General features: G+C 37.8%; 1 protein-coding gene, 1 long non-coding RNA gene and 1 pseudogene across 5 annotated transcripts; 2 read left to right on the forward strand and 1 right to left on the reverse strand.

Moving 5' to 3' along the window:
- Window positions 1-24,261: 24,261 nt before the first annotated feature.
- On the reverse strand, window positions 24,262-48,423 carry YBX3 (Y-box binding protein 3). Of its 4 annotated transcripts, none has more exons than XM_063672420.1 (10): window positions 47,910-48,390; window positions 44,139-44,202; window positions 43,148-43,181; window positions 40,754-40,843; window positions 38,288-38,410; window positions 35,000-35,206; window positions 29,107-29,195; window positions 26,994-27,168; window positions 26,285-26,384; window positions 24,262-24,833 (listed from the first exon to the last, which is right to left on the reverse strand). In XM_063672420.1, the coding sequence occupies exons 1-9, from the start codon at window positions 48,166-48,168 to the stop codon at window positions 26,319-26,321; spliced, it is 1,107 nt and encodes a 368-aa protein (XP_063528490.1). In that variant the 5' UTR covers window positions 48,169-48,390; the 3' UTR covers window positions 24,262-24,833; window positions 26,285-26,318. The 4 variants fall into 4 exon arrangements, with proteins under 4 accessions (XP_063528490.1, XP_054298998.1, XP_054299000.1 ...); XM_054443023.2 differs by having other exon boundaries at window positions 29,098-29,195; window positions 47,910-48,388; XM_054443025.2 differs by lacking the exon at window positions 35,000-35,206 and having other exon boundaries at window positions 29,098-29,195; window positions 47,910-48,423.
- A 29,270-nt stretch (window positions 48,424-77,693) lies between these two features.
- LOC129010591 (uncharacterized) lies at window positions 77,694-106,614 on the forward strand. The gene is made up of 7 exons (XR_008493034.1): window positions 77,694-77,760; window positions 98,210-98,263; window positions 102,746-102,778; window positions 103,602-103,662; window positions 104,674-104,793; window positions 105,677-105,966; window positions 106,481-106,614. It is a non-coding gene; the product is annotated as an uncharacterized LOC129010591 (long non-coding RNA).
- LOC129010590 (10 kDa heat shock protein, mitochondrial-like) lies at window positions 99,130-99,432 on the forward strand (annotated as a pseudogene).
- Window positions 106,615-141,596: the final 34,982 nt, after the last annotated feature.

A 141,596-nucleotide genomic window follows, 5' to 3' on the forward strand; every position in this document is an offset into this window, starting at 1 on the left:
AGACTCCGTCTCAAAAAAAAAAAAAAAAGAAGTACTGACCACTGCGGAGATGTGGGGGAACCTATAAGGAATTAATGAGAATTAAAATCCCAAGATTACGTAATAGATCATTCATTTAGAGCGCGCGCGCGTACACACACACACACACACACACACACACACACACACACACACACACACATATATATCCCATTATGTCCTGGGTTCTCCTCTGGGGAAACAGTGAACAAGGTAGTTATGTTACCTGCCCACATGGAAACTAAAATAATAGAAAATACTTAAGACAATAGATAGCTGAAGGAATTCTGTTAGATATTAACACCTAATACAAATTCAATTAAAGAAATAAGAGTGATAGGTAACTTGAATATGTGACCAATTTATTCAGCATTGAACGCATACCAAACACAAACTGACAGTCATTAGAGCAAAAAGAACTTGGGTCAATGTAATGTGGCATATTTAGAGATTGAGGTATGTCAATTCTCCAGAGCTTTCTCTATTGGCATTTTCATTTCCTTCAGGGCTTTTTAAAAACAGGATGAATTGTACTTAATGCCACTGAACTGTTCATTTTTAAATGGCTAATGGTTGATTTTATGTTATGTGAATTTTACCTCAAAAGGAGAAAGGAAGACATCTCATCAGTTTGTTATTCTTTCCATCCTTTATGTCATAAGTGATACATCAAATCCAAATGAACTGATTGGAACTTCATATTATGTAATTTTCTACTCTACCTCCCCAAGCATGCTCCTCCATGACAGATAAAGTGGTTTACTCATTTTTAAAATTTCTGCAGTGTATTGCTAGATACTCATTCCGATGCACAGAATTTTGTCTAAAATCTAGTTACTATTATAGAAATAGAAGTTATAAACTCTAGAATTAAAAAAGAAACCAAAATACAATCCAGAAAGGGGAGGCAAAATTTTTCTCTCCATTTTTTTTGAGCAAATCACATACATTATACATTAAAAACATTTTGAGATAGAGAAAACACTGGAAATGATAATGCCCAAACACAGAAACAACTAAGTACCACATAGTCTGAGTTACACAGCAGACATACACCAGGAGGTATATATGTATAGCTAGTCCCACACATTAAACTCATTAATAAGATGGTTAGAATATCCATTATTTCTCTTTTCTCTTCAAGTTTTCATTCCCTTGTAATTTCAATTATTACCTCCATCTCAAATTTATAAGCCTCCAACTCATTGTCAACAATGCTTTGGCCCCAGTGTTTCTACCAGATCGTTATTCCTGCCTCATTATTAATTCCATAGGAATTTGTTGAATGCCCATTATCTCTCTGTCCAGATTAAGTACTGAACGGTAGTGGGAAGTCACACTGAAATATACACTGGCGGTCTCTTCCTTCTCCAGTTTAGCCTACATGAATCCTAACTGCCAGATCCTGCACTCCTCTAAACTATTAAAGCCATCCATCCATGTGTTACTTAGTATGTTCCCTCTTGTATGATTCTGCAGTTGTGAGGAAGGAATCTATTGGCTTAGTGGGGTGGGATGTATTTACGGAAGGCATGGAGGAATTCCTGGAAAGTCATTCATTATAAGAAAACATAAAATCAAAGCACAAAGGTATTTTCCACTAACAAGAATAGCTTGGGGGTCAGCATTGTGTCTGCATCTCAATGTCCTTTGGCCAAGCCCTTATGAAATAACAGAGTCCTAGTGAGAGGGGACTCTAAGTACAACTTGTAGAGTTATTTCACAGAAAAATACAACAGCAACAACAAAACTGTATGAGACCTTGTGTACACAAGGTAGCTTTGCTTTGGAACTGTTTTCAAGGGAATATAACACAAAAGCAGGGCAGGTGAATTCTTCCAACTTTATCTGGAAATGCAGTTCAACTTTCACAAAAGGACAAGCAGTGGCTACCAGTAGGAGGTAGCTCCACATGGGCCTGAGGCTTACCTGAAAGGCTTGCACTGGCACAGAGGATCAGAGTCACTTTGATGAAAGCTATAAACAAAGTCAGCAGTAGAGTCACTGCTGCAGCAATGCCTGGCATGTAAATGGAGTTCCCAGGCATTTAGAGAACAGTAGACATCACCAGAGGAAATCTAAGACAAGGAAAAGAGTGGATTCTATGTAGCAGCTAGGGTTTGGGATTGTGAAAATTTATGAGGTCCTCTACTATCTTGAGGATCTTCAGCAACAGTTGGGGAAAGGATCTTTTAAGAAAAAACAGAGGTTCTGCAACCAACTAAAGGTGGCGACAGAGTATGGGAAATAACTATTCATGTGACCTCATGTTTAACCCTGGTTGGTATACCCTAGAGAATATTGATCATTGGTAAGCTTCCATGTATATGTTGTTTATTTTTACCTTATATATTAGTTTTCCATTGCTAACATAACACATTGCCACACACTTAGTGGCCTAAACAATATAAATTTTTTATTTTACAGTTCTGTAAGTCAGAAGTCAACAAAATTCTATGTGGGTTAAAATCAAGGTATTAGCAGGCCTGTATTCTTTTCTAGAGGTTCCTGGGAAGAATTTGTTTCCTTGCCTTTCCCAGCTTATAAAAGTCTCCCATATTCTTTGGTTGATAGCCTTTTTGTTCCCCCCATCTTCAGAGCCAACAGTGGCTGGCTGAGTCCTCTCATATCAGGTGTGTGTTTCTGTGACCATTCTGTCATTGCTGTGTATCCTGCTCTCTTTCTGACCACAGATCAGAAAGTTTCTCCACCTTTAAGGACTCACATGATGAGTAGATTGGGCCCACAACATAATCTTCTTCTGTGAAGCTCCATAACCTCAGTCACATCTACAATGTCACTGTTGCCATTAAAGGTAGCATAATTGTTACCGGTGGAGGGTGTCCAGGTTCTTGGCGTTTTGAACAAAGAATTGGACAAAAGGCACAAACAAAGCAATGAAAGAAAATCACAGATTTATTAAAATAAAAGTACACTCCACAGACTGAGCAGGTTCGAGCAAGTGGCTCAGGAACCTTGTTACAGAATTTTCTGGGGTTCAAATACTCTCTAGAGGTTTCCTGTTGCTTACTTGGTTTAAACCCTATGTAAATGAAGTAGTGGCCAGCAACCAGTCTGACTGGTGGTGCAAAGTGACCAATCGGAGGCTGAAGTGAAGTTACAAATTTACACATGAAGACTTGGCATGCAACCAGTCTGATTGGTTGCAGGAGGAGACCAATTGGAGGTCCTTTCATTTTTCATCTGCAATGGCAGAAAAGGGTGGAGGGGGGAGTTGCAAAGGAAGTAGCCTCTGATCGTTTTGTTACTTGGGTGTGGAGAGGTGGGGTTTTCCTTTTGATTCAGTTCTAGGAAGTCAGAGCCAATCGGTCTTAGGTTCCCTGCCTTCAGACCCTATTCTCCTGCCTCATAATCACAGGTTCTGAGGATTAGGGTGTGGACATCTTTGGGGGCCATTATTCTGCCTACCATATATTGCTTGGAAGAGCTTGCAGTATAAGGTCCATGTCTTACACCTCTTTGTAGTCTCTGTTTCTTGTAAATACTAAAAGATCAATAAATAAGTAAAATAAAATAAAATAAAAAATAAATAAATTTTAAAAAATATTGTTGACCATAAAAAACGTATACCACTTGCCAACTACTTTTATTCTCCTCAAGAACATTCGTTCTCCCTATGGATTAAAAAAATGTGATAATTAAGGATATTATGTCAACCATTTGGGGCCACTCATTTTTTTCTTCTCGTTTTCCTTCTTTCCCCAGGATTCTCATAGACTCATTCAGTTTAGAATGACTGTTTAGCAATCACTGACCTACAGCTAGATTCCAGAGCTTGCATCAGCTTGAGCAAGTTGACCTTTCTGGGCCTCAGTTTTCTCACTTGTAAAATGAAAAAGTTAGACTACATTAGCCTCAGGTTCTTGTCAGGGTTCGTATTCTATGATCCTCTAATCATTGAATGCAAAATCTCATCTCCCCCTAACTCCCTCCTGCTAGAGCTATTGCACACTGTGGAACATCTCTAGCAGGTAGACATCCAGCTTTGTCTACAGTTCTTCAGTGCCGAGGACTGGCCAACAAGCAGCTTATTCCATTCATAACACCTGGTTATCAGAAAGTTTGTTCTCACACTTAACCTCTCTAACCCCCAATTTGTTTATGTGTAAAATGAAACGAAAAAGGCCTAACTCACAGAGTTGTTGAAAGTTCAAATAAAAAAAAAAAACTTGAAAAATACTTCTTGAAAATCAAAAGCAGTACGTAAGTGTTAATTGCCATATTATTATTACCTAATATTGCTAATAATAAATTAGGTTTCTACTAATCTATACTTATGCAACCTATGGTGGATTGTACATCTATCTTTTAAACACTTTATCTTGTTCATCTCAGTCCCCTTCAAGTAAAACATTAAAAATAATTCTGAATTAAAATTCTGACATTATCCCTTTCTAGCTATATTACTGAGATATTTTCAACTACATACTTGATTTTTTTAAAAAAGCACTCTTTTTATATTATTTCCACCTACTTCATTGATAAAGGTAAAAAGAACAGAGTTTTTATAATACCACTAAATAGTTATCTAAAGGTTGGTACCAATTATTCAATAAGCAGTCTTTAAATATGATTTTCCAAATAGCTACTGCCCTCCCTAATGGACTATAAGTTTCAAGTTAAGAATACTGTATCCACTGAGCTGCTCAAATCAGGAAGCTGGGAAATGCCACATAGATGCTGTTCAATCTTTTTGCCTCCATTTCACGTAATCAAATATCAATAACAGTCATACCTTCTAAATCTCTCTCTATCTTGTCTCTTTTCTCTCTTCTGATATCTGAATTCACCCCTCTTCTTTTCCTGCCTGAATTTCTGTAAGATTCTTCCAACGGGCCTTCACTCCTCAATATCACCTTCTAATTTTTCATTTTATTGCCAGCATATTCTTTCCAATGAGTATATCTTACCATGCAATACCTACCCCCATTTAAAATCTTTACAAAATAAAATTTCTTAATGATGATTTCTTACATCATTATAAAATAAAATTTCTTGATGGTGAATCTCCCTTAACCCTCACCTTATCTATACTTCCTAAAATATCCACAAATCATACTACATATTCATTTTTCCTACAAAAAACAAACAAGTACTAAACCCTCTCACCTGACAAGCATTTGCACACTCTGTTCCCTATGCGAAGTAAATGGTCCTTCAACTTTACTTTGAATCCTCTCCTATGCAGACTCTCCTTCTTTCTTCTCGGTACCAGAGTGTTTCTCATTTGTAGTTTCCTTGTCTGTTTCTTCTAATAGGCTATACTCTCCCTAAGGACAGAGACCCCAATTTGTCAATATTTATAGACCCTTGCAAAGTGCCAGGGAGTGTTTGTCAAACATGGGAAGATCAGAAAAAGTGATGGTCTTACATCGAAGTCTCAAAATACTTTCAGATTTATCATTTTGTTAGAGCGCTATAAAACCTTAGTAAGGCAGAAAGGACAGCTATTGTAAAAAAACATGTAATTTTTATTGAGATTCAGTGATTGTGTCTTGTCTGTAGTCACACAGAAAGTAAGCTGCAAAGTCAATATTTGCCAAATTAAATGCTTTATTAAATATGTATCTGTACCCAAATACATAAAAATTGCTAGTATAATCAACTTACAAAATATAACTATGTGCTAAAGCCTCTAAGAGGTAATTAAGAAATGCATTGAGATCAGGAAGCCCAAATCTCATCAAGGATTCATTTACATCATAATAATGCCGTGGTCTGAATACAGTCCAGAAAAAAAAAACCCCAGAGCGAAATTTGTTACATATTCAACATTACCAAGCGGAAATATGCTTGTATCACATGATGTGAACACTGTGTGTAGCATAAGGTTGCTATTACTACATAACGCAAGATCCCCAGTACTTCCTTCCCCAGGTATCCCCAAGGAGACTGTGTCTCCTTGGCTTCCCAATATCTCTCAAATACTCCAAACATATTTCCGGAGCAATGCACTTGTGATTTATTGTTCCTAGAACACTCTGGATTTCTCCTCAGCTACCCACCACCATCACTTCCTTCAGGTCTCTGATCAAATGTAATCTTATCAGTAAGGCCTTTCCTGACCACCCAACCCCACTCCATCTTGGCACATATAGTCATCCTTGCCATTATTTTCCCTTCAGAGCTTATCATCCCCAAACATACTATACAATTACTTCTTTATTTATCATCTTTCTTCCTTAACTTTGTAAAGACAGGGTCTTGTATGGACCACAGAAGTATCTCCAAAACCTAAAACAGTATCTGGTACATGATAGCCCCTTAATAAATATGAAATTGATGAGTGAATGAGTCAATGATCCATGGGATATATTTCTTTCTGGGTTAAGTAAGAGGTGTAGTTGCACGTTTTGGAAGCAAATTATTTGACTCTTTTTGTAGATGCATTTCACCTTATAGCTACTTGTATTTCTTAGAAGTAAATTTGTTACAAAATACCAGAACCAAATTTATGGCCCGCTCTATTATGTATAGGATTCATGGCTAACATATTGTGCTGTACCTCAGTTTTAACTTCAACCTATTTGCGCTTTACTTCATTATCTTATCAATTTACTTATTTTATCTTTTTGTGTCATATATATGTATATATATTTATACATAATAAAAACTTAAGATGCTTTACTATATGTAGTATATAGTAAATATAGTATATATTAAATATAAATACAGCATACTGTAAATATATAGTATATACTATATAGTATAGTAAATATAGTCTATAGTATATACTATGTATAGTATACCATATTATATATGCTATAGTAAATTTAATTATATATATTTACTATATATACTGTAATAAATTTCAGTATACTATGTATAAAGTATATATAGTATATCATATACGTATAGAGAGAGTAAAGCATCTTAAATTGTTCTAGAATAGGAAGGAGAAAAATTCAATAAACCCAAGAAGTTTTTTAAAGTTATTAAAATGTCATTTCTTATAAATGATTTTTGCAAACATAGTATTAAACAATCCTTGGGGAACTAAAAATTAGTAAAGTTTATGAATGGGCAAAGCTAAAGACAGATCTCATTTTCATCAAGCTGTGCCCCTACGAAGTGCAGCGTGAAGAGGCAGTTAGTCTTTTCATGGGTTCTTCCTTTTGCCTTGCACTGACAATGTAGCATGAAGAGAAAAGCATGGATATCGTAATCAGAAAGACCATGGTTGAAACCTAAATCCACCTCCAAACAGTTCATGCTTTGGAACTGTGGCAGAGATTCTGGTAGGTTCTGCCCACCTCACCTATTTCTTCCCTGTAGGTGAACTTTCCCAGCACCCTTTTTCCCAGCACCCTTTCATCTGGGTAGGACCATGTAACTATCACTTGTCCAGAGACCATAAACATTAGTGATGTGTCACTTTCAGCCTGAAGCCCAGGGGCTCCCTCATTTCCCTACCTGCTGGCTGGATGACCGCAAAACAGGCTGAAAACACATGTTAAAGGTGGTAGAGCCACAGTGTAAAGGAGACTTTATTCTTAAGTAGCTACTGGAAGGAGAAATGCCCAGAGAGAGCCACCAAACCAAACACACACGAAAAAAATATATTAAGCCCCTGGAATTGAAGATTGTTGATTATAGCAGCTAGCATTAATTATCTTGAGGAATGCAAACATAATAGGATGCAAGAGCCACTGTTTGCCACATCAGTAAAAAGGAAATACTATGTCTATCAGTAAAGGTAAAAGATAGTATATTTACAATGCTTGATATTGTGGTTACTTTGGTGGGTAATATGTAAACCAGGAGGAAAAAATAAATATTTGCTTGTATTTTTGTCTTGAAATATATGAAAATAAGCTTTTGCTAAAATTTACTAATATTTTATATCATGAAATGACAGTGGCACCCTCACTGGGTCTGTATGTCAGAGGGTTGTGTATCATGTATGGAAGATGAGATATTCATCTAGTATACTGGTGAGTAGGACAGCAATACATGGAATGAAGGGGTTGCTAATGTGCAAGATGCATTTGTTCATACCTGTTTAACATAATGCAGTCTATGATGATATCAGTGTGGTTTAGTTTATAAAATAAAAACCAATAAGTAGTATGATCTTAGTAATACCATAAAACGACAGGAGTAATAATTACGATCGCTTGTTTTTACTGCTATCATCTGTCAAAATACTCAAGAGTTGTCACATTCAAAATACTATTCATTTTTCCCTTTACACAAAGTGAAGTTTCCCACTTTGCTGTTTATTCTTTGATAAGTACTGGCAGGAGTATGTTACCTAGCAAACAATTTCCTAAAAATAAACACCTTCAAGGTAAACATGATGTTTTCCCAATGGGTAAAAAGAAACTTTTTTGGAAAGAACACCTGTTATGGGGTTTTAAGATGGGTTTTTGAAAATATTACTATTTATTTATTTATTTATTTATTTATTTATTTATGTATTTTGAGACGGAGTCTTGCTCTGTTGCCAGGCTGGAGTGCAGTGGTGCGAACTTGGCTCACTGCAACCTCTGCCTCCCGGGTTCAAGCGATTCTCCTGCCTCAGCCTCCTGGGTAGCTGGGACTACAGGTGCACGCCACCACACCCAGCTAATTTTGCTTTTGCTGAGGCGGATGGATCACGATGTCAGCCACTGCGCCCGGCCATTACCATCAATTTTAAATGTTTTGATTGCTGAAATAAATTAGTCATTTATGAATTCTCTCATATTTACATACTTATAAAATTTAAAAGAACTTTCTAACCTCTTTAAAGGTTATACTTAAAATGACTACTTCCATTTATTCTGAAAGCAATTTTTATGTAAAAATTTCTAGTTTACAGAAACTGTTTTATACCAGGGTAGATGGAAATGTTCTATGGACATTTTAACAAAAACATTTAAATAATTGGGCAATGGGATGTGCGTATGTGTGTATGTGTATGTATATATGTATATATATAATAATAAATGATTTTTGTATATGTGTATACAAAAAATAAGTGTATGTAAGTGTACATAATAGTATATATACACACATACACATATATACATACACATATATACACATATGTATGTATATATGGATATTACACACATATATGTAACTAGCTCTTACATATATGTGTATATATTACATGTGTGTATATACACACATATATACATGTAATATGTATATACACACATACATGTATATATGTATGTGTGTGTATCTGTGTGTGTATGTATATATTTTATATATGTATAAGTGCTTTTTTTTCTATTTGGACCAGAATTTTTTTTAAGCTATTACAGCCATTGAAATCAAATATCATATCAAACTGAGCAAAGAAACAGATTTTCAAAACACATATCACAAAGTATTAAGACAATGTCTTTTTATAAATAATGTAACATTTTAAATCACATTATTATTAAAATATCTGAGTATGAAGAAGTTTGTTACATTAACAAACATCTTCTGAAAATATTTGATCTTTATTTTTTGTGTGTTTTATAACATATGCTATGAGTGTAGTCATACATATATGGAAATTATATATTAAAATATCTATCAGGGGTGTGCATCCATTTTTAAATTTTTTAAAAATTGGAACAAATAATTAAAAGATCTATCTATTAATTGATCTATCTGTGGAGAGAGAAAGAGGTGGGGGTATTATGAGGAATTGGCTCATATGATTATGGAGGCTGACAAATCCCACAGTCTGTCATCTGTGAGATGGAGACCTGGGAAAGCCAGGGGTATAATTCAGTCCAAGTTCAGAGGTCTGAGAGTCAGAGAAGCCGATGCTATAAATTCCAGTCCCAGGCCAGAGAAGATGAGATGAGATGCTCCAGTTCAAACAGCGAGGCAGGGAAAATGGGGCAAATTCCTCCTTCCTCTGCCTTTTGCTCTATTCAGTACCTCAGTGAATTAGATGATGCCCACACACACTGGGGAGGGCAATCGACTTTACTGAGTTCACACGATCAAATGCTAACCTCTTCCAAAACACTCTCACAAACACATTCAGAAATAATGTTTAATCTGGGCGCCCTGTCGCCAGTCAAGCTGACATATAAAATTAACCATCTCAAGTCTACACCGTGCCAACTTGGCATCCATACGCATCTTCTAAACCGTACTTTAATCTCCAAATAAAGAAAACAACAATGTCATAATTCCACCTAACATGATACAATTACCCTGCATAAAACAAAAATTGGCAATTACCTTTTTCCCAAAAAAGGAGGTAAAGTCCTTGAGCGGTGTGTACTCTTCTCCTTGATATCCCTTGACTTAAATATTATGATATAAAATAAACATCAATCCTCTATATATGTGAGTTTCAAATCCACAGATTCAACCAATTGCAGATTGAAAGTATTCATTAAAAAATGGATGATTGCATCTTTACTGAACATGTACAGACTTTTTCCCTGTCATTACTCCCTAAACAATATGGGATACCAATTGTTTCTATAGCATTTACATAGTATTAGGTGTTATAAGTAACCTAGAGATGATTTAAAGTACATGGGATGATGTACATAGGTCATATGCAAATACTATACCACTTTATATAAGGGACTTGAGCATCTGTGAATTTTGGTATCAGCAGGAGGTCCTGGAAGCAATCCTCCATGGATACCAAGGAACAACTGTACTTAAACACTATGGCTATACAATGAATATATCTTGTGCTACGTGATAAGGGAATAAGAGAGGAAAGAAAACAAAGATGCACACAGACACAAATGTATTCATGGCAAAATAAGGAGGAAGTACTCATGAAAATTACAGTCCTTATTTCTGTAAGCAGTCACGTGGTTGTAGCTGGTATCTGTAATACCATCTTTCACTACCTATTCCGTGTTCCCTTTGCTTTTAGCAACACCTCAGCTGGTCATGATTGTTTATCAGGTGGTGTGGCCAAAACCTTCATTTCTGAAGGATCTGCTCCCTTAGTACTCCTCCCTAGACTGGGTTGTTATAGTTTCATTGACCTTAAACACAGAACATGTAATCTAAGAGATGCTCTAAAGGATCTCCTGTATTCCAGACATGTTTTCTTCCTTATTTCCATTGCAAAGCAGTTGTCCCATTTTGCCTTAGGAGTCAGGATTTTCCCCTGCTAAGGTCAGTATTCACATGGGACACAGGAGAAGTCTATACATATAGCTCTTCTGCAAATATTTTTTGCCACCAATTTTCCAATCATGTTCCTTCCAAATCCCTGAGCATCCAGTGAAACCATTGGCCACAGCCCATACATCAGTATACAACCACATGTTTAGCCATTTTCTGTTACAAGCAAAGTAAACAATCAGGTGCACTTCTCAAAGTTCAGCCCACTGTGGGGGTTCCCTTTATCACCATCCTTCAGGGATGTTCCATAGTGGGGTTTTAGGGCTGCAGCTGTCTAATTTCAGGTAGTGCCTGCATATAGTGCAGAACCATCTGTAAACCAGACCTAAGTCTTCTCTTCCTCTGACCATTGATTACAGGGAGCTCCCAGTGAGGCTGTAAGTGTAGACTGGGAGAGAGAAGGCAGTTTAGCTGGAGTGGGCATCTGGGCCACTTTTCATGTAAACTACCTGTGACTTTAGGCCTGCTCAGGCCTGATCATGTATATACCACTTCCATTTGATGATGGAGTATTGCTGGCATACCCAATATTATGGTTTGGGGAGCCAGAAAACACCCAGTTCGTGGTGGGCGGGCTCAGGTCCAGTTAACTTAGTGACCCGTAATTAAGTAGTCAGTCTCTAATAGGCCCAGGAGCACACCAAGAGTTGTTTATCATAAGAATAGTAGTTATTTGTGGATGATGGGGCAGGGCCTTACTCCAAAATCCTAAAGACTTGTCCTATGATTCACCTAAGGGAGTCTGCCAAAGGCTCCAAACAGCATCCTTATCTGCCACTGATATTTCACGCTCCATATGGCCCAAGTACCAGAGCAGCTTGCACAGCAGCCTGGACCTGTTGCAGAGCCTTGTCTTGTTCTGGGCCACACTCAAAACCAGCAACTTTTCAGTTCACTTGTAAATGGGCCAGAGTAATACACCCAAATAAGTAATATGGTCCTTCAAAATCCAAAGAGACCTACTAGGCATTGTGTCTCTTTCAGGTGCAAGATGCAACAACATATCCTTCACCTTAGAAGAGATATCTCAACATGAGCCACATCACTGCATCCTAGAAGTTTCACCAAGGGAGAAATCCCTGAATTTCCATCAGATTTATTTCCTACCCTCTGATGTACAAATTTCTTACCAATAAGTCTAGAATAGTTGCTACTTCATGCTCATGAAGTCCAATCATCATAAGTCATCAATGTAATGAGCCACTGTGATATCCTGAAGAAGAGAAAGTCAGTCAAGATCACTGAGAACTAAATTATAACATAAGTCTGGCAAGTTGACCCACTGATATGGTTTGGCTCTGTGTCCCCACCCAAATCTCATCTCAAATCGTAATCCTCACACATTAAGGGAGGGACCTGATGGGAGGTGATTGGATCATAGGGGCAGTTTCCCCCATGCTATTCTCATTATAGTAAGGTAGTTCTCACGAGATCTGATGGTTTAAAAATGGTGCACTTTTCCCTGCTCCCTACTGCCATGTAAGATGTGACTTGCTTCCCCTTTGCCTTCCACCATGATTCTAAGTTTCCTGAGGCCTCCCCAACCATGCAGAACTAATAAAATTTGGCTGTGTCTCCTCCCAAATCTCATCTTGAATTGTAGTTCCCATAATCCCCACATGTCATGGGAGGGACCCAGTGGGAGGTAATTGAATCATGGGGTTGGTTACCCCCATGTTACTGTTCTTGTGAGTTTTCATGAGATCTGATGGTTTTATAAGGGGCTTTTCCCCCTTTTGGTTGACACTTCTCTTTCCTGACACCATGTGAAGAAGGGCATGTTTGCTTCCCCTTCCTCCATGACTGTAAGTTTCCTGAGGCCTCCTCAGCTATGCCGAACTGTGAATCAATTAAACCTGTTTCCTTTATAAATTACTCAGTCTCAGGTATGTCTTTATTGGCAGCATGAGAAAAGACTAACACAGGAACTGAGTCAAGTAAACCTCTTTTCTTTGTAAATTACACACTCTCAGTAGTTCTTTATAGCAGTGTGAAAGTTGACTACTACAGAAGATTGATACTGGCAATTTGGGGCACTGCTATAAAGATACTTGAAAATGTGGAAGTGACTTTGGAACTCAGTAACAGGCAGAACTTGGAACAGTTAGGAGGGCTCAGAAGAAGATAGAAAGACAGGGGAAAGTTTAGAACTTCCTAGTAACTTGTTGAATGGCTTTGACCAAAATGCAGACCAAAAACCCCTTTCCTTTATAAGTTACCCAGCCTCAGGTAGCTCTTTATAGCAGTTGAAAATGGATTAATACACCTACCCTTTAGTTAGGACAGTGAAAGTGCATTAATGACATTGCCAGGTGAAAGCAAACTGCTTCTGGTGAATCTTATGAACAGGTATGGAGAAAAAGGGATTTAATAGATCAATAGATGTATACCAAGTACCAGAGAATGAGTTAATTTGCTTAAGCAATGAAACGATATCTGATACTGCAGCTGCAACTGTAAGTATCACCTGGTTAAGCTTGCGATAATCCTCCATCATTCTCCAAGATCTATCTGTCTTCTGGACAGGCCAAATACGAGAGTTGAATGGTGATGTGGGGGGAATCACTATCCCTGCATCCTTCAAGTTCTTGATGGTGGTGTGAATCTTGGCAATCCCTCAGGGAATGAAGTATTGTTTTTATTTACTATTTCCCTAGGTAGAGGCAGTTCTAATGGCTTCAACTTGGCCTTTCGCACCATAGCAACCCTCACTCCACAGGTCAGGGAACCAATGTGGGATTCTTTCAGCTACTAATGGCATATGCCTATTCCAGCTATGCAACTGGAACTGGGAAGACCACTGGATGGATCTGGGGACCCACTGGACCCACTGTGAGATGACCCTGATCTACAACTCCATTGATCACCTGATTTTCATAAGCCCCTACTCAGACTGGTAGGTCAAAGTGATATTTTGGGACTCCCAGAATCAGTGTAATTTCAAAACCAGTGTCCAGTAATCCCCCAAATATCTGATTATTTTCCCTGGTGATTTTTACCCCAGTAAAAGGCAGTAGGTTTCTTTGTGCAGGGCTTGGAGAAAGATTAATGGTATACATTTTTGATAGGGTACCAGTCTCCTCCCTCAAAAGGACCTGGACTCCCTTTCATTTAAGGGGCTCTGGGTCTGTAAATTGGCTCAAGTCTGGTAATCCATTGAGGAGCCATGACTCTGTTTTTATGATTCAGGTTAGACTTTTGTTCACTTGACCTAGAACTTTTCTGCTTAAACAGGTAAAAAATGTAGTAGACTTTCTATTTGTTTCCCTTCTAAGAGCACTATAAACAATTAGCTAATGCCACAGGTCTACACAAATCAGACTATTCTGATTACTGCTTAGACTCTGATGCCCTCTAATGTAACTACGCCCAACTTGCCTTGGCCTCTGCTACCCCAAGATCCAATTACTCCTCCTGCATTTAGGTTTCCCAATTCAGTGACTGCGGTTCCCAATATGAGGTCTGGCGTATGGAGAGTAGAGCAATCAGAGAACTCTTCAAAGATGCCAGAACTTACTTCACAAATTTATTTGTTCCAGTATTGCTGAAAGATATGTCTTCTGTACTTCTCAGTGTGAGAATGTCTTAAATGACTAATTCACTCTAACATTCTAATATCCCTATGCCTTTGGATCTCTTCCTCTACATTAAACCAAGGCATTTTTGGTATTTCCAATTCATTCACGGTGAACCACCTTTTGATTAATGTTTTAGCCAAACAATCAAATTAATTGTTAGAGCTCATTCTAACTCCTTGAGTTGAGCTGCAACATTAAATGCAGAAACTCTGCTTAGTGAGCCCATGTCAATAAATTCAGCTTGATCCAATTTTATGTTCCTTCCGTTATCACCCTACACTCTTATTATCCATTCCCATACATCTCTCCTGGATTTCTGTGTGTATGAATTAGAAAACTCAAGTAGCTCATTTGGAGTGTAGTGCACCTCCTCATGGGTCATACTTTCTACCTCACCCTTAGGGGCCTGCTGGGACTTGAGTCTAGTTGTAGGTCTAGAAGAAAATAAGGGTGTTGAGGGTGGGTCCCGAGAATCAGCATTGTTTCACTAGGCCACTGTCTCAGGGAAGGCAATTACTATTTTCTCAGGCAATTCAGGGTTAATACCACTGGGGGTGAGGGTGCCACTGTATTGAGCATGGGGAGGCTGCTGCTTCTGGAGTTGAGGGGACCACTTCTGTGGGGGCTAGGAAGACCTCTTCTACTTGTAAAGAATGCTGTAAGAATGAGGGACTCAATGTCCCCAGCTTCATCAGGGTCTTGCCACACAGCCACGTCCCAATGTATAGGATCCCATGCTTTTTCATTTAATGCCCTCACTTCAATACAACATACCATGCAAAGCTGGGAATTCAACTTGCAGTGTACTCGGCCAGTCACAGGATGAGGTTCTGCCTTTGATTTTCAGCAATTTCAGCCGTACAGCTACAGGAGGTAAGAGTCCCCTTCAGGTCAAACATAGAAGCTCTTGAGACAGTTATGTAGTGCCTAAGCTGAGATTTTGTATCCCTGAGCTCATCCTTTTCTTTCACTACTCTGTCTAGCAACATAGGAACAACCAACTAACATCATTATTTTCCTTAGTTTTCCAAAAATAATTGAAAGTATCATATACATAGTCAATTAGCTCCTTGCTTCCTTGTAAGTGATGGACTAGGAGTACCCAGTGGAGAAACTTTGCATATCTCCATAAACAGTTCATGCCATACACTATCAATGCTTTATTTATTACTGGAAGTAGTCATTAACATCTTTAAATCTAATCAGGTTAGAGAGTCAATTCTGGGAACTCCGGAAGCAATTCTGAAAACTCATCCTTAAAATTCTATTCCTCTAGAAGCACTCTCAATACCAAAATCTCTATTAGTCAGGTTTCTCCAGAGAATCAGAACCAGTAGCATATATATATATATGAGATATATATATATATAAATCTCATATATATGATGTATATACGATGTATATATATGTATATATATGATGTGTGTATATATGATGTATATATATGATGTATATAAAAGATTTATTATAAGGAATTGGCTCATTATAGAGGCTGAGAACTGCTTGCTGTCCGTAAGCTGGAGTTCCAGAGATGCCAGTGGTTTAATTCAGTCTGAGTCCAAAGGCCTGAGAGTCAGAGGACCCAGTGGTGTAAATACCAGTCTCAGGCAAGAGAAGATGAGATGACATGTTCCAGTTCAAGTGATGAGGCAGGGAAAAAGGGGCAAATTCCTCCTTCATCTGCCTTTTGCTCTATTCATGGCTTCAATGGATTAGGTGATGCCCACACACACTGTGAAGGACAATCACTTTACTGAATCCACAGGTTCAAATGCTAATCTCTTCTGGAAACACTCTCACAGGCACACCTCAAAATAATGTTTAATCTGGGTATCCTGTGGCCAGTCAAGTTGACACACAAAATTAACCATCAAAACCTTCCCAACTACAACGAACTTCATAAAGGAAGGTCTCAATACCTATCAAATGCTGCTTGTTGGGGATGATGGAAATGATTAACAATTGCACACGCCATCAGCAGTCATTTAACCTTAAAATTTAACCTTAAAAAGAAAAAGGAGAAGGACTAAGCAGAGAAAGTAGGAGGAAAGGGTCTGAAAGTTCTGAGTCTGTCAAGAAAATGACTTCAGGAATAATAATAATAAGGAAAGCCATTATCAGCATACTTTACTTTCACAACATCATCAGGGTTATCTCAAACTGTACTTGTCAAAAACGATATAATATCACAGTTTAAATACATTTTTCTAAATACAAACTAAATGACCAGAACGAGCAAGGTATTTGATCTTTGTTTAGCTTCTCTCTTACCTATTTTGGTTGGCTATACTTATGATACAATGTTATTGGCACACACTTGGATTACTCTACATTGGCTGAAACCTCCACTATCCTTTGCCCTGCAATTATGTAGAGGTATAGATTACATGTCTCAGGCAGTGAAACATAATCCCTAGACGAGACCAGGACAGAGCCATCCACAAAAAGACAATGGCATATTCTATTTGAGGGAGAGCTGGGATAATCTGAAATGTCTTCCACTTTACCTTTAGTTGAAAACTACATTTTTCCTTTCAAATATGTTGAAATCACGTTCTTGAGTGAGCAGCCTGAGGTTATAGATGATGAGGGCTTTAGACCTGAACCTAGATCTTGTAACTCCCGAGCTTGTTCTCCATCTAGCCTACTTTCTGTGAATTTCAGTCTTATAATACATTTGTGTAACCAGCATCCACAATGTTCTCATTTCCTAAATGGCAACAAAAGTGACTAGCAAGGATTATTGTGGAGGCCTAAAACAATGTCGAGAACATTGGTATTTAATGTGTTGTTCATTTATGCAAGATACTTTAAAGATAACTTCATACCATGCTTCTCAACATTTTTCACAAAATTTTTATAATCTTTCACTTTGCCCCACCCAATTTCTCTGACTTCTGGCGTAGTCAAGACAGGTTTTGGTTAGATCTACTTGAGTCCGCAAGGCAAGTTTCAAAATGGGGGAGGTGCTTTAATTGGCTGGTTCAAACCACGCCTTTTGGCAACCTCAGTCAGCATATGGCCCCAGGTTCCCTTGTCTCTCCCAAAACTCAGCAGTTATCATGTTCACAGAGCGGAAACTACATGATTAGATGGTCTTTCTATTGGTGCAAGGATAAAGAATAATATCACCAAAACCACTAAACAATAGCAGAATTATTTTTTAGAGCCCATGGAACATTCACTAAGACAGACCATATCCTGGACCATAAACCAAATAAAACTCAACAAATTAAAATAATCAAAATGATACTGTGTGTGTTCCCTGATTATGATGAAATAAAACTAGAAATTAATGCCAGAATAACAGAAAAACCAACAAGCATTGGAAATTAAACACCATACTTCTTAATGGGTCAATGAAGACGTTTCAAGATAAATTTTAAAATACATTAAACTGTAGGAAAATATGAATACAACATTTGAAATCTGTGGGCACAATGAATGCCGTGCTGAGAAGGAAATTTATAGCATAAGTGTTTATATTAGAATAGGAAAAAAGTAAAAAATAAATAATCTGAGCTCCAATCTTAAGAATCAGAAAAAGAACATAATAAACCTAAAGCAAGCAGGAAAACAGAAATAATAAAGAGCAGATGTCAATAAAGTGCAAAACAGAAAACCAGAGAAAAATCAATGAAACAAAAAGCTGGTTCTTCGAAAATTTTGATGAAATTGAAAACCTCTTGTGAGACTGACAAAGAAAAAAATGATGCAAATTACAAACATCAGTAGTGAAACAGAGATTTTACTACCATCCCCAAAGACATAAAAAGAAAATCTAAAAAATCATTATAACTCTTCATACACAAATGTGGTAATAATTTAGAGGCAATGAATTTCTTAAAAAGCATAAACTACCAAAACTCACCCAATATAAAATAGATAATTTGAATAGACCTATAATTGTTAAATTTGTAGTTTAAAAATTCTCAAAAAAATCATCTATGCTCAGATGCTACCAAACATTTAAAGAAAATTTAACATCAATTATACATAATCTCTTCCAAAAAATAGAAGAGGAAGGAACACTTTCCATCTCATTTTATAAGGCTAATGTTAACTGTGATACCAAAACCAGACAAAGACAGTACAGAAAAAAGAAAAACTACACACCAATATCCCTCATGCACAGAGGAGTACAAAACTTCAATAAAATATTAGCAAGTTAAATCCAATAATATATTTAACATTATACAACATGACCAAGTGCATTTATTCAGGGAATGCAAGGCTGGTTCAATATTTAAAAATCCGTATAACCCACCATATTAACAAGCTAAAAAGGAAAAATCATACGATCATATCAACTGAAGCAGGAAAAGCATTTGCCAAAATCCAATACTCATCCATGATAAAAACTCTCAGCAAACTAGAAAACAGACAGGATCTTCCTGAACCTGATAAAGAAGATCTACAAAAATATCTACAGCTAACGTGATACTTAATGGTGAAAGGCTGAATGCTTTCTCCCTAATGTTGGGAAAAAGGCAAGAATATCCACTCTACTATTCTCAGTTAATATAACACTGAATGTCCTCACCAGTCAGCACAGAAAGAACAGAAAATAGGCCAGGCGCAGTGGCTCATGCCTGTAATCCCAGCACTTTGGGAGGCTGAGGCAGGTGGATCACGAGGTCAGGAGATTGAGACCATCCTGGCTAACACGGTGAAACCCCGTCTCTACTAAAAATACAAAAAAATTAGCCGGGCGTGGTGGCGGGCGCCGGTAGTCCCAGCTATTCGGGAGGCTGAGGCAGGAGAATGGCGTGAACCCGGGAGGTGGAGCTTGCAGTGAGCCGAGATCGCGCCACTGCACCCCAGCCCGGGTGACAGAGCGAGACTCCATCTCAAAATAAATAAATAAATAAAAAATAAAAATAAAGAACAGAAAATAAATGAATAAATGGCATACAGATTAGAAAGGAAAAAATAAAACTGTACCCACTTGCAGATAACATAATCTACCAAAACATTTCCTAAAACTATAAGTTCAGTGAATTTGTAGCATAAAAGGTCAGCATATACAAATCCATTCTATTTCTATACACTAGTTATGAACAATGAAAGCTTATAGTACCACTTGCAATCACTAAAAATGAAATACTTGGGTATAAGTCTAATTAAATATGTACAGAACTTATATGCTGAAAAGCAAAATGCAGATGAAAGAAATCAAAGATTTGAATAAATAGAGAGATGTACGTGTTCATGGATTGGAAGACTCAACATCAATTCTCTCCAGACTAATCAAGGGCTTAACACATTCTGTATCAAAGTCCGAGCAAGGTTTTTTTTTTTAGAAACAGATTAGCTAATTCTAGAATGTACACAGGAAGGCAAAAGAACTAGAATAGCTAAAACAATTGTGAAAATGAATAAAGTGGGAAGAATCACTCTATCTGATATTAAGATTTATGTAATTATGGCAATGTGTTATTGGCAGAGAGATAACAAACAAGACCAGTGGAACAGAATAGAGACCCTAGAAAAACACCCACACAAGCAGAGCCAACTGGATTTTGGCAATGGTATAGAAAAGCTATTCAACGAAGAAAGTGTTTTCAACAAATGGTGCTGGGACAACTAGACAGACACAGGTGAAAACAACTTAAACTTCCTATCTTAGACACAAAGATGGAGAAAAACATGGAAGAATATGTTTAAGACCGAGGCTAAAGAGTTCTTAGATATAAATAACACCAAAAGCACAATCAATAAAGGAAAAAAAAAAAAAAACAATAAACTGGAGTTCACCAAAATTAAAAACTTTTGTTCTGCACAAGACACTGTTAAAAGGGTAAAGGCGACCGGGCATGGTTCTCACACCTGTAATCTCCAGCATTTTGGGAGGCCAAGGTGGGTGGATCACAAGTTCAAAAGAGAGAGACCACCCAGGCCAATATGGTGAAACCCAGTGTCTACTAAAAATACAAAAATTAGCCAGGCGTGGTGAAATGTGCCTGTAATCCCAGCTATGGGAGGCTGAGGCAGGAAATTGCTTGAACCTGGCAGGCGGAGGCCACAGTGAGCCGAGATTGAGCCACTGTACTCCAGCCTGGCGACAAAGCAAGACTCTGTCTCAAAAAAAAAAAAAAAAAAGTCAAGACAAGCTACAAACTGGGAGAAAAATGTTTACAAACCACATCCTTGACAAAGAACTCGTATCTAGATTACGTAAAGAACTCCCAAAATTCAAACAGTAATAAAAAAACCAAACAGCCCAATCAGAAAATTGATAAAAGACATGAAAAGACATTTCACCAAAGATGATATAGAGATGGTAAATAAGCACATGAAAATATATTCAACGTCATTAGCTATTAGGGAAATGCAAATTAAAGCCACAATAAGTATCACCTCACCTATGAAAGTTACATAACGGTAACAATACCAAATGCTGATAAAGATGTTAAGAAATCAGGTCTTATACGCTGCTGCCATGAACGTAAAGTGACATAGCCTCTGTAGTAGTTTGCTAGGGCTGCCATAACAAAATACCACAGATGAGTGGCTTACACAAAAGAATTTCCTTTTCTCAGATCTGGAGGTTGGAAGTCCAAGATCAAGATCAAGATGCTGGCAGGTTTGGTTCACTGAGGCCTCTCCGTGGCTCACAGATGGCCTTCCTCTTGCAGCTTCTTCACATGCTCACCCCCTGTGCACGCATGCTTCTGGCGTTGCTTCTCACAAGGACACCAGTCATATTGGATTAGACCTCACCCTAAAATGGACTTACTTTAAACTCATCTATTACCCCTTAAAACAACTTATCTCCCAATATGGTTACATTCTGAGGTACTGGAGGTTAGGACTTCAACATTTGAGTTTTAGGGGGACACAATTTGGCCCTTAACAGCCATTCTGGAAAACATCTTAGGAACTTTTTAAAATAACAACACACACACACACACACACACACACACACACACACAAATTCTTCCCACAATTTTTATTACTCGGGAAATTCTGTTCTCAACTGATAAGAGGGAGTTTTCACCAGTGGTGCCAAGTCCATGTGACACGCACAGGCGTTGCCTGGAACCTTATGTGCAAGCCTTCATGAATTTGACAATGAGATCAATACATAAAAGAACAATACTGTGGCAATAACAAAGTGGTGATTTCTAGTCTCTTTTATCAGATGCCTCTATTCTATACCCCTTTTACTAGAATACTGTCCAAACTAGAGGCATAGGGAGGGATCTGCAAACTAAGCTCCCTGTGTTATTTGACCAGTGTGTATCATTCATTAGAGCTTACCATCCCCATTCTGAAAGCCTGGGTGATTCTGGAGCTAGCTCATCAGTTAAAATGAAATGCTTTCACAAAGCATTTTGGGAAAATCACAAAGCTGATGAATTCTTATTTCTGCTACTGCACAAGATCACATTGCCAGAGATTTATATCAGCACCTGTATCCTTTCTAGACTTTTTCTTACTAAACAAAATGCTTATGCCATAATATACACAATCTATCTTGAGATTCTTTTCCATTTTTTAACTGAAACTAGCTTCAATCTAATTTAGCTCTAAAATCTTTAAAATCTCAAAACATTAGTCTTTATAAACACATTTATCCACTCCATGAAGAGCAAAAAGCTTTCAAAACTTGCATCTTTGCAATAAACACAAGAGCCCTTTTAACAGTTACAGCTGACTTACTTGTGATCTGAAAGCACCCATCACCCTTGACACATAGTTAAGAGGCAAATACTGATTTGCGTAGTGCTATCTTCTGATAGGTGCAGTGCCATCAAATATGAACAACCACAGAGTTAAGTTGTGATTGCCGTATGACAGATAGCCTTCTAGTTAATTTCTGGCTGTGGTCTCACCTGGTAGCCTGTGCTTCTTGATAAAGCAATCCAAGGTCCCTCACCAGGAAAATAACATACTTTTGACCCATCCTCACGTCATATCCAATTTGAGTTATTTCCGTACCTACAACCAGTGTTTTCCCCAACTCTGCATTCATCGTTCCATTTTTTTTTTTTTCCCAGAAATAGAATAGCTACCATCCTGAAACAGACAATAGTATTTAGAAGTAAGGATGTTGGGATTATATCAGGCAAAATGTTTGCAATGGCAATTAAGATACCCTCAATATCCCATCATAGAAGGCTAGTGCAATTATGGATAGCTATGTAATGGAATATTATATAGTCAGTACAAATGATGAGAGGACCCTACACATGTTGATAATGGGAAAAATATTACGTGAAAAAGAAAATCAGTGCCAAAAAGCATATGGTACATTTAAAAAAATTTTTTTAAAGTATGTTTGAAATATTCTATACTAGAATAGCTTTAAAGTGAGCAGGAACAGAGAAGGGGAAGTTAGGAAAAAGAAGACTGGCTAAATAGTATACTTGAACTATCCACAGAATTTTAAACATGGATATGTCGAATGATTGTTTTTAAGTTGTTAACATAAGCACAATTTAAGCTCATTTTCTCTTCTCAAATTTGCATTAGTCGGCCAATCACACACACACATACACACACACACACACACACACACACACACACAGACTCACACACATGAAATATGTGAAATGGATGTATTTTTAAGATATGCTAACTGGTTGCCTGGAGGAAACTGGAACCAAGATAGGAGCCTTTTTTAATAGAATAAAATAGTTGATTTTTTTTGCCTTGGCCTATTACCAATTTTTACCAACCCTTTTAACTTGCAAGATAATACAAGGTTCTTGAACAGTTCACATTCACCTGCTTGCCATTTATTAGGCCAAGAATGCTCCCTCCACCTACAGTGTTCTTCCCTTTAGATACTCAAATGTTTAATGATCCCTCACCTTAGGACTCCATTTAAATAGGAGACCCTCCCCACTATTTAAAATCAACATACCCCTATGATTATGCCAGTCCCTATCCTCCTACCATGTTTTATGTTTCTTAATAGCACTTACTGCCATCTAAATTAAATTCCATATTTGTTTATTTTCTGTATGTACCTGGTCATTGAAACAATGGTATTTTGTTGGTTTGTTCCATCCTAGCCACTAGAATAATGTTTAGCACAAACCTAGACTCAATATGTACTGCTGCAGCAGATCTGAAAAGTAACTATACGGCACTGACAGCTGCGATAGTTTTTCTCAACTTAGGGGCACCGTGGCTGGGAGGGGGGAGAAATGTAGTTGTAAAGAGCTCCCTTGTGTACCTACAACACAGCAGTGAGTGGTAAAAACCTCAGGTTGGAAGTTGAAGGATGTTAGAACTATTAACTCCTTCATTCATCTAAAGGTCATCACGTCACCTCACTGAATGAAGATTACTCAAAAAGAGACAGTACCAAATAATTCATGCCTACTACTGAACTCAGACATGAACTTGGCAATTTCCAGCTGTACATTTCAACAGGAATCCAATTGTTTATCATCTCAAGCTTATATCCCTAAATTTGTGAAATAGCATTAATTTAACTTTACATTTGGCTTTGAATTTACTATTAATCAAGTCAAGTAAATGAAGTGGTGGAGAAGACAAACACACGCTAAGGTCGGCAAAAATACACTCCCATTAAACATTCTGTCCTCTGAAGGGTAAAAATTTTATTTTTGAGGAATTTCTTGATGCACATTTTCAAAGGGAGTCACATAAGAAAGCAAAAATGTTATCCTCCCCTCATCCTAGAAATAAATAAGAAGGACATAAATTTTTTTTTTTTTTTCAAATCATGACACTTGGAGGTTTAGCACCAGCATCCAAAATGAACAAAAACGGAAAAAAAAGCATTTACTATATATTTCAGATTTCTTTGGTTGGGGTTCTCCCCATGTGGTATTAATATTTCTTGTTTCAATATATATATTACCAAAACAGTAAAAACCAGGAAAAAAAATATAAACCTAGCGGTTGCTGAAACTGGGGAGGCTGCTCTCTTGTCTTCTGTGCAGGAATTCCCAGGTTCTCAGCTTGCTGGAAAAATTTGTTGACATTTTCTTTTTGTAGTTGTTTCTTAAAGAATAACAGTAAACATTCCAATGTCCAAATCTTGGTTAGTCTTCCACTTTATTGCTTGGATGTTTCTTTGGTGTTGGTAAGGTTGTGGCCTGCTTTTTGCTTTATTTCTGAATGGTCACTAATTCTTTAGGTCACCTGGGAAAAATTAAAATCAAACTTATAAAGAGTGACAAAGTAACCATGAGTTAAAGAATAAAAAAGCAGAAATTATCTGCTTTTCATATAACTAGAAAAAGAGTACTTCAAATGCTCTAAATACAATCACATCTTGCATAGATCTCTAAGCTATATATTAATTAAATGGAAACTCTCACTTTTTAATAAAGTATTTTTATAAACCAGAAGTCAGTACATAAGAGTAAAAATTTTATAAAATTGTATAAAAGAAAATTACCATTACTAATGAAAAATACTCAAAATCATTTTAGTGGCTGCACCCTATCTTCTCATATGAATATACCACAATTAGCAATTTACCAAATGTCAGACAGATTGTAAATTGTAAAAATATTTTTTCCCAATATTTAAAATTATTTCCTTAGAAACAATACCTAGAAATAATGTTATGCCATAAAAGGGTATGGCCATTTTTATATGATTAATATGTTGCTCTGAATCAGTTAATTCCAAGTATGAATAGGGAACTTATTTCTGTGACAAACTGCCCATGCTACCCAAGATAAAACAGAATATTGTCCTCATAGCGAATGCTTACTTACCTAATTAATGGCTGATTAAAATCCCACATCACTGGATATAAAAGCAGATGGCCTTAAGACACAAGAACTTATAATAATCCCAAAACTTCATTTATGAAATTTTAACAATTTTTGAAAAATAGCATTGACACTGAGTTTACAACCTCTCTTAACTAAAAGCTAATGGAAAGGGTGATAACCAAGAAGAATAAGAACTAAAGTCTCAGTTAAAAGGGTTATAGGTTAAAAAAAAAAAAAACCCAGAATTTATAATTGAGTTGATCTTTCTAGCTATAATTCTACGTAAATAAAATGTCCAAGACCTTTAAAAGACAGAAAAAAGTAGAAAATGACAAGAAAATAAAAAGCTATCCTTTTATGAGAGGTTATTCTTTACCATACCCTATTGTAAACACTTCCTGTTATTTCACTTAATAATCCTTGCAACGACCCTAGTAAATATAAATAAAGTTGATTATCAAAGAAAAAGGGAAGGAAAAAAAATCCTTTAGTTTATTCTACTGTTTCTGATTACTAAACAGGTTCTGAAACTGTTTCTAATTACTAAAACCAGGCCTTTGTTAGGGACTTTTAGCATCAGTTTCCCTAAGTGGTACTAGTAGTTAAAAACCTGCCTGTCTAGAAAAAAGAAGTTGAGTATCATCAACTCTGTCTGAATGCTTATACCCTCACCAAAGCTTATCAAAATGAGGTCAATCCCAGAAATATTTAACCACCAAATCACTTTTTCCACAGAATCCCAATGGAGACAAGGGGTTGGCACAGATGAACTGCAGAACTAGTTTACACTAATTTGTACTCTTGTTGAGAAACCAGTGATACTAAAAAGAAAATACCAACTCAAGACTGGGCTGCCCCAGCTTTTACCTGCCGATGGTGAAGGTGCCTGGGGAGCCTGGTGTTACTCAGCACTGATCTGCTGGGTGGGTGGAGCAGGGTTCTCAGTTGGTGCTTCACCTGCCTTGGCCTAAAATGCAAAACAAAGCCATAAATCAGATAAAAGTCAGATGGCAGTGGAAAGTTCAAGACTGAAAGTTCTTAAAAGTTTGAATTTTCCTGTGAAGGAAAATTAGCATGCAAAAATTTAACTACTCTTATGTATGAGTCACAAATTAGTACCATATTCAGTCCCTGGCATCTCTACCAAAACAAAATGAAACCAAAACCCCACAAAAACAAAAAACAAAGCAAAACAAAATTAGTACCATAGAAGAACAGCTTACAAACGGCAACTAAATACCACTACTCTCCATAAAGTCTGTGATATACAACTGCTTTTAACTCATGCTTAGAGGCAGCTTCCTCTCAATAAATGCCACTCCTCTTTGAAGAACCCTAAATGTTTTAGCTCTGAATCCCCATTAGTATGGGTCATTCTTTCAGAGAATGTTAACTGGATTCGCATATGTGGTCTGTGTTATGTGCAAGGCATACCCTATATATACGGATTTTGAGCAAAATGTTTTTGTATTTGTTAAGTGTCAGGTTATCATGTGATAAAACCTCTTTTAGAATGCTAAAGTCTGACATGATTAAAGACAATCTGGCAACATCCGCCCTGATTGGTTGGATTTACCTCTTTGCCATCTTGTGAAGGAGCGTTAGGAGGACGCGGGCGACGCCGGTAATTGTAGGGACGCCGGTATCCACGGCGAACAGACTGCTGGTTTGGACCACTGGTGGCTTGCTGATTTTCTTTATCTTCAGCCTCTCCAACTGCTGGGGCAGGTCGTGGGCGAGGAGGTCCCCTGCTGTAGGGAACACAGAAGAAAATAGAACAAGTGCCAACGGGACAGGGCTTTTCCAGAAAATAAGGTTTTATTTATTTTTAAAAATTAAAAAGTCAAGTGATCAGGGCCAGGCATGATGGTTCACCCCTGTAATCCCAGCACTTCGGGAGGCTGAGGCAGGCGGATCACTTGAGGTCAGGAGTTCAAGACCAGCCTGGCCAACATGGTGAAACTCCATCTCTACTAAAAATACAAACATTAGCCAGGCGTGGTGGCACATGCCTGTAATCCCAGCTACTTGGGAGGCTGAGGCATAAGAATCGCTTGAATCCATGAGGCAGAGGTTGTAGCAACTCAAGATTGGCACTGCACTCCAGCCTGGGTGACAGAGGGAGACTCCATCTCAAAAAAAAAAAAAAAAAAACAAAAAATTCAAGTGATGAGTACTTATTGCTAGAATTATTCACAGGTCAATGCAACAAATGGAATACAGGTTTCATGAAAAAAAAAATCTTAATTTTCCATCATTTTCCCCTTTCATTTGAATACATATTTGTAAGGAACATACATATACCGAACACATACTCTGTTCCTATCAGGCCCTTTGATAAGCACTAAGAATAGGAAAATTAAAAAAGAAAAGAAGAGTAGTCTGGTATCTGCCTTCCATGAATAGAATTTAGCAGAGACTAAGGGAATTAAACATGAGAAGAAATATTATTATGTGCCAGAGCCTGTGCTAGTCGGTTTTAAAATTAAATATTTAATTTGAATGGTAATTCTGTGGATGAGATTTATAACAAGAAAACCAAAAGGTTTAGACGACAAAATATATGGCTGAGCTACATAAAAGTGCTGCTTTTATAGGTTAAAAAAGGTCAAATATGACTTCCCGAGATCACATAGCCAGGGACTGACAAAGCTGAGCCTCACGCAAGCTACTGAATCCTTTTTGTTCCAGTAAGACATTTCTATGCCATCTCTTTTATTTTGAAAGTCCTTAGTACTTAATCATTAGTGATTATGCCTAAAGCTGGAGGGAATCTTGTGAAGAAAAAGGATACAATCCTTTTACAATTATATTGGTAGAATCCTCTCCCAATATAATATACTTTTTATCCTTCAATAAAGCCATACTGACAAATTTCAAGGTAGCATAAACATCATTTAGGAAGGAAGTTGTAGTTTTTCCACTTACCACAAAGGGTAAGATAAAAGAATGGGCAGGCTTATATTATAAAAAGCTTCAAAGGGATCGTATGGAGGGAGTCTAGCCTAATTCAGTCTTCAAAAGGAATAAAGCACAAATACAATAACCCAGCATTCACGAATATTAACCTCAATGGTGGTAATAATATCTAATACATATCGAGGCCTTTACTTTATCAGGTACCACACTAATTATCTTAGCTGCATTAGTACCTTTAATCCCCAACTATAGAATATCTCTTTGTTTTCAGACAGGGTCTCACTCTGTTGCACAGGCTGGAATGCAGTCCAAGAACATACATCTAATGAGTTGCAGAGTAGGAAGATAAATTCAGGCGATTTGATCATACCCTGATATAACCCCTCTACTGGACTGCCTCAGTGATTAATACTCACTATCCCAAATACCCTCTGACACTCAATTCTTCCTCCATTTGCAGCATTACCATGGAATTGCCCACCAATAATTTATCTGATTTATTTTTATAAAAATTAAGTATTAATTTACATCTTATTATAATTCCAGAATACAAAATGATGCTTTGGTGCAGAGATAACTAAAAATTCTAGTATTAAGTAGGTGGGAAATGTCACACCAGCACCTGAAAACTCTGGCATGTAGTGAAAGCATTCACATCTTCTAGATATATAATAAATCCACAAAACAGAACCACACAGTCCTCATTCTACCACTGAGCACACAAGTCCTGTAACTGGCCATTAGTGGAAAATGCGACATACCTACGGTACCTTGGGCGGTAAGTTGGATTTCGATGAACCGGTCCCTGAAGTTGTGCTCCCTCCGGGACTCCATCCTTCATCTCTCCAATCTCACCAGCCTGGAGAGGGAATGAGAGCTGACAGTGAGTGTCACGGCACAGGGGATAAGATACAGTGCATACAGCTATGTTCAGAATTTTTTTTAGAAGTAAAAAACAAAATGCTTCATTACAAAACTAGGCACTCTCAGCTGTAACACAAACTATTTATGAGTAAATCTTCGTGAATGACTGAAAAGGAAGACAAACCTAGTCTGACTAGAACACTCATTTGCTTAGTCCCAGAGCACCTAACTTTATTTTCGCATATCAATTTAACATTTTGAAATCGGATACATTTCATTCATCTCTTTAAATAAAATACTCTTTTATTTTTCTTTACGACAAACTTACTTTAAGCCAGTGGAATAAAATTAACTTATTGTACAACTTCTAAGGGAAAGAAAGAACAACTGAAAAAAACCAAAAAAACCCACCAACAATGTCTGCAATTCTTTACCATACAGCCATATCTCAACTTTCTTTTCTTTTCTCAAAACATCCCTTCCTCCCCCTAAGAGCCAAATACTGTCCTTCATATTTCATCACGAAAAGAGAAACAGTCAGAAGACAATTTCCACATTCTCATTAGCAAATCTACCCAGCTCCCTGTATTTAAATTAGAATTTTCTTCTCTCCCATTACCCTGGATAAGTGGTCCAAGTTCATATCTGAAACCAACAGCCTTTCTATTCTCATCAACTAGACACAGCATATTAATGCTATCCCTTCACTATGTTTTCACCTTTTCTATCATTTCCATCTAAGCATATATACCCAGTGAAATAGCACCCATACTTTTCAATTTTTTAAAATTTTGAAATAAGCACAAAGTTACAGAGAAGTTACCTGTAATTCTCAGCTCTCATTCAAGTTTCACCATTTGTCCCAATGATGCCCTTTATAGCAAAAACACCATTTAGAATTATGCACTGAAGTAAGTTATATCTTTTTGTTTGCAGCAATTTTTTTTTATTTATTTATTTGAGATGGAGTCTCGCTCTGTCGCCAGGGTGGAGTGCCGTGGCACGATCTCAACTCACTGCAACCTCCGCCTCCCTGGTTCAAGCGATTCTCCTGCCTCAGCCTCCCAAGTAGCTGGGACTACAGGCATGTGCCACCATGCCCAGCTAATGTTTTGTATTTTTAGTAGAGACGGGGTTTCACCATGTTGGCCAGGATGGTCTCAATCTCTTGACCTCGTGACCTACCCGCCTCAGACTTCCAAAGTGCTGGGATAATAGGCGTGAGACACCACGTTGGTTTTCAGGACCTTGATGCTTCTTTAAAGATTACAAACCAGTTATTTTGTAAAATATCCCTCAACTTGGGTTATTGGTGTTCACTAATGATTAGATACTGTTTTTGCATCCCCAGGGGATGTCACAAAAGTGACACTGCATTCTCCTCACTGCATCCGGTCAGGTGGCATATAGTTTCAATGTGTGCCATTACTGATAATGTTCACTTTGATAAGTGGTTAAGGTGGTATCTGCCACCAGAGTCCCCCACTGTAAGTTGACTCTTTCCTTCTTTGTAATTAATGAGTACTTTGTGAGGAAGTACTTACAAAGTGCATAAATATACTATTCCTTATCAAATTTTTCAATATATTGGTTTATTTATTTATATTTGTATGGACTCATGGTTTTCTATTTTATTCAATGAGTTGTAATCTGTTACTATCATTACTGGCCAATGGGAACCCCTTCAAGCTGGCTCATATCCTTTTGATGTGTTTCCAACATTCTTTGAGTACTTCTTCGTTTTCTGGCACAACAAGATGTTCCAGGCTCATATTGTACTTTCTCTGTCCCAGCTCTGAAATCAGCCATTTCTGCAAAGGGAATTCTTTTTGTTTGAGAATGTTATTTAAAAACAAAAAATTGGGGGACAGGTATGCTCAATGCTGTTACTAAGGTATCACTGCTTTCAGGACCTTTCAGTAGACAGAACTATGGAACACACACACACACAATGTTACATATGTATGTGTGTATATATATATGTGGGTTTATGGCAAACACACATGCCTACCTTGACCTGGCCATTTAATGGCTTTAGAAGTTGTTGGTGAGATAAGGGATAAAGGAGAGACCAGGGGTAACTCTGCATTGTAAAAAGCAAAGCAAATCAAGCAAAAATCTTGCTCTGATCCCTTATCTTCTTCCAGCTACTACCCCATTTCTTTACAGACATACATACTAAAGAAAAACCAAACACCATGACCACTACTACAGAAACCTCAATGGGGAATATGTCTCCTCTTCCCGCCCTTTGCTGTTTCTTAAGTTCATTCTATTTAAACTTTTGTCTTCACCAAACCACTGACTTCCAAGTTACCAAATCTAATAATCAACTCTCAGCTTAATCTCTACTTATCAACAAGCATTTAACACATTTCTTTCTTGAAATACATTCTCCTTGCCTGCTCCTTCTCATTGTCCTTTGCTAGACAATCCTCATCTTCCTAATCTTTAATCGTTGGTGTGTCCCAGAACTTGATCCTAGGATCCTATTTCCACCTACACTCACTTTATAGTTAATATCATCCTGCCCCTATGGCTTTAAATATCCTGTTTTATAACTCCAAATCAGCCAGGCGCGGTGGCTCACGCCTGTAATCCCAGCACTTTGGGAGGCCAAGGCGGGTGGATCACGAGGTCAGGAGATTGCGACCATCCTGGCTAACACGGTGAAACCCCGTCTCTACTAAAAATACAAAAAAATTAGCCGGGCGTGGTGGCGGGCGCCGGTAGTCCCAGCTACTCGGGAGGCTGAGGCAGAAGAATGGCGTGAACCCAGGAGATGGAGCTTGCAGTGAGCCAAGATCGTGCCACTGCACTCCAGCCTGGGTGACAGAGTGAGACTCCGTCTCAAAAAAAAAAAAAAAAAAAGATAAAATAAAATAAATAAATAAATAAATAACTCCAAATAATTATTTACAGTTCCATTTCTCCCCTTCAGACTCCCATTCACGCTTTTCCTGGGACCTGATGGACTTGATCCCTTGCTCCATTTAGGTCTCTTCTCAAATACAACTTAATGAACTCCCAAAAATGTTGTCAACCACTGTATCTAAGACTACACCTTCCATCCTCCAGCCACTTTCTACCTCCTCCCTCTGCTTTATTTTTTCTGCCTACTTAACACCTCCACTTGTAGTTGAATTTAATATGAGAAAAAGACCTCCAAAGAATTTTCACCTTTCCCTCCAAACCCAATCTTTCTTCAGTATTCCCATATTTGTTTAAATCAAAACTGCAGAGGTATTATTTACTCCTCATACAATATACTGCCATTCCTCATACTCCTCACTCAATCCATCATGAAATGCCAACACCTCTATATGCTTAAAGCATTTTCCAAATCTAACCATTTAATCAGACCTTCCACTGCCAGCTTCTCTAATACAACTCATGTTCATCTCTCTACTGAAAAGATTATAGCAGCTGTTCTCCCTGCTTTTATACTCTTGCCTCCTGTGGTCCAGTCCCAACAAAACAGTCCAATAATCTCTTAAATGTTTCTTTTCTGTTGAGATCCCTTTACTGGCTTCTCATCACATTTACAGTAGGTCAAGGCTTTACAGTGGTCTACCAGCACGTCTGTCCTCTCCTGAGATCTCACCTCATACCCTCTCCCCCTTCACTCACATCATCCCCATCACAGGAGCCTCTCTTTAGTTTACTAAGTAAGCTCGGCCATTTCTTCCTCAGAAACTGTTGAGTCACAAAAAAAGGCTGAGAGAAACAGCAATTAACGTGTATAAAGGATGTATAATGTATAATGTATACATTAACGTGTATAATGGCAGAAGTCTTGTCTGCCAGCAAGACTGGATGACAAGAACAAAATGAATTAAAATTAAGTTCTACCACTTCTTGTCCACGTAAAATAAAAGTTGCTGATTTTTAAAAATAATCAAATTCCTTCATTTGTGACAACAACAAAAAATATGGAGACCACTACTTCCCTCAGGCTACAGAGACAACTAAAGTAAGAACCGATTCCAAATATCTGTCACCTGGTAGATGCCACAATGTTGCTCCCTTCCCTCCATCATGTAATTATTTTCTCAAAGACAATAAGTACATAGTAGCTCAGTGAACGATTCTACTTAATTTTCAAATCTATAGAACAATTTTCTTTAAAAATGGAAGTCATTCAGTCACTAATAAATCATGCTATATTATGTCCTTAGTGCATAAGGCAAATACCACTGGCCTATATATTCCTTTTTTTTATTCTATTATGCCCAATAAATTTCATAGCGTTCTAATAGTAGAAAATGTTGGCGAAGACTTTTCTATTTGATCTCAGTAATTTTTACTATCCTAGAGATCCATCTATATATTTTTAAGACAGCACACTGACAACCTTGAAGTAGCTTAGTTATATGGATGAGAGCTTTAGGAATTTTCTTTTGATGCTCTTGACTGGCTTAATCAGACTACTTAGTCAGAGAACTAGTAGATATTATAAAGATTATTAAGAAATATGGTTTAAAGGATCAAGACAACTTTTACTTCTGACATGGAACAGGTAGGAAAGTCAGCCATTCAGTCAACAACTAAATGCAGTTAAGTTACAGGAATAAGCATGCATGTTCAAAAGCAGCTTTCAATTAGCTTCTGCATATGATGTTTTACATGGCACTAAGGAATGACTTTGCTCTGAAACTTCAATTTCTAAGGTGAAATACATTTTATTTCAAAAGATATGAAAAAGAATCATCATGCTTTCAGCAAACGTGATATATGTTGTATAAGCCAAACACTAAGGAGGAGTATGTCAGGAAAGCACTATTAAGACACTAAAAATAAGTGCATATTACAATCTCACTGCCTTTTCCTGTCCTTGTTTCCTAGAAGCCCAGAGTGCTGCCCTAAAGCTACTATGTCTCATGTACCCAATCTCTCCATATATGTAAGTCTACTTGTTATTTTTAGCACATTTGTCAGGGGCAGCTGTTGAAGAGTAGAAGGAAAAAAACAAGAAAGAACACAGTCATGCATGATGGGACAGGAGAAGGGCAGCAAAGAACAGACTGAACATAATGTTCAGTCAAAACATCTAGTGGTGGGGGGAAAAAAAAGAAACCCCAAGGACACTGAGGAGAAAAAAGTTGTGGCTACTGATAACAAAAATGATGACCTATCCCTAGTTTTCCAAGTTCCCTAGGAACTGCAAAGTTGATGTAAGGTTTATTAAGCACAAAACAAACTCAAAACAGCTGTACTAATATTCTGCAGTAAAAAAGGAGAATCAACAATCAACAACCTCCATTCTGGTAGGTTGCCTTTAAAAATCAGCACTGTCTCACTTAAATCCAATACTTTATAAACGTTATTTATGCTGCAGGCATCTTTTGCTAAATCCTTTATATTTAATCATCACAACCCTATGGTGCAGGCATTTAATGCCCCCATTTAATGGATGAACTTAATCTAAAACTTGGTTTTCTCAAAACCTCACAAGTAAGTAGCAGAAACAGGATTCAAATCCAGCCTGACTTCAGAGTCCAAGCTCTTACACATTCCACCTGTCTTGTTACCTTAATTCTTTTGTTCTTCTATCAACTAGAAACTTTAGCCATGAGGGTTCCCTATTATAGGCATGGATCACGTGGTTTTGCTTTTAGACATGTTACCGCAATGACTGCTTTGAAAAAACAGACTGAAGGCCTTGCCTCAGCTTTTGTAGCATCAGGAAGCCATAAGCAAGGTTTCTGGCAGCTGGTGTTGGAGGAGGAGGAGGAAGAGGAGGCAGAGAAGGACGGAAGGGTGAGGATTGCTGAAGAGAAGTCTCAGTTGCAATTTTACCTGTATTCTGTTGGGATGGGGTAAGACCCGTGAGCGACGGTCAAAGGTCTGTCCCACGTGGTAAGGCGGGAACCGCCGCTGCCGGTACTGAGGGCGATACTGGGGGCGGCGCAGCTGATTCCGGGCCCCAGAGAACTGCCTATCAGTGGCAGGGGGGTCAAATCCTTCACTGCTGCCGCTCCCTTCCTCCTCCTCCTCCCCAGCGTACTAGCGAAGCAAAGAAACAGAGATTCAGAAGAAGTTTTAGCAAGGAAAGAACCAAAGAACACCATTTAGGATGAATATCACCAAAATAAAATCTCCCCAAAGCAATAAAATCCTTTCCATTATACAGACAAAATGCATTTAACCCAGATTATCATGTGATTGCCTGGGATAAACTACATTAAGATTAGAGTAGATCTGTGCAGATAAAATACCAAGAAGCAGAAAAGCAAGAGCAATCAATCTACAATCAATTTAATAGTCATCTAATTAGAACTGGTATCAGCTAACCAACCACCCGAAGAGTATCTGTAAGGTTTATAATTTTTGCTCCATCAAATGCGTGTCTCCCAGCATTTACCATCCACTGAGGCAATGTCAGGGAAAAGCCAAAAAAGAATACATTTTATGATGTTACCAACATATTTGACCCAAGTGGTATTCTTCCTACAACAGTCTGTAAAGTGTGGATGGGATCTCTGAAAACTTCCAGGGGGTCAGCGAGGTCAAACTATTGCCATAATATTACTAAGATGCTATTTGCCTTTCCCAGGCATTCTCTCAGAAGTATATGGTGGGGTCTCCCAAAGGCTACAATGACATGGGGTCTCTCAGCAGACTGAATGCAGAAACAGATGTGAGAATCCAGCTATCTTCTATTAAACCATACATCAGAGATCTGCAAAAGTATAAAGCAATACCACTCTTTTCAATTTAAATATTTTTTTCCATAAAAACTGTTATTTTCACGAACATATAGTTATTTTAAGTCAATTAACATTTTAAGTTTATTTTATTTTCTAATATAATATTAATATAAACAAACATTGACAAAAACTCTAGAATCCTCAATATCATGTAAGCATATAAACAGATCCCAAAATCAAGAAGTCTGAGAACCACTGACCTATGGCATGACTCCCTTTATATGTTTAGGAGTAAAGCTTTAATCATACTTTGATGGTAATAAGCCCTAATCCTGGAGGTTTCTAAATATAGACCTTATTAATATTAACAAAGGAAATTACTGATTATTTTATATTTTTCTTCTATTTAAATTATATCATATACTACCATTTTACATTTTAAAAAACCAAACATCCTACAAAGACTATGTGATTTCAAGTCTTACTTTAAAGAGGATCTGCAAATGCCTTTAATGGGAAGTAACTAGTTTTTAAAAATGAATAAATAAAAAAAGCAAAATAATGACACATTTTTTTTTTACAGGAGTGTATTTAAGCTTTGGACCGTTCCAGAACAAGTCCACATGTGCAACCAAACTCCCCCTCCAAAAAAGCCAAAAAAAAAAAATCAAGTCATTCTACTCTTCATAAAACCTCTAGCAAAGATGAGATTCACAATTATGTAAACGTTTATTTGCACAGAAAATGCTTACCAAAATATTAAGTGTGAGACAACATAAACTGTTTTTCTTCTTGGGCTTATCTTCCTCTTTCGCATTTCACACAATCAAATCTTTAAGAGTTTTACAAAGCATAATAATGGCACCAGCACTGCTGAATACGCTCTTTTGAGAGATACTGAACAAGTTGTTGGGACTTAGATATTACAACAAAAAAGCTCATTTATGTATACTTTAAGAGTGTTAACAATTTTGTTTCTTAAGCGTTTTAACAATTTTGTTTCTAAATATCTTTTATACGCATGACTTTAGAATTTTCAGGTTTTGGACGGGAAAAGCCCTTAAGAAAAATTTTTCACTGAATGTTTTTCTACCACTTTTACTTTTGAATTAACCTGGGAGTCAAAATAATCACACTTAGCACTCTGTGACTCTGATGAACTTGAAAGAGAATATGATGTAGGAAATGCTACAGCAGCTCATTCCTAGCTACCCCCTCATAGCTTATTAAAAATCAAATAAGATAAGCAAAAACAAAGAAACAAGTGGGAAGTCCTAGGGAATCTGATAGAATTAATTTGGGCAGGGTGTGATGATGGCAGAATAAAGAGGAAAAGCATTTAGGTAAACAGAAAGATATACATCCATCAAAACATAAAGATAGGTAATTCTCAATCTGCAGATATTTAATTCTGATGAGTTTTTCTTTGGATGAGATAGGTAGTCACAATCCTGTGCTGACAAACATTCGAAGTTTTCTTCAATGTGCCAATACCTGGTTCTAATTCTAGAAACACCAAGAACTGATTCAAATCTAGTAAGTTCCTCATGGCCACAAATATACTGGGTCAATTTTGGGTGCCTTCAGAATACTCCTATAAACTGAGCCTCCCAAGAAAGCTCCAGCCAGATTTGCTCAGAAACTGTTTCCCCTGCACTGAAACCAACTTAAAGAACTAAAAATCCACAGAATCACTTATTGCTTCTTTACTTTGAAATAATGGAAAAATGCTATGCTAAATAAAACAGCCACTTAACCAAGACAAATTAGTTAATAGCTCTGTGGCCTGCACTTTTATTGCCTATTCACAAGTTATTTTGCATTCTTTCACCAACCAAATTTTGATTTTCTTAGAGGTCAACAGTGTCGGCACCAAAGAATGAACAACAAGGTTAAGTCAATGATGGAAATCCATTCCCCTTTGCCAGTGAATGTCTGTGACTAGGTTCTGGCCAGAAAAGAGAGACAAATGAAGAGAAACCTTGTTAAAACCTCAGCACTGTCTCCCTTAAGTCTTCCTGTTACAAGATAATTAAATGTCTATTACTCGTAGCCAAATATATCCTAACTGATACAACAACTTCTGAATGGCAAGTTTCTAATGAGACCAGTGGCTCTGGAAAAATTCTGAGAGCTAAGATTTCCCCTTAAGAGTACCGTGTATATTGCTCCAGTGATGGGTACACCAAAATCTCAGAAATCACCACTAAAGAACTTATTCATGTAACTAATCACCACTGGTTTCCCAAAAACCTATGGAAATCAATAATAAACATTTTTAAAAATAAGATAAAAATTTCCTTTAAAGAAAAAATAAAAATCACTTAAATCATTTGTCTCCAGGAGAAGACAAGGCATTTATCTGCTCCAAGTATATACACTTAATTCCATGCATGAACAATTTCTCAATCACTGGTAAGTAACAGAGACAACGTACATTCCGGGGTGGGCCACGGCGCCTTCCATAGTAGCCACGTCTGTAACGGCGCCGATCTGCAGCGTAACGACTCCCTTCCACAGGAACTCCATCCGGGCCAGTCACATTGGCAGCTTCTGCACCCTAAGAAGAAAATAAAAAGATGGTCTCAAAATTAAAAAGAACATAAACTAACTCAAAAAACAGCCTTGGACTGCTAGAGTATAAGACTGGCAGAACACACTAAGAATTCCCACTGTGACTTTAAAAACAGATCTAGGTTTTAAACAAAGTGAGCAAGGTACTTCACATCCTGATTTAAACATGTATGGCTTGTTTGCTCATACAACCTGAGTTTTGCTTTCTTGTCTAGCTATGTCAATCGCAAAAGCAATGTGTAACCTCTTTAAAGAACATAAATTAGCAAATATACAACTGTCAAACTAGAAGCAATGCTAGACCAGGAAGAATATTCCTTGATGGGAAAGACTTGAGATACTGTTATTTTCCTAGAATCTGTTGAAACCTATGTTAGTCTAGGAGGTACCAAGAGGACAATCCCTATTCATGGGCTCACATGATTCTCTGTCCAGCACAAAGGTACTGAGTGAAACTTTTCCCATTTTGGCAGCAACAAGAAGAAAGGGTCTTTGAGTAATAATATTCTCCACACATGTAGTCCTTCTTTAGCCTTTCCTATTTTCCTAATTCTAAACAGATTTAGAATTCTTATTCTCATACGGACAAATGGAAAATGTTTCAAAAATGTTAAAAAAATGTAGACCAAGATTTCACAGAGTGTATTTCACACCCTACATCAATTTGTAAAACCCCGAGTTCTGAAAACACACAGAAGAAAAATCAACCCAAAACAATTTTTTAAAAACTGGATGGGATATCAGAGATCCTCACAGACCGGCATGTGCTGTTGAGTGATTTGAAAATCTAAAAGACTTACAAGATACCCTGAGGATCACACTGGTAAAGGTAATCACTTACATTTCTGCATCAAATCAAATAAATTGTTTTTCTTTTAAAACACAATGGTTTGAGAGCCATTAGGAACATGACCTATGGAATGGTATATGTGTATGTGGGAGGAGCACATACAGGGAGTTAACCTGTCATCCAGTTAATTTATAATTCAGCTGCCATGATTAGCTGCCGTGGCAGTTGTGCTATATGTAGTTTCAGCGTGTTTTTCATCTTACTCAATATTGTTTTACTAACATCTATAACAGACTAAATACAAAGCATAAAGGACATTACTGACACGGAATTAAATACATAACAGTATTAGAAACTTCTGTAGCTAGTCTTCAGGATAATCCCTTAACTTCTTGGATTCAATTTGCCTGAACAAAGCTATTTTAGGGTCTATCACGATACCTTCAGCTTCCCAAAATCCAAGCCAAACAGAAAACAAAATGATTAATATTCAATTTCAATCTCCTTTTATTGAGATTAAAATATTCTTTACCATGTATTATTTGTAGGCAGAAGTGCTTACAAGTCGGCCTGAAAACTTTACTTTGATAAAATAAATCTTTTGCCCCAAAGCAGTTTTTTTTTTCGAAACAGAATTTTACTCTGTCGCCCAGGCTGGAGTGCAATGTCTTAGTTCACTGCAAACTCCACCTCCCAGGTTCAAACGATTCTCCTGCCTCAGCCTCCTGAGTAGCCGGAATTACAGGCGTGCGACCACACTCAGATATTTTTGTAATTTTAGTAGAGACGGGTTTCACCATGTTGGCCAGGCTGGTCTCGAACTCCTGACCTCAGGAGATCCGCCTGCCTCGGCCTCCCAAAGTGCTGGGATTACAGGTGTGGGCCACCATGCCCAGCTGCAAAGCACTTTTAATATATTGTTAATACATAAGATAGTTAAATTTTAATCTGCATTTCGAAATATATACCTTTGGTATAAAAATATAAGTTATTTTTAAATTGAGAAGTCAGCTTTTCTTTCCATAATCAGAGATGGTCATTTATTAAATAAGAAATTAAAGTATCTTTATTGCAGAATGTTTATAATGACAATGTCAAAAATATTTCTGCTGGCTGGGTGCAGTGGCTCACACCTGTAATCCCAGTACTTGGGGAGGCTGACACAAGTGGATCACCTAAGGTCAGGGGTTTCAAGACCAGCCTGGCCAACATGGCAAAACCCTGTCTCTACTAAAAATACAAAAATTAGCTGGGCGTGGTGGTGGGTGTCTGTAATCCCAGCTACTAGGGAGACTGAGGCAGAGGAATCGCTTGAACCTGGATGGTGGAAGTTGCAGTGAACCAAGATCGTGCCAATGCACTCCAGCCTGGGCAACCCCATCTTAAAAAAAAAAAAAAAAAAAAAAATTCTGTTTAAAAGTCACTTCCTGCTATTGTACAAAAATTCCAAAGTCATGTCAATTCATAAGGCGCTGACAGATAATTGTGCAACAAAACTATGTGCCAGCACTTTGATACCCAACCACAATTTCCTCTCACCTTCTCTCCTTCAACCACATCAAACTCTACAGTTTCTCCATCTCCTACACTACGCAGATATTTCCGTGGGTTATTCTTCTTGATGGCAGTCTGGAAAGAGAACAGAAAATTTTATTCGATGTATATTTCAATATTGGCCACAGATTTCACTGCTTTCAAGTACACCAGAGTGAACTTGAAGAAACTGTTGACCAATTCTTATTTTTCCACCATTCTCCCACTGACTTGGGTCTCCAACACAACAAGAAGAAAGCACCATAAAACTATACTCCACATTACTTTCTTGATTTGTGCCATTCATCTTGACAGGTGGATTAATCAGAATATGTTTTTTCTATAACTGCAGTGTGTGCAGTGACTACACACTAGTGCTACAGGCTGATCACCTGATCATATCAGATGTATTAATTACCTCAAACCATTAAGCTTCGGAGATTCTCTGAATCTCCAGAGGAGGAAAGGAGGCAGTGATAAAGAAAAACAAATTAAAATGCCAAGGGGATAAATATTTCTGACGAGTAAACAAAATTATCTCAAGAATCAGAACATATTAGTAATAATCTGGCCTCCCCCCTCTCCTCCCATTTTGCAGATGAGTTAACATGAGGCTAACAGTTAAAGTGATTTATCTGAAGTCACAAACGTAACAGCCCCAGGGATGATGGGGAAAGTGGAGGAGGGGGAATTCATATCCCTGTACTCTACCTATATGATATTTATTCAACATTTCCCCCATCACACAATTCCTATGTCAACAAATCCTACGTTCCCTGATAATACATTAAAAGGTTAGTGAAGATGCTATTCTTCATTAAACATCTACACCTAAATATCTGCTTATGAATAGGTGCTGCTCTCTCTTGTTCAATCAATGAAGGCAGAAAATAATTCCTGCCATGCATTTCCATTTCTTTGGCTGGTATCTCTAAACAGTTAAAGGGGCTTGAGTTTCTATGGAACTAGGTCAACCTTATTTTATAAAGCGATTAAGCATGCGTAATCCAGCCCGTCCCCTAACTCTGAGTAGGAGGGAAAAGAAATAGTGAGCCAATAGAGCAGAGACCTCACCCATAGAGGAAAAAAGGCAGTTCAGGACAGACACGCAGCATGAACATTCAGCCATTCCAAAAACAGCCCCTCCCTGCCGACTCGCTCCCCCTTTCCTGTTAAACTGGGCAAGCCTCAACACACTGAGGTGACTCACCACACAACCTCACAGGGGCTGGAATCGGGTCATATACTCACAGGCTAATAAAGCCAGCCACCAATACAGCAACTTCTGAGGACCTTGACTCTAGCAGTCTTCAGAATTCTTACCCCAAAAGGTCTATTAAGCTCAAACCTCCAAGTATTATAAACAACACTATTATGACCCTAAAAGTCACTGTATCTGAACAAAATAAATCTACTCAAATTATCTACATACAACTGAGATATATCCAGTCAAGCAGAAATATAAACAATAGAAACCACAGCTAGATACCACTATCTCCAACTCCTACGGTCACTCTAATACATACACAAACCTAAACAGAAGGAAACAAAAACACAGAAAATCAGATGTATTCTGGATTTCTGCATTGCAAGAGAATGGGCTGGCATCAGTACCTGCTGCTCTATCTTCCTTATGGTTATACTCTGAGAACGCATATTTCAGACAATTCACTGAAAACTAAATAAACAAAGAGAACACTAAGGATAGTATTCCTTCTCTTAACCTATTTTATAAAGGAAGTCTAGGACATATTAATAACAGAATAAATAACATCCTAGGCTAATAGAGCAAAGAAAAACTGAGGCACCTATAGCAGAGAAGCTCCATATCTTACCCATTTCCTCTATTTCCTGTAAATCTAAGGGAATTTGCAGCTTTTGACCTGGACATGTCTTAACATGCCTCATTTAACAAGAGTGAGGGCTACCCTGGGAACTGGAAGTTTTCTCATCTTACTATTTGCTTCTCTGTGCTATTTACTTCAGTTGAGAGCTGCTCTGATAGAGGAGCTTTAACCAATACCTACCCAGGCAGAAGCCAGATTGGCTCCAGGCAAACACTAAGGAGGAACCACATCGGGAGAACAGGATGCTAAAACGGAAACAGACTTTTTTTTTTTGCTAAGGACTCAAAGGCTTTAAAAATTAGAAAGTGGTCTAACCAAATATCACTTTATACAACTGTAAAAATAAAACTATTAGAAAACAGTTAATATGATGGGGTAGAAGAACTTATTTGCCAATCTTAAAATGTGGAACTGAGCTCTTGTTGCAAAATAAATCACAGAAAGAGTTTAGATTAAAATAATAATCCATAGGACTTACTTTTGGGAAAGGGTTGACAGAAGATTACACACCCCCTCCTCACATAGCAAATGTAGTATTTATAATCCCTCTTACCTGATGTACAAATACATCTTCTTTGGTGTCATTTCTGTTGAAAGACAAAAAGCTCACAATTAAAGGTAGTACATATGTGCAAAAACTTAAAAGAACCTATGTGTTATGAATTTAAATCCCAAGTCCTCAAAACACAACATAGATTTTCACTTATTTTCTACACAATTCAGACACTTAAAATCAATCCTTGTTAAACATTTCTAACTCCACACGCCACCCACCTTCCTCCTCCACATTGCCACAGTGTTTAGATCCAAGCTCATAGACTCAACATACAGAAACATCCCCTTCCTCTGTCTCTTTCTGAATCACATGGTGTGTAATCAGAGACTTAGATTTTCCTCCCAGCAAAAGCAAAGCAAGACAGTTAAAAGGACAGGGCACAGCTGTGAACTAGGCTCTCCTTACACTGAAACTTAAAACAGCCCCCCACCCCCACTCCACCAAAGGAGACAAGAAATTGGAGGAACTTTAAGAAGGGGTGGGAAAGCAAAGAAAATGCCGGTATCATGTAAAAACCTCATAATACTCCCAACATCTTGTAGTTGTGTTCTCATTCCTGTATGGTTAAAAGTTACCACAGTTTACAGTTTCTACATAGGACTGGACCAGAAGTGGGTTAAAGATCCAGCTCAATTACTCACTAGTTGGGTGACCTTAGGAAAGCTGCTTAACCAGTATAAGACTCCATTTCTCCATCTGTGAAATTATGGATATGGTCTCATTTATCCTAAAGCCCTTCCCATTTCTGATTTTATCTTCCCCTTTTTTCCCTTAATGACTAGATTTTATGAAATAAGTTATTTATTAGTGTCCTGGAAATGTATTTTAAGTAATATTTAACAACCAGTAGCTTAGAAATGAGAATATTTACAGTGCTTAGAAACCTAAAAAATTTATATAAGCCATTAATGAAGGCTAAGGGATTTATAACTGCTGGTGCCACAATGTAAGTATAAACTTAAAACATGCAACACACACACACACATACCGATTTATAAATCCATATCCATTTCTGACGTTGAACCATTTGACAGTGCCAAGGACTTTGGTGGCTAAAATAGGATTAAGCAGATAAATTAGTATCTGACCTACAAAGAGATAAAGCTCATATCACTAAGATCTTGATAACATTAGACAAAGCCTAAACATACCTAAAGAAATCATTAAAAGCTTAATTCCAAAATACATTAGAAAAAGAAAATGGAGCAAGCCAAGATCTCATAAGGAAATACTTTTCAGAAGACTAAACCTTTCTTCCTTATTCAACTTTTCAGGAAAGTCACAAGATAAGGAGTGGTTATAAGTCTATACAATTCTGTAATCATTAAAATTGAGAAACACTGAAGGAAAAAAAAAATATTCAAGATGAATGTTCCAAGTTTTAGCCTAGACAAATTTTGTAAGTTCAAAAGAGGGGCTACAATAAAAGAGTGAAAGACCTTAACACATCACTTTCATACTTGGAAATATTAGGCAAACTTTAATGAGAAACAAGGTGGCTCCTTGTTAACAAGCAATCTACAAAGATGTAAAGCAACTTGTCCAGTTGCCAAATGGGAGCCCATCAGAGGAGTCAAGAATAATTATAGAACTGCTGCTGTCTCAATCCAGTTCTGTACTTACCACCCTGAGACATGATACAACAGGTCTCTTCAAACCACATGATGAATTTGGGCTTGTTTCTTTGTTTACCTTGCTCTCTACAGTTGTGCGAATCAAACTTAAGCATTTTTCCATAAAACCCCCTGTTTACCATGATGGTTGTCTCTACCTCATGAGCAGGACCACTTCTCTACAATGCCTGATTTTAGCAGAATTGAGAGAAGGAATCTAAACAAAATATAACTTCATGTAACTTGTATTTTGTAGGTTTATATTTATCTCAACTATTTCAAATATGATCTTTGGAATCAATTGTGAACGACAAATTCAGTACTTCTAGGAAATGCCCTTGTCTCAATTCAGGAAGTGCAAAAAGCAATTATCAAGACTCAATGAAACAGGAAACCTGGCAATAGATTACCTTAAAGAAAAAATAAAAAAGGCTCAGTAGCGAATGAAAGTAATTATTAACATCAATCCATGCTGTCTTTCCATAAAATACAAAGTTTATAATTTCCAAGGATAAACAATAAGGCTTCACTTTTAAATTCAAAACTAAAATAGTAATTAGGAGTTGCTCTGTTGGAGGCAGGGTTAGTTCTGAAGTTTGCTAGACTGATATACTTGGGAAAATACTTTAGCTCTCTTTGTTGGGGGAAAGAAAATCCAAAACAAAAAAAAACATGTCTTTACATCTCCAAAGTTATGCAGTCTACACTGATTAGGCATTCTCCAGCTTTAGTTCCAAAGATCTCTCATCTCTCCAAAGGAGAGATCAAACCCAGGCAATCTTAACGTTTGAGGCCGCTCTAATTGGAGCAGCAAGCAAAGCAGAAAAAAACAGTTGATGTTTTAGATGCAAATGTACACAGAAGAAGCCTGTTTTTGATACATTACATGCATTTAAATCAGGCAATATTCCAAATAATATGCGTTTAGTGCCTCTTTTCATTTGCCCCAAAAATTAATCACCTGGGAAAATATAAAGACTGGAACTGTTTTTAATATCTAGCATTGTCGAAGGAATAATCTTGATTAAAATGGCAATACTAATAATAAAGGAAAAAGATGATAAATAATTCTCAGGTCTAACCTCAATCCAAGATGAAGGTTATTTTTACTTTCCAATGTAGTTTAAAAAAAGTTTCGTAATTCCACAAATACTTCTCCAAGGACTTCTTACGATCAAATTCATTCCCACTTCTTGCTTTAAACCATAAACCCACTTCATATACACTAAGGGGAAGGGTTGGGGAGGAAGACCATAGATTTCCATAATATTTATCAGAAGGAAAATTTTTTTGCACTCATGAAAACTATTTTTCTTGTGCCTATAAACTCAAGTTAAGGCCCATTTGCAAATACTACAACATATCCATTTTAGTCAGCACTGTGCCTAGCACATCTTAGGCATCCATGTGTTTGCTTGGCAAAGGAAAGGGGATGGCAGGACACACTAGACAGAGACAAACAGTGTTGAGGTGTCATGTAGAAAGGGCTGTCCTTCATTTTTAGAGAGACGCAGTAAGAGTGGAAAGATAAAAGTCATCAGACTCGTCACCACGGATCTGCAGAGGCAGTCGGTTGAGGAAATTAACCTTCATTTATCTGTTTCCTTCATCTTTAAAGATAGTATCTGCTTTCCCAATCTCAGAACAGTACAGGATTAAGTGAAAAACCGCAAAAGCTTTCTACAAAAATAAGGTATCATTAACAATGTTATCTTAACACTGCTTTGCAGAACACAAGGTTGTCTCTCTCAGACATCTGGCAGAAAGTGTTCCAAGAAATATTTGCTAGGAACAACATCACAATGTACTACTGACTAGATTTAAGCAACTTTTAGTCCAGCAAAATCAGGCCCATTTTGTTTCTTAACCTACACAGGTTACAATTAGCATGTTGTTTGGTAGGGACTTAGTAAAAGCCCTGGAAAAAAAAAACACAAGAAAACAGTCCTCTCAAGGTGGGGAATATTGAAAGGTATTACACTTCTCTCACATTGCTCCCTCAACTTTCTTCCCAAAGGGGAAGCAGGGCTCAGAGAGATGAGACAAACATGCCCCACCCCAAATAGTGAAGAGGTCTCCGAAGCATCCTACACCATCTGTTAACGTTCTTGTTTATAAGAGCTAACGATATGGACACACACCCTTTAGGGAGGTTATTCACCACCCACCTGCTTTGCAAGCGTTTAAGAACTCACACAGGGGCGTTACTTACGAAGAGAACGCTTAAGTTATATGACTAAACCAACAACCATCACAGACACCCTTTCCATCCACTGCCCCCCCAAATCTCAACATTTCATCTTCCTGTTTCCCTTCCTAGGTTACAAGCGCCAAGGTAACAATGTTTTGAACTAACGTCATACCCCCACTTCCGACGAAGTTTTTTCAGCTGCTACACCACGTGCGTTCCCACAGTCCGGGAAGAGGGAAGCGTGTAGCCATTGGTGGACACTGAATGGCTGTTTGCGGCAGTGGCCACAGAGAGGGGGAGGAGGACGTGGGACTAAGACCCAAGTTTCCCGGAGACGATTGCAACACCTCTTTGCTGGCATGTGGCCAACAGGAGCATGGCGTCTTTCCCATGCCCATGTGGGAAGGGCGTCAGGGACAGACACCTGACCCTTCCTGGCAAGAAGCTTTTCTATCTTTCCCTCCCCGTCTCCTTCTAGCGCCTTCCTCTTCCCCAAAGGAAATGCTCTCCTTTCCCAGATCCAAAGCAAGGACCCCAAAGTGCCAGGCCCACGTGTCGGTCCTTCCCCTACATCCATCCCTACCCAAGGTCCCCTCTCCCAGACTGCCTCTCCTTTTCTCTCCAAACGCAGGCATTTTCCACCACGAGAATCCGCGACAGTGCCCGTCTGGGAGACAGAAGTTAAGACCTAAACTTTCTGGCCCGGAACCAGAAGGGAGGTGCACATGGCGCCGAGGAGCGCAGGGCGCAGCGCGCTCACCTGGGAGCGCGGGCAAGGAAGGCTGCCAGCGCTGGGGACCCAGAGACCCCTAGGGACCCGGAGATCCCTGGGGACCCCGAGCTGTCAGCGTCTCCAGCCCGGGTGGGAGATGTAGCGCGAGCTGCCCACACGTGCTCTGCGGCCGGCTGGGCCCGCCCCACTACCGCAGCCCCTGCTCTCTCCGGCCTGACTCACCGAGAACTTTTTTCTCCGCGTCTTCGCTGCCGGCGGCGGTGGCTAAAGAGGCGGCGGCCGCGGTGCCCGTGGCTGCGGGGGCCGCGTCTCCACCGGGGTTTCCTGCGACGTGGGCGGCGGGCGCCGGGGCCGCGGCCTGGGGCGCACCGCTGCCCACCGGGCTCTTGGGCGCGGGGTCCTGGGGAGCCGCGGCGGCCGCCTCCGTCGGAGCCTGCGGGAGGGTGGTGGTGGTGGTGGTGGCCTCGCCCGCCTCGCTCATGCCTCCTCCTCCTCTGCTCTCGCTCAGGCGCCTCGGTGGCGGTTGGTCGGCGGTTAGCGCGGCTGGTGGTCGCGGCGGCCGGGGCTCGCTCTCGGGGAGGCCGGGGCGGATCTCGCGGCGCAGGCGGCGGCGGCCGAGGTGGGGTCGCGCGGCGGAGGCGGCTCGAGCTTCGTGCTGCGCGCTCGCTCTTGGGCTCCTCGCTCGATCTTACTGCCCCAAAAATGGCCCCGCACAAGTTTTTCTAGGCGGCGCACCGGCCCGGGAGGGAAGGGCGGGCGAGGGGAGAGGGTGGGGAAACTTGGCTCGGGAGTCGGGCCCTGGACTCTCATTAGCATTTAAAGGCGCCCGGTGCGCTTTCCATGGCTCCAATCCGCTGGGACGCGAGCGCGCGGGCCGCGTTGCAGAGCCAAAGAAAGCCAGGGTGAACGGGGCGCCCGGGTTGTCGTCTGGAGCGTTCCGAGGAGCCCGCGCTGCTGACCCTTTGTTGGAGCGGGATGCAGGGGCTCTCCTCCCTCAACCCGTCTTGACACCCGCAGCTGACAAGGAGAGGTAAAATAGGGCACCTAAACTACTCTGCGGTTCACCCTCTCAAACACTTGTTTTTAAATCCTTTGCATCTAGTCAGTCATTCAACATGTATCAAGCACCAGCAGCTATTCGTAGCACAGCCGTTAAGAACTGGAATAATAAAACCTTAAGACTATTTGGCAACTTACTCCTGAAAGGTAATATACGGATAATTTCATCTGTAACACGCAGATGAGGAAATTGACCTCACAGATTTAATGTAAATTCAGAGTTTACACCAATTTAACCGCAACAAATAATGAGCTGTCAATATATATTTAATAAGGAACACGAAAAAAGCTGAATAAATCCACTTCCTACCTTCTGCTCCAGTTGCCTCTGCCAGCTGGTGAAAGCTTAAGGAACTGAGTCCTCTTAGCCTCGAGGATGAGAGGTATAGAGAAACAGATCACCCAGTAAACATTATTCCCAACTTGAAGAGCCCACATGGCCCTTTGAGAATGGACTGGATGGTACTAAACATAGGGCCAAAGGGTCTGGGATCTGTACCCAAAGACTGTCTGGAATATAGGACTATTTGGCCCCTAGAGTTCAGACAGACTAGGTATAAATTCTGGCTCTGTTTTTTATTAACCAGGTTAACTTGGGACAGAGATTCAATGTCCTAGAGTCGGTTTCCTGCTTTATGAGAGGTTCTCAAAGGTGACATGAAAAGTAGATGAGATTATCATGTGTCACTCCAGTATCCGGTCCACCTAAAGCTCCTTTGTTTTGTTTGTTTTTTAAGTTATTGCCTGTTCCCTCAAACAATTTACCAAATTTTTTCCAGGAATGTGTCTGTAATGTCGATGTCTACCTTACATCAGTAGGGTAACTATCAAGTATAATTCATCTTTGTATCTCCACTGGTTAGTACAGTACGTAGCATAGAGTTTGGACATAGTAAATGTTTACAAAATGAAAACAGACCAAATTCTTCCAAACTCAATTACTTATCTGCACATTTGCTATCAATTATTATGAAACTTTTCTGAATTCTTACTTTCTTATTTCATCCACAAAAAACAGAAATAAAATAAATTATTTGAAAAAATAGCAAATTATGTAATTTTGAGCTTTTCTATGTAATTCATCAATATTTTAAAAATTACAAACTCTTAAATGTTAGATTCATATTTTAGTTTGACTTCAGTATGGAGCATACAGTGATGTTATATAAATGTAGATGCTTTTAAAATGCTGGTCTAATTCTAAGAATGATTAAATTATTTCTTAATTTGAAAGATTATGGTCTTAATTACAATTACATTATAAACATGATTTATTCTGGTGAGGACTGACCATTGACTTTCTTATTCAGCAAAATGATTATCATTGCTATTTACCTTTCAGAATTACATTACAAGAAAAAAAAGTACGGAGATTGAACTCTTCAAACCTATCCAACAGTAAAGCCTTTTAAAAAAATTCATCTTTGGAAATAATTCATAACTAACAGGTGTGATCTCCAACCTCTGGAAAACCCTAAAATAATTGCAGATGCACCCTGGGATTTCCTAGAATTTGTGCTGGACTGGCTTCCAAAACTACTCATCGTCATCCAAAAAAAGCAGTGAGCAGCTAGAAGTTGTTGGTACTGTGCTAAATAAATCTAAAGAAAATTAGAACGAATATGATCTCTGTTGTTTTAATAATCATAACTAGGAAGCAACTTGGATACAGATACACATAAATTTATCAATTCCTTCATTCACTAATTCATACATTCATATTTGCTAAGCAAATGCTATGTCCCGGACAAAGTACACCGTTATGAGCATCCAGTGTTGACCAAAATGGAGCTGGATGTAAGGTCTTTTGATGTGATGTTAAAATTATTTTTCACCATCAACATTTCTATTGTAAGACAATGTCATCATTTACTAAGTTTAAGAGTAAGTCAACAAAGAATTATAATCTAATTGCTGACAGCAATCATTTTTAAGCAATTATTGGTTTGATCACAAGAACAAATGCCACTCTGTTCCTAGTATGGAGGAAGTTAAAGCTTTCAAAACTGTTGGAAGGGCTGAAGGACGGAAACTCAGAGAAGCTCCGTTGAAGATCTCAGACTCCATTCCCCAAGACGGTGGTTCTCAGGAGTTCTCCTGAAGCCACTGGAGCCACAAGATCTTTCGGAAGTTCTCAGCAATACAGGGCTGGATTCAGGTTTTGTGATGCTTAAAACTAATACAATTTAGAAAGCCCTTTTTGAGATAAAGTTATGAATACTAAATTGCTAGGACTGCTCCCAGAGTCTTAGAAAGGGTCCGTGCAAGACAGGAGCCCTGAAATTTAAACTTCATTAGCTTTACTCCTGCACCTGCTATCTCAGTCAGCAACACAGATGCAGTAAGTCCTCAAGAAGTTCATCTGGAAGCAGCTTGGATGCCCATGCATCTTTCTATAACTGACTCTGGAATATAATGGTCTTCTCCTCTTCTTCCTTCTAAACTTTGAGCGAAAGGCTCTCATTGGCAGATTCCAGCTGGAAATATACAGGCCGGGAGGGAAATTCTGGGAAATGTAGTCTCTGCGTTTGAAGAAGCTAAGGTTGATGCTAAATTGACAAGAGACTATCCAGCATATCACCCTAAGGAAGAAAATGCGATTCATTGACTAAGGAGATTGAAGAGAATTCAAGTCACTCAAGGTACTGGAGCTTAAAGTAAGGAAGCATTGTATATTAGCATATTTGAAACTAGAAAACGGTGAAGTATTAATCTAAACTTAATTGATACAAAAAAGAACATGAGGGAAATGATCAGTTTGGAACAAAAAAGTTCAAGAACAAGAGAGTAAAGGTATTTCAGGATGTCTCCAGCAATGTTCAGAGGGAGAGTGGACCTTGGTTATCATGCTCTGTTTGGCATTCAGTAATAATGCATTCAGCACATTTATTAATCATTGCAATTCAGTGCTAAGAACGTCATGCAAAACAGGACAGGAATGCCCCTGTATTGAATGAATTTATGGTATAGACCCATACTGTCCCAATGGAAATATAATTTGAGCCCCAAATGTGAACCAAATATTTAATTTTAAATTTTCAAGCAGCCACAATAAAACAGTAAAAAACAAATGAAATTAATTTTAATAGATTTTACTTAACCTAATCAATATAAAATATATATTATTTCCACATTTAATCAAGAGTAAAACTATGAATGATGTATTCTACATTCCTCTTTTTTTTTTTTTTGGTACTATCTTCAAAGTGTGTATCTTACATTTCTAAGACATCTCAATTTGAACTCACATTTAAAGAGTGCAGTGTGGCTGATGACTACCATATTGAGTAGCACAAGCCTTCTAGACAATGAGAAGTTTAGCCTGAATAATTCTTTAGGATTCCATTGGGAAAAAGTCCTGGGTCTGAAAGCTGGGCCATACATCAGTCTGTGACTACCCATCAAGATAATGCTGCCTGTTGGGCTGGTTTGAGCTTCCTTTGTGACATATAATATCCAAAGAATTTACATGAACCATAATGCCATAATTCTGAATAACTCTATAATGATGTCACTGATAATCTCTAGGGTATGTAAACAAAATGAATTCACAATATCCATTCCCTGTCACCACTGCCTTTATGGACTATGCTTCTTTAACTTTCACATATATTGGCCTACCATAATGAAGATGTATTATAGGATTTCTTCCTTTTCATTAAAAGAACTAAGAATATGGTGGGGTATTGGCTGTGACTTTACTCTCCCCTATGGGAAGCTGGATTTAGAATTCAGAAAATGTTGCATCTCTAGATCTGAGATTATTAAGCAGGAGAAAAAAAAAATAAGCAATTACTGAGAAGTTTTGAAAAACCTGATTATTTCATCATATATTGATTTTACATAAAAGTTCCAGCTTCTAAGTGACTTTGTGGCATTTGTTATGCTTCTTCTTATTTTCTCAACTATTTAGATGTGTTCTTAGTGTTTATTTAAAGACTAGCAGATTGGTACAGTTTTGGTGGAAGAACTTGAAAAGATTATCTGATAAGTAAGAACTAGAAAAAAATTTATCCATCTCAACCCCACTCATTTTAAAAACAAGGAATTGCAGTTCAGAGATTAACTGACTTTCTCAAACCAATTTATGTATTTAGTGGCAAAGCTAGAACCAAAACCTGAGTCTCCTTATACCCAATTCAGCGCCATTGCCACCATAAAATTCTGATTGACAAACGTCCATGCTCTAGCACTGAGTCCCCTTGAGAGGTTACAGCGTGCTGGCAGCCCTTGCAGCCCTCGCTCGCTCTCGGGGCTTCCTCTGCCTGGGCTCCCACTTTGGCAGCACTTGAGGAGCCCTTCAGCCCACCGCTGCACTGTGGGAGCCCCTTTCTGGGCTGGCCAAGGCGGGAGCTGGCTCCCTCAGCTTGCAGGGAGGTGTGGAGGGAGAGAGGTGCAAGCGGGAACCGGCGCGGCACTTGCGGGCCAGCTGGAGTTCTGGGTGGGCGTGGGCTTGGCGGGCCCAGCACCCAGAGCAGTCGGCTGGCCCTGCCGCCCCGGACAATAAAATGCTTAGCACCCGGGCCAGTGGCTGCGGAGGGTGTACTGGGTCCCCCAGCAGTGCTGGCCCACCGGAGCTGCGGTGGATTTCTCGGCGGGCCTTAGCTGTCTCCCTGCAGGGCAGGGCTCGGGACCTGCAGCCCGCCATGCCTGAGCCTCCCCCCTCCTTGGGCTCCTGCGTGGCTGGAGCCTCTGCTAGGAGCGCCTCCCCCTGCTTCACGGCACCCAGTCCCATGTACCACCCAAGGGCTGAGGAGTGCGGGCCCACGGCGCGGGACTGGCAGGCAGCTCCACCTGCAGCCCCAGTGCGGGATCCACTGGGTGAAGCCAGCGGGGCTCCTGAGCGTGGTGGGGACTTGCAGAACCTTTATGTCTAGCTAAGGGATTGTAAATGCACCAATCAGCACCCTGTGTCTAGCTCAGGGTTTGTGAATGCACCAGTGGACACTCTGTATCTAGATATTCTGGTGGGGACTTGGAGAACCTTTGTGTGGACACTCTGTATCTAGCTAATCTAGTGGGGAGGTGCAGAACCTTTGTGTCTAGCTCAGGGATTGTAAACGCACCAATCAGCACCCTGTCAAAACAGACCACTCGGGCTCTCTGTAAAATGGACCAATCAGCAGGATGTGGGTGGGGCCAGATAAGAGAATAAAAGCAGGCTGCCCCAGCCGGCTGTGGCAACCCCCTGGGGTCCCCTTCCACGCTGTGGAAGCTTTGTTCTTTCTCTCTTTGCAATAAATCTTGCTGCTGCTCACCCTTTGGGTCCACACTGCCTTTATGAGCTGTAACACTCACTGCAAAGGTCTGCAGCTTCACTCCTGAAGCCAGCAAGATCACAAACCCACCAAGAGGAACGAACAACTCCAGATGCGCCGCCTTAAGAGCTGTAACACTCACCGTGAAGATCCACAGCTTCACTCGTGAGCCAGTGAGACCACGAACCCCACCAGAAGGAAGAAACTCCGAACACATCCTAACATCAGAAGGAACAAACTCCGGACATGCCCCCTTTAAGAACTGTAACACTCACCGCGAGGGTCCGCGGCTTCATTCTTGAAGTCAGTGAGACCAAGAACCCACAGATTCCAGACACATCCTCAAAAATAAAGCAAGCCAGCACTTTGGGAGGCCAAGGCGGGTGGATCGCTTAAGCCCAGGAGTTCAGGACCAGCCTGGACAACATAGCAAAACCCCGCCTCTACAACAAACAAACAAAACAAAAGCTAACAAAAATTAGCTGTGCTGGACATGGTGGCGCATGCCTGTAGTCCCAGTTACTCAGGGCTGCTCAGGAGGCTGAGGTGGGAGGATCACTTGAGCCCAGGAGGTTGAGACTACAGTGAACCGTGATCATGCCACTGTGCTCTAGCCTGGGTGACAGAGTGAGATCCTGTCTGAAGAAAACAAATAAAAGAAATAAAGCAAGGCTCTGGCCACTGAAGATAATGTTCAGATCTTTCCAATTAGGACCTCTGGAGAGGAAACCAAACAGCTGTGTGCAATTTTATTTTACAGCATTTTGGAACTTTCTGAAACAATGAATAAAATATATTCTCTTCTTCTTAATTCTGTCTCTTTTTGCACGTACTGTTTTTCTCTTTTTTTCTGTTTTAATCTGCTTTCTTTATTCTTTTAACTTTCTTTGTCACTTCCTTTTATGTCCTCACTTGTTTAGGAATTAAATCTCAGAGAATATCAAGTCTAGATTCTTGTCTAGAAGATATAGTGTCTTTTATTTCTTGGTAGATACCATAATTCTTAAAAAGGCACTCTCAAACAGCAAACAAAGGAAAATGGACTCTCAAACAGCAAACAGAGAGGAAAATCATCCAATGTGTCTCCTCTTCAGTTTTTGCTCTTCAAAATTCTTCCTTCTCTTCTCTTTAAATTGAACTCTTCCTTTTAGTCAGACTTTCATTTGATCTCTATTAGCATGCCTAGTGGTTCACCGTAATGATCTATTTAAGTACTCATTTTTTGGAGACAGCTGTTTAATTGGATTTTGATGTTCCTTTAACAATGGGAACTTTGGATTAGAAATTGAGAATGAGAAAATTTGGGAGAAAGAAAACTGGTTCCTAAGAAAATTCCAAGAGAGATTTGTTAAAATTCCGTCCGAGTTTTAACTTCCAAATGATAAGGTAATTATATATATATATGTTCAAAAAAATAAATACATGCACACATGCACACACACACACACACACACACACACACACACGCGACCACAAAATAGTAGTATTTGCTAATGTATACCTGAATATGTATTTATTTTGACATTATGAACTAAATATAAACAAGAAGTATAATATCTGCTTCCTCCAAGGGTTTAGATCTCCAGAAATCTTACTGTACTGTGAGCAAAATATTTCTAGTTTTTTATTTCCTTTTATTTTGCTTTTGCCAAATCCCTTGCATCCATCACTGTTGGTCTTTTAGTAAGCGTGGGATGGTAGGGAGCAGAATTTGAGCAAAAACGAGTATTATGATGGGATACCTATTTGTTTGGGGTGCTATAGGAAAAATACCTTAGACTGGGTAGTTTCTAAACAACAGAAATGTATTGCTTAAATTTTTGGAGGCTGGGAAGTCAGAGATCAAGGCACCAGCAGGTTTGGTGTCTGGTGAAGGCCTGTTCTTCATAGATGTTGCCTTCAGTGGGTCCTTCCATGGTGGAAGGAGAAAAAGGCTAACAAGCTCCCTCGGGTCTCTTTTATTAGGGTGCCAATCCTATTGGTGAGGGCCTGTGCTCATTACCTAAATGCCCCCAAAAGGCCCCATCTCCTAATGCCATCGCTTTGGTGATTAGGCTTCAACGTATGAATTGTGGAGAGACAAAAACATTCAGACCATGGAACCTATGTCTTCGCTAGCATGTATTTTACTACCATTTCCAATTACAGATCAGCTTGTTGCAAATTTCCAGAAACACATCAACGTAACGATATTTTACTTTAAATCATAAAATATGTATTTTAAAATAGTTTTAGTAAAATAATTTTTATTCTATTTGTATTCTTTTTTTGCAACCTACAGTGATTTGCAACATTAACTCTCAAGCCAGCTTTTTCTTCTCTTTGACTTCTTATTAAATTTAAGATGAAAAAGAGTAATCAATAATAGAATGGTTTTATTGATAAAGACAGATCAATTTTAGAGTTTTTCAAGGTAAATGTTTTAGAGTTTGAAGCTATACCACTCTAGAAGTACCCACAGTGAAATTTTACATGGAAAATTAAGAAACAAAACTAGGAGTCTTGAAATTTCAAAGGGATAAACTTAAATTCAAGTAGGTTAATTTGTAAAAACAGGATTGCAAGAATCAACTGGAATGGTTTTGTTTGTTTTCTGAGGGGGTTACTTTTTTTTGTTGTTGATGAGTTGAGTGATGAGTTGAGTGATGAATTATTATTTTGGGGGCCATCCTAAAAAAACCCCACCAAGCTAAAAACCTGTATGTAAGAATAGAAGACAATATTAAAAAGTACGTTCCAGTAAAGACATATACTGTTTGGCTATGGCTACTCCCATTCTCCTGTATGTCAATTTCGTGAATTTCTATTCAAATTCAGGATTCATAACCTATAACTACCATGAAATATAAAATATTTCCCCAAAGTATGGAACCTGACATCTAAAAGGACCCATTGGGCATACTGGAGCCTAAGAAAATAAAAGAATGCCATTTTATTTGAATTGCACTGATGTGTATAACTAGCTATTTTAATGTATCTAACAAGTGTAAAACAGAAGAACATAAGTTAAATTGTACCAAGAAGGAACCTGGTTTGGTAGCATCAAAATGTGAGAGGGTGAGAAATTCCATCATGTGACAAATGACTTTGAGGTATCCCTTTGCGGTAGCTACAATCTTTGTGGGCAGGGAGTTGGTTAATGGTTGGATGTAGTCTGGGCTGTCTGTGAAAAGGCCATTAAAATATATTCAATTAGGACTTGACTGTCCAGATTTGACAGGAGTAGGAATCTGCTGTGGAGGGTTATCCACACTCCACTGCATCACTCAATTCTTCTTCATAGATTAGGAAATAAGATTCACTATGAAGGCTCAACAGGTATAACTGGGCACACCTTATCCTCGGTTTCTGATCTCAGTGTATTCTGGTCCTTCAAGATTAGTTGGCACTTTCCTGACCTTTATTATGGCTGAAACTCTTAAGCAAGCTGTACATAACTGCAGAAATAGGCCACAGTGCTGTTTGAGTTAGAAGTCTGTCGATAAAAAGCTGGATTGGGGTTACTGATGCCTTTTGCTCCAGATGGGGACCAACCCCTGTTGAGAGTAAATTTGGTAATCAGAGGATTCCTCTCATTTCCTGCAAACAAAAACTGGAAAGAAGAGACAAAAATATCTTATGTGTAGAGACTCTTATAATTTCATTTGTCCTTAACTCTCAGTCCAGTTCATTTTTCTTTTACTTTTTTATTTTCTTTACAGACGGGGTCTCGCTCTGTCACCCAGGCTGGAGTGAAGTGGCACCATCATAACTCACTGCAAACTGTATTTTCCAGGCTTAAGAGATCCTGCCTCTCCTGCCTCAACCTCCTGAGTAGCTGGGAATACAGCTATGTTGCTATGTTGCTCAAACTCCCGGCCTCTAGTGATCCTCCTACCTCAGCCTCCTGCCTCAGCCTCCCAAACTGCTGGGATTACAAGCTTGAGCCACCACACTTGGCCAGTTCATTTTTTTTAATCCATCAACTTCTCAGGCCTTTCTCTCGTTTGCTGTATTCTGTGGTTTTGAAGGTGGCACAATTACTTGAATATGAACAGGAAGCACTCTTGATCTGGTACCTACCATGGTCTATGTACTAAACAGGGACCTTGTATTTATCATTTCTATTCTTTACACCAGCTCAGCAAGTTTGGTGTTATCATAATTTTACAGATGAGGAAACCAAAACTCAGAATGGTTACTCGATTTGCTTAAGATCATAAAGCTAGTAGGTCATAAAATAGGGATTCAAACTGAGACTCATCAGGGTCCAAAGTCAGGACCATCTCCTCAACTCTATACTGACATTCATTCCTCTTGTCCTTATCCATGCAGATTATGTGAGAAATCAGCTCTGGAAAGTAATTAAGTACACGTTCAGAGAGGCAAGTTTCTTTAAAAATTATAGGGGAAGCTACATCATTATATGCTTACCTTAATCCTCCTGTCTCCCTCCATCTCTGTGAAGCTCTGAGGCTCAGAAATATGGATGCAAAGAGTGGAGGGGAAAGGATGTATGTGGAGTGAGACAAGTGACAAGGCTACGGCTGTTTTTCTATTTTTATATACATTGATTTTTTGTGTGGATATTTTTTCCTGTTTCTATCTTATATACAAGCTAGAATTAACATAAATTTTCCCTTCTGCTATGCTACCCCAACTCCATTTAAATTTCCAACTTGATTATGTAAATTAAATTGCATGTTATTTATGTTGCAATAGAAGAGTCAGAGAGAATTCTGACTAACTGGATTTGTTTCCATGATTTTTTTTTTTCCTTATTCCAGAAAGCTAAGTTTTTGGCAGTTGGTAGTTTGCAGGACTGAAAGCAGAAGCTGCTTCCAGAAGACTGCCCCGCCCTCTTACTTTTGTGAGAATCCAAGCCCACTGAAGAAATTATGCCAGGAAATTCAGAATGGAAGGGGAAAAGAGTTAGTGTCTGAAGGAAGATATGCGAAAGCAGAATTCAGGTTAAGGAGAGTCTCAAGCCTGGGGAAAAAAACAATAAGCTCCTCTGTGTAACTGGGACTGTGGCTGTTCCCTTTTGTGCTCCCTGGAAGGACTTTGAAATGTGGAGGATATCTTCATAGTAGGCACATTTGAGCAGCACCCTGTTCCTCAAGGTTCACAATTCTAGCAAAGATTCCCGTGAACACTGGTGCAGAGCCACAGAACCACTGAACTTGGGCATTCCTGCAAGCTGGACAGCATTCATCTCAGCAGTAAGTCTGGTCAGAATCTAGATTAAAGACTAAACAGCATGCTGTATTGAAGATGGGATGGATGTGACGAGGAGGGGATGGATTTGGGATGGATTCCCCCACATAAAATTAATTTTAAGTGAAAGAAAATAATGTCGGCTGATTTTTTTTTTTTTTTTTTTGTCTCCAACATCCATTCTTTACCTTTTTTCTCCCTGCTCTGTGCCCCAGAGAATTAACCACTTTGAACAGCTTCTACAGACTTCTTTGCTCTGGCTTCCAGTTGGGTCCAATCATTGGAGGGCACTGCAGAAGAAGAGAATGGAGTGAATTGGGATATTTATTTCCAAGGATCCCTCTCTTCAGAGTCCCTTTCCTGAAGGCAGCAAATGCTGTCTGGGGGCCCTGTCTAGTCTGGGTTGGGTTCTGGAAATAATTTCCTCTCTTTGCACTCTCAAACCCTAGGATCTTTATAAGCTTCCCTGAGGGTGCTTCATCATTCCTGGTTGATTTCCCCTAATCCTACCTACACATTTTACGGTAATTTTTTATTGTTAAAATCTCAATTAATTGCCTTTTATCATGCTTTTTCCTGCCAGGGCCCTGACTGATAAATTATATGACTTTTTTTTCACCACACCCAAATAGGTGGACTATGATTCATATCTCTTATATGTGCCTTCCCCGCCGGCCCCCCTGCCACTGGAATTACCAAAGTATTTGTGTGGTCCATATCAGAGCCATGGGTAGACTACAACTCTTAGCACTGAAGCCAAATCATTTTGAAATTTTAGCACCGAAAGTCCCACATCCTGGGAAATGCCTTAGTCCCAGGCGAACTGGATGACTGGTCAGCCTAGCTGTGACTCTGGTGTAGATTTGGGTGTGCACTTTCACAAGTCCCTAGTGGTATGTGTCTAGCGGACTATGGTGAGACTGTTTGAAAGTTACTACATGATTACACATATAAGATTGTCCAGCAGAAGATAAAGAAATTAAATCAGGGTAAATACAATCCTGTTCTAGTGTTTAGCAATTACCTGAAGAGTACTTTTTTGGGGGCATGACTATAAGACCATCATTTCAGAATGAATTGTTAAAAATTAAACTTCTGCTCGAAGATGGTGGCGTTATGTTTTCAGAATCTTGGGCACAAGGCAAACATCATTTCCTCAAACCTGGACATGCCACCTGACACATGGTTTAACATGATGGGACAGATGATAGAACCTGAAAACGCCACTTAGATTAAGCTGGAGATGATTACCTACCAGAAACTGAGAGTGTTTTTAGGAGACACAATTTCCATCCCAAGAGAAAAGACATTTCTATCTTGATTAAGGCTCAATAATGAGGTTGCAGGCAGCTGAGAAAGGAAGATGACCTCTGGAACTTCTGGGGATGTCAACCTCAGGAAGCTATTAGTGCTCTCAAATCATGTGTTTCTGAGACTAGTTCAAGGTACTTGACAGCTGGTTCTGGGTTCTTAAAACCAGAGAAGATTGTAGGTAAACAACCCAAATGTTGCCAGAAAGCTCGGTGAAGCTGACTATATTCATAGTAAGGTTAGCTGGCCCATTCAGCCCTGGTATGGGCAGGAGCAAAGCTGAGCGTCCTTCTCTCTGCAAAGCCTAATCTGACTGTACTCAATCCCTTTGCCAAACTTCTCTCAACTAGTGAATCTGGTAAAAGAAACTGTTTCCTTCCATAGCAGGAGACAGGGTGCAGGCAAATAGATCCTTTTCTGTGGATTGGCCCAAGGCCCAGGAGAGAGTTGATGGGGAATTAAGGTGGCAATTGAAATCTCTGAATGCTACTTTTCAAAGTTTTAGGTAACTGGGGCCCCTGGGTATCCACACTGGATACCCTTCTCTCGTTCTCACCAGAGAATCAACTTCTGTGAATGCTTGGATGCTGCTGGTACCCCCATTGAATTGTCATAGACTTTAACCTGCCATTAATGTGGTGGCCTGAGGCACCCAGAGAGAGCCTGGGACCTCAAAGAGACTGGCCCCATAGCGACACTAGCTCTACCAGTATCATTTTGAAATTTTAGCACCGAAAGTCCCACATCCTGGGAAATGCCTTAGTCCCAGGCAAACTGGATGACTGGATAATGGAGATTTGAAGTCATACATCCTGGGTTTCAATTTTACAAACTGTGCAACTTTGGAAAAATTTCCATTTCTTTTCTTCAGTTTCTTCATCAGTAAAATGAAATAATAGTAATAGTACCTCTTGCCGAGCACGGTGCCTTATGCCTGTAATTTCAATACTTTGGGAGGCTGAGGTGGAAGGATCGCTTGAAGCCAAGAAATTTGAGAGCAGCCTGGGCAACATAATGAAACCCTGACTCTACAAAATAAAGAAGAAAAGAAATTAGCTATGCAGTGGCACACGTCTGTAGTCCTAGCTACTCAGGAGGCTGAGACGGGAGGATCACTTGAGCCTAGGAGTTCAAGGCTGTAGTGAGCTTTGATGGCACCACTATACTCCAGTGTCAGTGACATAGCAAGACCCCAGCTCTTAAAAAATAATAATTATAAGGTTCTTGTGATGACTAAATGAGACAAAGTGCATAAAGTTCTTAGAATAATACTTGTCACAACCAAAATACCCAGTAAATGTGTGCTTATCCTCATCATCAGAAGGGACACATTTATAGGATAGCTGTTTAGAGTTTAGGGGTGTGCAATCCCCCTTCTTTTATTGTGCTTTTGAGGAAAATTTACGTGCTTACAACCAACCACACAATAAGTGCTTTGATGAAAAAGCTGAGTGTGTTTTGGGGTTCTTTAGGAGAGGGAGTTCCAGTGGGGCCACTCTTGTCTCAGTAGAAGCCACATGCAATTGACACCTCTTTTGCTTGACTCACTTTGAGTCACAGCTCTACACACTGTGCTTAGGAACTGGGAAAAGTGAACTAGCTCTTACCAGGTACTTTCTCTCTAACAGAGAACTGGTTGTGCTTGGGAAAGATTTTTAGACAATAATAAACTGGAAATTTGAAAGAGGAAAGTACAGTCTAAACCTTCACCTGGTAATGGAGGAAGAGCAAGGAGAGTGGCACCACCCTCTCATTCTTCTCCCAAACATGGATGGATGTGAGCAGGGGACTATGACCCAAGGGTCAGGGGGAAAGGAGAAATGGAATGGCTTCAAGGATGAAGAGGCTTGACTGAAGGTTTGGTTTGAATGAGTAACTCACTGTTTCCAACCAACTTAAAAAAACTCATATCTCTGTGTAAGCCCCACATGGCTACTCCATTATCTGAGACTCCAAGTTCTCTGAGACTAATAAAGACTCTGAGTAGCCCTGTCAATGAGTGGATTTGGAACTGTTCTGGAAGAAAGAAAAATTTCCAAGAAGACGCAGTTTCTGAAAGGCACAGGCAAGAAATGTCCCCTGTGCTCAGCTCACATATTCAGCTCTTGAGGAACTCAGGGAACTTATCACCCCTCCATCCAGCCACTGATTTTTCTGATGGTTCCTGTCTTTGAAACATCTCTCATTCAGGCTAAAAAAATGGTTTCTTTTTGTATGCTGTGAAGAGGACAACAAAATAGGTGTAAATTTTCTTTATAGAGATATGTGAATTGATTATGGAAATGAGGTAGAACAATACTGAAATATAATATTAAATTATATCTTTTTGTCAGCCTGGTTGAGTGACAGGTTGGATTTAATTTCTTTAATTTCATTTAAAGAAAATAAAATAATTTGACAATTGATGGATATCTCATTTTGTAAAGATTCATGTCCTCATTATTTTCTTGAAACCATATAAAGTTCTGTAATAAGTGTAGATGTCTTGGTGACAGTTAATTCAGTATCTACCACGTGTTAAGCCCCACACTACAGAGCTAATTCTAACTAGTTAATATGTACACCCAGCCAGTTGATCACAAGAAGATTAGTTTACAGGACATGAGTCATCAGTGAACTCCAAAAATTTGCCTTTCTTATGTGCATATCTTAAATAAGAGACAGGTATTAACAGTGTCCACTGTCTCAAGGCCGATTTCCTATTACTTCCTTCTGCCTCTACAGTGTCCCTGGGGAAATACTTTCTTTTACCATTTTTAAATTTTGTCATTCAATTTTTTAAACAGAGGGAGGGATATGTGCTATTGTGAAAAGCTTAAAAAGTAAAGAGTTTGGCCGGGCGCAGTGGCTCACACCGGGAATCCCAGCACTTTGGGAGGCCGAGGTGGGCAGATAATGAGGTCAGCAGTTTGAGACCAGCCTGGCCAACATGGTGAAACCCCGTCTCTACTAAAAATACAAAAAATTAGCTGGGCATGGTGGCACGTGCCAGTAATCCCGACTACTGGGGAGGCTGAGGCAGGAGAATCGCTTGAACCCAGGAGGCAGAGGTTGCAGTGAGGTGAGATTGCACCACTGCACTCCAGCCTGGGTGACAGAGTGAGACTCTGTCTCAAAAAAAAAAAAAAAAAGTAGAGTTTATAAAAAGTGAAAATCTTCCTTTCAAAGCCTTTTCTCCAAATCCCACTCACCAGAGATAACCATTATTAAAAGTTTGTTTAACATAATTAGGAACAGTAATGACTTACAGGCCATTGAAAATATAGGAGGCTAGAGAGTCATGGTGATTAAAAACATAAACAAATAAATGGAGAGAAGAGAGGACTCTTGCTTAAGAACAAAATGCTGAGTAAGTGCTGACTGGTGAATGTGAAAGGCAAACTGAGTTGTAAATCAGCATTCAGCAACCACGGTGGCACTGACTGGATCAAGGTAAGATTCATCAACTTACACTAAATCAAGGAAGAAAATTTGATGAGGAGCAGGACATCTCCATGGGTTCAAAGTATCTCCCCACAAATTTCTTTTTATTTCGAAGAGAAAAAATAGTAATTACATATTGGAGAAACTGAGGAACACCTTGACAAGGTAGGCGATCCATATTAACACCATCAAAGAGTGGTAGATGGACATTGTGTGTCTCGAGATGAAGCATCCTGTGAGGATACAATATCACCTATGTAAGATTCCAGCTGTAAATGCATAACCTGAATTTAATAATGAGGAAATATTGAACAAAACCCAAATGAGGAAAGTTGTATTAACATGAGAGGGGTCTATATTCTTCCAAAATGCCAATGTTATAAAAGACAAAAGAAGCTGAAAATATAGTCAAGATTAGAGGAGGCTAAAAAGGCATGACAACTAAATGCAGTAGTAAATTGGATCTGTGAGCTGGAAGATGAAAAAAATCTATAAAAGATACAATTGGGTCTACTGACAAAACTGGAATTCAGATAGTAGATTAAAGCATTATGTTTAACTCTGTGATATAATGTGGAATTTATTTAAGTTGACACCTGTACTGTAGTTATGTAAGAGACGATTATGATTGTTAGGAAATACATCCTGAAAAGTTTGGGGTAAAGGACCATGATTTATGTAACTTACCCTCAAATGGTTCAGGCAGAAAAAGAGAGATAATAAAGCAAATGGTGTAAAATTTTAATAAGTGAATCTGGGTAAAAAGCATGTATTTGGATTATTTTTTTACTCCTGCTTCCAACTTTTCTGTACATTTGAAATTATTTACTAAAAAAGTTAAATGTTTTAAAAGCATTTTTTAACCTTTCAGGATTTTTCTATACATTTACAATGTTTGTATGTGTGTGTGTGTGCATGTGTATATATATATATAGATACTATATATTCAAATGCATTTTCTGTCATTACAAATCAAGTTTACTTTAAAAATTTATTAATCTACCAATTGCTATGATAAAACCACAGAACTGGGCACTGAAGAGGAGTTAGAGAGGTTCTTAGTGGTGCACCAAGAAGCCTAAGACCTCAAAGCAGAGAGTATGGCATCTTTGTCATTGGTTATTGTTCCTGTGGTCCCCTGGCAGGTTGGGGAACAGAGCAAAATAAGGGTGAAGAGCATAATGTGAATATCTCACTATGTCTGAACACCCAAATCAAAATATAAAACACATTAAATATATATGATAAATATGTGCCATTATACATTTGGCATATTTTGTCATTTATTCATCTTAATATAGGTCAGATCTGTAATCCATGCAGCATCTAGCACATTGTGGAGATTTAATAAAATTTTAAGATAACTAAGAAAATAACATTATTTTATTAGGTTCTGTTGGTCAATCACAATGCTTATGACCAAAAGGCAAAATAGACATTAGTTCTAGAAAGACTCTGCTATTGATTGTGAGCCCTTCAGAATATAACCAGCTAAATTTGAGGCCTTTTTCCCTCTCTTATTATTATTTTTGAGATAGGGTCTTATTCTGTCACCCAGGTTGGTGTGCAGTGGTGCAAACAAGGCTCATTGCAGCCTTGATTTCCTGGGCTCAAGGGATCCTCCTGCCTCAGCCTCCTGAGTAGCTGGGACCACAAGTGTGCACCATCACACCTGGCTAATTTTAAAATATTTTGTAGAGATGGAGTCTTGCCACGTTGCCCAGGCTAGTCTTTAACTTCTGGGCTCAAGGGATCTTCCTGCCTCAAGCTCCTGAAGTGCTGGGATTACAGGCATGAGCCACCACACTTGACCTTCTTTTCCCTATCTTTAAAAGGCCATAATAATGCTGATTCATTTCTCAGCAGCTCTCTGGGGAGTAACTTGTAAACAGTGTCTAAAGACTTCAATAACTTACGAATGCCTTATAAAGCTAAGTTAATACTGACAGGTGTTATGGGCTGAATGTTTGTTTCCCTTCCTCCCCAAATTTCATATGTTGAAGTCCTAACCATCAGTGTGATGGTATTTGGAGGTATGGCCTTTTGGAAGGAATTAGGTTCAGAGGAAGTTATGAGGATGGGGCCACCATGATGGAATTAGTATCTTTATAAGAAGAGGAAAAGACCAGAACCCTCCCTCTCCCTGCCTTGTGAGGACTCAGCGAGAAGGCAGTCATCTGCAAGCCAGGAAGAGAGCCCTCCCTGGGGTACAAAGTGGGATGGTACCAGCAAGAAGGCAGCCGTCTGCAAGCCAGGAAGAGAGCTCTCACTGGGGTGCCAAGTAGGATGGTACCTCAATCTTGGATTTCCCAGGTTCTAGAACCGTGAGAAATGAATTCTTGTTCTTTAAGGCACCCAGTTTATATTTGTTATGGCAGCCTGAGCTGACTAAGACAACCAGCTATCTCTGTCACATACAACTCTGTAGTCTCAGATTGTAAAGAGTGGAGTGAGTGGGAGGTCTCAAGACTGGCTGGAGGCAGTAAAGAGCTTTAAGAAATATTGCATGTGAACATTGTGACGGTAAAGATACATACATTACTGTTATTTATTTGGGGATGTAATTCCAGGAGCAATGCAATATGTACCAAACAGAATCAAATGAATAATGTAGCAAAATTTTGAAACACCTACCACAAGGTAAAGTTCTTACAGAGCCCAGGAAGGTTATTTTAGGTGCTTACCTACAATTCTAGTTAACTCAGCTTGTTTGTTATCACTCCTCTGAATGATACGAAGCAAAAAGGTAATGGAATTCCCCAAGCTTGACTCAGCATGCCCTTTCTTTCCCCACCCCTCACTTGTTTTTTTTCTTATTTTGAGACAAAGTCTTGCTTTGTCACCTAGGCTGGAGTACAGTGGCCTGGTTACTACTCAGTGCAGCCTTGCCCTCCTGGGCTCAAGCAGTCCTTCCACCCCAGCTTCCTGAGTAGCTGGGACTACAGCCATGCATCACCACACCCTGCTATGAATAATTTTTTTTTTTTTTTTTTTTTTTTTTGTGGAGACAAGTTCTCGCTTTGTTGCCCAGACTAGTCTCAGACTCCTGGCCTCAAGCAATCCTCCTGCTATGGCCTCCCAAAGTGCTGGAATGGCAGGTCTTTTTCCCCTTTTATCACTTTTTCCTCTCTTTTCCAGGCTCTGGCCCTCTCTTCAGCAACACTAGCATCTTGTTACCCTTCTCTTACTTACATATATACAGAAGGCTGTCACCAATGAGAACTAATTTGAGTTATTCACATTAAAACTTCACCTACTGTAAAATATACACCCCAAGTAGACTGAAATTCTAACAAATAGAAACACATACATTTTAGTTAGTGTGTTTTTGGTAAAGAGATTTCATATCTTGTGAAAACTTCAATGGGTTAGCAGTGGTTGCCTGGACTATTTCATTAAGAAGAGCTCTGGGGTCACATTTGAGTTCAGCATGAAGGAGAACGTTGATGGGTTAGTGATACCAAACATGTCCACACAAGGATTAGTGGGGGTGTTCCTGTGTCGGATCTTCCATCTATAGGTAAATGTATCGCCTCCTCTACAAATCCTCTTTTTACTTATGTGCTGTCATGGCTTCATATGTTTTTACAGACTGTTTCATCTGTCTGGAATACCCTTTCTTGTTTGCACACCTGAGAGCTTTATTTTTTCAAGACTGTGTTCACACTGTACCTTTTTTCTAAAGCCTCTCCCAGCTTCTCAAAGCTTCTTTTGACAACACTGGATTGTGAACTTGTGGTTTCTCACCAATCTCTGCAGCACCTGAAGGGGGCCCAACTAAAAGTGAGCACCAAAAGAATGATAAGGGAGTAAATGTTCACACACAAGAAAAAACACAATCTAGTGGAGGAAAAGAGAAGACAAGCAGCATCTAATATAGGAAGTTAAGCATGCAAAGAACACAAAAAAGTGACTTGCAGTATTGTAGGTATTTGGAGGCAAAGAAAAATCTGGGGATAAGGCAAAGAAGCGTGGAGGAAATGACATTTGAGTGACACTTTGACAAACATATTTTGGGAGAGATGGCAAGGATCATTGGCATAAAGGCAGTGTAGGTAAGGATGAAAATGTCCTCAAAAAGGCATTTATGCCATTTTATATCACTGACGGTATAATATAAACTAGTTTAATGAAACAGCCTCTGTTTAATAAAACAGCTTTGTTGTGTTGAATAAATAGTGAGAGAAGATGAGAATCTATTTTGTGGAAGTTCAAGGTCAGATCCCACCCTCCCTCTGGGAACAAATCTAAGAGCAGAAACACTAAAGAATTATTGTAATGATGAAAGAAAAAATGGAGATGTTACCCAAAATAAACTTTCTTGCATCTTACATTTGCTTAATTAGGTCTGCCAACAAGGTCCTGATGGAATAATAAATAAAAGTAGTGATCATTACTTAGAAAGAAGTAAAGCTAAAGAGGGCGAGGCATGGAATATTGATGAAATGAGGAAGTTATTCTGCAGTGAAACCTCTGTTTCATAACTGCCAGGGAACTTGAAATGGGAACTATAAGAGGTATAAGATAACTCATCTTTGTAGAAACATTTGTAGAAACATTTGGCTTCAAACTACTGTGGGTTTGACTTTGAATTTTTGCCTAGATGATTTTGTAATTCTGTTTTTTTGGTTTGCAAAATAGGAACAATGATGGTTATGATGATGATGACTGAAAAACTTTTGTAAGGATTAAGTAACCTAATCGAGTTCCTTGCACATAATAGGACCCTAAAGTAATGTATGGTGCCTTCTGTGAGTGCTAGGCATTATAACATATTCTATGCACTAGGCATTTTAGTATATGTTATCTGATAGTGTTCTCAACATCACTTTTAATAGGTATTAAGAAAACCAGGATACAGTCAAACAAATGTCCTCAGAGAGTTAGGTAAATCCTCAGATTCCATATTTAGTAAATGGCAGACCTAGATCTTAAAGACTGGATGGCCTGGCAACAAAGCTGTAATAATTCCCTTATACCATGCTTCTTCACAAACATGTGACAATTTGAGCACATATTTTTTCCCTTTTCATTTTGTCTAGTACTAGTACTAGCCTTGACTCCAGCTTTTGAGCTTTCACTTACCTTTGAGAGTATGTAGATGTCATTTGTGAATGCACCTATGTATTTCTTAACTCTCCAGACCACCATTGTACCAAATTGTAAATGGACCTTGGGAAGTAGGCCAGTTAAAAATTTTGCTGTATATTTGTTTGATTTTGGTTTTTGTTACATTTGGTTGTGTTTGGTATAATTCTGTATAAACCTAGAAAAATGTCAGTTAGAAATGGTTTCTCAGTCCTGAGCTTAGAGCAAGAGTTCTTAAAGTGCAATCCCAGATAAGCAGCATTGCATCATCCAGAAATTTGCAAGAGATGCCATAATTCTTGGACCATATACCCCAGGCCTAATGAATCAGAAATTTGAAGGGGAAGAAGGTGGCTGGCAGGCAGAAGTCTATGTTTTAACAAGCCCTTTAGGCAATTCTAGAGGGTACTGTAGTTTGGGAAGTACTGACGTAGGGCATAAGCAGCATGTAATTTAGCTTTTGATAATAGCTTACACTTATAATGCATTGGTAACTTTTGCCTTTCTTTTTTGCTAAGTATAATAATAAATGTTGGTTGTAAACAACTTCAGAATGTCATTTAAAAAATTCACTGACTTGCTTCTAATCGAGATATTAAATATCCTTGCTACATCTGCTTTATTATTATTATTATTATTAATTTTCCGTAGGCTAAAGTCTTTTTTTTACTATTATACTTTAAGTTCTAGGGTACATGTGCACAACATGTAGGTTTGTTACATATGTATACATGTGCCATGTTGGTTTGCTGCACCCATTAACTCATCATTTACATTAGGTATTTCTCCTAATGCTATCCCTTCCCCATCCCCCCACCCACAACAGGCCCCTTTGTGTGATGTTCTGCTCCCTGTGTCCAAGTGTTCTTATTGTTCAGTTCCCATCTATGAGTGAGAACATGCAGTGTTTGGTTTTCTGTCCTTGCGATAGTTTACCGAGAATGATGGTTTCCAGCTTCATCCATGTCCCTACAAAGGATATGAACTCATCCTTTTTTGTGGCTGCATAGTATTCCATGGTGTATATGTGTCACATTTTCTTACCAGTCTATCATTGATGGACATTTGGGTTGGTTCCAAGTCTTTGCTATTGTGAATAGTGCCGCAATAAACATTCGTGTGTATGTGTCTTTATAGAAGCATTATTTATAATCCTTTGGGTATATACCCAGTAATGGGATCGCTGGGTCAAATGGTAATTCTGGTTCTAGATCCTTGAGGAATCGCCACACTGTCTTCCACAATGGTTGAACCAATTTACACTCCCACCAACAGTATAAAAGCATTCCTATTTCTCCACATCCTCTCCAGCATCTGTTGTTTCCTGACTTTTTAATGATTGCCATTCTAACTGGTGTGAGATGGTATCTCATTGTGGTTTTGATTTGCATTTCTCTGATGACCAGTGATGATGAGCATTTTTTCATGTGTCTGTTGGCTGCATAGATATCTTCTTTTGAGAAGTGTCTGTTCATATCCTTTGCCCACTTTTTGATGGAGTTTTTTTTCCTTGTAAATTTGTTTGAGTTCCTTGTAGTTTCTGGATATTAGCCCTTTATCAGATGGGTAGATTGCAAAAACTTTCTCCCATTCTGTAGGTTGTCTGTTCACTCTGATGGTAGTTTCTTTTGCTGTGCAGAAGCTCTTTAGTTTGACTAGATCCCATTTGTCAATTTTGGCTTTTGTTGCCATTGCTTTTGGTATTTTAGTCATGAAGTTCTTGCCCATGCCTATGTCCTGAATGGTATTGCCTAGGTTTTCTTCTAGGGTTTTTATGGTTTTAGGTCTAATATTTAAGTCTTTAATCCATCTTGAATCAATTTTTGTATAAGGTGTAAGGAAGTGATCCAGTTTCAGCTTTCTACATATGGCTAGCCAGTTTTCCCAGCACCATTTGTTAAATAGGGAATCCTTTCCCCATTGCTTGTTTTTGTCAGGTTTGTCAAAGATCAGATGGTTGTAGATGTGTGGTGTTATTTCTGAGGCCTCTGTACTGTTCCATTGGTCTGTCTCTCTGTTTTGGTACCACTACCATGCTCTTTTGGTTACTGTAGCCTTGTAGTATAGTTTGAAGTCAGGTAGTGTGATGCCTCCAGCTTTGTTCTTTTTGCTTAATATTGTCTTGTCAATGCGGGCTTGTTTTGTAGTTCCATATGAACTTTAAAGTAGTTTTTTCCAGTCATTGGTAGCTTGATGGGGATGGCATTGAATCTATAAATTACCTTGGGCAGTATGGCCATTTTCATGATATTGATTCTTCCTATCCATGAACCTGGAATGTTCTTCCATTCCTTTGTATCCTCTTTTATTTTGTTGAGCATTGGTTTGTAGTTCTCCTTGACATCCCTTGTAAGTTGGTTTCCTAGGTATTTTATTCTCTTTGTAGCAATTGTGAATGGGAGTTCACTCATGATTTGGCTCTCTGTTTGTCTGTTACTGGTGTACAGGAATGCTTGTGATTTTTGCACATTGATTTTATATCCTGAGACTTTGCTGAAGTTGCTTATCAGCTTAAGGAGATTTTGGGCTGAGACAATGGGGTTTTCTAAGTATATAATCATGTCATCTGTAAACAGGGACAATTTGACTTCCTCTTTTCCTAATTGAATACTCTTTATTTCTTTCTCTTGCCTGATTGCCCTGGCCAGAACTTCCAACACTGTTTTAATAGGAGTGGTGAGAGAGGGCATGCCTATCTTGTGCCAGTTTTCAAAGGGAATGCTTCCAGTTTTTGCGCATTCAGTATGATATTGGCAGTGGATTTGTCATAAATAGCTCTTATTATTTGGAGATACGTTGTATCAATATCTAACTTATTGAGAGTTTTTATCATGAAGGGCTATTGAATTTTGTCAAAAACCTTTTCTGCATCTATTGAGATAGTCATGTGGTTTTTATCTTTGGTTCTGTTTATGTGATAGATTATGTTTATTGATTTGCATATGTTCAACCAGCTTTGCATCCCAGGGACAAAGCTAACTTGATCTTGGTGGATAAGCTTTTTGATGTGCTGCTGGATTCGGTTTGCCAGTATTTTATTGAGGATTTTCTCATCTATGTTCATCAGGGATATTGCTCTAAAATTCTCTTTTTTTGTTGTGTCTCTGTCAGGCTTTGGTATCAGGATGATGCTGGCCTCATAAAATGAGTTAGGGAGGATTCCTTCTTTTTCTATTGATTGGAATAGTTTCAGAAGGAATGGTACCAGATCCTCTTTGTACCTCTGGTAGAATTCAGCTGTGAATCCGTCTGGTCCTGGACTTTTTTTTGGTTGGTAGGCTATTAATTATTGCCTCAATTTCAGAGCCTGTTATTGGTCTATTCAGGGATTCAACTTCTTCCTGGTTTAGTCTTGGGAGGGTGTATGTGTCCAGGAATTTATCCATTTCTTCTAGATTTTCTAGTTTCTTTGCGTAGAGATGTTTATAGTATTCTCTGATGGTAGTTTGTATTTCTGTGGGATCAGTGGTAATATCCCCTTTATCATTTTTTTGTTGCATCTATTTGATTCTTCTCTTTTTTCTTCTTTATTAGTCTTGTTACCGGCCTATCAGTTTTGTTAATCTTTTCAAAAAACCAGCTCCTGGATTCATTGATTTTTTTGAAGGGTTTTGTTGTGTCTCTATTTCCTTCAGTTCTGCTCTGATCTTAGTTATTTCTTGCCTTCTGCTAGCTTTTGAATTTCTTTGCTCTTGCTTCTGTAGTTCTTTTAATTGTGATGTTAAGGTGTCGATTTTAGATCTTTCCTGCTTTCGCTTGTGGGCATTTAGTGCTATAAATTGCCCTCTACACACTGCTTTAAATGTGTCCCAGAGATTTTCGTACATTGTGTCTTTGTTCTTATTGGTTTCAAAGAACATCTTTATTTCTGCCTTCATTTAGTTATTTACCCAGGAGTCATTCAGGAGCAGGTTGTTCAGTTTCCATGTAGTTGTGCGGTTTTGAGTGAGTTTCTTAATCCTGAGTTCTAGTGTGAAACTGAGAGACAGTTTCTTGTGATTTCTCTTCTTTTACATGTGCTGAGGACTGCTTTACTTCCACTATGTGGTCAATTTTGGACTAAGTGTGATGTGGTGCTGTGAAGAATGTATATTCTATTGATATGGGGTGGAGAGTTCTGTAGATGTCTATTAGGTCTGCTTGGTGCAGAGCTGAGTTTGAGTCCTGGATATCCTTGTTAACCTTCTGTCTCCTTGATGTGTCTAATATTGACAGTGGGATGTTAAAGTCTCCCATTATTATTGTGTGGGAGTCTAAGTCTCTTTGTAGGTCTCTAAGGAGTTGCTTTATGAATCTGGGTACTCCTGTATTGGGTGCATATATATTTAGGATAGTTAGCTCTTCTTGTTGAATTGATCCCTTTACCATTATGTAACAGCTTTCTTTGTCTCTTTTGATCTTTTTTGGTTTAAAGTCTGTTTTATCAGAGACTAGGATTGCAACCCCTGCGTTTTTTTTTTTTTTGGTTTTCATTTGCTTGGTAGATCTTCCTCCATCCCTTTATTTTGAGCCTATGTGTGTCTCTGCATGTGAGATGGGTCTCCTGAATATAGCACACCGATGGGTCTTGACTCGATCCAATTTGCCAGTCTGTGTCTTTTAAATGGAGCATGCAGCCCATTCACATTTAAGGTTAATTTTGTTATGTGTGAATTTGATCCTAAATTATGACGTTAGCTGGCTGTTTTGCCCATTAGTTGATGCAGTTTCCTCCTAGCATTGATGGTCTATACAATTTGGCATGTTTTTGCAGTGGCTGGTACTGGTTGTTCCTTTCCATGTTTAGTTCTTCCTTCAGGAGCTCTTGTAAGGCAGGCCTGGTGGTGACAAAATCTCTCAGCCTTTGTTTGTCTGTAAAGGATTTTATTTCTCCTTCACTTATGAAGCTTAGTTTGGCTGAATATGAAATTCTGGTTTGAAAATTCTTTTCTTTGAGAATGTTGAATATTGGCCCCCACTCTCTTCTGGCTTGTAGAGTTTCTGCCGAGAGATCCGCTGTTAGTGTGATGGGCTTCCCTTTGTGGGTAACTTCACCTTTCTCTCTGGCTGCCCTTAATATTTTTTCCTTCATTTCAACTTTGGTGAATCTGACAATTATGTATCTTGGGGTTGCTCTTCTCGAGGAGTATCTTTGTGGTGTTCTCTGTATTTCCTGAATTTGAATATTGGCCTGCCTTTCTAGGTTGGGGAAGTTCTCCTGGATGATATCCTGAAGAGTGTTTTCCAGCTTGGTTCCGTTCTCCCTGTCACTTTCAGGTACACCAATCAAACGTAGATTTGGTCTTTTCACATAGTACTGTATTTCTTGGAGGCTTTGTTCTTTTCTTTTACCACTTTTTTCTCTAAACTTCTCTTCTTGCTTCATTTCATTAATTTGATCTTCAATCACTGATACCCTTTCTTCCACTTGAGCGAACTGGCTACTGAAGCTTGTGCATGCGTCACGTAGTTCTCATGCCATGGTTTTCAGTTCCATCAGGTCCTTTAATGTCTTCTCTACACTGTTTATTCTAGTTAGCCATTTCAAGGTTTTTAGCTTCCTTGCAATGAGTTCGAACATCCACCTTTAGCTCAGAGAAGTTTGTTATTACCGACCTTCTGAAGCCTACTTCCATCAGCTCGTCAAAGTCATTCTCTGTCCAGCTTTGTTCTGTTGCTGGCAAGGAGCTGTGATCCTTTGGAGGAGAAGAGGTGCTCTGGTTTTTAGAATTTTCAGCTTTTCTGCTCTGGTTTCTCCCCATCTTTGTGGTTTTATCTACCTTTGGTCTTTGATGATGGTGACCTACAGATGGAGTTTTGGTGTGGATGTGGTTTTTGTTGATGCCATTCCTTTCTGTTTGTTAGTTTTCCTTCTAACAGTCAGGTCCTCAGGTCCCTTAGCTGCAGGTCTGTTGGAGTTTGCTTGAGGTCCACTCCAGACCCTGTTTACCTGGGTATCAACAGTGGAGGCTGTAGAACAGCAAACATTGCAGAATAGCAAATATTGCTGCCTGATCCTTCCTCTGGAAGCTTCGTCTCAGAAGGGCACCCAACTGTATGAGGTGTCAGTCGTCCCCTACTGGGAGATGTCTCCCAGTTAGGCTACACAGGGGTCAGGGACCCACTTAAGGAGGCAGTCTGTCCATTCTCAGAGCTCAAACACTGTGTTGGGAGAACCACTGTCTCTTCAGAGCTGTCAGACAGGGACGTTTAAGTCTGCAGAAGTTTCTGCTGCCTTTTGTTCATCTATGCCCTGCCCCTAGAGGTGGAGTCTACAGAGGCAGGAAGGCCTCGTTGAGCTGCGGTGGGCTCCACCTAGTTCGAGCTTCCTAGCTGCTTTGTTTACTTACTCAAGCCTCAGCAATGGTGGACACCCCTCCCCCAGCCAGGCTGCCGCCTTGCTGTTCAATCTTGGATAGCTGTGCTAGCAGTGAGCAAGGCTCCGTGGGCGTGGGACCCACTGAGCCAGGCACGGGATATAATCTCCTGGTATGCCATTTGCTAAGACTGTTGGAAAAGCACAGTATTCGAGTGGCAATGTCCCGATTTTCCAGGTACAGTCTGTCACGGCTTCCCTTGGCTAGGAAAGGGAATTCCCCGACTCCTTGCACTTCCCAGGTGAGGCAATGCCCTGCCCTGCTTTGGCTCACCCTCCATGGGCTGCACCCACTGTCCAACCAGTCCCAGTGAGATGAACCAGGTACCTCAGTTGGAAATGCAGAAATCACCCATCTTCTGCGTCGATCATGCTGGGAGCTGCAGACTGGAGCTGTTCCTATTTGGCTATCTTTGGATAGAGTCTTGCTCTGTCACCCAGACTGTAGTGCAGTGGCACAATCATGGCTCACTGCAGCCTCAGCCTCCTGGTCTCAAGCAGTCTTTCCACCTCAGCCTCCAAAAATGCTGGAATTACAGGCATGAGCCACTTTGCCTGGCCCTGCTTTATTATGTAAGGACTGTTTTCCAGGAAAAAAGTACTCGTTGCAAATGGTAACGTATTTCAGTGACTCTATCTTGGGTCTCCTTGGGACTCTATCCTGTGTCTCCCAGGCTGGAATGCAGCGTAATGATCATAGCTCACTGCAGCCGTGAACTCTTGGGCTCAAACAAATCATTTCACCTCAGCCTCCCATGTAGTTATGGCTACAAGCTTGTGCCATTGCACCTGGCTAGTTTTTAATTTTTTTGTACAGACAGGGTCTCGCTATGTCACCCAGGCTGGTCTCCAACTGGTCTCGTGGATTCACAGTGGTCTGCCTGCTTCAGCCTCCCAAAGTGCTGGGATTATAGGCGTGAGCCACTCCACCCAGCAAGGTACATTAAAAAAAAACAATTTATTCTAAAAATAGTCAGACTGAGGTATAGATGGAAATATGAATTCAGAATATTATAATTTTGGCCCATCTTTAAATATTTGGAAAAACTGTTAAAATCTGTATCCCAAATTATGGTTTTATGAGTGTTATTACCATAGATACAGGGGGAAATGTGGACATGCCAAATGGTTTAGAATTTCATCCCAATCATCCAGGAAATGAATTATTTCTTTTTAACTTCTCAAAAAGACATTTAGCCAGTCATAACATATGTCTCCTGGGGTGTCTGTGTTTCTCAGAGCATACTGCTTTGATAATCATCACCCTTGTTTGTCTTTAGCTGCTCGACAGCTGTAGCCAGGCCATATTGGATTCTCTCTCTCAGAGGTTAGGAGCCAAAATTCACAGATATAAGTCAGTCTCTGATAGTCACTTAAGCTGAGGATGTGGGAATTCAGGAGCTGTGGGGTCTAGAGAAGAGAAAGCCAGTCAATAGAAAGAGGCAATAGTCCAATGATATCAAGAAAACCATGGACTAGAGAATGTGGAAAGAAAGAGAGCATAAGTTTGAACAACTGTGTAATTCTTACAGTTTTCCAGTTGTTGATTCTAATCTCCTGTATCACTTAAAGAAACTTCTTGGTTTCTTTGAAATGACCTGTAATTACACTGAAAAACCATCTTTTTCCTCCCTTTAACTCAATTTGAATAGAATTCTGTTATTTCTAATTCAACACACCTTAAGATGACAGTCAATGGAGAAATGTTCCTGCTCCATTTAAGCATTAGGGAAGAAAAGTCAGTGATCCTGATATAAACACTAAAATTGAAATTGCTGTAGCTATACAATCATTATTTAATAGTGGCTTGAAGAGTTATTGTTATTATCCTGTGCTAAAAATGAATAGAATCTTTTAAGCTTCTTTTCAGTTATGAAAAAAATAGCAAAATTTCTCCTTTCTATATCAATGAGGAAGATGGTTAGGAAGAAAGGCCACTTTGTGTTAGTCAAACAGGCTTTCTTCAGAGCCGTCAGCAGGCTGTGACGAAAGAACCATGACACTGAACCTAGACTAAGGTTTGAATTCCGCCTAGGTCACTCACTACTTCAGTTACCTTAGATAATTTACTTGATTTCTCTCTTTCTAGTTTTTTTTTTTCTGTAAAATGAGGAAGAGAATGGTAAAGTCTCCTTTGCATTACTATGAGGATTGCCAAGGGTCTGGATCACAGTTGGTTCTCCCGTGGGAATCATTGCCATCACCGTCATTGCCTTGTGTACGGCCTTCACGCTTTCCGCCAGCTTCTGTGTCATTGGTGGCATCATAAAATCAGGGAGAGGGAAATCTGTAAACACTGGCCGTGGAAGAACACGGTTTCTGAGAATTTCCACTCTGAATTCACTTTCAGTTCAGTGTTGTCGCCACCCTGTGGATATCTTGGGTAATGAAACTCAGACCGGCAAATGAAAACGGGGATTTTCAGTAAATCGGTTCCAGTAAATCTCAGCTGCTCTTGTGGGCGCCCTCTTTTGAGCACCGGAGGAATGAGCACAGTTCTTCATTCTTTTGGTTTTGTGAAGTTGTAGAGCTGCGTTCATAAGTGAGATCATTAATTAATCTGCCCTTCTCCCTAGACCTTCCTCCTCCCCAATTTTCAATATAAAAACTGATTCCCAAATAGTTTTAATTTCAAAGCTGGTCAGTGGTAAATTTAGGAAGAGAATTTAAGGTCTCCTGACTTCCAATCAAACATAGTTCCCATTTGCCCAGTTGGATAATAGATGTTTGTTTTTACAATTAACTAATTATTTCTCAGTATTTACTTATTTTATAAGTAGTAGATAATTAATCAATTGACAAATTGGCCTTATAGCACTGTGTTTACATGTGATCCTGTCCCTTTCTAGTCTATTTTCTGGAGGTTGTCAATCATCTTCCTTTAGAAGTATTTTCTGCCAGTCTTTTTTGTGGAAGTATTGCGTGATTGTCCAAAGGCCTGTCCCTATTTGCGGAGACTCCTTGAGAATGTCCACCTTTCTGTATTTCTCCTACTTCCTGAAATATCCCTTCATTTCTCAGAAACTGTGCAAATCTTATTTCCTCTAAGCCCAATTTAAGTCCTGCTCTCTTCTGAGCCTTTTAGGCCATAGTAACTCTTGCTCTTCTTTCTGAGGCTCATATCATTGACATATATGAATTATTTTAATGTCTTAATTGGATTACTAAGAGCACTCGAATTCCCAACACATACATGATTAATACTTATTTCTGGATCCATCGTGGGCATCCCTGTTTTCTCTTCCCCTTTCTATCATATTTCTATCATCCCAAACAAGCAGAAAAAAAAATCTATGGCCTATTTTAGGTAGTGGCAGATTGTTGTGTTTTGTTTCTACAGGTGTTTACTTGTGGCAACCTGTTTCCTCACTGTGCATGTGTGTGCATCCTAAGTACATGTGTGTGTTTAATTCCCTTATAACCTTCTGCTGTGAGGATTTTATCTATAAGTATTCCTTGGGATCTGTGTGGAAGTTGCTTTCCTCTACAGGAAAGGTTTTCCTTTGCATCTTACATGCAAACTGAAGGTATCACTTTAAAACAAATTTTCAGGTTGAAGTTTTGGGGACTAAATGTTGCAAACATGTTTGAAGGCTGGCTTATGGGTTTTGAATTCTTAATGGCAATGATTTTCCCTCTCTCCCCTCATTTCCGAGGTTGAAACCTTTAATACATTTGTTGTTCCCTTTTTGTTGGCTTGTTTGTTTGCTTGTAGCTCTCCATCACAATCAGGGTGTAGTTTTATTGTATCCCAGGTGCACGTGTGCTGGAGGAGTTTCTATGAATTAGTCTCCAATTTGAAGAATGTTTTTTCATTAGTCCAACTTGAATGTGGGCTTTGTGGCTGTCCTTTGTCCTCATGGGCTATATCAATGAAAGCTCAGATTATCCTTGATTTACATATACCCTTAGGACAGGAGCAAATTTCAGGCTTTACTTCCTTCCCTGGATTTTTGCTTTCCCTTTATTTTTGTTAAATCTATGAACATTTCCTTTTATTTTTACCAGATCAGCCATGCATTTAACCATATTTTTTCATGTTACAGCTAGAATCTTAAATTCTTTGAGTTGAGATCATTGTCCTTGAAGTACACAGTGATCACCCATTGAAACTTTAAGATTAATTTTAGGATCAGTTTGTAAATTTCATGGAACAATTCTGTTAGGATTTTAGATTAGAATTTCACTAAATTTGGAGAATTCCTGGAGAATTAATATCTTTACAATACTCTTGCTTCTCATTCTTGAAAATAACTTATCATTCCACTTATTTATGTCATTATGCCCTTCAGTAATGTTTATGTTTTTTCCTTTGAAGATCTTATGCAGCAGTTTTGTAAACAGGTTTTTTTTTTTTAACTTCCATTTTTTATTTGTCACTGTTGTATAACTAGCTAATACTTACATAGTACTTACTATGTGGCAGAAATCATTTTAAATCCTTTAGTAATCTTTTACCTGGTGAACTTGTTTATTGATTTAAATAGTCTGTCATTTGGTTTCTCTTGAATTTTCAGTGAAGTCAACTATATTATCAATAGTCATTGACTCTTTTCTCAATTTCTTTTCGGTACCTGTGCTCTTTATATGATTATTCATTCATTTTTTTCTTATTATTTGTCTATTTGGTGCCTCTCTTTAATGAGATTGTTCTGCACTGTGTGGGTTGTCACTCTTGTTTGCAGTTTTATATTTGCATCTGAGAATTCCTCTTCCCCTGCTTACAATGTTCGAATGGAGATGGTTGGAATCTAAAGGATAGAAATCTGACAGGATTGAACTGAGGAAGAAAATCTGGGCCCAAAGATAGAAATCGGATAAGATGGCTATGGGTGAGATTTGTTCTGTAGAAATATATACAAACACACACATGCACATATATATAAAAGTATTGTCAAACCATTTGCAGTGGTAGCTCAACCTGATGGTTCAGAGGTTCCAGACAATACAAAATGCGTTGGGAAAATAGTGTTGAAAGACAGATACTTCCATCTGTCATGGAGCTTATATCAGAAGAGGAGTCAAATGTTAAAAAAAAAAAGATTATACTAAAACAAAGTCATAATCATTGTACTAAGGACATTAAAGCAATAAATCATTTGGCAATGCACTGCTCAAAAGAATCAAGTGTAATTCTTCTTCCCCTGCCTACGGTGTTCTAGTGGAGACAGCTGGAATCTACCAATGCAAGACCTTCCAGTGCAGGAACAAAGATTTTTCCATTCCTTTTGGGTGTTGCCAACCACCTGGAACACTGTGCTAACTTCTGTGACCCAGTTATTCATACTAATGTCTCCTGTCTGGAAGCAAATGCTACACTGTTGACTGCATGACTCTCTCTCTCTCTCTCTCTCTCTGTGTGTGTATAAATGTTTGTGTTTGCGTGGGGGTGTGGAAATGGGGCCAACCTGCCTGACTGTTTTACATTCCATCTCTAAGCAGTCATTCGAAGGATGATTGCCCTTGGCTCCAGACTTCTCTTTATTTTCATTAATTTCAAGTTAGCAGAATCTGCAGAATTCATCTCACCCATATCAGCCATCTTATCTGATTTCTATTTTTGGGCCCAGATTTTCTTCCTCAATTTGATCCTGTCAGATGTCTTTTAGATGCATATAAATATATTTGGTTTTCTAGTGACGTTTCCTGCTTTTGTTCCAGCATGGTTAAGACTTTGTTCTTTATTTTAAAATTCTTTCTCAAAGATTAGTTGTGAGGTGAAGTTTATTGCATTTGTCCATCCTGCTTCATTGATGTAATTTTTATTAATATGTACTTATTAATTGTTTTCCTTATTCTTAGCTATCTTTTATTGGCTGAACTGTAGTACAACAACCAATAATAGAAGAAATAATAAAAGAATATTTGTATTCATCAACCTCTGATCAATACATAGATCGGAGAAACAGTGACTTGAAAAAAATGAGTAATGATCATAGGCTATTGTATATTAACTGAAATCACTTTGCATTTCTCCAAAACTTTCATAAATCATATCACGAAATTCTCCCCACAAGCCTGGGACAATTGGTGTAGTCGCAAGTAGAGAACAACAGATCCAAAGAGTAAATGAGATTCACACTATTAGAATGTAACAGAATGTCTCAATGCTCAGGGTAGCATGGCTGCCAGCCAGACAGTCTGGGTTCAAATTTCATTCTAATTACCAACTAACTTGTGCTAGCACTGCAAATTATTTAATTTCCTCCTCTCCTAGTTTCTCATCTACAAAGTGTTATTAATTCTGAAAATATTATAGTAAAGATTAAATTGAAAGAGCTTAGAACCATTTCAATTACATAATATGGTGGCCGGGCATGAACGCTCATACCTGTAATCCAGCACTTTGGGAGGCCTAGGTGGGCAGATCACTTGAGGTCAGGAGTTTGAGACCAGCCTGGCTAACATGGTGAAACTCCGTCTCTACTAAAAATACAAAAACTAGCCAGGTGTGGTGGTTGGTTTGAACTCCTGGAATCAAGTGATCCACCCACCTAGGCTTCCCAAAGTGCTAGATTACAGGCATGAGCACCATGCCTGGCTGCATATCATATGATTTGTATTAGTCCTTTTTCTCACTACCAATAAAGACATACCCAAAACTGAGTAATTTATACAGGAAAAAGGGTTTCATGCACTTACAGTTCCACATGGCTCACAATCATGGTAGAAGGCATGGAGTACTGTGTCACACCTTACATGGATGGTGGCAGGCAAAAAGAGCTTGTGTGGGGAAACTCCCCTTTTTAAAACCCTCAGATCTCATAAGACCTATTCACTATCATGAGACCAGCATGTGAAAGACCTGCCCCATGATTCAATTACCTTCCACCAGGTCTCTCCCACAACATGTGGGAATTCAAGATAAGATTTGGGTAGGGACACAGTCAAAACATATCATTATGCCACTAGCCCCTCTCAAATCTCATGTTCTAACATTTCAAAACCAACCATGTTTTCCCAAAAGTCCCCTGAAGTCATAACTAATTTCAGCATTGACTCAAAAGTCCACAGTTCAAAGTCACATCTGAGACAAGGCAAGTCGCTTTCGCTTATGAGCCTGTAAAATCAAAAGCTAGTTAGTTACTTCCTAGATACAATGGAGGTACAGGTGTTGGCTAACTATAGCCATTCCAAATGGGAGAAATTGGCCAAAGGGGCTACAGGTCCCATGCAAGTCTGAAATCCAGAGGGGCAGTCAAATCTTATAGCTCCAAAATGATCTCCTTTGACTCCATGTCTCACATCCAGGTCATGCTGATGCAAAAGGTGGGCTCCCATGGCCTTGGGCAGCTCCGCCCCTGTGGCTTTGCAGGGTATAGTCCCACTTCTGGCTGCTTTCATGGGCTGATGTTGAGTGTCTGTGACTTTTTCAGGCACATGGAGCAAGCTGTCAGTAGATCTAGCATTCTGGAGTCTGGAGGATGGTGGCCCTATTCTCCCAGTAGGGACTCCGTGTGGGTGCTCCAACCTCACATTTCCCTTCCACACTGCCCTAGCAGAAGTTCTCCATGAGGGCCCAGACCCTGCAGCTAACTTCTGCCTGGACATCCAGGAGTTTCCATACATCCTCTGAAATCTAGGTGGAGGTTCCTAAACCTTAATTCTAGATTTCTGTGCACCTGCAGGCTCAATACCACATGGAAGCTGCCAAGGCTTGGGGCTTCCACCCTCTGAAGCAACAGCCTGAGCTGTACCTTGGCCCCTTTTAGTCATAGCTGGAGTAGCTGGGATGCAGGGCACCAAGTCCCTAGACTGCACACAGCAGAGGGACCCTGGGCCCGGCCCACGAAACCAGTTTTTCTTTCTGAACCTCCTGGCCTGTGATCAGAAGGGCTGCTGCAAAGGTTTCTGACATGCCCTGGAGACATTTTCCCTGTTGTCTTGGCAATTAACATTTGGCTCTTCATTACTTTGCAAATTTATGTAGCTGGCTTGAATTTCTCCATAGCAAATGGGTTTTTCTTTTTTATCACATTGTCAGGCAGCGCATTTTCCAAACTCTTATGCTCTGTTTCCTGTTTAAACTGAATGCCATTAACAGCACCCAAATCACCTCTTGAATGCTTTGCTGCTTAGAAATTTCTTCTGCCACATACCCTAAATCATCCCTCTCAAGTTCAAAGTTACACAAATCTCTAGGGCAGGAGCAAAATGCTGCCAATCTCTTTGCTAAAACATAATGAGAGTTCAGTTTTTTTTTTTTTTGCTCCAGTTCCTGAGAAACTTTCCGTCTCCATCTGAGACCATCTCAGCCTGGATTTAATTGTCCATATCATTATCAGCATTTTGGTCAAAGCCCTTCAACAAGTCTCTAGGGAGTTTCAAACTTTCCCGCATCTTCCTGTCTTTTTCTGAGTCCTCCAAACTGTCCCAACAGCTGGCTGCTACCCACTTCCAAAGCCACTTCCACATATTTGGGTAACTTTTCAGCAGCATCCCACTCCTGGTACCAATTTACTGTATTAGTTCGTTTTCATGCCCCTGATAAAGACATACCCGAGACTGGGTAATTTATATAGGAAAAGGGTTTAGTAGACTTACAGTTCCACATGCCTGGGGAGGTCTCACAATCATGCAGAAGGCGAGGAGGAGCAAGTCACATCTTACGTGGATGGTGGCAGGCAAAAAGAGCTTGTTTAGGGAAACTCCCCTTTTTAAAACCATCAGATCTCATGAGACTTATTAATTGTCATGAGAACAGCATGGGAAAGACCTGCCCCCATGATTCAATTACCTTCTACCCAGTCCCTCCCTCAACATGTGGGAATTCAAGATGAGATTTAGGTGGAGACACAGCCAAACCATATCATGATTGAAACAGTTCTAAGCTCTTTCAATGTAATATTTACTATATTTTGAGAGCAGTACTATAATTAACAACATTTTATAGATGAGAAACTAAGAGATGGGGAAATTAAATAATTTGCAGTGGTAACACAAATTAGTTGGTAATTGGAATAAAATTTGAACCCAGACTGATTACTAGACTAGTAGCCTAGTAATCCCAGCTACTTGAGAGGCTGAGGCAGGAGAATCGCTTCAATCTGGGAGGTGGAGGTTGTAGTGCCAAGATTGCACCACTGCACTGCATCCTGGATGATAGAGCAAGACTGTCTCAAAAAATAAAATTATTAAAAAAAAATCACATAGCATGCACTCAGTAATTGTAGTAGTTATTATTGCTATAATTTTGCCCAGCATCTTTTACTGTATTATAATATTGTATGTAAGACATTTTACATGAATGTAAATTTTCAGTCCTTTTGAATTTAGGTATAAGCCCAGAAAAAAAGAAAAGATCTCTAAAAGTGCAAATATACACAAACACATACTTGTACACATATATAAAAGTATTGTCAATCCATTTACAGTGGTTGCTCAACCTGGTGCCTCAGAGGTTCTAGACAACAAAATGTATCAGGAATATAGTGTTGAAAAAGACAGATACTCCTGTCTCTCGTGGAACTTACATCAGAAGAGGAGTCAAATGTTAAAAAAAATGATTACACTAAAACAAAGTCATTATAATTGTATTAAAGACATTAAAGCAATAAATCATTTGGCAATGTACTACTCAAAAGAATCAAGTTCAATCATGATGACTGCAATTTTATGTCCTTGAACCTATACCTGGAAAATATGGTAGTTGCTTTTTAAATTGTTTAAAAAAAGTGGTAGCAGAATATTTACAACTCTTATTAGAAAAATTGGAAACTTAGAACTTTTTTATTTCCATTTTTACTCTACAACTGAGAAAAATAAAGAATCCAACAGGCAGGATAATTCAGGACTTTGGAGACATGTATTCCATTGTGAAGAAAATGACAGGTGTTCTATTGTTATTGTTGTTAGAAGATTCTGGAAGTGGGGAGATGGCTAAAACAGTAAACATGCATTAGTAGGTTCATGGATTGTAATTAGTATGTTAGGAAGGCAAAAATAAAAACTTTCTATGTATCTATCAGAGATTGCTATACACAAGAATTCTTCCATTAGTAGTGTCATTAATCCATATTTAACTCAAAGTTGAGCTAATAAAAACAGCTTCTGGGGTTTCTAACATTTAACATTATATAAGATTATCCAATATATTCTGATTGCCTACCATGTCCTAAGCACTATTTTAGGTATTTGTGGTGTATTAGTGAGCAAAATAGATAAAGATCTCTAACCTGAATGCACCTCAAATAAGTCAATAGAAAATACCTACTGTGTTCCACGAACCCTGTCTTTGTGGAGAGAAATGGGGGAGGATTAGAACCCTGCTTCTGAGGATAGAACTGGGGGCAAACTAAAGGTAGCTAAGCTCCAGTCAAAGAAAGGGACATCTGTCATGATATACTCATGACATGCTCCTCATGCTTGTTCCAATGATGTTTGCCCACCTGAGGTATCTTCACTGTTTACCCCTTAACAAGCAACTACACTTGTAGGCTCACTTGCCACTAGGTATACTGTTCAAGCAAAGTCACGAACTATCCCCTGCATCTCAGGTCATCTCTATTTCTAGGCAGAATATTCAGGGCATGAGGAGAAGCCAGATTACAATGGATTGAGAAGTGAAAGATTGCCAAAGAAGTATTCTTAGATGACAGTGTGAGATTTCAGTGGCATTGAAACAGTCATTCTGGATCCTGCTGCTCAAATTTTTGCCACACAATTCCTGTTGTAGGAGCTTATATGAAAATAATAGTGGAAAAAAGAAAAGCACACTTCTGTTGAGTTGCATCTAACATAAACTTAAAAACCAAAGTTAGGACACCAGGGGAAAAATTGTGGATTGACAGAATTACCCTTGATGATCCCATAATTGCCCAAGTTCAAGTACTTGGTACCTGTTTTATTTTTACAACTATATGTCAGTTCCTGTAACCTTTCATTAGTCAATGTCTTTTATGCTATTAGTTAATTCTCCAATTGCTCTCTCAAGAATATTAACAAATCCATCACTGCTTACATGTCTGTTCATATGAACCATGCCTTTCTTTTCTTCTTTTTTTCTTTCTGACTCTATCTCAAAAAATCCTTAGAATCAATTGTTTATTATTTCCTTAGGTTTTCACTTGTATACTGACTTTTTTCAGCCTGATTGTACTTAGCAAAGGTGATCATCAGTGTAGTATATGCTACATTTCAGAAATTTTGATGTGTGAATGGAAAACTTCCATTGTAACATTTGAAATTATCTGGGTAAGCACTGGGTAAAGCAGGACTATTTGGTACAAAGCAGATTACAAGTACCTAAGTGAGCCCTTTGACTCTATTTCTTCCTTGAGAAGGCTGAGCACAGGAAGGGATCCTTGAGTATTTATTGACCTAGCCAAATAATGAAGAGAGAAGAGAATAATCTGTTTGCCTTAAGGGAGAAAGCCCAGCTAGAATATATTCCAGGAGGTAAATGACCAATAGTGTGTGCTGCACAAGGATTCTGAAACAGCAAACCTATCCCTAAAATATAATCTAGTTAATATCCTAATATCCTTGGTTCTGAACATTCAGATTAGAAAGTCCTTATCGCCTGGGAAGGAACAGAAAGGGAGGTGGGCAGAGATTGGAAACATGGAATGAAGGACAAAAGTGTATGCAGGATAAGCATGCCTCTCTTTTCCTTAGTACCTCATTGCAAATACATTATCCTATAGTTACAAAACGAATCCAAATTTTACAATAAAAACACTGTCAGAGGAAAAATTATCTCCTATTAATTTTTCAAATAAAATATCTCATGCGTTATCGATTAAAATTTTTAAACACTAAATTCCGCATTAGTCTGCTCTCCAATGTCATCTTCTGCTCATTTTATTCAGGCCATTCAGATACCTCATTAGAGTCCACTTTCCTTTCATTGTAGTTAAGACTGAGTCATTTTCACATAAGCAATTATAGGTGCTTGAATCTCCAAAGTTGAAAAATATTCTGTTGCTTTCCACCAACAGTCTCACACATATTCATTTTCCAAGTGATAAGAAGGATGATTACACATAAAAATATTACAAAAATATCTCCACAGTTAAGTTTTGAAAATTTGCCTTGAGCAATACCATTTAATGAGCAAAAGCAATGTTCCTTTGATACTGTTATCAGTTACAGAGGTAGAAAAAATGAAAAAAAGAAAATATTGTTTTCTACTTAAGCTAACAGTCAATTTCTAACAGATGTCCATAGTCCATAAACTATAAACTTACACTCCACAGGAAGGAATATCACCTTTAAGAAGTTAACAGTGAGTTTATGCCTTATCTACACTCTCAGAGAATAAAATGTGAAACTCTCTGTTTTCTTTAAAATTGTATAAACATTGTATACAGTTTACTTAAGGAATTCTCCCCCTTAGTTTATGAGAAATCTGAATTTCTATTTCCTTTTGAAGCTCATATTCCTAGTATCATAATACTAAATGGAACATGAGTTCTACAGTATTTTTTTTTAAGCACGGCACTCTTATTTGTAAAAATATAGGTCCAGGTAAACTTAGCCATCATCCAAAATCTTCCAGTCTCCTTTCTGTATGTCTTTATTTCCAGCAGAATGCCAAAACTTTTAGCTCTTCATTATGTTGTCTGTCTATTACCTCCAGTAGTAAAATTCTCTACCATCAGCTTTATTGAGGTATAAATGACAAATAAAACTTATATATACTTATAATATATGATGTGATGTTTTGAAATATGTATACATTGTAAAATAATTACCAAGAGTTAATTAGCTATCGAGCTAATTAACATATTCTTCACCTCACATAGTTATCCTTATGTGTGTGTGTGTGTGTATATAGTGAGACTATTAAAGATATATTCCCTTACTGATTTTCAAGTATACAATACATTATTATTAACTATAGTTACCCTTTTGTAAAAATGGATCTCTAGAATTTATTCCCCCTGTCTAGCTGAAACTGTATACCTGTTTATCAACATTTGTCTCCCCATTCTCCAACCCCAATCCCAGCCCCTGGCAACCACCATTCTACTTTCTTTAGATTCTACTACAAGTGAAATCATGCAGTATTTATCTTTCTGTGTCTGGCTTATTTTGCTTAGCAAAATGTCCCAGGTTTATCCGTGTTGTCACAAATGACAGAATTTCTTTTTTTTTTTAAAGGTTGAATAATATTGCATTCTAACACACACACACACACACACACACACACACACACACTACATTTTCTTTATGCACTCATCAGTTGATGGACACTTAGCTTGATCTCATAAATGGCTATTGTGAATAATGCTGCATGAAAGGGCAGCATTATATGAACATATTGATTTTTTTTTCCTTTGAATATATGCCCAGAAGTGGGATATCTGGATCATATAGTAGTTCTATTTTTAACTTTTTGAGAAACTTTCATACTGTTTTCCATAATGGCTGTACTAACTGACCTTTGCACCAAAAGTGTACAATGGATCCCTTTTCTCCACATCCTTGCCAATACTTTTCTTGTATTTTTGATAAAATCCATTTAAACAGGTGTGAGATCATATCTCGTTGTGGTTTTAATTTGCGTTTTTCTAAAGATTAGTGATGCTGAGCATTTCTCATATACTTATTGCTCATTTGTATCTCTTCTCTTGAGAAATGCCTATTCAAGTCCTTTGCCCGTTTTTAAATTGGGTTATTTGTTTTCTTGCTATTGATTGAGTTTCCTACACTTTTTGCATATTAATTCATCAATACATATATGGTTTCAAATATTTTCTCTCATTGGGTAGGTTGTATCTTCACTCTGTTGATTGTTGCTTTTTGCTCTACAGAGCTTTTTAGTTTGATGCAGGTCTATGGTTGCTTTTGTTACCTGTGCCTTTGGGGTCACATCTAAATAAATCATTGGCAAGATCAATGCCAAACTTTTCTCTATGTTTTCACTTAGTCATTTTACGGTTTCAGGTCTTACACTTAAGTCTTTAATTGATTTCATTTTTGCATATGGTGTAATATTTTATATATGATGTGGTCCAAATTCATTCTTCTGCATGTGGATATTCAATTTTCCAACATCATTTATTGAAGAGATTGTTCTTTCCCCATTGTGTGTTCTTGGCACCTCTGTTGAAGATCAATTGATTATAAATGCATGGGTTTACTGGACTTTCTATTCTGTTCCAGTGGTTTATATGTTGCTTTTATGCCAGTACCATGCCATTTTAATTACCATAGTTTTGTAGTACCTTATGAAATTAGATGGTGTGATGCCTCCAGCTTTGTTATTTTTACTCAAGAGTGTTTTGGACTTTTTTCATAGAAATTTTAGGATTTTCTATTTCTGTGAAAATGCCATTGGATTTTGGTAGGAATTGCATTAAATCTGTAGATCACCCTGGGTATTATGGACATTTTAACAATATTAGTTCTTCCAATCCATGAAGACAAGCTATTTTTCCATTTATTTGTGTCTTGCTCAATTTCTTCTGTCAATGCTTTATAGCTTTTAGTGCACTGACTATTCACTTCCTTGGTTAAGACTTCCCTTTCAATATATATTTTGACCCATTTGCTGTGCAAGCGTGTGTTGTTTAATTTCCACATTATGTGAGTTTTCCAATATTTTGACTGTTATTAATTTCTAGTTTCATGCTATTGTGGTCAGATAAGATACTTGATATGATTTCAGTCTTCTTAAATTGGTTAAGACTTGTTTTCTGACCTAACATGTGATCTACCATGTAAAATGCTTCATGTGTGCTTGAAAAGAATACATATTCTACTGCTGTTAGATGGAATGTTCTAGATATGTCTATTAGGTTCATTTGGTCTATAGTGTTATTTAGATATGATGGTTTCCCTATCCCTATTAATTTTTTGCCTGTAAGATCATTCCACTGTTGAAAGTAAGGTATTAAAGTCTCCTTCTATTATTGTATTGTTGTCTGTTTCTCTCTTCAGTTCTGCTAATATTTGCTCCACAGAGTCAGGTGCCCTGATCTTGGGTGCGTATCTATTTACAATCATTAAATCCTCTTGATGAAAGGACTCTTTAATCATTATATAATGACCTTCCTTGTCTCTACTCATGGTTTTTCACTTAAAACCTATTTTGTCTACGTAAGTATAGCCATGTCTGCTCTCTTTTAGTTATCATTTACATGAAATATCTTTTTCCATCCCTTCACTTACAATCATATGTGTTCTTAAGGGTAAAGTGAGTATCTTGTAGGCCGTATGTAGTTGAATTTTGTGTTTTTTAATCCATTCAGCCACTCTAAGTTTTTTGGTTGTAGAATTCAATCCATTTACACTCAAAGTAATTATTGATAGGTAAAGAATTACTGCTGCCATTTTGTTAATTGTTTTCTGACTTGTGTGGTTCTTTTGTTCCATTCTTCATCTCTTGATGACTTCCTTTGTGATTTGATGGTATTTTTGTAGTGATATACTTTAAATCCTTTCTCTTTGTCTTTTACATACTGATTACAGGTTTTTTTCTTTGTGGTTACTAGGATGCTTACATAAAACATGTTATAGTATAATAATCTATTTTAAGCTGATAACAACTTAACTTTGACCACATTAAAAAACTCTACATTTTGACTTCTCCTCCCGCTCCCAGATTTTATGTTATTGATGCTAAAATTTACATTTTTAATGTACCTATTAACAAATCTATTATTGTTAATCTACATATCTATTATATAATATATACCTATTATATCCATATAATAAATATATAAACAATATACCCATTGTTATATCTATTAACAAATTATTGTACTTATAGTTATTTTTAATACTTTTGTATTTTATTATACTGGAGTTGAAGGCTATTTATGCACTACCATTATATTAGAGTATATGAATTTTACTATATTCTTCCCTTAAGTGAGTTTTATTTTATTTTTATTTAAAGTTAACAGACTCTGTTTCTTAGAGCACTTTTAGATTTAAAGAAAAATTGAACATAAAGTACAGAGTTCCTATGTATTCATCTCCTATCCCACATTTACCTTTATATTAACATCTCGTGTTGGTGTGGCACATTTGTTACAGTTGATGAATCAATACGGACACACTATTGTTAACTAAAGTTCCTATTTTATATTAGGATTCACTATGCATTGTACATACAATTCTATGGATTTTGCCAAATGTATAATGACTGCTTTAACTTTTACCCATCATAAGGACTAAGTGATATACAATTTTAGTAGAATGAACAGAAAAGAAATGAATATAATTAAAAATCAATTTGTGCCTTAAAATGATTTAAATTATGTGGATTGGTGCTGCATAATTTAATAAATTTTTATTTGCACTGTAACATACTTATAAAAGTAGACTTTTATAACATATAACAGTGAGTTATATAGTTTTATTTATTTCTATGTTTATAGTTAGAATTATTTCCTTTCAACTTTAAAAATTTTCTCTGGCATTTCTTGTAAGGCAGGTGTAGTGATGATGAACTACCATAGCTTTTGTTTGGGAAAATGTTTCTCTCTCCTTTATATCTGAAGGGCAGTCTTAGTGAGTATAGTATTCTTGGTTGACACTTTTTTAAAATTTTAGCTTTTTGAATATATTATTCCACTCTCTTCTGGATGCAGGGTTTCTGCTGAGAAATTTGTTGAAAATGTTTTTGGGTTTCCCCTTATGTGATGTGTTACTTTTCTCTTTCTGCTTTCAAAATTTTCTTTTTGTCTTTGACTTTTGATAATTTAATTTTGAAAATTCAAAATTTTCTTTTTGTCTTTGACTTTTGATAATGTGTCTTGTGAAGATTTCTTTATATTTAGTCTGTTTGGTTACTTTTGGCTTTATGAATCTAGATATTAATTTCTCTCTCCAGATTTGGAAAGATTTTTGCCATTATTTCTTTAAGTAAACTTTCTGCTTCTTCTCTTTCTTCTCTCATTCTGTTACTACTATAATGCATACATTGGCTCTCTTGATGATGTACTATAAATTCCGCAGATTTTCTTCACTCCTTTTCATTTTTTTTGTTTCTATAACTGGATAATTTCTAATGACATGTCTTTATGCTCACAGATTCTTTCTTCTGCTTGATGAAGTCTGTAGTTGAAGTCTCTATGATATTTTTAAGTTCAATCTTTATGTCCTTCAGCTCCAAAATTTCTATTTGATTTTACTTTTAATAGTTTCCATTTTTTGGAACTTTTCATTTTATTCCTGTATTATTTTCCTAATATTTGCTTAGTTGTATATTTGTGTTCTCTTGTTCTCACGGAGCCTCTTTAAGGTGATGGTGCTAATGACAATGATTACTGTTATTTTTTGAGACAGGATCTTGCTCTGTCATCCTAGCTGAGTAAAGTGGCATGATCATAGCTTACTGTGGCCTCAAACTCCTGGGCTCAAGTGATCATCTCACCTCAGCCTCCTGAGCAGCTGGGATTACAGGTGTGTGCCACCACGGCCAGTTAATTTAAAAAAAAAGTTGTAGATAAGAGGTCTTGCTGTGTTGCCCAGGCTGATCTCAAACTCCTGTGATTCTTCAACCTCGGCCTTCCAAAGTGCTGATATAGGCATGAGCCACTGTACCTGGCCAAGATGATTATTTTGAATTCTTTTACAGGTAGCTCATAGATGTCTATTTCCTTAGAGTTTGTGCTTTTGATGGAGTAGGTACCTTTTCCATTCTTTATAGACTGGCTTCAGCAGGGAAAACCCTTCACCAGTCAGTTCATCTAGAGATTCTGTGTGGGCCATGTAACAGAATCTCTGGAGAGAATGGTTTGGTGTCTGGATTAATATTTGAGCAGGTCTGGCACCTGGAAAAACAGAAGCTGGCCAGGCACCATGGTCTACTGCGGTGGACCTTTTGTCTGGGTCTGTAGAAGCAGGCCTGGAGGTGGGATCCACAAAGACCAGCCTGAAGCCTGGATCCATAGCAGCCAGCTAGAAGCTGCAGAGGGCCTGGGACCTGGGTCCATGATATAATAGTAGGCTTGGGTCTTTGGTCCTGGATCGACAAAGTCTGTCCTGGAGCCTGGATCTGTAGCAGTGGTCCTGGAGCTTGGGTCCATGAGGCCAGCCTGGTATTGGGGTGTACTGTAGCAGTTCAGGACCCTGGGTTTGTTCAAGTAAATCTGCAGTGTGGGGTTCCAGGGGCTGGCCTGGACACTGGTGTCATGGGAACCAGTCTGGACCTGGGCAGACCTGGAGTCTGAGTCTATGTGGGCCAGCCTGGATCCTAGGCCACGGGATCTAGCCTGGTACCAGATTTCAGTGAAAAAACATAGCAAAATTCTTTACGCCTATGAGTCCTGTCCACTAGAAGAATTTAATTAATTGGCTCACTTCTTCATTTTAATGGAGGCATAACCTATGTACATTATAGTGCATATCTTAATTCTATAGCTTGATAAAATTTTACATATAAATAAACTTGTGTAACTGCTTATGAGATCTAGATAAAGAACATCTCTGTTAGCTTATTCTTAAATTGAACCCTTGATGTTTTTGGAGCACAGTCTGGGCCCCCAGATCCAGGTGAGGAACAATATATCCCTTTCTGTAAGCTCTCTTCTTTCCCAAAAAGTGCTTTTTTCTGACTGCTAAATTTTTCAGGCCATGAGTATATTGCCTACTTCAAGGGAAGCAGATATAGCTCTGTAGTCCAAATCCTATTCTGAAGCAGTGGACTTGGCCTCTGGTGTTCTAAGATTTTTTGCAGATGTGGCTTTACTTTTTTTTCTAAAGCATATCTAACTTAATTGTTTTCATTTTGTATCCATAATGACTAACAAAGTTGAATATCTTTTCTTGTGTTTATTGGCTATTTCAATTTACTGCTTTGTGAAGTGTCTGTTCAAATTATTTGCCTATTATTGAATGGTTATCTCACAGTTCTTATTGATTCGTAAGAGTTCTTTCTAATTTCTGGTACAGCCCTTCTTAAAGACCTGTGTTGCAAATGTCTTCTTTATGATCTGCTCTGTTGGTGTCCTGTCAATTGCTGTTTTTATGATTTCCTAGAACACTTTTGGAGGCCACCTCTCAATAAGTTTTGCAAATAGCTCCTACTAGAACAATTATTCCACTGTGTAGGATCTTGTTTTTCATTCTCCATTAAACAAATCCTGACCTATTGAAAATGAAGTGAGATCCTTAAATATAAATTGTGTTTTATCCAAAATGTAATACATAAACATTGCATATAACTTTTTGAAATTAAACCTTTCTATGGCATCATGAAGAATTAACAATAGGTAAAGGAATCTGAGCAGTGTTCCATAATGAAGTTTGTTTATTCCAGAGTAAAAGAGAGTGAAGAATTTATGTATTTATATGTTGTAAGGATATTGTAAATATATCTGAGTTAGCAGGTAGACATATAACCATTTTAAGGCAGGAGAATAGACCGCTAGATGCTATTGCATTGTTCCTGCATACCTTTGATTCTACGTGTTTTCATAAAGGGAAACTATAATTCATGAGAAATAAGACTTTAGACCTATAGATTATTTGTTGAATAAAATAGGAAGACATATCAGGAAGCTCAGCATACCTCATTTAAATGGGCACTGGCATCAATAAAGAAACTATTTTCTCTCAAAATTCTAATCCTTTTAAACAATACATTTTGTTAACCAACAAAAATAATCACAGTCCCTTAACTTTCTATTTTCTTATTTGAGTGATATGGTGGTTGACCCTAAGAAAACTCTCAGAAGCTCTGTGTGGTATAAGTATTAAGGGGAAAAAAAGCAAAACAAACTTAAATATTTAACCCTTGTATATAAAGACTGATGCCTAACATAGATCAACGTAATCTAAAGAAAGTTTGAATAATATATTTTTTAGAAAATTCCTCTCCCGATCAGGAATATCAGACAGCCATTAGTGTTTGTTAGTGTTTCTCTTGCTGTTCCACTTAGTGTTACTGACTTTTGTGCTTTAACCTTTCCTGGAATATCTAGCTGTACTGCCAATCTCAACAACCGGTGGAAATCTGACTGAGGAGCTTTTTCTAAATCCTGTGATGGAAACCTTCTATAATGAGGAGGCACATTCTGCGTCATTGAGAATAAAGCTATCAATCATAAATAATCCATGGCAATAAAATAATAAAGACAAAAATGTTTTTCCTTTATCTCCCTGTTTTTGTGTTTTAGGATCCCTGTAGGACTCAATTTAATGTTAAGAGATAGGTAACATTTCACCGATTATTTCTGTATACCCACCAATTCCCAAAGGGCTGTGATGAAGGCTTACTATTTAAAAATGGAAGGTACAGAGCAAAGTTAATAAGCTTTTATTCAAGAAAATCTTTCAAAGTCATTGATATAACATCTATTTCAAATTGTCATGAATATATATGGCACGTGAAAAGAAAGCAACCTCAAGAATTAAAACTCAAGTTTTACTTTTAATTCTTCTCCTATAACGAATAACAAGTACTTTCTCAAGTCCTTAAAACACTCTGGGCTTCACTTCACTCTCCTCATTTTCAGATTAAAGATTTGGGAAAAAAAGATTCCCTGATATTTTTTGCTTCGTTATTTTAAGATAAAGTTTAGTTTTATAAAGTTAGATTAATAAAAATTTAGGTTTTAAAGGAGAAAATAAAAGAGCAATATCTATTGGGAGATAACCAGTTTTAATAATACCGTAGATACATTTTTCACCTACATCAATATTGTTTTCACCTACAAACAATATTGTTCTGTAAAGATGACACAAATGGTAGATGTCAGTTTAGAAGCCCATGTTTGATTACCCATGAATAGAACATACTGCTCTTTCTCAAATTTGCATCATTAGATGGAGCCCTTGATGGAATAACATTTCAGGAGATGGAATTTTGAGGATTCACATTTGAAATGGAAGATTCCAATCCTCATACAAATCCAAAGGGAATTAAAGCTCTTCTCTTGAAGTTCAATGCACTTTAACTTGGCTTTGGGTAAACAGAGTGCCAAGCTGAGCTAATGATTTTCCCCAACTTCTACGACTGTTCTTCTTATTCCATTCACACGGCTTTGAAGTAGATAGCTTTTAAAATTTTCTAAACTGAAATTCTAATAGTCTTCCTATCCAAATTATGTGAGTCAGGGCAAAGAAAAAAGTTGAAAATACAAAGTAGATATTTGAATAAGGCTATATTTGTAGAAACTCACATAAAGGGCTTAAGAGAAGACAGTAGTGGAATAATAATGTGAAATTAGTCTATGTTTATAATAACTGTTGTCCTGTTCCCTGGTGAGACTACTTTTGTGTGTTACTTTTAAAAACACTACAGTCATCATCTGGTCACTTCTTCCTACAGCCACTATTAGTTATTTCTGCAGTGTGCTCCTGTGCACCACCACCATCTCTCCACATCTCATTCTGAATACTATACAGCTATCAACTTTCTCTTTGACACTGACTATCCTATTTGTTTTCTAATTTCTGCCCTTATCTTGTATAAAAGAAGATAATTGGTCACAATCTTGCCTCCTCTCTGTAATAGCTCTGATTCTTTTCTGTTAATGTCTTCCTCCGCATGCCAAAGACATGGCTGTCACTGCCTTGGATCCTGCCTCTGGTTTTAACCTACTACTTGGCTGTCTTACCAACTCATCCTCACCCTCCATATACTAATACATGCTGTCAGTATGTGGGAGGCAATCTTTTCTTTCATCCTGCTGTAAATATCCCAAAGAAGAAATGCATGCATTCTAAGGAACATTCATATCGTTCATCATTATCACTAATATTTATTGAATATTTATGAATGTGCTAAGATAAGTACTTTATACAGTAATGTTATTTAATTATCACAAAATGCTATGAGTTAATTACTGCTTCTCTTTTATAGATAAAGAGAATGAACGCAGCTTAGAGAGGTTAATTAGTATGCTGTAATTACACAGCTAGTAAGTGATGAAGATAGATTTTGACACTGCATCTGACTTCACAAGATGAACACTTAACCCTTGGGTTCTGTTACTCAAGGAAAGTTTTCTTCTTGGGTGTATTCTCTCAATCAAGCCTTTCTCCTGCTTATAAAATAGTCTTTTTTATTTTTGTAATTTTTCATAGATAATTGGTAAAGTATCAATTTCTACCATTAGAAAACTTTTTTTCAGATATGCAGTGTTTGAGACAAGCATAAGTCTTTAGAAAGTAATTAATTAAGTTCTTTCAGTTTTAATAATGCTCCAGGTCAAAAAGGTAAGAAATGGAGGAGCCAAGTCCTGAGTTCATGGAAATCATTGGATTTGACGTTTTATGTTTATGTGAGAACCAACATTTTTTTTTTTTACTTCCTAATTTCCTTCTATGGAGGCAAGTTTGTCTTAATTTTCCTTTCAAGGTGTTGTGAAAAAATGCCATTGTTCACCACATTGTTCCCTGGATCCTCTATACAACTTCCAACATCTCACTTCCAACATTTTTGCTAAGGGAATGCATAAGGCGTCATCCATCTTTATTTTTAAGTTGAATTTCTATGAACTAAATTAAATCTTTCATTAGATATTATACATTAATGTGGGTCTCTCTATTATAGACGCTTTCTCTGATGCTCTTTTGTGACTCCTTTTTTTCTACTGACAAATCAGAAAGTTCTCCTAGATCCTTTCCCAAAAGAGTTTTTGTGTCATCAGGCAATTACATTTGTGTTGTCTTAACCTTTTGTTGTTTGTCATTCTTGTCACAGTTAAGGAAGACAGCAGAATCCATATATCATTTGACAATTGTTAGTAACAGAACACCATGAAATAGGTGGTAAATCATAGGAAAGCCTCAAATTGTGGAGGCCAGTCCTGGATAGCAGCAATGCTGTTATTGTTCTCTATAAGCTATATAAGTGAGGATCCCCAAATTTCTCCAGCAGAGAGGGAAGTATGAGTCTGATTTAAAGATATTTTCTTTCTTTCTTTTAGCTACCTCGCTGGCTTTGAGCACAACCCAGGAAGAAGTTCAAAACCAAGAAAATGGTAAGTCTGACATGATGACAGGTATAAAGTTTTGAGACATGTTAGCAACTAAACTGTCTTTTTTGCTTCAGGCATGTTTTTCCTTTCCTTTTTCCTAGACCATAGAGAACAAGATGTAACAGAATTATATTACGATTTCAACCCTAATTCCAACATAACAACTGACTAGACAGTCTACTCAGCACATGACTTGTTAAATCATGATTCCATTTCATATTTGTCTTTTTAGTCTATTGATTTCTCTACCAGTTACATACGATGTCAGTTCTTCTAATCAGTAGTACAGATTAACAACGACTACACCCTAACATTTCTAAGATTTCTCTTATCCTTTCTCAAGAGTCTTGCCTTATTATTTTAATCATGTGGTATTGAAATTTCAGGGAGATATTTGGCTTATTTTGAATAGCATTTCTAATAGTTGATTGAAATAATTAATCAAAGGACAATTTCTTGTCGATACACTTGTCACTTTGGTCAATTAAAATACAATTGTAGAATGCTAATTGAATTGATTAAAGAAGTTATTTTTTTCTATAGAATTGTAAAGATAAGCCTTCTTCAACTTATTAATCTTAAATTAAGAATGTATTTACTAAATACCTATTATGTAGCGGGTACAAAAGAAACATGTGATGTGACTTACTGCCTTTAGGTAACAGACCATCTGAGTAAGGCTCGAATATACTTAGTAAGGTAGTACATAAAAGAAGTACTAAATTCAACGTTTTTACTGATAGATTATGTAATACAAACAAGTGATACACATTCCATAGACCCATAGGATTAAGATAATGACGAAGGGAGTCAGTCTTTCTTTGCAGTACTGTATGAGAGCAGAGTAAAAGTCGGCGATAGAGGTGCTCATGGCAGGGCAAGTGTTTAGAAAATTACTTCCACTCTTTGACCAAGTATTGGTTGAAAGGTGTGCCGCCAAAACTGTAACCAAAGGAGCCACTGTGCTTCCGGAAAAATCTTAAGGAAAAGTATTGGCAGCCACAGTAGTAGCTGTTGGATAAGGCTCTAAAGGAAAGGGTGGAGAGATTCAACCAGTTCGTGAGAAAGTTAGAGATAATGTTCTTTTTCCAGAATATGGAGGCACCAAAGTAGATGACAAGGATTAGTTCTCATTTAGAGATGGTGACATTCTTGGGAAGCATGTAGACTGAAATAAATCCTGTTGAAATGGCATCGACACGAAGCTTCCCATTCCACTGAAGTTCTGAAATCTTTCATCATGTAAATAATTTATTTATCTATCTTTTACACTAAGCTAATAATAAATAATGACAAAAAATAATGACTAAGTTATTAGAATCAAATAAAAAGAGATTAAAAGGAGCCAGATGAAATGAGCAAGAATGGAGTATACTTGATTGAATTATTTTTTCATAGTTATGTTTGCATCTATTATATGTTGTGCTATTGCAATGAACATTAAAAAAGTAGTGCTTGGAATAAGATTAATAGTAACTATTGTAAATTTATCATTTGAACCTCTCCATGCTTATGGATTTTATTATTTTAAAAAGTACCATTTTTCACACAGAAATAATATAAAACATAATTTAAAAGTTGAAATATTTACAAGTCAACCTCAGGTGTCGTTACAAAGTTTTCAGCTAAATTTTAAAATCATGTATTTAGTTTTAAGAACTTATTTTTTTCATTCTTGTTAGTTTATCTAATATTCCTTTTTGTAATTTACATTCTATATTTGGTCTTATATGTTTTCAATGTTATATATTACTTAAAAATAAACTTAAAGTAGGAAGCCACATTAAGAACAAAATAAAAGGACCATGAAAATGGTTGCAATTGATATCTAGAAATAGGATGATGTATAAAGTGGGCTGCATCAAAGCTATACTTACATTTACCACAGGGTGACACCCTAGCATCATGAGTGAAAATAAAACTCTAATACATACAGAAGCGTAATCACAATATGATGAAAACTAGCTCAAATTATTACAGGTTCTTTCTTTCAAGGAAATCATCATGAGAAACCAGGGTTTAAGCATTATGCTTAGTATTTTATAAGTTTAATTTTCCCTGACTCTAGTTTCCTCTAGATTTTAAATAATTCTAAAAAATTATCTTAAATAATTCTAAATAATTATCCAGAATGATTCTATATAATTATCTAGATAAAACTAGATAATTCTAACATCTAATTCTACTTCTTCTCTTGGCATCTGCTCTTTCCTCCTAATCATATCTTGCTTTATTTAAAGAGAAAAATGAATCCTACCTAATCCTCAAGCCAGTTATATATCAGCTCACTCAGTTCTTGAAAAATAATCCTCGATTTGTAGAATCCACTTTCTAATTACTCTCCAATCAACAGGAGTTTTGTCTCCAATGCCATCTTTCTATTGAATCTAGCTTTCAAAGTTTCAATGAGCTCAATAAGTATCAAAATGAGCTTGCATTTGACACTAACTGCTGTTCATCCTACTCCTTCGGAAACTCTCTTCTAGTAAGGTTTGATGGCATTAGCCTCTTCTAAATTTGTTGTTATCTGTTAGGTTGTTGCTATTCTATTTTATCAGTTCTTCTTCCTTAGCCTCTTCCTTATATGGTTGCATCCTCCAGAATTTTGCCACCAAAAGATCTGTCAGCCAGTCAGTTTTCTGTACAGTAGCCCAGAGACTATTTTCTCAATCCTTTTCTTTGAGTTTAAGAAACACAGTCCAGCCAGTATTGATTTCATACAGGGGTGGGCTTTGGGGCATGCACATCTTTTTCTTAAGTTTCCATCCAAGGTTTAAGGTTTTAGTTCCTGATGCTGAGAACACCCAAGGCAGATGGCAAGTGGCTTCCCCTCTGAATCCTTTTCAGGCTCATCCTTCTATCTTTTCAACTTATCCACTGCCACCACTTGTCTCTTCTTGCATTTGATTCTGATGAGTGGTTCTACTGCTGGGCTCTACTGTTGGGTAGGGAGGAAAAAGTGGTCTTGGATCCTGCATGTGAAGGTGGAGAGGGAAATAACTCCAAGTGATGTATTGTGTTATGTCAGATTCTTCAGAAGCCAATCCTTAAATGGGACTGCTTTTAAAAATATTTATTGAGAGCTCTCCCAGAGAGGGGATTTAGGAAGCAGGGTAGATAAGGAATAAAGCTAAGCAAAATGTGGTCTCATGTGCAGACTAGCTTAGTCTAACCCCACAGAGAAATGTCTGGAACACCTATTGCTCCATAGAGTTAGTTTCACTTGAGGCAAGGAGGCTAGACTTTTATGCCTTCATGTCAGAGAGCCACTGCTAAGGGTAGTTACCTGGAGAATGGGGTAGCTGTGAGTTGCTAGTAGCCAATACTCACAGCAAGTCGATGGCCACTGGCCAGTAAAGGGGATGAGGGCAGGGCTCCCATAATTTCCCTACCTGTTGTCTTCAGATGGAGGATCTGAAAGCAAATCATACTTTTTCACCGCAAAGGTTAATTCTTGCTAATGTCCTAGACGTAGACACATTCTGTCTTTGTCCTAGTATTTAGTGACTTTTAAAAACAACATTTACATATAGACAACAAAAAGTAGAAACTTTACAGTGGAGAAACCTGGCAGATACCATCTTAACTAAGTAATCAAGTTAACAGCATCAGTAAGTACCAAGACATAGTGATATCAGGCACCCCCTGATGTGATCCAAGGAGAAGGGCTCTTCTCACCTCTGTGGTACTTTGTCCAAAATCCATAAGTCCAGTTTAGTTATAAAAAAATCAGAAAAACACGAATTGAAAGACATTCTATAAAATAGCTGACCAGTACTCTTCTTAGGTATACAGGTCATAAAAGACAGGAAAGACTGTGATACTCTCACAGATTAGAGGAGACTAAGAAGTTACAAATAAATGCAATATGGGATCTTGCATGGAATCCTGAAACAGTAAATGAACATTAGTGGAAAAATGGGAAAGTTAAATAAAATCTGTAGTGTAGTTAAGAGTATTCTACCACTGCTAACTTCTTCATTTTGATAGTTGTATCGTGGTTATGTAAGATGCAAACATGAAAGGAAGGTAAGTGAGAGGTATGCAGACACTGTCTATTATCTTGGCAACCACTCTGAAATCTAAAATCATCCAAAACTTAAAATACTTTTTCTTTTGAAAATCCTTATTCTGTTTACTTATAAATGAGGGACTGGGTTTGTAATGAAGAAGAATCCATTCTGCCATATTACAGGTGCATATAGTTGACAAAATAATATTCCTATTGAACAGTGAAAAATCGATAACATAAAGGAATATTTATGTCAAGCATAATTTTATGCTACATATTCACTGAGATTATACATGACAAATGGTTGTAGTATGGCAAATAGAAAAGAGCTACTTTGTTTTCCAATCACTTACTGTAGTAGTTGCCTTAGAATGAGAACAACATATTATCAAGTCACTTTAGAATTTGCTGAAAGAAGATGTTTGGGCAAGAAGAAAGCACTCATTTTATACTTTATTCTCCATTTCCCCTAGGTGTTTGGCAAGACCAGGATGCACAATGGCAAGGTGAGATCCTGGTTATCTCTTTTTCTTCTAGCATTTGTTTCCCTAAGTGGAATATGAGATTTACTGCATTTTTTTGGTGAATGATATGAAATAGAGGACAGATGTTCATGACTGGAGGGCTTATTGAGAATTATGTTAAGCTGTAAGTAATAGAATTCTTGACTAACTGAAGCTTAAACAAATAGCAGTTTCATTTTTGTATATAATGGGAAGTCCGGAGGTAGACAGGCTCCTGTATTTCAGCTCCTCTGTCTTCCTTTGGGGGTGCTCCACCCATTGCAGGACACCCAGCAGCCCTGCCTCACTTACTGAATACAGTTAGGGAGCTCCAGTGCTGTGACAGTCAGATCAGCCAGCAAAGATTTCCGAAATGCTCCCATTTGAGATCCACTGGGCACATTACTCCCCTGAAAAAAATCAGGGTTCTATCAGCAAAGAAGAGGAGAAAGAGAACTTGGGCTAGCACTCCCTGCCAGAGAAGATAATGAAGTAGAAAATAAAGGGCAGCGTTATATTTATTTACTTTTACTCTCAGATCAGGGACCGACTTGCATTTGAAATTAGTTACCGAGTACCTTGTGCAATGTGCAAAAGTAATGTAACATAATGTAATTCTGCCACCTGAAACTGGGACCATGTTACGCATAGCAAAGAGGGAGTGAGGGAAAGGAAGGTAAGAGACATCACTATCATCTGATAAACAAGCAAGAGTTGGAGAATAATTACTCACAGGGTAATTGAGAGGATTGAACAAATTCATAGTGAAAGAAAATGTCACAGAAAAATGAGCTATGCAGGACATTTTATCAAAACTTTTTTCCAGAATTAATCAGACTGATGAAAGAAAACATTGTAGTATGTATAGCTCCTCCACGAAAAGGATTGTAAGCTTCTCCAATTCTGTTACTCTCCTATTAAAGGAAACTAAGGGTTATAGAGAAAAGAAAAATTCATCTTTAGGCTGAAACTAATACTTGATTGATTCTATAATTCTACTATTTTTCCTTTTTTTTCTTTTTTAGGAAGTCAGTTCAGACAACCATGTTAGTTTTATTTATTGTTTAATTTACAGATTATGTGTGTGTGTGTGTGTATTGTTTTTTTCTTTTCTTTGAGAGACAGAGTCTTACTTAGTCACCCAGGCTGGAGTGTAGTGGTGCAATGACAGCTCACTACAGCCTTCATCTCCTGGACTCTAGTGATCCTCCCACTTCAGCCTCCCAAGTAACTGGGACTATAGGCACACACCACCACAACTGGCTAATTTTGTATTTTTTGTAGAGACAGGATTTTGCTATGTTGCCTAGGCTGGTCTTGAGCTCCTGGGGTCAAGTGATCCTCCTGCCTCCAGTCTCTGACACTATATTTTTACCCTTTTCTCTTATGTACAGTGTTTCCAAGTCTATGGTATAATGAACATCGGGAGTTAATATATTCATATGTTTAATTTTCTTAACTTTCTATAGTGTCATAATGGCGTAGAATCATTATGGAAGTTTATAATGCTCCCTGTCATTTACTAATCACTGATGATATTTGTTTGCATTTTAATAAGAAGCCTGTAACCTAACTGACCTCATGTAAAGGGAGAAAGCTATTCCTGTTAGTCCTAGTGAAATTTGATCAGTGCTTCTTGAATTACAGTAAATGTGAACAGATAACATATACAGTGTGCAAAAACTTCTGAAAATAGCTCATTTATGTAGATTACATAACTAGAGTTAAAGAATTAGGGACCCTTAGCATTGCAAGGTACTTTTAGGAATCTCCTTGGATTTAATTATTCTCTTTAGCAGTAATCTTTGTCTAATATACTGTAAATTTTACTAGTTTATCTTTATTATCTATCTTGTCCACTCTTTTTTGTTTTTTTCTGTTTACTGCTGTATCTGGAGTGCTGACAACTCTGGAATACACAGTAGGCACCCAATACATACAAGGGAGTAAATGAACGAATTAAAGCTGTCTGTATCTGCTGATCATCCACAATTTAGATGTCCTATACTACATTCCAGGTAAGCCTACATTTGAACACATCTGGTAATTTAAAAAATGTGTACACGTATGAAAATATTTTAATATATAGCACTGCAATAAAGCTCTATTAAAATAGAAAAACAGGAGTTGAACATCTTTCCATACTGTATAAGTAATTTCTTGGCCCCGATTTATTTCAAATGCACATATTCCAAATGAACATACACATACTAAATCTATATATATTTTGAATATATACTTTCCAAATATGTATATAAATATTTCAAATATATATTTTCTAAATATATATATTCCATACATATGTAATACATATCAAATTATTATAATAAACAGGTTGGATTTAGTCTAAGAGCCAGTTTATAATTACACCTTAGAAATATACCTGGTAGTGCTTTATAGTGCTTTTAAAACATGATTTAAGGAGCAAAATCAGCTAACAGAAGAGCATAATTAAGGAGATTATAGACATATCTTTTATTTTTATTTATTTATTATTTTTTAATTTAATTTTATTATTATTATTATTATTATACTTTAGGTTTTATGGTACATGTGCGCAATGTGCAGGTTAGTTACATATGTATACATGTGCCATGCTGGTGCGCTGCACCCACTAACTCGTCATCTAGCATTAGGTATATCTCCCAATGCTATCCCTCCCCCCTCCCCCCACCCCACAACAGTCCCCAGAGTGTGATGTTCCCCTTCCTGTGTCCATGTGTTCTCATTGTTCAATTCCCACCTATGAGTGAGAATATGCAGTGTCTGGTTTTTTGTTCTTGCGACAGTTTACTGAGAATTAAAATCATCATTCTCAGTAGACATATCTTTTAAAGAAATTAAATTCCTGGTGCAAATAAGAGAAGGTAAAAAGCTCACAGTTCCTTTTTTCTTTCATAGTAGAGGGCAAGCCGGGTATGTGTCCTGAATTTATAGAATCTTTTGACACAGAGCAACAGAGCCACAGTCAAGAGTCAAGTCAAAAGAAATTTAGACCCCATCTGGGCAAACAGGCCTCTAAGCAACAACCTAAGATTTCCACCTATTGTTCTGGGGTTCCTTGTATAAATGATTATGACTGCAGAGATCTTAGGAAGTGCTGTGGTACCTTTAGATGTGGCCTGAGGTGCACACATCCTCTTATGATTGACCCTGTATTTTTCAATTCACCTCCACAATCCAAGGCATAAGTAAGTATTGGGCAACATGATCTCCTCATCAGTTCTCTGACTCTCTTAAAATACTTTCTGTACCTTTTGTCTTAGTATTCTTCCAACCCAACCTCCTATTTTATATTCTATTATAACTATAGTATAGAATTTATAGTTAGAATGGTCTAGAATGTAGTCCACTTTCTCTATGACATATAAAAGGGCATGCCATCTCAGAAGAAATTCTGCATATACACCACCAGATTTCAATTATTTATTCATTCAATGAACATTTATTGGATGCCCACAATATGTAACACAGTGAGAATGCAGGGATGGACATGACAGATGGAACCCCTATGGTTATGCAGTTGATAATATTAGCATATGGTCCTTATCCTTCACTAAGCAACCAGATCTCTTCCTTTCTTTTATTCCCTTCTGCACCCCTTCCATCTCTAAGGAAAAGAAAGCATAAATCTCACATCACTTAAAAGTTAGGCATCAGTTTTAAGCCTTGGTTGAATTACTTTCTTCTCTGTTTTCCTCCCAGATATTGGATGGAGAAATGGATTCAGATGGAGGCATTATTGAGCTTATTCTTGACTCATCTCAGTCCAAACATTACTTTCTCAATCGTTGTTCTTAAAATCTGCATATTAAAAGCTTATCATCAACTATTTTTGAGCTCTGTGTCTCATTCAAGGGTTTTGATTAATTTTGAGTTCAAGGGTACTGGAAATAACTGGATTAACAAAGCATATGGTCTTCTCTGCTGTCCAACTGGGATACTTATGGACCAATGGGGCATCCCAAAAGTTTCTTTAGAATATGAAATCTAAGGGATTCTGGAAAATATTCAGAATACGCACATTTCAATGTAATCATTGAAATGGCCTGCAGATAATTCTGAAAGTCCACATGCCATACAGGTTCTTTGTTCTTGTTTTATTTTGTATGTAATTGGTATTATTTTAATCTTTTGTTTGATATTGATCTAATCTTTTACTATTTGTTTTGGGGAAATATATGGAAGAAATCCATGCCAATGACATTTACTAATCTGCTTAAGTTAAAGCACAAAGTAGACTAGTGAAATCCATGGGAGCCATCTCTTATGATGTCCACTTCAATATGACAGATTTTTCCCGTTTGTATAATTTAAACTTGTTAATTTAAGAAATAATTAATGAACTTTAATGAAGCCTACCTTTGCACAGATGTGCTTCATAATATGGCATGAAAATGCATGAAGCATATGGATAGTACCTTGTGTGAATTCAATGAACAAAGAAATTGCTGGTATAAGCTATAGCTGACTATGCTGGCAAATATTCTCATTTGTTTTTATATTTTATTCAGAGATGGGGAAGAAGAAACTCCAGAAAAAAGAATTCCACATAAATATTAGTATGTTTCTTTTATACTTTTTCAAAGAAAACTTGTTAGAAAAAAAGAAAAATTATGTTTACTAAAAGGTAGTAGCCAAAAGTTGCATATAGCTCAGCATTGTATTATGTTGCTCAAGGCTTACATTCAATATACTCCTCTGCAAAGCTGTAATTCTGATTTTGTTTTACTGAGTCAACGAAGAAGAAAATTATTATGTTCCCATAGTACTGAAATGAAAGTGAGCTTGCAGTTGGAGTGATGAAATGAGACTAATCTTGCTGTTAGTGTCTAATTGTCGCTAAACATGGCAGGCCTTAGGCACTTTGAATATCAAGAGGTAGGTTGATGATAATGCTAGTCAAAAATTGGAATTGACCACTTAACTGCTTACTAAGTAAGACTACTTCCGACCACCATGAGCTGTGTAGTGTAGCTATCAACTTTTAAAATTTATTTTTATTTACTTTGAATTCCACAATTAATATATAAATTCATTGTCAGTGTAAACATATTTTTAAAAATTATGAACAAACTAAAAATCCTTCTTGATTTACCTAAAAATAACTACTATAATCTATTTGATTTGTTATCCAAACAGGCCTTTTCGGGTGCCTTTATGTTTAAGAACATTTATAAATATATACCGTTATTTTGTGTACTTAATTAAACATAAAGTATGCATCATAGCATATCCATTGTGTTCCAGCTTTAGTTTCTTACTTGACAATATGTCTTGGAGATAATTCCACGTCAATTGATAAAGAACTGCCTCATTCTTTTTTTTTTTACTGCTGCTTAGGATTTTATACGATAGATATATTAGAATTAACTCCAGCATTCCTCTGCCGGGGGCCATGTAAATGGCTATAATGTTTTTGCTATTACAAATAATTTTTAATATATACCATATTTAAATATACATGTTTTAATATAAGTATTATTATTATTTAGGTATGGTAAGACCAACACATCAGAAGATGACTACCATTGAAGAGATAGTGCATTATTTGCAGATCGCAAGAGAATGGGACACACCATGTCATGCTGTGGGTGTTCACACATGGAAGCCTCCATGACAGTCAGGAGGCAGAGGGAGCAGGACAGGACTGTGCGCAAGATGTTCTATTGTGGTTTCTGTGGGAAGGAATGGTTGATGCAGGATAAGAAGGTTATGGATTAGCTAGTTTGTTTCAGTGGGCTCTGGGGTATAGAGACTGTTGCTGGTTGTCTGAGACCCTGGGTGATTAGGACAGGTGGATAGTGGTCTGGAGTGTGAGAGCCTAAAGGAGCAGGTTGTGGGGTGTGGACACTGAATTGATTTGCCTTTGTAAAGCAAGCTCACTGGATGGGTTGCTTGCTATCTCTCAGAATTGGCTAATCCTGGGAAGGATGGTCTCTCCAGGGTGAGCAAGGCCTCAGATGTCAAGGCGTTGACACACAGAAAATAAAAGCCATTTGCTCTTTAAATATCCTTCCATTTTATTTCCCTATGTTAGCTTCTAATGGAACTGAAGAAAGGAAAACAGATTAAAGCTTTTCTATGTCAATCTTATTAAACAAATGCCTAATAACGATTTTGGAATTTTTATATGTAATATTTATTTATAATATTTGTTTAAAAAATAAAGCCATGGTGACTGGTACAAATTGTGAAAAATTTATAGTATGTTTTCTATTTCAGTTACTATTAAATCCCCACTTTTAAACAACATACACTGAGGAATAATCAATATTCTCCCACGTTACCAGCTTAGAGAATAAGATGCTGTCATGCCTTAAGTGGTTGAATTTATAGCTTTTCTGTTTCTGGACCTGCCTGTTCTTCAATATTTTGTACTTCTAGAAAGAAGTACATATTGGGAGAGTAACTCTTCTGTTTCTCCAAGCTTGTTTCTCTAAGGCAAATGCATTTTTTCTCATTTAGCAAAAACAAAAACAAAAAAAATATTTTATTCGTAGAATAAATGGAATAAAATATTACATTTTTGAGGTTATATTACTTTAATCCTAATTCTGATACGGTTAGCAAGGTGATCATTCTTAAATCCAATAAACTAGTGGAAGCAAGTGTTTTTGCTTATTGCATCAGGGAAAACGGCAGTGGTGTGTACATATTTACTTCTTCAATTCTATGATTTCATTTATTGTAAGATACAACATCACTTTAATGTCATGTAATTTTAATATTGAAAAACAGCTAGCTTCCTTAAAATATGCATTGATTGTAGGATGAATGCCATTAACAGAAAAGAAAAAATAAACTTTAAATATTTCAGTTGTAATAATGTTTGTAGGGGATTTTGTGAGACTTTTATTAATTTTTTTATTGATACATGACCAATGTACATATTTTAAAAGTATATATGATAATCAAATACATTCAAATAATTTTCTAAGATCAAATCATTGTAATTGAGCTATCTATCACTTTAAATATTTGCTCATGAAACTATTTTTAAGTGCCTTCTTTTAGACTTCTACACTCCAAGCTGAGGTGTGGTGAGCAAAAACAAATAACAAAAAACAAGAGAAGTGGAAACAGTGCTTGTTCCCAGAAAAGTGCTGAAGGCATGGTCCTATGAGCCATTTTGAGACAAAATAAATTTTTAATAGGGGTGACTCTAGCCACTACTGTAAATATAAATTTACAGTAAATTTAGGACCAGTTATAGTACCAGTAAGAAAACAACTGAGTTTAAACCAGTGGATGACCAAAAAAGAGAAAAGAATGCCCGCCTGGAAAAGAGTAGTCTGAGAAATATATAGCACTAGAAGGTAGAGCTAAGGAAAAAGCTTATTAGCAGAAGGAAAGAAATCATAAGGCAGCTCTTTAATGTTATCCAAACTTAGGCTGACCACCCACACCTCTGCAAATCTTTTCAACAACAGCTTTCTCTTGGATACAGTGGTGAGTAGAAATTTCAGTCTTGGTTGTTGTCTTAATTATTGCTCTTAGCAATGTATATTTGTCTCATATCTTTCAATTCCATAGTAAACCACTGCTCACTTTGCTGTTGGATAACACCAGGGTGCCCTGAATATAATACTCTTGAATTATTACTGTTTCTTCCCCTAAAATAACATTAAAGAAGGAGGTAAGAGTCAAAACAATCGCTTTTGGTGTTTTAGACATGAAGTCCTTGCCTACCAAAAGTGATTGTTCTGACTCTTACCTCCTTCTTTAATGTTATTTTAGGGGAAGAAACAGAATGGCAACAAAAGCCAAAATTGACAAATGGGATCTAATTAAACTAAAGAGCTTCTGCACAGCAAAAGAAACCACCTTCAGAGTGAACAGGCAACCTACAGAATGGGAGAAAATTTTTGCAATCTACTCATCTGACAAAGGGCTAATATCCAGAATCTACGATGCATTCCAACAGATTTATAAGAAAAAAACAGCCCCATCAAAAAGTGGGCAAAGGATATGAACAGACACTTCTCAAAAGAAGACATTTATGCAGCCAAAAGACACATGAAAAAATGCTCATCATCACTGGCCATCAGAGAAATGCAAATCAAAACCACAATGAGATACTATCTCACACCAGTTAGAATGGCGATCATTAAAAAGTCAGGAAACAACAGGTGCTGGAGAGGATGTGGAGAAATAGGAACACTTTTACACTGTTGGGTGGGACTGTAAACTAGTTCAACCATTGTAGAAGTTGGTGTGGCGATTCCTCAGGGATCTAGAACTAGAAATACTATTTGACCCAGCCATCCCATTATTGGGTATATACCCAAAGGATTATAAATCATGCTGCTATAAAGACACATGCACATGTGTGTTTATTGCGGCACTATTCACAATAGCAAAGACTTGGAACTAACCCAAATGTCCATCAATGATAGACTGGATTAAGAAAATGTGGCACATATACACTATGGAATACTATGCAGCCATAAAAAATGATGAGTTCATGTCCTTTGTAGGGACATGGATGAAGCTGGAAACCATCATTCTGAGCAAACTATCACAAGGACAAAAAACCAAAAACACTGCATGTTCTCACTCATAGGTGGGAATTGAACAATGAGAACATATGGACACAGGAAGGGGAACATCACACACTGGGGCCTGTTGTGGGGTGGGGGGATGGGGGAGGGATAGCATTTGGAGATATACCTAGTGTTAAATGACGAGTTACTGGGTGCAGCACACCAACATGGCACATGTATACATATGTAACAAACCTGCACGTTGTGCACATGTAATAATAAAAAAAAGAGTCAAAACAATCTTTCCCTTTATTCTCTTTCCTGATGTATACATTTTTAAAAAGGAAAAGTTTAGACTAAATGGAAGAAATTACAATGTAGAATTGGAAAATATTTAAACTTTGTACTAAAAGTAATTTTGTCCGGGTCCTAAGAAGAACGCATCGAGGAAATTAAACTTTCAACAAAGAATCACTGAAAGTTTCTGTCTACTGACCTTTCCAAAATGAGACAATCTTTTCATCTTAAGAGAGTTCTAGCAGTATTTCAGAAGAAAGAATTCAGGGTGGGAGGTATTAAAAGATGGGCTCAAATGATTTAAGAAAGGTCTTTCAGGATAGAGAAGTGATCGGATTTGGGCAAATTTCATGGCATAATAATTTAGAATTGGTGGACATATCAAAGTGAGGGTCCTGAAGCTAATCTTGTTGGTTTGTTTGTTGGTTTTCGAGACAAGGTCTCCTTCTGTCACCCAGACTGATGGAGTGTAGTGGCACGATCATAGCTCACTGCAGCCTCGAACTCCTGGGCTCAAGTTATCCTCCCACCTCAGCCTTCTGAGGGCTAGGTAGCTAGGACTACAGGCATGTGCCACCATGCCTGGCTATTTTATTTCCTATTTTTTTTAAAGATGAGGATTTGAGGTTTTGTTATGTTGCCCAGGCTAGTCTTGAACTTCTGGCCTCAACCATTCCTTCTTCTGCCTCAGCCTCCCAAAGTGCTGGGATTATAGGCATGAGCAACTGCACCTGGCCCATAAATGTTTTTAAATAAGCTATTTGTCCAGGTGAACAGACTGTTGCCTAAGAAAAGTTGATTTTCATGAATTTCCTGAAGCATGAAGTGAAGTGATTTATTGGTATTACAGGTTTATTTTTCCCAGACTGTTTTCTCAGAATAAATAGGTCATATTAATGCAGGTGGTTTCAGTTCTTAGTTCTAATATCTATGTCACACCAATGCAGGTTGTTACAATTCCCATAGGCCAATTTCTAACCTGATTCCCTTGCCGTCAATTTTATAATAGTTTGGCTTCTTTGATCTTCTAAACCTCTAGTAAATCCCAGGATATCACGTTGCTTATCTCTGGGTTTGATTGTGTCATGGGATGCAATCTTCTCTTCCCACTGAAGTACGTTTCCTAAAGTCTAAATAATTTAGTCTGTGGTAATGCCCAGAGAACTTTCAGAAAGACAACAGGTGATGCTTGTTGAAATTTTAACTCCTAAAATGCTCAAGAATTTATGGTAGAAGGATGGATACAGGCTTTAGTTTGGCATTCCAAGTTGTATAGTGTCTACGAGGAAATGTGGGTCCTCTTAGGTGATTCTCTTTGCCATGTTTCTATAGAGGTAAAGTACAAGCATATTTGTGTAATAATATTAAAATGAGACTCTGGGTTTTATGAAAGCCCTAGATGGTTAAAACTAACTCTGCTTACCTTTCAAACAAAGTACTAGGTGTCCTAAGCAGGACTTGCAAACCATGTGGCTGAAAACCTTTTTAAAACTAATGTGCCATACCTACTTTCAGGTAATATATACCAAGCATACTGGAGATGAGAGAGAGTTCTTTGGCGAAAAAGTGGTGAGAATACTGTGACAATTTTCCTCTCTCCCCATGGAGATGAGTTGAAGAAAATGCTTCCTCCTCACTGACAGTTTAGTAAGAGGGGCTCAAGAGCTTAATGTGGCTCTCTGGAATTTGAGGATGTTAATCATTGTCAAAATTACCGTTGAGAAAAATCCTCAAGTGAGTGGTTGGCTGAACAACCCTTTTGCAGCAGCAGAGTAGAAGGCAGCATTTGAGAAGAAACCACATGCCTAGCCGCAGTAGATGAAAGGTGCATGTTTTCTATGGAGCAGTTGTGGGCTACCTAGCAAAGACAGACTAAACTTCCCCAGGAGATTTTCTGAAATGGAGAAGCAACTTAGCAGAGAGAGTCTGGGACAGAATCTGGGAAGGGAGTGGGAATGATCAGAAATTGTCAGCTAAAGGCAGGGTGCTGTCCATGTCAAGGGAGTTGCAATCAGAGGCTGCAGGGTTGGGGAAGGGGAATCACTCTTTCACACCCACCCTGCACCTCACCCACTGCCCCTCATGTAAAATAAAAATAAAAATAAATAAATAAACAAACCATAAGAGAAAGGGCAGCTTTCAGCATGTGTCCCAGTGGCAACTTGTAAAATAAGTTTCAATAAACTGAAGTTAACTAAAAATTATTTAATCATTTGGTCAAGTGAAATCATCAAACACGGCGATTTTTTTTTCGATGCTTTAAGAGTTTATTTAACAATTCTCTACCCAGCTGAAAATTAAACCAAAAGAGTTTCATGGAGTCATTCTGAGATGCTCATAGAAGTATTAGCAAAAGGAACTAGTCTGTTTTATACTTCATGTACATATTTTAGAATAGCATTCTGTGATCATTTTTTTAAAAATGTAAGTTCTAGGGTACAGGTGCACAACATGCAGGTTTGTTACATATGTATACATGTGCCGTATTGGTTTGCTGCACTCATTAACTCAACATTTACATTAGGTATTTTTCCTAATGCTATCCCTCCGCACTCCCCCCACCCCACAACAGGCCCTGGTGTGTGATGTTCCTCACCCTGTGTCCAAGTGTTCTCATTGTTCAATTCCCACCTGTGAGTAAGAACATGTGGTGTTTGGTTTTTTGTCCTTGCGATAGTTTGCTTAGAATGATGGTTTCCAGCTTCATCCATGTCGCTACAAAGAACACGAACTCATCCTTTTTTATGGGTGCATCGTATTCCATGGTGTATATGTGCCACATTTTCTTAATCCAGTCAATCATTGATGGACATTTGGGTTGGTTCCAAGTCTTTGCTATTGTGAATAGTGCCGCAGTAAACATACGTGTGTCTTTATAGTAGCATGATTTATAATCCTTTAGGTATATACCCAGTAATGGGATCACTGGGTCAAATGGTATTTATAGTTCTAGTTCCTTGAGGAATCCAAACATGGCAATTCTCTTAACTGAAAACAAGGCAATCAGAGAAAGACATCTTAAAAATATTATGATGTATTTGCTTCCATGAAAGCCAGGAAATTAAAATTATAACAAATTATGTGTTTGTGATGTTAAAAAAAATTTAAACTTAAAAATAATTTTGTAAGTTTCAATATACCTACTTTTCAGTTTTTCAGTATATTTTCCCATTACTTTAATGTTCTAGAAAAAAATAGTCATTAAAATATATAAAAACATGTATATAGGAGAATATATTTTCCCTTTTGCCTCTAGTTTCAATATAGATACTATGAAAATATTTGTAGTATCTAATATAGTATGACACTGGTATTTATTTAAAATTTCAACATTTTGCTAATTATGAATTTTTCTGTGTTAATTTTGATTGTTAAATGTTGCATTAAAATTATTGATAAAAATAATAAACAAACAAATATATAGCATTGTTGTTGGGTACTGAGTTTTTTGACACCCCCTGAAATTTTGTACCCAGGGCAAGTGCTTCTCTTTCTCCACCATAATTCTGGCTCTACCAGGTGGATAAAAGAGCAAAACTTCGTTTCAAAAAAAAAAAAAAAAAGTGCTCCCATTTTGTATCTTTTTTTTGTGTGTGTGTTTATGATGTCTTTTGATCAATCCAAATATTCCAGCTTTTTTTTTCCCAGCTTTATTGAGGTATTACTGATAAATAAAAATTATGTATATTTAACATATACAGCTTAATGTTTTGATATACATATATACTGTGAAATGATTGCCACAATGAAGCTAATTAATATATCTATCATCTCACATAGTTACCTTTTGTTTATTTGTTTTGTGATAAGACAATTCTACTCTATTAGCAAATTTCAAGTAACAGTATTATTAACTATAGTCACCACTATGTATGTCAGATCTCTAGAACTTGTTCATCCACATAACTGAAACTTTGTCCCTTTGACCAATATCTCTTCATTTCTTCTACCATTCTACTCTCTGATTTTTTTAGTTTGACTCTTAGATTCCACATTTAAGTGAGATCATGCAGTATTTGTTTTTTTGTGTCTGGCTTATTTTGCTTAACATAATGTCCTCCAGGTTCATCTATGCTGTTGCAAAAGGTAGAATTTTCTTCTTTTTATAAGCTGAATACTATTCCTGTGTGTGTGTGTGTGTGTGTGTATGTGTGTGTGTGTTTACCATTTTTGAAAAAATCATTCATCCATGGACACTTAGGTTGCTTCCATATCTTGGCTATTATGACTAGAACAGCAATTAACATGGGACTACAGATATATCTTTAACATACTGATTTGATTTCCTTTGCATGTACACTCAAAAATGAGATTGGTGGATTATATGGTACTTCTTTTTCAAAAATCTTTGAAGAACATCCATATGGTTTTCCATAATGGCTGTACTAATTGACAATTCCACCAACAGTGTACAAGGGTTCCCTTTTCTCCACATCCTTGCTCAAACTTATATTTTGTCTTTTGATTATAGTCATTCTAATAGTTATAAGGTGATATCTCACTGCAGTTTTGATATGCATTCCCCTAATGCTTTGTGATGTTGAGCACATTTTCATTGACCTGTTGGCCATTTGTATGTTTTATTTTTAGAAATGTCTATTCAGGTCCTTTGCCCATTGTTTAATCGGGTTATTGGGTTGTTTTTTGCTAGGTAGTTGTTTGAGTTCTTTATGTATTTCGGATATTAATTCTTAATCAGATACATGGTTTGCAAATATTTTATCCCTTTCTGTAGTCTCTTTCCTTCACTTTGTTGATTATTTTCCTTTGCTGTGCAGAAGTCTTTATTTTGATGTAGGCTCACTTCCTTATTTTTGCTTTTGTCATCTGTGTTTTTGGGATCATATCCAAAAAATCATTGCCCAGATCAATGTCAAGGAGTTTTGTTCTATGGTTTTTTTTTTTGAGACAGAGTCTTGCTCTGTCACCCAGGCTAGATAGAGTGCAGTGGCACGATCTCGGCTCACTGCAACCTCTATCTCTTGGGTTCATGCAATTCTTCTGCCTCAGCCTCCCGAGTAACTGGGACTACAGGTGTGCACCACCACACCAGGCTAATTTTTGTATTTTTAGTGGAGACCAAGTTTCACCATGTTGGCCAGGCTGGTCTTGAACTCCTGACCCTGTGATCCACTCGCCTTGGCCTTCCAAAGTGCTGGGATTATAGGCATGAGCCACCGTGCCCGGCCTCTATGTTTTTTTTAAAAGTAGTATTACAGTTTCTGATCTCACCTTTAGTTCATTTTGAGTGCATTTTTATAGATGGTGTGAGATAAGTGTCTACTTTCATTCTTCTGCATGTGGCTATCCAGTTCTCCCAACAGCATTTATTGAAGAGACTATCCTTTCCCCCATTGTGTGTTCTTGAAAGCCTTGTCAAAGATTAGTTGAATATAAATGCATGAATTTCTTTCTGGATTCTATTCTGTCTCATTAGTCTATATGCTTGTTATTATGTCAGCACCATAATGTTTTGATTACTGCTGCTTTGTAATAGAGATAAATATAATCTATACCTCAATTTATTTACTTACAACATTGGAATGATAATACTACCTATTTTGCAAGGTTGTCAGGATTAGATTAAATAATAAGATGGCTAAAAGGGCTTACACAATACTTTGGGCATATATTGTCAGTCTCAAGTTTGGGCATGTGAATATTAAAATCAAGATCGTGACTCATTAATTCTAAAGAGCAGCAGGTGAAGGTAAAAGTTACATTTGGAAGAAGGCTTTAAGGAGTAAAATGAAGGTCAATTATCAGGTGAAAGCAGGTAAAGGTCAAAGCCTCATAGAGCCACGTGGAATTAAAGGCTAAACAAGTTAATTATTGGATGATGGAAAGGAAGGTGTCAAGTGTTTACTGGAGCAAAAACTAGACTTCAAGTGATGCTTAAAGGCCAAGATCTGAACCTGGCAGAAGCAAATGAGGAAGTAGGAAGTTAAGGCTTAAGGCAAATTGCAGGGCAGTTCTTTTTCATTTTATTAGACTACAGCTTGCTGGCTAGGGTCTTCATTTTTAACAGTATTTTAAAAATGTTAAAAGTTATCATTAATGTTTAAACAATATAGGAGTATAAAAAGAAAAAGTCTTACTGACTTCCACCACAATTTCATTTCCAGAAATAAATCACTAATAACATTTTTGTCTGTAATTTGAAATATTTTCTGAACACAAATCTGTATCTCATATATATGCATATATTAGGTTGATGCAAAAGTAAGTGATGGCAAAACTGCACTTAGTTTCGCACCAATTTATATTAATGAAAATGAAAAAAAGATCACTGCTATTAATAAAAATGAAAATGAACACACTACTACTACATTCAACAAAATGCTGAGTGAAAAAATCATTATATATATGTGTATATATATTCCTTTTATATAGAAATGGGATCATACTAATCTTTGTTTTTATTTAATAATATAGTTAGGATATAATTCCATATGCATACCACACATTTATATTTCCTGAATTCTTTTTAATAACTGAATTATATATTTTTTGTATTGGTGATCTATAAGTTATTTAACAAATTTGATGAACATTTATATTGTTTCCAGTATTTTGCTATTATAAGCAGTGCTGCAATAAAATTTCTTATTCATTTATTTACCTATTATGCAATAATAGTTGCAGGATAAATTCTAAGACTGAGATTTCTGGATAAAACACCAGGCACACTTTACATGTTGATAGTTTGTACAACTCGTCTTTCAAAAATTGCATCAATTTGAACTCCCCAAAGGTATAAGAGAATGGCTGCTTCCTATATTCTTACTAACAAAGTTTTAAAAAAATTATATAGTGTACACAAATGTACATCATGTAATTAATAATTTTTAAGTAAATATTTATTGTTAAAATGTAATATACCTCTAGAAAAATGTACAAATTATAACTATGCAGATTGACAGATATTTATACAGCAAACACATCTATGTAATGCAGTCCAGCTCACTAAGTCGTACACTAATATTTTACATTATATTATAACACTCCAAAGGAATCCCTTGTACTGTTTCTCAGATACTACTCTCCACTGCCTGTACACATATCTTTCATGTTGATTAGTTTTACTGTTTCAAACTTTATGTAAAATGTAACAATATAATATTTACTCTTCCCAGTTCAGTTTCTTTCACTCAGCATTTTCTATGAGTGTGGTAGGAGTAGTGTTATTATTTTCATTGCTATGTAATATTCCATTCTATGACTATACTACAATTTACTCATCTATTTTCCTGCTGACAGGCATATGGGTTATTTCTAATTTGGGCTATTTCAAATCATACTGCTAATAATTATACACATTTTCTAGTGCACATATCTTACATCACAGTTGTGTCTATTCCTGGAACAAAAATTGCCAGGTCATAGAATATGGGCATGTTCAGCTTTAGTACATGCTGCCAAATCTTTTTCCTAGTTGTTTATATTAATTGATACTTTTCACCAAATACATCACCCCTGCTGATTTCGCATTTAGAAAATGGCATCTCCTAGCTTTAGTGTACAATTCCTTAACTTTATGTGACATATATTATTGTTTCTTATGTTTATTAGGCAAGTCTGAATTTTATTTCCTTGTGAATAACTGTACCCACCTCTCTCTACTACCTGGATACTTCTATAAAATAAAATACAGTCATGCATTGTTTAATGATGGAAATATGCCTGAAAAATGTGTTGTTAGGTGATTTTACCATTGTGTGAACATGATTTAGTGTACTCACACAAACGTAGATGGCATAGCCTACTACACACCTGGGCTATATGGTGCAGCCTATTGCTCCTAGACTACAAGCTTGTACAGCATGTCACTGCACTGAAAACTGTAGGCACTTGTAACAGAGTGGTATTTGTGCATACTAAGCATAGAAAATGTATAGTAAAAATATAGTATAAAAGATTAAAAAAAATACACCTATATAGAGAACTGTATTAGTCTGTTCTCACATTGCTAATAAAGACATACCTGAGACAGGGTAATTTATAAAGAAAAAGAGATTCAATAGACTCACAGTTTCACATGGCTGGGGAGGCCTCACAATCAAGGTGGAAGGTGAAGGAGGAGCAGAGACATGTCTTACATGATGGCAGGCAGGAGAAGTGCCGAGCAAAAGGGGGAAGAGCCTCGTATTAAAACTATCGGATCTTGTGAGAACTCACTCATTATCACGAGAGCAGCATAAGGGTAACTGCCCCAATGATTCAATTACCTCCACCTGAGCCTGCCCTTAACACGTGGAGATTATTACAATTCGAAGTAAGATTTGGGTGGGGACACAGCCAAACCATATCATCCCGCCCCCTCCCAAATCTCATGTCCTCACATTTCAAAACCAATCATACCTTCGCAGCAGTCCCCCAAAGTCTTAACTCATTTCAGCATTCACTCAAAAGTCAACAGTTCAAAATCTCATCTGAGACAAGGCAAGTCTCTTCCACCTAGGATCCTGTAAAATTAAAAGCAAGTTAGTTACTTTCCAGATACAGTGGCAGTACAGGCATTGGGTAAATACACCCATTCCAAATGGGAGAAATTGCCCAAAGTGAAGGGGCTACAGGCCCCATGCAGGTCCAAAATCCAATGGGGCAGTCAAATCTTAAAGCTCCAAAATGATCTCTTTTGATTCCATGTCTCACATCTAGGTTATGCTGATGCAAAAGGTGGGCTGCCACAGCCCTGGGCAGCTCCGCCTCTGTGGGTTTGCAAGGTACAACCTCCCTTCTGACTACTTTCACAGGCTGGTGTTGAGCGTCTGCAGTTTTTCCAGGTACATGGTGCAAGTTGTTGGTGGATCTACCATTTTGGGGTGTAGAGGATGGTGACCCTCTTCTCACAGCTCCGCTAGGCAGTGCCCAAGTGGGGACTCTGTGTGAGGTCTCCAACCCCACATTTCCCTTCCACACTGCCTTAGCAGAAGTTCTCCATGAGGGCCCAGCTGCTGCAGCACACCTCTCCCTGGACATCCACGCATTTCCATACATTCTCTGAAATCTAGGTGGAGGTTCCCAAACCTCAATTATTGACTTCTGTGAACCTGCAGACTCAACACCACATGGAAGCTGCCAAGACTTGGGGCTTGCACCCTCTGAAGCCATGGCTTGAGCTGTACCTTGGTCCCTTTTAGCCATGGCTGGAGCAGCTGGGATGCAGGGCACCAAGTCCCTATGCTGCACACAACAGGGCGGCCCTGGGGCCAGCCCCTGAAACCATTTTTTTCCTCCCAGGCTTCTGGGCCTGAGATGGGAGGGGCTGCTGCAAAGGTGTCTGACATGCCCTGAAGACATTTTCCCCATTGTCTTGGTGATTAACATTGGGCTTCTCATTACTTACGCGAATTTCTGTAGCAGGCTTGAATTTCTTCCCAGAAAATGGGTTTTTCTTTTTTACTGCATTGTCAGGCTACAAATTTTCCAAACTTTTATTCTCTGCTTCCTCTTGAACCATTTTGCCACTTAGAAATTTCTTCTGCCAGATACCCTTAATCATCTCTCTCAAAGTCAAAGTTCCACAGAACTCTATTGCAGAGGCAAAATGCTGCCCGTCTCTTTGCATAGCAAGAGTGACTTTACTTCAGTTCCCAAAAGTTCCTCATCTTCATCTGAGACCACCTCAACCTGGACCTTGTTGTTCATATCGCTGTCAGCATTTTGGTCAAAGCCATTCAACCAGTCTCTAGGAAGTTCCAAACTCTCCCACATCTTCTTGTCTTCTGAGCACTCCAAGTCTCTAGGAAGTTCCAAACTTTCTCACATTTTCCTGTCTTCTTCTGAGCCCTCCAAACTGTTCCAACCTCTGCCTGTTTCCCATTTCCAAAGTTGCTTCCACATTTTCGGTGTCTTTACAGCAGTGCCCCACGACCTGGTACCAATTTATTATATTAGTCTGTTCTCACGTTGCTAATAGACATGCCTGTGGCTGGGTAATTTGTAAGGAAAAAGGTTTAATGGACTCACAGTTTCAGGTGGCTGAAGAGGCCTCACAATTATGGCAGAAGGTGAAGGAAGAACAAAGGCACATCTTACATGGTGGCAGGCAAGAGAAGTGCTGAGCAAAAGAGGGCAAAGTCCTTTATAAAACCATCAGATCTCATGTGAACTCACTCACTATTACAAGAACAACATGTAGGTAACCACCCCCATGATTCAATTACTTCTACTTGGACCTGCCCTTGATACATGGGGATTATTACAATTCAAGGTGAGATTTGGGTGGAGACACGGCCTTACCATGAATGGAGAACTTACCATCAAGAACTTACCATGAATGAAGCATGCAGGACTGGAAGTTGCTCTGGGTGAGTCAATGTGTGAGTGGTGAATGAATGTGAAGGCCTAGGATATTGCTGTACATTACCGTAGACTTTATAGACACTGTATGCTTAGGTTACATTAAACTTATTTAAAAAATTATCTTTCCTCAGTAATAAATCGACCTTAGCCTACTATGAATTTTTTTATTGATCATTTTTTAAACTTTTTAACTCTTGTAGTAACACTCAGGCTAAAATACAAACACATTGTACAGCTGTCCAAAAATATTTTTTCTTGATATCCTTACTCTATAGGTTTTTCTTTTCTAAAATTTTTATTTTTTTTTATTTTTTAAACTTTTTTGTTAAGAACTAAGACACAAGCACATGCATTAGCCTAGGTCTACACAGTGTCAGGGTCACCAATATCACTGTCTTCCACCTCCACATCTTGTCCCACTGCAAGGTCTTTGGGGGCAATAACAAGTCTACAACTGCCATCTCCTGGGATAACTGCGTTCTTCTGGAATACCTCTTGAAAGACCTGCCTGAGGCCATTTTACGTTGAATTTCTTTTTTTTAAATAAGCAGAAGTTACACTTAATTTTCTTTTTATAAGTAGAAGTATACTTTAAGATACTGATAAGAAGTATAGTAAATACATAGAAGTATAGTAAATACATATACCAGTAACAGTTGTTTGTTATTATCAAATATTATGTGTTATAAAAAACTGTGTGCACTATAGTTTTATACAAGTGATAATGCAGTAGGCTTGCTTCCACCAGCATCATCACAAACAGGTGAGTGATGCATTGTCCTATGATGTTAGGATGGCTGCAATGTCACTAGGCAATAGGAATTTTCTGTTTCATTATAATCTTATGGGACCACTGTTGTGTATGCAATCTGTCATTTACCGAAATGTCATTATGTGGCACGTGACAAAAATTATATTTGTAGTTTTAAATTTTTGATGAGATGTAACTAGTTTGGACTTTTATTTGTATTGATTTGCTCTTTCAGTCTCCATGTGACTTTCTCAGCTAGGAAAATTTTTTTCTACTAATCTTTCATTTTTGCTTCTGTGCCAAATTGTCTATATGTTGGCTGCCCATTCTCTGTTCCTTTTTGTTATTGCATTACAATCTTTATGCTATGTCCTTTCCCACTGCATTCTAGAAACATATTTATTATAATAATAACTAGCATTAATTTTGAGCATTTACTAAAAGACCTTTTCATATTTTGACTCAATCTTCATGAGAACCCAAAAAAGTGAGCTCTATTACCATTTCTAATTTATACACGAGGAAACTGAGGCCAGATTAGACTGAGTAATTTTCCCAGGTTTATGTGACTAGGAAGTGACAACAGTCACGATTTTAACCCAAGCAGGCTGGCTTTGAATTGTTGACTTGTAATCAACATTCCACTGCATACTGTCTGTCCTAGATATTTACATAGTCTACAACACATGCTATTTGATTTTCTGGTGAATATTTTTTCCTTCTTTCTGCCTTTACTGTGGATTTCAGTTGTGCTTTTCTAGTTGTACTTTCCATAAAAGCTTTCTTGTTTGATCCAATTCTACTTTTATATCATAATGTTCTCTTCTGCAGACTTTGTGCTACCCATTCACAATGCCTACTATTCATTCTTAATCTTAATTGACTTCTTCTTCTGTTGATGTCATTAAGTAGTTTCTGATAGCATCCTCACCCTGGGCTCCTTGATTTTTTCTATATCTTAACCTTTGGTTTTCTCAGGAGAGTCTTTAACTATCTTCTTCCTTTCTTGTCTAACTTACACATTGGGGTTTATTTCATTCACTGCTACGGCTTTAAGCACCTATACATTTGTGACTCAAAAGTAAATATTTCACCCCAAGCCGAATCCTGAGCTACACAGCAGTATATTTATTCCTGTAATGTTGGTTGAGCACCTATTTTCCAGGTGCATGTGAGACTCTAGAAAATTCCACATGACTCTTATCCAGCAACCTTAAGCTTTTCTCCAAATCTGCTTTTTTATTCTTTTGATTACCCATCTTGGTGAATTCAAGGGAGATGGATACCATGGCTTCCATCAAGGTGCTGCTAGTCCTGCTCTCAAAGGCTTTGGTGACCCTGAGCTCTGCTCAGAGCATAGATGATGGCAAGAGGAGGAAATGGGGACAATACAATGGATAACGGGGTTAAAATGCATGGAAAATACTAGAGTTAGATTGACCCTTTCAGAAATTAAGCACTTTATTTTCAGAGAGTAGGTCAATAAAAGAGGAGGAAACCTGAATTTCTATTTTTCACTGATTGCAGATACTTCCCTGAAAATCTCGGCCTAAGTCTTAAGTCAACGTCTTCATGATGTAATTTTGCCGTTCTAATGTATATGGATTTTCAGTTGTTGATTCTGTTTGTGTGAACCAGGGCATCTAAATTGAATGGAAAATCTATATTTTTTATTTCTATAATTTATAATAGAATTCTATAATTCTATAATTCATCTAGATATCACATTTCCTTGACATCAAACTCTTGAACATTCAAAAATATTGATAATTTTGATTAAATTTGTACTTAATCAAAATTTTGATGCTAAGCAGGCACTATTAAATTCTTTCCATTCCATTCCTTAATCCTTTAAAATACAGGTCACCCCTCATTCAGAGTCAATGATTGGGACTAGGGTTCTACTTTGGGAAATTTTGGTTTATTGTATCCAAATCTTTATAATTTTTTTTCCCTAAAGCTGTCTTAGGCATTTTTAAATCTCTTGTGTCTAAACCTAAGTGTCTTTCTAGAAATTCACAGCTGGGGTTTTACTAAATCATGTTTTAAATTTGTCTTCTTTTTCATTTTTTTCTCTTAAAATCCTAAGTACTGTTGCTGAAGAGTTCTTTCAAGAGTAAGGTAAACCTTTATTCAGGGATGTGTTCTTTTCTTTTTTCTTCAGAACCTACCATAGTTTTCTTCTTTGTTTAATAAACATTCTCAAAATTCTCAAACATTCTCAAAATTGAGTTTAGGGAGTCCCAGAGGGAAAACAAGAATTACAAAACCTGAAAGTTTTAGTGGTTCTCAATAATAACATTGATTGATTGATTGAGACAAGCCTCCTCTGTCACCCAGATTGGAGTGCAGTGGCGTGAACACAGCTCACTGCAGCCTCCATCTCCTGGGCTCAAGCTATCCTCCTACCTCACCCTCCTAAGTAGCTGGGACTATAGGCACACACCATCACGTTTTTTATAGAGATGGAGTCTCACCATGTTGGCCAGGCTGGTCTTGAATTCCTGGGCTGAAGATATCCTCCCACCTCGTCCTCCTGAAGTACTGAGACTACAGGCATGAGCCACCATACTTGGCCCAATAATGTTAAATATGGACCATCTCCTTCATTTTCACATTAGAATCTCTTGCGTCAGAGTTGTAATTAGCATTTGAACATCAGCAGAATATAGACACAGTACTTATTTGTAAATGCTTTTCTCTAAATCTTTCTACAACCAATGGCTAATGATTGAATAACACAAATCTCTCATTTTTGCAAGAGCAATATCTCCCTTGACATATAACTAATTTGAAGCATAAAGATACGTAAAATTTGCCTACATTATTGTAGTCAATCAGTGAATGTATCATTGCACTTTCTTTCTTTTGCCACTCTGAATTAAAACACAAATGCTTCATTCTTTAGTTTTCAAGTCCTGATATCTGCTTAAATACTAATTTGTCTCAGAGTGAGTGAAATTTAAAGCCACTGTTAGTCACACACAGTTTACATGAAAAATTTGAAGTCCGTTCTAATGGCCTGGGGAGAGACTCTGTGTAGGAAGAAGGATATAATACATGCCCAGAGTACATGAGAGAGCTAATGAATTATGCCACCAAAGAAGTGGCAGAAGTGAGTAAGTGAGTAAACCAACAATTTTGTTGTTTAAAGAAAACTTTTACGCTTAATGATTTTTTTCCCCTGTTTCTGACTTGTCAATGACCCTTCTATTGAGTTTATGATGTCATTTCAAACTTCATTCTTTTTCTCTTCTTTCTTTGAAGGAGCGTCTCAAGAGGAAGATGAAAAGACCTAACTACCATGTGAGCTATTTCGAGTTCAATTAAGTTATTAAGAATTGTTCTAAATGAATTGAATGAACCTCTGGATTACTGTTCTAACAAAACATTTCTACAAGTTTTTACTGTAATACAAATAATCATGTTTAACCATGAAAACTTTTTTTCGCAACCATTCTATTAGATTTTGGTTCCACATTGTAGAAAAACAAAAGACCAAAAAAAGGCCAGGTGCGGTGGCTCAGACCTGTAGTCCCAGCGCTCTGGGAGGCCGAGAAGGGCGAATCACTTGAGGTCAGGAGTTTGAGATCAGCCTGGCCAACATGGTAAAAACCCTGTCTCTACTAAAAATACAAAAATTAGCCGGGCGTGGTGACACACACCTGTAGTCCCAGCTACTTGGGAGGCTGAGGCAGGAGAATCACTTGAACCTGGGAGGCAGAGGTTGCAGTGAGTGGAGATTGCGCCACTGCACTCCAGCCTGGGCAACAGAGCAAGACTCTATCTCAAAAAAAAGACTCAAAAAAGGAAAAAAAAAAAAAAAAGAATGATTTGCTTTAGATATGAGGGCTCTCTGAGGTCCAGTGTGAGGTCCCTGTTTTCTTTCTAATTTTTTTCTTGCCTAAGGTATCTGGCCTTGGCTGGTGTTGTTTGGCCATGCCTATTTGATGATTTCTGAAAGAAATATTTTCATTATTCTTCCCCAATATTAATTCAATAAAATTCAATGCTTCACAATCACTCAGGCAGGGCCCTATTCTCTGCACTGGGGATACAAAAAAGTAAATTAAACACTGTCACTGTCCTTAAGGAATTCAGAATCTAATGGAAGATGTAGCTTGGACATAACACCTAATGATGATCACCATCAAAAGAGTGGCAAAAAAGGGTGTTATGAAAGTTCAGAGCAGGAGATGAAAGGGAAAGTCTCATGTAGGAAGTGATATGTGATCTGTGCCTTGGAGAGTGCCGGGAAGGGAACAGAAGGAAATGCACAGCTAAATCTACACATATCTCATGGCATTTTCAATGGCTTAGGAACATAGAATAATCCTATATGGCTGAAATGAAAATAAAAGATAATGAAGTTGGAAATGCAGGTGAGTTCCAGATTGTGAAGGTTGTTACAAATGGCAACTTGAATTTGTTATTTAGTTTTGTGGCAAAGAGATTTTTGAAGAGCAGAGTGACACAATCATTTCTCTGTTCACCTGACAACAATGAAGGCAGCTTGAGGACACAGACTGCCTTTGGTTCTTTGAATCTTAGTGTTTGACACATCTAGGGTATGCAATTAAAAGTATGTTAGTCTGCAAGAGAATGATCGTAAGTAAGAGTCATGACCATGAGATTACAAAGAAGTAATTGAAAGTTGATACGAAAGACAGTGAGGGCCTACAGTTTTTGCGGGAGTTTCTGTTTTTGTTACCAGCATATAAAACTTGGGAAACTTCATATAAATATATTTCTGGGTTCTCTGAAAAAACAGAACAGGATACCCTAGACTCTGTTTTCATACCTGACTGAAGTTACCTGGCAATAGACAGTGGTCTTTACCTTTACATGGCACTGGTAGTACTCTCTTGTTCACCACCTGGTCCACTCATGATTCCCCTGGCTCCTCTATATTTGAGTTTGAGATTCCTAGCTTAGGGTATTTTCACACCTTGACAGTGATGGCAGTCATCTAGATACAACAGGGGGAAGATCTGAATTAGGAGTGGGTTGTTGGTGGTTCAAATAGGAAAAGGATTTGAGAATGTCCTTTACTGAGGTAGAAGAGCCAGTAGTAAGTGAAAAACATGGAAGTAGAAGAGTGTGTTCTGGGCTGAATTGCGTTCCCCCCAAATTCATATCTTGACATCTGATATGGTTTGCCTGTGTCCCCACCCAAATCTCATCTTGAATTGTAGCTCCCATAATTCCCACATGTTGTGGGAAGGACCTGGTGAGAGATAATTGAATAATGGGGGTGGTTTCCCCCATACTGTTCTCATGGTAGTGAATAAATCTCACGAGATCTGATGGTTTTATAAGGGGTTTCCTCTTTTGCTTCACTTTCATTCTCTCTTGCCTGCCACCATGTAAGACATGCCTTTTGCCTTCTGCCATGATTGTGGGGCCTCGTCCCCAGCCACGTGGAACAGTCATTCCATTAAACCTCTCTTTCTTTATAAATTATCTAGTCTTGGGTATGTCTTTATCAGCAGTGTGAGAGCAGACTAATACAATGTTCTAAGCCCCAGTACCTCAGAATGTGACCATATTTGGAGATAAGCCCCTCAAAGAGGTGATTAAGTTAAAATTAGGCCTTTAGGGTTGCATCCTAGCCCGGTATGACTGGTGTCCTTGTAAGAAGAGGAAGAGACACCAGGAGCACCCATGCACAAAGGGACTGCCATGTTAAGAGGCAGCAAGAGGGTGGCCTCTCCAGCTAGAGAGGCCTCGGAGGAAACCAAACTTAACAGACACTTTCATCTCAAACTTCCAGCCTCCAGAACTGTGAAAATAAGTTGCTGTTTTTTGAGCCAAAAAAAAAAGTAAAGATGGTGAGGGCTTGGATTTAATTATAGGTACTAGAAATTTGAAAAAGATACAATATGGGTTGGGTTTTATTTATATATTCTTTTTGTGAAACTATAGACTTAATAGTTTGTGGAAAGTAATAGAAACAGTGGGAGAGTGGGCCTTGTATGATTGCTCTGCTGTTGGCACAGACAAGGTGGCTGATAATTATCCCCTGTTCAATAGACTTGTGTCAAGGTATCATGTATATTTATAAGTAGACACAGTGGCTCTGTCTGGTGGTTTTTCTTAGACACCATGAGAAGCCTGGAAGTTTATGGATGATTTCATGTATTGTATAGTCACTTCTTTATAACCATGGGGGATTGCTTCCAGACCCCTTGTGGATATCAAAATCTGAGATGCTTAAGTCCATTATATAAAATTGGGTAGTATTTGCACACAACCTACACAATCCTCTGATGTACTTTAAATAATCTCTAGATTACTTTTGTACCTAATGAAGTATAAATATTATGTGAGTAGTTGTTAAACTGTATGTTTTAAAATTTGCATTATTTTTAATTGTTCTATTATTTTCTTCAAATGCCTTTGATCCACAGTTGGTTGAATCTGTGGATGCAGAACCCAAGTATATGGAGGGCTGAAGAGTACTCGGTGATGCGGCAAGCGAGAGGTGCCCAACCCAAGTGCGTGTTCTCTCAAGAGTCAGGATTTTTCTTCCACTTCTCTTCTAGGGCCTGGGCCCTGGTCACCACCTAATGCCATTTAAACCAGTAAAATATTACTTCTCACTTAGTTTATACTATGGTAGATTCTATATTCGCCTTAATTAAGTTTATGGCTAACATTGCTGTTTACTTGTTCTTTTCTGGGTCTGTGTCATTTCACCTAAGCTGCTAATGAATTAATTGAAGAAACTCAGGAGGAATCACAACTCAAACCTCAAGGAGAGCTCAGATGCCAGTGTGGCAAGAAGGGCAAAAATAAAAAGACAGGCCAGGGTCAGCAGCCTGTCCAGGGAGGCCAGGACAGCTCATGTGAAAGCTGCATGGTGGAGGTGACATAGGAGGCTGAGATTGCCAGGTTGCCCAGGGTGGCAGAGATGTTAGAGGTAGCTAGAGAGGCCAGCCTGGAAGAGGTGGCCAGGGCGTTCAGTAGAGAGGCCCTCCTCTTGGCCAGTGACAAGGGAAACCAGCTAAAGATGGCCTTCTGTAATTCCCTAAATCCTAATTGTATTTTATTCAATAATCTACTGAATTTCTTTTTAAATTCCATAATTCTGTCTTCTTGTTGCTTTTCATTTCTCTTATTTAAAAAATCTTGACTTTAATCTCCCTTAAAGTCTTTGTCCAGATTTGTCTTTACCACAATTTTCCTTGCTTCAACCTTACCCAAAGACAAGTCCCTTTAATTTTTATAAGAGCAAGTGCTATTTCCACTGTGAGTTTTTTCTGACACTTTTACTTTTATATTAGCCCATAGTCTACCCAAGTTCTACTCTTTTTTTCTCTCCTATTTTTTCTTCTCCTTTCTTCTTTTCCTCCTCTCCTAGCCTCCTTCTCCTTCTTCCCCTTCCCCCTTCCTTCTTCTCCTTTCTCTCTTGGTATCTCGTGCAGGGAGACCACTTAATGGTAGAGCTATCAGGCATAGATTATGCCCAGGTTAATTTATTACTTCTATCTAAAATCTTTCTCTTTGCTTCAGAAACTGATGGAGATCAACTGGTGATGAAAGACCTTTTGAAAGTGTAAATTTCTGGGTCTTTCCTTTCTCAAACTACCAAACATCAATAAAGTCATTAGCATTAAAGCCTTGGCTCTTATTTGCCTTTTAGGTCATGGTTCTTAGTCAAGGGACAGAAAGATAGGGAGATACAGGGCCCTGACTGGACTCCAACTGGTCCATATTGTGGAGCTTTAAGGGAGCTCAGCTTTTAATATTTTTATGAGGGCTTAACTACCAGCAATATTTGAAATCAGATGATTTTTATTCTTCACAATAGTAACTAGATTATCAATACACATATGCTTTTCTCAGTTCAAACATGGAGAAACCTACCTTGTGAACTTCCTTGGTCAATGGCAATGTATCAAGGCACATGTGCCATTTTGTTCCATTTTTGTTTATAGCTGGGATTCATGAGGGCCTGCAGGACCTCAGCATGCACTGTTAGAGATGACTTACCAATCAGCTGTCAATCAGGCAAACTTCCCCTTACTTTATAGACATACAGATATACCTCATACAATATTTTGAGATCATACAGTTGACTTACTTAATTCTGCATATATGCATAGGTGAGAATTATGTGAGTAAAACCTGGTGATGGTACCAGAACTAGGCAAAGTATAGAAGAAGATGCATATAATGGGTAGAATGTGTCCTCCAAAAATTTGTATGTTCCTGATCTAACCTCAATATCTCAGAATGTGGCCTTATTTGAAAATAGGGTTGTTGTAGATGTAATTAGTTAAGATGACTTACATGATTAGAGGCTGACAGCCCAACGACTGGTGTCTACAAAATGTGGAGATTTGGGCACAGACATGCACACGGAGAATACCATGTGAAGATCAACGCAGAGACTGGGGTGATACAGCAGAAGCCAAGGGATGCCCAAGATCACTAGCAAACCACAGGAAGCTAGGATGGAAGCGCGGGACAGATTTTTCCTTATGGCCCTAACACAGAACCATCCTGAGTCAATAACTTGATCTCGAATTACATCCAGAACTGTGAGAGAACATATTTCTGTAGTTTAAGCCACCCAATCAGTGGGTACTTTGTTATAGCAGCCCTAGCAAACTAATGCTGTGAGAAAATTCACCTATCAGATTTGTTTTTAAAGAATGGACATAGCATAATTACACTGTTCTTATTCCATTCTGCCTCCAGAGCCTTAGTGGAGGTCAACAGAGAGAGGTGTTACCGGCATGCATCTCTCAGTTGCTGGGCTAACAGTCAAACTAGTGTTTGTGCCTAGCTGAGAATTTCTTTGCTTTTCTGAGTGTCAAAATATAGTTATACCTACGAGGAATCACCCACGTGAATGCAGAAGACCCCAAAAAAAGATTAACTCTAAAATCAGGTAAGGATAAAAATGAAGGCTCAAATGGCATTTCTACTAAGGTTATAAATAGTTTACTTTTAATATTAGGATTAAAGAAGAATTTATAGAAGGAGAAATGAAAACCATTTAATTCTGTTGATATCCACATACACGATCACGTTTAATTCTAGAATCAGATTTAGAACTGACCTTTTTCTTGGAAGCAAAATTAAGATTTGATTGTCCTGTTTTTCTCAGTGCCTGGATTCCTGATAGAATTTCCCTCTAGTTTCTGAAGTAATATGACCACTCTGCGGATGAATATGAGTGGATTCATGTTCAAACATACATGCGTGTAATCAATTCAAAATATACTAAAACAGATAAACCTGAGGGTAGAAACATTTGGAACTGATTAAGGTGAGGATTAAAGAATAAAGTTTTATTTTTATGTTGCAAGCAGACTAGGAGCCTTATTTGGGATCTTTTCTAATGTTTCATTAAAACATTTATTGAAGATATAAAAAAGGTAAAAAATAAAAACCAACGAACCTCACAATAACATTAGCTATTACAGATAATTGACAATAATTTACTTGGTGATGAGTTGGTACAATTTCAATCAAAATATTGGCCAGCAAAGATCATGTCCCATATCCAATCAATAAAGTTTGTGTAATACAAGCATAGCAAATAGGCAAGGATGTTCACAAATAAAATGGAAATGTATGTATAAATGTATGTATGTATTTATAAATGCCATATATATATGTCATATATATATATGGCACATTTTCTTTATCCACTCACTGATTGATGGGCATTTGGGCTGCTTCCATATTTTTGCAATTGCAAATTGTGCTGCTACAAACATGCATGTGCATGTATCTTTTTCATATAATGACTTCTTTTCTTCTGGGTAGGTACCTAATAGTGGGACTGCTGGATCAAATGGTAGATCTACTTTTAGTTCTTTAAGGAGTCCCTAAATTGTTTTCCATAGTGGTAGTACTAGTTTACGTTCTCACTAACAGTGTAAAAGTGTTCTCTTTTCACCATATCTACACCAACGTCTATTATTTTTTGATTATGGCCATTCTTGCAAGAGTATGGTGGTACCACATTGTGGTTTTGATCTGCATTTCCCTAATAATTAATGATGTTGAGCATTTTCCATATGCTTGGTATCCATTTGCATACCTTCTTTTGAGGATTGTTTATTTATGTCCTTAGCCCACTTTTTGATGAGATTTTTTTTTCTTGCTAATTTGAGTTCTTTATAGATTCTGGACATTAGTCCTTTGTCAGATGTATAGATTTTGAAAATTTTCTCCCACTCTGTGGGTTGTCTGTTAACTCTGCTGATCATTTCTTTTGCTGTGCAAATGCTTTCTGGTTTAATGAACTCCCATCTATTTTCCTTTGTTTTTGTTGCATTTGCTTTTGTGTTCTTCGTCATGAAGTCTTTTGCTAACTCAGTGTCTAGAAGAGTTTTTCTGATATTACCTTCCAGAATCTTTATGGTTTCAGGTCTTAGATTTAAGTCTTTGATCTATCTTCAGTTGATTTTGTATAAGAGAGATGAGGGTCCAATTTCATTCTTCTACATGTGGCTTGCCAATGATCTCAGCACCATTTGTTGAATAGGGTATCCTTTCTCCACTTTATGTTCTTGTTTGCTTTTTTGAAAATCAGTTAGCTATAAGTATTTGGCTTTATTTCCAGGTTCTCCATTTTTTTTCCATTGGTCTATGTGTCTATTTTTATACCAGTACCATGCTGTTTTGGTGACTATGGCCTTATATTTTAGTTTGAAGTCAGATAAAGTGATGCCTCCAAATTTGTCCCTTTTGCTTTGTCTTGCTTTGGCTATGTGGGCTCTTTTTTAAATTTCATTTGAATTTTAGAACTGTTTTTTTTCTAGTTCTCTGAAGAATGATGGTGGTATTTTGATGGGAATTGCATTGAATTTATAGATTGCTTTTGGCAATAGGGTCATTTCACAATATTAATTCTCCTTATCCATGAACATGGGATGTGTTTCCACTTGTTTGTGTCATCTATGATTTTTTTCAGCAGTGGTTTGTAGTGTTCCTTGTAGAGGTCTTTCACATCCTTGGTTAGGTATATTCCTAAGTGGTTTTTTTTTTTTTGCAGCTATAGTAAAAGGGGTTCAGTCTTTAATGTGATTCTCATCTTGGTCACTGTTGGTGTTTAGCAGAGCTACTTATTTGTGTACATTAATTTTGTATCCTGAAACTTTACTGAATACATTTACCAGTTCTGGAGCTTTTTGAATGAGTCCTTAAGGTTTTCTAGGTATACATTCATATCATCAGCAAACATTGACAGTTTGACTTCCTCTTTACCAATTTGGATGCCTTTTATTTCTTTCTCTTGTCTGGCTAGGACTTCCAGTACTATGTTGAATAGAAGTGGTGAAAGTGGGTATCCGTATTTTGTTCCAGTTCTCAAGGGAAATGCCTTCAACTTTTTTTCCATTCAGTATAATGTCAGCTGTTGGTTTGTCATAGATGGCTTTTATTACCTTAAGAATGTCCCTTTTATGCTGATTTTGTTGAGGGTTTTAATCATAAAGGGATGCTGGATTTTGTCAAATGCTTTTTCTGCATCTATTGAGAGGTCATGTAATTTTTCTTTTTAATTCTTTTTATGTGGTGTATCACATTTATGGACATGTATGTTAAACCATCTCTGTATTCCTGGTATGAAACCCATTTGATCATGGTGTATTATCTTTCTGATATGCTGTTGGATTCAGTTTGCTAGTATTTTACTGAGGATCTTTGCATCTATGTTAATCAGGGATATTGGTCTGTAGTTTTCTTTTTTTTGTTATGTCCTTCCCTGGTTTTGGTATTAGGGTGATACTAGCTTCACAGAATGATTTAAGGAGAATTCCTTCTTTCTGTATCTTTTGGAATAGTGTCAATAGGATGGGTACCAAATCTTCATTGAATACCTGATAGAGAATTCAGCTCTGTCCATCTGGTCCTAGACATCTTTTTTTTTTTGGCAATTTTTGTATTACCATTTCAACCTCACTGATTGTTATTGGTCTGTTCAGAGATTCTATATCTTTCTGGTTCAATCTGGGAGGGTTGTATATTTCCAGGAATTTATCTATCTCCTCTAGGTTTTCTAGTTTATGTGCATAAAAGTGTTCATAGTAGCCTTGAATAATCTCTTGTATTTCTCTGGTACAGTTGTAATGTCTCCCATTTCATTTCTAATTGAGGTTGTTTGGATCTTCCCTCTTCTTTTCTTGGTTAATTTCACTAATGGTCTATCAATTTTATTTATCTTTTCAAAGAACCAGCTTTTTGTTTCATTTATCTTTTGTATTGTATTTTGCTTTCAATTTCATTTAGCTCTGCTCTGATCTTCATTATTTCTTCTGTTGGGTTTGGGTTTGGATTGCTCTTGTTTCTCCATTTTCATGTGGTGTGAGCTTAGATTGTCTATTTGTGCTCCTTCAGACTTTTTGATGTAGGCATTTAGGGCTATGAACTTTTCTCTTAGCACCACTTTTGCTGTGTCTTGGAGGTTTTGATAGGTTGTGTCACTATTATTGTTCAAAGAATTTTTAAATTTCCATCTTGATTTCATTGTTGATCAAACAATCATTCATGAGTAGGTTATTTGGTTTCTATGCATTTGCATGGTTTGGAAGGTTCCTTTTGGAGTTGATTTCAAATTTTATTCCACTGTGGTCTGAGAGAGTACTTGACATAATTTTGATTTTTTTTAAATTTACTGAGACTTGCTTTGTGACCCATCATATGGTCTATGTTAGAGAATGTTCCATGTGCTGATGAATGGAATGTATATGCTACAGTTGTTGGGTAGAATATTCTGTAAATATCTGTTAAATCCATTTGTTGTAGAGTATAGTTAAAGTCTGTTGTTTCTTTGTTGACCTTCTGTCTTGATGACGTGTCTAGTGCTGTCAGTGGAGTATTAAAATCCCCCACAATTACTGTGTTGCCATCTATCTCATTTCTTAGGTCTAGTAGTAATTGTTTTACAAATTTTGGAGCTCCAGTGTTAGGTGCATATATGTTTAGGATTGTGGTATTTTCCTGTTGTACAAGGCCTTTTACCATTATATAATGTCCTTCTTTGTTTCTTTTTAACCACTGTTCCTTCAAAGTTTGTTTTGCCTGAAATAAGAATAGCTACTCCTGCTCATTTTTGGTGTCCATTTGCATGGAATATCTCTTTCTACCCCTTTACCTTAAGTTTATGTGAATCCTTCTGTGTTAGGTGAGTCTCCTGAGGACACCAGAAAGTTGGCTGGTGAATTATTATCTATTCTGTTATTCTGCATCTTTTAAGTGGAGCATTTAGGCCATTTACATTGAATGTTAGTATTGAGATGTGAGGTACTATTCTATTCATTGTGTTGAACTTGTTGCCTTTATAGATTACCTAATGCTTTTGCCTTACAGTCCTTAAGATTCTTTCCTTTGTCTTGACTTTAGATAAACTGATGACTATGTGCCTAGGCGATGATCTATTTGCGATGAATTTCCCAGGTGTTCTTTTTTTTTTTATTATTATACTTTAAGTTCCAGGGTACATGTGCACAATGTGCAGGTTTGTTACATATGTATACATGTGCCATGGGTGTGCTGCACCTGTTAACTTGTCATTTACATTAGGTATATCTCCTAATGCTATCCCTCCCCCCTCCCCCCACCCCACAACAGGCCCCAGTGTGTGATGTCCCCCTTCCTGTGTCCAAGTGTTCTCATTGTCTTGTACCTGGATGTCTAGATCTCTAGCAAGACTGGGGAAGTTTTTCTTGGTTATTCCTTCAAATATATTTTCTAAACTTTTAGATTTCTTTTCTTCCTCAAGAACACCAATTATTCTTAGGTTTGGATGTTTAACATAGTTGCAAACTTCTTGGAGACTTAAAAAAATTTTTTTTTCTTTGTCTTTGATAGATTGGGTTAATTCAAAAGCCTTGTCTTCAAGCTCCAAAGTTCTTTCTTCTGCTTATTCGATTCTATTGCTAAGACTTTCCAATGCATTTTGCATTTCTCTAAGCATATCCTTGATTTCCAGAAGTTGTGATTGTTTTTAATTTGTGCTATCTATTTCACTGAAGAATTTTCCTTTCATATCCTATATCATGTTTTTGATTTCTTTAAGTTGAACTTCACCTTTCTCTGGTGTCTCCTTGATTACCTTAATAATCGACCTTCTGAGTTCTCTTTTTGGCAATTCAGAGATTTTTGTCTTGGTTTGGATCCATTGCTGCTGAGCTGGTATGATCTGTTGAAGGTGTTGAAGAACTTTGTTTTGTGATATTGCCAGAATTGTTTTCTGGTTCCTTCTTATTTGGGTAGACTATGTCATAGGGATGATCTTGGATTCAGGGGCTGCTCTTCAGATTCTTTTTTTGCACGGGGTGCTCCCTTGATGTGGTGCTCCACCTTCCCCTAGGAATGGGACTTCCTGAGAGACAAAATGTAGTGATTGTTTCTGCTCTTCTGGGTCTAGCCACCCAGCGGAGCTACCAGGCTCCGGGCTGGTACTGGGGAGTGTCTGCAAAGAGTCCTATGATATGATCTGTCTTCAGGTCTTGCAGCTGTGGATACAAGCACGGTTTCTCAGTGTCTCAGGGAGCCTGAAGTGGTGATCCAGTTCCTTCAAAGGGTCTGTGGATTCTCTTGGCTTTCCTAGTATGTTTCTGCAGTAGTTCTTGGAGCTAAAGTTCACAATGTGAGTCTCCACACACTGCTGATTGGAGCAGGAGCTTCAAGCTAGTCCTGCCTCCTGTCTGCCATCTTCTAAAGTAAATTTCTTGATAAAGAGCTACCCCTTTTCTTTAAGCAAAATTTTATAATGTTAAATAGTTTATATCCCAGTCTGAAGTATTTGCAAAAGAATGATCATCTTACGCCCTCTTAAAAGTCTCTGTCTGCAGAATAAATAATGAATTCAATTTACTGTTTACATCAGTGTCTTTCAACAATTTGAAACTAACCCACATTTCCAACTTTAACTTCCTTTATTTTCTATTCAGCTTTGCTGGAGTATTCAGTGTTCCTAAATCAGTGAAAATGCCGTGAGCTATGCATAGACTTAGCCATGCATTTCTTTACAGGGTCTTTGCTCAACAGGACACAGCCTCCTCCTCAATCAAAGGACTTTTAGTGAAGTGACTTTGTACTTGAAGCTTGAGGAGGAACAGTGATTTTTCATTGCAGTAGCTTCTTGGCATTTTATTTTTTCTTATGTAATTCAAGAAACAATTTTTTTCACTTTCTATCTGAATTCTAAGAACACCATTTCTGTTAGTGATTACAGCAGATTCCTGTACATCATGGTATTCTGATGATCTCTGGCTGGCCTTGTTGTCAAATGTAGTAACAATCATTGAATACTGCACATAGCAATTCCAACAAACTCACTGGCACTTGGGAGTCCAGTTTCTTGACAGGCTCTCCCACTAGGCAACTCTGGCTTACAGAGAGCAGTCCATCACTGAGTTCTCATTGCTGCCAGTGCTCTCCTCACCAGGGCATTCATTATGTCTCAGTAAACAGATGTCCCTTGTGATCTCTCAGGGCACCTAGTCAGGTGGTAGTTTCTCAGGTCTTATGTAGTTTGTCTTTCCCATCTCCCTGAATTTCCCTGATCCCTTCTTAATATCATATGAAGGAAGTTGCAGCAACTCCAACTTGTATACCAGTCATCAGTGTGTCCAAGTTCCATGGAGCCATCCAAATAAAATATGAGGTCTGGATTTATGTGCCTATGCCAGCATATTGAGTCCCAAGTCATTACTGAAAGGCCCTCATTCAATAAATTTTCCATATATTAGGTTGGTGCAAAAGTAATTGCGGTTTTTGCCGATTACTTTTAATGGCAAAACCGGAGTTAGTTTTGCACCAACTGAATACAAGCTAAGTAAAGAGGACCTCTTGGTTTAGTACCCTCAAGACCCATTTCCAGCATGTTCCCCTATTCCTACTGAGATATTAGCAGTATAAGATAGTATTAGCTTGAAGCTATTTTCCTTTATAAGAGAAACTGTGCTTAATTGATTGGGCTGTGCTGAAATCTTGATCTGAAATACTGAGGACTGGTAGGGCAGATCTTGTGAAGAACAAATGTTAATTTGCCTGAGGTTGAGATAGTTGAACAGTATCTAGGAATAGGGTGGCTGTTCTTCTCTTGCAATGGGGAGGAATCTGCTGCTGGTGATCTTGAAGTTTCAGGGAATCTGGGAGCTAAATATTTTCAGCCTCATTCACCTGAATATCCTTATCTCTGGTCTGAGGGTTTACTTTTTGGGGTCAGGACCATGATTGTAACATAGTTGTTCCAGCAATTACTAACCCTCTCCTATATTATTCATATTTCCCCCTCTATTAAATCATTTCAATTTGCATGCACTCACCATATCATCCTACAGAAAAATAAAACCAATGAAAACTCTAAAACTTTGCCTCATTTCCACACTCCATTCTCTATTTTCCTCAGTAACAAAACTTACTAAAAATATTATGTATTTACCCTGTCTGTGTTTTCTCATTTCATTCTCTCCTTAACCTTCCCCACTGACCTAGCCTCTGCCCCTACACTCCACTACCTTTGCTCTTGTTGGGGTCACCAATTTTATCCATGTTGCTAAATCCGATGGCTACTTTGTCAATTTAGTTTTTCTCAGTATCATTTGAAAAGCTGGTATCTCCCTCCTTGTAACACAGTGACATGTGTTACATTTCTTTACTACATTTCCATTCCACCACACTCTCCTTGCTTTTCTCTTACCTTTCTAACAGAAGATAACAAATGAGATCCTTCTCATTTTCTTTTGCTGGTTTATTTTTCTCAATCTAACCTCGACAGATTCAAACATCTCAGGGCTCAGATACGATGTCACTTCCTCATCAATGACCTCTTTTTATTTTTAAAGGTAATCCCATTTATATGGCGATGACTTTGAAACTTATATCTCTGATGTTCTATCATTAGTTACAGATTCATATATCTAATTATCTATCTGGACTCTTCACTTGGTCATTTCATAGATGTGTCAAGCATAACATGTAAAAAATAGAATTTTTATTTCTAGTAATTACTCCCTCAATCCTAGGTAGCCATGTACTCCCAGTTGTTATGTCCTTTGCAGGGGCATGGATGAAGCTGGAAACCATCATTCTCAGCAAACTGACACAAGAACAGAAAACCAAAGACCACATGTTCTCCCTCATAAGTGGGAATTGAACAATGAGAACACATGGACACAGGGAGGGAACATCACACATTTTGGCCTGTCAGGGGGTGGGGAACTAGGAGAGGGATCGCATTAGGAGAAATACCTAATGTAGATGATGGATTGATGGGTGCAGCAAACCACCATGGCACTTGTATACCTATGTAACAAACCTGCACATTCTGTGCATGTACCCCAGAACTTAAGGTATAATGATAATAAAAAAGTTTTTTTGAATCCTCTTGTCCTTCAATTCCTGCATTGATCTAATCATTCAGCAAGACCTATCAGCTTTACCTACATAATATGTAGAAATCATTCATTAAGAAAATCTCCTAACTCTATTGCCACCATCAGATCTGAACCACCATGATATCTCATATGGACTGCTTACTGTAATAACTTACCAGCTGGTCTTCCTAATTGTACTCCCTCACCAAAGTATAGAGTATTCTTCCTATGACTAAAGTGAACTAAAATCTATATTTAAGTCAAATTATGTTGCACATAGCTTTAAATTCTTCAATGTCTTTCCATTGCACTTAAATCCAAATTCCCTCTCACGACCTACAAGGCCTTTTTATGATCTTGACCATGATCTCCTGCCATTTACTCCTTGCTCATCACACTTTGGTCATTCAGACCTTTATCACACTTTCTCAAACATTTGCTCCTTAAGGTCTTTGCACTTACTTGCTCTGCCGTCTTTTGGAGATGTTATTTCTCCAGGATGTTGCATGACTAGATTATATTTGTCATTCAAGTCTCAGCTAAGAGTTCATTTTCTTGGGTTGATGTATCCCGACTATGCTATGTACAGGTATCCTTCACCTTCAGTTGTTCTCAATTGCATTAATTGTGACTCATAATTATTTCTTTGTTTACTTGATCATTATTTGTCTTCCATAATGTTTTCTATGGCTGTACATTCCATGAGAGCATGGATTTTCTCACATTTCATCTGTATTTCTCGCACCCAAGATAGAACCTAACAGTCAGACATTCAATGTGCTAATGGATATCTCTTTATTAAGCAAGGAATAAAAACAGAGAAAAGGAGTCTTTCTGTGTTTTCTGTAGCCCCTTCACTACACTCACCTAGAGGAAGCCTGAAAACTCTATCCTAAATACTTGGAGTGAAAGACAGTGCAAATATTTATTTCAAACCTGAGTTATCTTTGGATGATTTCTCAGAATTAATATAATCTCAGAAGAAAAATCTACCTACCTTGGTTATATTACTTTCATCCTAGGTAGGCCAGTAAAGAGAATTATGTACAGTAAGAGGTTACTAACACTGCTACTATTTCTACCTCAGTATCTTTTGCCACAGAGAAATAGAATTTGAGGTGCTATGTTTGCAACGTAAGTGGCAATTAAATTTCTAGGGTCCACAATATAGAGGCATCAAATGTGGAGCTTCCAAGATTCCAATCAGCCTTCAAGTTTCTTTTGTTTCCATGCCTAATAAATTAACGCAAACTGGGCCTTGGCTCAGTTAGGGTATGGGGAAAGGTATTCTTTGAGACAGTATTAAAAAAAAAGTAAGCTTTAACCTATGCATCTAATTTTCATTTGTTTTTTTAAATTACAAGGCACCCAAAACATCTTTGTAAGTTTAGCAATTAAATCAATGTGTATCTGTTTCACTTTTAGAGGCAGACAGGAAAAATAAACATATAAAACTAGTGTAAAACTAATTTTGATTTTTACCAAATTTATTGATGAGAACATTTAGTATCTCTTTATTTACAAATATTTTCTTTTTTGTACACAAACTTCCTGGCTACTCAAGGCTGGTTGGTACAGGGTTGATCACCCTAAAATATCTTTGCCACAATACAAATGATGTGCTTTTGATG

This window comes from Pongo pygmaeus, chromosome 10, assembly GCF_028885625.2.
Source record: "Pongo pygmaeus isolate AG05252 chromosome 10, NHGRI_mPonPyg2-v2.0_pri, whole genome shotgun sequence".
NCBI lineage: Eukaryota > Metazoa > Chordata > Mammalia > Primates > Hominidae > Pongo > Pongo pygmaeus.

Bases quoted from the DNA above. Each gene is read 5' to 3' on its own strand.
- YBX3 (XM_054443023.2), bottom strand. From the start codon at position 48,168: ATGAGCGAGGCGGGCGAGGCCACCACCACCACCACCACCCTCCCGCAG. The intron at 44,203-47,909 runs GTGAGTCAGGCC...ATCCTATTTTAG, and splicing joins CGCGGAGAAAAAAGTTCTCG to CCACCAAAGTCCTTGGCACT. The intron at 35,207-38,287 runs GTACGTTGTCTC...TTGCTTCGCTAG, and splicing joins GCCGTGGCCCACCCCGGAAT to TACGCTGGGGAGGAGGAGGA.